General features: G+C 42.7%; 1 protein-coding gene and 1 long non-coding RNA gene across 2 annotated transcripts; one reads left to right on the top strand and one right to left on the bottom strand.

The window, feature by feature from the left end:
- Window positions 1-38,204: 38,204 nt before the first annotated feature.
- GNAI1 (G protein subunit alpha i1) lies at window positions 38,205-106,275 on the bottom strand. Its single transcript, XM_084616731.1, has 9 exons — window positions 105,904-106,275; window positions 81,440-81,482; window positions 81,216-81,357; window positions 67,022-67,179; window positions 58,051-58,179; window positions 42,220-42,349; window positions 40,699-40,852; window positions 38,598-38,804; window positions 38,205-38,476 (listed from the first exon to the last, which is right to left on the bottom strand). Exons 1-8 carry the CDS (start codon window positions 106,019-106,021, stop codon window positions 38,614-38,616), a joined length of 1,065 nt encoding a protein of 354 aa, XP_084472857.1. The 5' UTR covers window positions 106,022-106,275; the 3' UTR covers window positions 38,205-38,476; window positions 38,598-38,613.
- Window positions 106,276-106,496: 221 nt separating this feature from the next.
- Window positions 106,497-119,247, top strand: LOC311514279. Its single transcript, XR_014709864.1, has 3 exons — window positions 106,497-106,688; window positions 108,993-109,094; window positions 117,404-119,247. It is a non-coding gene; the product is annotated as an uncharacterized lncRNA (long non-coding RNA).
- The last annotated feature ends 24,932 nt before the right edge of the window (window positions 119,248-144,179 follow it).

Genomic DNA, 144,179 nt, shown 5'->3' with positions numbered 1-144,179 from the left:
TTATAGGAATTTCTTCCTATGTCAGTCTATGGGAATTGCTTCATCCTGCTGTTGCTGAATCAATCAGCAGATAGCACATTCCTGCCAGCTCCGTGCTGCCAGATGTTATCTTGTTCTTTGGTTCTCCCATTCTTGAGGCTGTTGGGTGAATTCCAGTCTGCCCTCTGGGGGTCCTCTGGTTATTTCCACTTGACGCTGTCTTCAGCCGATGGACACTGGATTCTTAGGCTGGCACCTCCCTGATCATTCAGTTATTATCCACAACAAGCATCCATCCACATACATCTTCTGTCTCTATTTTAATCACAATTGTTAACAAAGCGAGATGAATACAACAAAGGGCGGGGAGTCTCTGAGTGCTGTTTCTGTTGTTATAGAGTATTGCTTTGAGTCTCTCTCTGTGTGAGTAGTTGTTGTTACAAAGAATTGCTTTGGGAACAGACTCTGTCTTAGAATGTACTAACACAATTAGCAGCTTGCAAGTTTCACACATAGAGGGAGAGAAACAGTACCAAAAACCAAGAGACCTCTTAATTAGTAATACCCTGGAATTTAAACTATGGGGAATCAAACTCATTTGTGATTTTAATACAGAACTTCTTTAATATGATCCAACACTGTCAATGGCAGAAGAGGGTCTTCAGCACTTCTCAGCTGGTCAGAAAAATTAGAACTGGTCAGAAAAATTCCAGGGTTTTTTTGGTCAGAATTTGCCAATTTGTCAAAACCTGTCTGCTTTCCTGCCAGCTCGCCTGCCCAGCTCCTCATCAGCCTGTCTGGTGGACTAATGACGAGCCGAGAACCTGGAAGCCCTTGGAAGCTTCTGGTTTCCCCAGCAGCCCAGACATCTAGCTCCTCAGAGGCCTGGGCTTCCAGGGATCACAGCAGCTCACTATACAGACTGCCCCAGAGTCAGGGTCTCCAAGCTTCTGGGGTCCATTGCTGAGGGCAGCCTGCCAGGTAGACTGCTGTAGAGTTGGAGCTCTGTTCCCTTTCTGAATCCCCTGTTCCAGATCAGACTAAAACAATATATCAAAATCTTCTGCAAAATGAAGTTACCATTCTCTGCCCAGCTCTAGGAAATGCAGTGGTAAATACATCACTCATGGAATATCCCTTTAGCCATGTTAATTTGCCTTCCCTCAAATGCTTATCTTCTTCAGCCTCTTCTTTTGTTTTCAGAGTTTTTATGAAAAAAATGAAAATTAAAAGCACCCCAGCTTCAACACACATTGCCAATTTCAATTTTGGCCTAGAGACCAATTTAAGCTTTTATTATAAGTCCTTTAATATGCGGTTGTTTTTATCTTAACAGAATTGCTGATAGACCCTGAGGATCAAGTTGCAAACAGTGCTGTATAATGTTTACTACTTTGCAACTGGGTTTGACAAATGTACATAATGTTAAAATGTTGCCATGGAATATATTTCCAAGAAGTATTGTTAGAGCCTATTGGAAAACACGTGTTGTTCTAACAGGAGGGGAAAACATGATAAAATATGGATTAACACAAGATAAAATTCCTATAATAATACACCTGACAAGAGCAATAACCATGAATTTTCTGAGAAAAAGGATACATATTGAGCCACTTCCAAGAAAGAGTTTTAATCTGTTTCCCTGGAACAGCAACTTACGCCAGAGCTGACTGTTCAAAGATTGGGCTATTTTTCCACTGACTGTGTCTGGAGAAGAAGGCTGTTTCAGTGGAATGATAACCTGTGACTCAGTTAAATTCCTTGCTCCGCCCTAGACGTCTTGTGTAACATTGGGCAAGTCACAGTCTCTTTGTGGCTCAATTTTCCATCTTTAAAATGGGGATGAGTACATTCAAGATTGTGACTTGTTCAGAAATTATATTGATGGAGGCCATATAGGTAACTAGAACTGAGCAAAAAGTTTTCCACACAACAGTGCAAGGAGTGGAAGTCCATTGGCAGGGGTGTTCTCAGCTGTCTGGTATTCTCTAGAAATAACTGACATGTGCATATATGTTCACACAGAATTCTGAGTTAAAATAATGTTAAGGTCTGTGTGCCTTAACGTTCCCTGCTAAACAACACAGGGCAGAAAATAGGTGATTTCATATACTGAACTGTATTGATGCTATGTATACACTCAAAGTTTAAATACATAAAATTGAGCTCAGATTAGGACTACTGATATTAAACCTTGTGGCCAAGATATAGTCTTACTGGAACATGATTTTATAATGTGAAGTCCGACATAACCTTAACTATTATTACGGTGTCACTGGACACAAGCATAGTCTGAAGGGAAATGATAGAACATGTCCTCTGTAACCCATGAAGGTCTGGTTCTAGATTTGGCAGGTTCAGGATCCTGTGTGAAGCATAATAGCTGGCATCCATAACTTACATTGTACATTTGGTCATGGGAGGGTTGGACAGCTCAGCGAGTCACAGACAATTGCTTAGCCCCTCAGAAGAAGAATCAAGGTGGTTTTCAATAGTGGGGAGGAGGTTTTCATTATCTAGAAGGAGGTTGAAACATTTTCAGCAACCCAGATAATAAAGCTTGGGCTCCATCGGTCCAACATACAAGGTGCACAGAGTGTGGGAGAGGAGGTAGAGTCCATTGGCTGGGGTGTACTCAGCTGCATTCTGAGAGCATGTGTTGACAAAGCAAAGTCCTGTGCAGTTGCATACTTGGCATATACTGCCCCTATCACCTGGATCGATCGGTCTTCAGCTGTCATTAAGACTGTGCCGATCACAATACATCTGCCATTCTTCTCGCATGCTTGCCTTTCTTCTCCACGGTCGTCAGAAACATTTAACAATGTCATCTTCCCATCTTCTTGGAGGCCAACCGGGTGGTCTTTTCTGTTCTCATGGGTTCCACTCAGCAATGATTGTGGTCCACCTATTGTCCATGAGCCATGCTGTGTGGCCTGCCCATCGCATCTTGTGATGTCTTCTTTCTACGACAATATTTTTCACACTGCTGAGTTTTCTGATCATTTCATTTGGGATGCGATACAGAAGGGAAATTCCCAACATAGCTCATTCCATTGCCCTTTCAGCTACCAACAGCCGCTGTTCTTCTCTCTTCGTCAGTGCCCACGTTTCACTGCCATACAGCATGACTGGCAGCAAGGTTGAATTGAAGCTATTTGTACATGTGGTCTTGTCGATTTTTCCTTTGAGGACGTCCTTGATGGAATTAAATGCACACCATCCTGCCCGAATCCTTCACGAGAGTTCTCCATTCAGGTCTTGGTGCATATTAACTTCTTGGTCCAAATATATGTACTGTTCCACTTCTTCAATTTCTTCTCCTGTTACTGTTATTTTGTTTTGCAGCGGTTCATTTTCAGGCCAACCTGACTGCTTTTCTTGTTGAGTCTTCAGAGCATACTCTACAGTTGGTTGGTGCTTTCGGCAATTAGTACAATGTTGTCCGCGAATCTGAGATGGGATAATTGTTCTCCATTTTTGTTGACACCACTCCTCTAATTGTTCATCACCATTTTGAGGCAGGCAGTGAATAGTTTCGGTGAAATCGTATGTCCAATAGCCATCAGTATATTGGTTCCTTTTACACACATTCCAGACATTGTTTTATATTCATATAATAAAAATAATTTTACAAGTTAACAAGCCTTGCTAGAGCCTGACTGTGATGGCTGGCATTTGTATGGAAAGAGAGCTTGTTTAAATTTTTATCTTATAAACAAAAGTTAGCATTGGAAAAGGCCAAATATAGCATAGATAGGTGCTTTGCAAGGCACCATTAAAATATACCATTAAGCATCCAAGGGTATGTCTTCATTAGAAATGTTGTCCTGTGTGACTACTACTGTGAAAAGTTGAGTCAGCTGACACCACGGTGACCATGACTTTGTGGTCAGTGTGGACAAGTCATGCTCAGCATCACGACAATTAGTTCTGCTTACACCCTGTTCCCTAAAAAAAGAAAAGGAGGACTTGTGGCGCCTTAGAGACTAACAAATTTATTTGAGCATAAGCTTTCATGAGCTACAGCTCACTTCATTGGATGCATTCAGTGGAAAATACAGTGGGGAGATTTTATATACACAGAGAACATGAAACAATGGGTGTTACCATACACTCTGTAACGAGAGTGATCAGGTAAGGTGAGCTATTACCAGCAGGAGAGGTGCGGGGGGAGAGGGGGGACCATTTTGTAGTGATAATCAAGGTGGGCTATTTCCAGCAGTTGACAAGACCCTGTTCTCTGTTAGGTTAGGCCATGACTATCTGACACAATGCTGAACACAGCCAGCCCTTTTCTAAACTGACTGCAAAGTCATACTCAGCATTGTATCAGCTTATTTGACACTTCTCCCACTGAGTTCGAACAGGGTAACATTTCCTCACCTATCCAAAGACACAGTGTCAGATATAGCTGCCTTGTCTCTCATATTGCAAGGAAGTACGTATTTTAAAGTCTGGAAAACTTTTTAAGAGCGGGATAAATTGTGTCAAATGTTGTGATGTGTTCTAAAAAGTGGATTCATGTCCCACCAGGGACTAGAGTGAGGCTACCTGTCACGAAGTGTGATCCTCCAGTTACAGACCATGACAGCACCAGATGACCGAGACTACCGCTCTCTTTGCAGAAAAAAACTTCCATATCTGGCATGAATGCCTTAGGAACTGAACCTGACATGATGTGACTAAACCCATTACTCCACCTCCCAGGTTGTCAAGTCCAAGAGAGGTTCTGCCACAGCATCCCAGGCTCTATTCTTCCTGGGCCCTTCCCTGCTTAAGAAGGTAAAAGTGCCCTTCGGAGACACTGGGTACATCTACACCAGTGGTTCCCAAACTTGTTCCGCCGCTTGTTCAGCGGCGAGTCGCTGAACAAACCTGGCGAGTCGGGCCGGTTTGTTTACCTGCCGCGTCCGCAGGTTCAGCCAATCGTAACTCCCAGTGGCCACGGTTCGCTGCTCCAGGCCAATGGGAGCCGCTGGAAGCGGCGGCCAGTACATCCCTCAGCCCGCGCCGCTTCCAGCGGCTCCCATTGGCCTGGAGCAGTGAACCGCGGCCACTGGGAGCCGCGATCGGCTGAACCTGCGGACGCGGCAGGCAAACAAACCGGCTCAGCCCAGCAGGGGCTTTCCCTGCACAAGCAGCGGAACAAGTTTGGGAACCACTGATCTACACCATAAAATGATGAGTGACTGTAGCATGGGCAGGGATATATACCCACACTAGCTCTAATTGAGCTAGCATAGATAACCATAGTGAAGACATGGCAGCATGGATTTCAGCACCAGCTAGCAGCCCGAATACATACACAGGATCCCTCGCAGGCTTCTAATGGGGCACACAGCCCATGCTGAAGTGTGTGCTGCTGCACCTTCACTCCTATTATTAGCCATACTGGCTAGATTAATGCTAGCATGGGCATGCCTCCCATGCTACAATCACACCTTAATTTGTGATGTGGATGTATCCTGTGGTGTCAGAAGCCTACAGCTAAAGAGGATATAGCTTCCTGTGGGCCTCATTCTCAATCCAGCACTCAGAGGCTAATCTGGTTTAGAATGGAGTCCAGTCTGGATGACTGGTACTTAGTAGAGAAATGCCTTGACATGGACCTGAAGTCAAAACCAGACATATCTATGTGAAAGGACAGCTATTCTAGCTGGAAGCATCCTACTCTCCTATCAGAAACCTAAGATGCTCAGCTCTTCAGCAGATCACCTGACTTTCTCAGTAGCCCCTAATTCTTCATGGATAATCACAATATTGTGCCTGATTCTCTTTTCGCTTCCAGTTGTTTCACACCGCTGTGAGTTAATGGAGTTATTCCTGACTTACACTGCTTTAAGTAGGAGCACAATCAGCCCCTGTGGAGGAAACTGAAAGTGAATCAAGCATCCAGAGATGAAAGACTAGAGCGTATTATATCAAATTGCCACTTAATCAACTAAAAATCTTCCTTGACACAGCATTTAACCACTCTGCAAAGGAAATTTCTAGACTCAGGATGACAACTCAGGCAGATATTTTTGCATCAAATATTATCTTGTTTTGTATATCCCCTCTCATCTACCCCTCCTAAAAGAAAATCCAGAGAAATATTTTAAATACCTGCTTACTTACACTTATAAACAGGGGAATATTGAGTAGGATTACCAAGGTTATATATCACCTCTGGATTTGTCAATGGCGTAGCCGGTACTAGAGTACTGTGCCCTTGTTCTGGTGTCCACAATGCAAGAAGGATGTTGAAAAATTAGAGACGATGCAGAGAAGAGCCACAAAAATGATTAAATAATTGGAAAAAATATCCATTATAGTGATAGACTGAAGAAGTTCAATCTGTTTAAGGTTATCAAAGAGATGGTTAAGTCGTGGCTTCCTCAATCTATAAGAAGCTACATAGAGAACAGGAATTAGATAACAGAGGGCTGTTCAATCTAGCAGACAAAGACATAGCAACATTCAGTGTCTCGAATTTGGAGCTGGACAGTTTTAGTCTAGACATAAGCTACAAATGTTTAACAGTGAGGGCAGAGGCAGATTGAGATTATTGTGGCCCTGGGCACAAAGAACTGTGGGGGGAGGCAAAGAGGGGCCACGCCCTCCCAGTTTTTAACATGGGCAGAGTAGCCTTGAGCAGGCACAGAGCAGCAGTGATAGGTGTTGTGCTTCATGGTGGAGGAACTGATACGGTGATCAGATCCCACACCGCAAAGCACAGCCCCTGCTAGAGGTGCGTGCCGCTTCCAAGTAGAGGGCTCAGGGGGCCCTGAGCCCCCCTTGCAATGGGGCTCTGTCCCCGGTTCTTCCCCTTCCCTCCAGGCCCCCACTTGCTGGCCAGGCCAGAAGCCGGAGCTGGGCCATGATAAGAGCCGCTCAGGGAGACTGGGCTGCTGTGGGGAGCCCAGTTCCTCCACTCACTCTGGCTGGTGCACCCCAGGGGGCAGGGAAATGGGCTGGCGGCTGCCTGTGGGCACCCTGCCAAGGGCAGGTGGAGGGTATGGGGCTCCCCACAGCAACCTGGGCTTCTTGGGCGCCTCTTACCACTGCCTAGTTATGGCTTCTGGCTTCGCCGGGGGGCGGGGCCTTGGGGGTATAAGAGGAGGAGGAGTGGGGTCCAGGGGGGAAGAGGAAGAGCACCAGTCCCCCACACACTTCTATACAAGTTTTAGTGCCCCTGTGGGGGCCCCCAAATTGGCCAGGGCCCCTGGGCATGGGTTCTGTGGCCCCATGCATTAATCCACCACTGAGTGGGGGTAAATAATCTTTGGAACAATTTACCAAGGACTGTGGTGGATTTTCCCTCTGGCAATTTTAAAATCAAGATTGGATGTTTTTCTAAAAGATATAGTCTAGTTTAACAGAAAATGATTCAAGGAATTGCTATGGCCTGTGTTATGCTAGAGGTCAGACTAGATGATCACATTGTACAACTGTCTGCCCTCCGCAGAAAGATCTGGCAGCTGCTGATCTTACAGCTGACTTGAGATTGCTGTTGCCTTGGCACTTCACCTCAGCCTTCTGCCATGGTCAGGACACAAGGGTGGGGCTTAGGGACACAAAAGATCCTGTAGGACTGAGTGTAGGTGGCACATTGGAAATATGTGTGGATGTACATTTTGAATGTTGCTTTATTCTTTCCAGTCTTCTTTCCACAAGCAAAACTTGCCGAAGATGGATGCTATAGTATCTTCCAATGAAGTTTTGACTGAGCAGTGTTACAAAATTTAGAACTAAAAGGAGCATTTTGCAAACCAATCTGTGGAACATTCTTGGGGGCATAAAGTTTCATGTCAAGCAAAATTCAGAGGGCTCAAAAGTGGGTGGGATTTTTCAAGTTTTTCCCACCATCTCACTCAGTCCTAATATTATTATCCCCCTTGCGGAAACCAAGCCAGAGAGGTTAAAGCTACCATTTTAAAAAATGATCTCTGAGTTTGGGTGCCTAAAGAAACCTTGGCCCAGAGCCTCAAATGTATTTAGGCACCTAACTCCCAGTGGGCTTTATTTTCTGAAGTATCACAACTCCAACTGAAGTCAAGGGGAGGTCCAGGTGCTCAACATCTCTGAAAATCAGGCCCTTGAGATGTTTCAAGTTGTGCACCCAAAAACAGGCTATCAAAAGATAGAAAATCAGACACAAATCCCTTATTGCAAATTAAAGAATATCTAAACTGCAATAGCGTAAAGTTTAAATGATTCTAAGCAGTGTGATTTGCTACAGATGGCCAAATCGCTGACAGCAGTTCTTAACTTATACATTATGTTTTACATAGGAAAATTACCGTTAACAAACCCATACACATACTATACTAAAACTGTACTATGCTATAATATAACTATACAGTACGTATAATTTAACATTATTTGATAAACTCACTCTTTCCACTGGCTATGTTAGTGATACTGTCTCTTTCTGTGTTTGCTCCTTCTGCTGTGTCTGCTGCTGCTTTTTCATTCTGTTACGGTTGTAGCTTTGGGTCTGTTGTTCTCTTTTCTCCAGCAGCTCTTCCTGCTGGCTCCTAACTGTCTAACTGCCTGTCAGCACACTGCCTTTTATACTGTCAGACCTTCATTGAGCATGTTCACTATTAAACATTACCTCATCCCTGTTTACTGGGCATGCTTACTACTACCAAAAAAAGCAGCCCCAAACCAGCCCAGACTGGAACTGTCTGACCTATCCCTACCCTTCTAAGCATTATCTCAATTCTGCACATGCTCACGTACCTAGGACCAACATTCAATTTGGGCATCCCTGGACATGTCCAGACATGCTCAGACTTATTCAATACTAATAACCCAGAAACACTCTGTGGCCCTTCCTTATGTTACTCTACATTCTACTGGGCATGCTCAGTCCAGGAATCTCTCAGCTCTGATTATGTGACCCACGTTGTCCAATGGTAAGCGACCTGCAGTTTTCTGTTGTTGCAGTGACTTGTGCTTTTCAAAAGGGAAGTCAGAGCAGTGGCGGATTAGCCACTGGGTTGAGAGGGCCCGTGTTCAGGGGCCCCAACCAACTGGGGGCCCCCAGAAAAATGGGCACTCCCATGCCCCAACCCCGCTCCCCAACAGAAGTGCCAGGCAGCAGGGGAAGCCCCTGGGCCCAAGACTGGAGGAGCTCTAGCACCCTGACACAGCCTCAGGGCTGGGGGAGCTCTCACTCCCTGCTGCGGCCATGGGGCTGTGGCAGGGAGGGGGCACAGAGCTTCTCCAGACTTGGGGCCACAGTGGGGGAAGCAGAAAGGAGCAAATAGGGTGCAGGCCACAGTGGGGGTGGGGAGAGGTGTCAGAATGGGGCAAAAGCATGGGTGGAATGGGATGGGGCTATGGGGGAAGGGGCAGAATGGGGTTGGATTGTGGGTGGGGCCACAGGCGGAAGGGGTTGAGAGGGGGCCCCCCTTGCTCTGACCCAGGGCCTCACAAAACCTTAATCTGCCTCTGAGCCAAAATGGAGGTTATGAACACAAAACGGAATTAGAGGAATTTCTTCCGTTTCACAGAGATTTTTCCTCACTAAGTATGCAATGGCACTTCTAACAGAACCATTCACTGTTCTCTTAAGTCCATTCATGCTGATGAAGCAGCAAACTCATAGTCAGAATGGAATAAGCTTTCATGTGGAAACCAGTTGAAGGAAATGTCATTTTAGGGGATGAGCCCTCTGCAGCCTTCTCAGCATAGGCTGATCTCAAGGGATAGTGACCTCACATAAGCACTGACACTGTTATCTTCAGAGTCACTTCTCAGGTCTATTGCTATAGTTCATCTTCCCTCTTCATCAAACTTGCAAACAGTCATATGTCTAGAGCAGCACAGCCTAATCAGGAAGTGCCACTGACTCTTACTGGCTCTTCCGTGGAAGTTATAAATCATAAAAATGTAGAGTTAGAAGGGACCTCAAGAGGTCACTTAGTCCAGCTGCCTGAGCTGAGGTAGATCCAAGTATATTTAGACCTTCCCTGACTGGTGTTTGTTTAACCTGTTCTTAAAAACCTCCAATGATGGGAATTCCACAACCTCCCTTGGAAACCTATTCCAGTGCTTAACTATCCTTATAGTTAGAAATCTATTAACAGTGTTAAAATACAGAAGTAGTGTTAATTATTTGATAGTGGTGTCTCCCACTATAAATGCTATTGAATGTTTCATTTCAAATGCAAACATACTTTTACAAAATTAACCCATTTCTAATCAACTTTCTTTGAAAATCTGAGATTATGAAAGACTTTATAATTTTTGGTTCAAACAAGCAGAAAATTAATCTGCAGCCACATCATCTTTTCAACCTTGGCTTGTAGCTTAAAGGGAAACACACATGAGGGGTTGGGATCAGGTTTGAAGGTCAAGTATGAGCATTCCCAGGGACATATATTCAACTGATCTTTGTCTTCTAGACCATAGCTAAATATTTATTTTCTTCTTGTGAATTTGTATTTACTGATTTTCACTGAGGTCTACGGTTAACTACAATACAACCATTAAAAGAGAAGGTTATGGACAATCTCTCATTTGACCTGATCCAACCTTAGGCTAAACATGCCCAACTCCCATGAAAGTCATGGGAGTTGTGTGTCTTCCCTGGAATAGCCTCCCTCTCTTGTATATTAAAAACAACCCCTTTCTCTTCCTTTATAGCCATACCCTTATGCAGTAGCACTTTACTCCTGGTGTAGACCCACTGACCTTTGCTATCATAGGGGTTGACAGGGCTGTAAGGGAGAGTAAGGTCTCCTAAGTTCTGGCTGCAGTGGGGATAGCTGTCCAATTCCTTCCTGCATGCAAGTTGAAGGAGGTAGAGAGAAGTGGGACTACCACAGACTCTGTCCCTTGCCCCTGATAGCCAGAATAGCTGGCTAGCTGCACAACGAGACGTAAGTTTTTCCATGAAAAGGAAGAATTATCTTACTCCCTCCTTAGAGCGACAGTGAGCAGTAAAGGAATAGCACGTGATTCACAGTCTGATTTATTTTGGGGGCAGTGCAACCCCCTATTCCAGGCAGATTGTAAAGTTACAACCTCCAACCCAGCTGAATGGGACTATTCATGGAGTATGGTACTATTCAAGGTAAGTAATGGCAACAAAGTCTGGCCCTTAATTATTACTATTCAACCTTTATATTATGGCAGTGCCCAAATGCCCCAAATCAATATAGAGGCCACCAAGCCTTCCTGCGATCATCAGCACCTCGCTAACAGCAACTCCACACTTCCACCATTGTCCCATGGGTTGTATTTGCCCAGTTTTCGCTACATGCTCTTCAGGATAGGGACTTTGCCTTATAAAAGCTCAATTACGGCACTACTGTCTGTAAGCAATTAAATCAGAGTAAAACCACTCATGACAAAAAGACCAGAAGATATTGGGGAAAGAAATTCAGATTAATTATTTACGAGTAACATTACAGTTATATTGCATTTAGTCAGTTGTCAGTTCAGTCCATTTACAGTACTTAGTTCAAACTGTCCTCAATAATGATGTCTTTCCTCTTAGCTGATACAGAACATGCTTTGGTGGCATGCAAATTGTGTTTCCCCTCTACTCCCGGTGTGTTTTATTATTTAAACTCAGCGGGAACTCTGACACACAGTTTCTTTCCCCAGATTTTAGAGCATAAACATGATATTTTATATGGTCTTGCCTCTAGGGAAAGGTCTTTGTCCTGGAGTGTTTGTATTCAAACAAATAGTTAACAAAGAGCAAAACTAATTTATTTTGAGAACCAAGTCTAATTGCAAACAAGTTAATTCTACAAAATTGGGACTCAAAACACATTACCATCACTGAGCAGGACTAAGTGATCTAGCCAGTCTAGGAAATAGGACAGACTATTTGGAAGTATTTAATCAAATGTGTCTAAAGAGTAAATGAGACTTTGTTTGATAAAACCATAGTTTGCTGATTCCGTTTCTCTCGACTCTAAACGTGTGTGTGCATACACACACATACACCCTACATAGACACATATATGCTGTCCCAGTTGTTCTGTCAGGTTCTTTCCTGTGTGTCACTCAGCCTTATTAAAAAAAAAATCACTTGGGGCCAAATTTTGCCAGCCTTACTCATGTTGAGCTGTATCTTACTCCATGATTAGTTTCGTTAAAATCAATGAATGTTCATAAAGCATTTTGAGATCAAAGGCTCTATTTAAATACAACGCATTGGGTATGTTTTCACTTCACAATTAATCTGGGTGATTGGCACCTACCTCTGAGCACCTGGATTAGTCTAGCCTAGGTGTGAGAGTCCCCACAGCAAAGCCCTCCCTGCATTACTATGTTCTCTCTGTTTCTTCACTCACCTGTAGTGTAGATATGGCCTATGCTATGCTGGTATAAGAACATTCATACCAGGATAGCTGCATCCACACTAAGGGGTTGTACTTCTTTAACTATACTGGTGTATTTAAAGCTGTACAGCTCTTGCATGTAGACAAGCCCTTCCAAATGTGTTTGATCAATATTTTACCCTAATTTATGTCCCTCTCTCCATCTTCCTGTGGAATAATGGGTATGTCTTCACTGCAGAGATAACCCCACTTTACCCAGATTTTAGCCTAACCCCCCCCCCACCATCTGATCTGGATTTGGAGGTGCTTTAAGCCTGGGCTAGCTGGGAGCATGGGTTTAAGTCCAGGCTCCATTTTAATTTAGGTTGGAACACACCCACTTTGCAGTGAGGAGGCAGGTAAAATCACTTGAGTGCTGATAGTCCTCTAATGCCCTTCCCACAAGTCCCCCTGAAGGACAGACAAGTTCTCCCTCAGCTTACTGGGAAAGAATCCTAAAGTGTCTCAGCATGAAGAATCATGGGCTATGCCCCCAGATACGCACAGGTGAGCATTTTTGCCAGCGTGGCTGATTCTATCCTTGCCCCCAGGCAAAATAAGCTATACCAGCAAAGGCACAGTTTTGCCAGTATAACTGCATCTACACTAGGGACTTTTCGTAGCACATCAGCCATCAGTGCTGTCCCTTATTAGTGGTTTTCAAAAGTCTTTTAAAACTTTGGCCCAGATTCAATATATGAATTTAGAAAGGTCTATTCAAGTAAAACTTGTGCAACTCATTGCAATATATATTTCAATTTTCTAGAGGTAATCAAAAGCAGAAATAACCAGCACTTTAAGTAAAAATTCACAGAACATGGTTCAAAGGAAGTCCCATCTAAAGTGAATCCTCTCTTTTCTCTCTTAGGAATACTGACCGTGTTAAATGAAAATAGGTGTGTACGGAGAATATGCATCTGGATTCAAAAAGAAACACTGCCTACATTCTTCACATGGGTATGCAATATGTATATAGTTAACTATTTTAGGTATTTAAAAGTTATGTATTTTCTTCAACTCTATTAAAAACAATAAAGAGTGGGGCAGCGTGGTCCAATGGATTGGGAACTAGAGTGGGAGTCAGGGGACCTAGGTTGTATTCCTAGCTCTGCCAGTGATGCATTTTTACCTTAGGCACCTTTGTCACCTCTGTTTCCCCATCTGTGAAGCAAGGAGAATGATAATTACCTTGAAAAACCATTTTGATGTCTACAGATTATCATTGCTTAATTATGTATAGATTGCTGTTGGAAATATAAGTGTTTGATATGAGACTCGATTCATAAAAAATTAAAGAAGGAAAATACAATTAATGCACATGGGTCTATGGCAAATATAACCTATCGGACTAATTGGATATCTTTTTTTTTTTAAATGAGATTACACATTTTTTGATACAAGTAATCATGTTGAGTAATATACTTACACTTTCCTAAGGTGTTTGACTTGGTACCACATGACATTTTGATTAAAAAAATCTAGAAAGATATAAAATTAACATGCCACACATTATGTGGATTAAAAGTTGGCTAACTGATAGGTCTAAAAATGTAATTCTAAACAGGGAATGATTACTGAGCAGGTGTATTTCTAGTAGAATCCCAGAGGGATTGGTTCTTGGCTCTACAATTCAACATTTTTATCGGTGACTAGGAATAAAACACAGAATTATCACTGAAAAAGTTTGCAGATGACACAATAATTGGAGGAGTGATAAATAATTTGGAGGACAGGTCACTGGTACAGAGCAATCAGGATCTCTCGGTAAGATGGGCTCAAGAAAACAATGTGTGTTTTAATACAGCTAAATGTAAATGTACACATCTGGGACAAAGAATGTAGGCCATACTTACATAATGGGGGACTCTACCCGGCAAGCAGTGACTTAAAAAAAGATATGGGGGTTGTGGTGAATATTCAGCTGAACATGAGCTCCCAGTGTGATGCTGTGGCCAAAAGGGCTAATGCTATCCTTGGATGCATGAACTGGGGAATCTCAAGTAAGAGTAGGGAGGTTATTTTACCTCTGTATTTGGCATTGGTGCAACTACGGCTGGAATATTGGGTCCAGTTCTCCTGCCCACAATTCAAGAAGGTTGTTGATAAATTGGAGATGGTTCAGAGAAGAGCCACAAGGTTGCCGTTTTAGTCTGTATCCACAAAAACAACGAGGGGTCTGGTGGCACCTTCAAGACTAACAGATTTATTTGGGCACAAGCTTTTGTGGGTGAAAAACCCACTTCTTCAGATGCATGGAGTGAAAATTACAGAGGCAGGCATAAATATATATTGGCACAAGAAGAGAAGGGAGCTACCTTATAAGTGGAGAATCAATGTTGAAGGCCAGTTTAGTCAGGGTGGATGTAGTTCACTCACAATAATTTATGAGGAAGTGTCAATACCAAGAGGGAGAATTGCTTTTGTAGTGAGCCAACCACTCCCAGTCCCTATTCAAGCCCAAACTGATGGTGTTAAGTTTGCAAATGAATTGTAGCTCAGCAGTTTCTCTTTGAAGTCTGTTTTTGAAGTTTTTTTTGTTGAAAGATGGCTACTTTTAAATCTGTTATTGAGTGTCCAGGGAGATTGAAGTGTTCTCCTGCTGGCTTTTGTATGTTACCATTCCTGATGTCTGATTTGTGTCCATTTATCCTTTTACGTAGAGACTGTCCAGTTTGGCCAGTGAACATGGCAGAGGGCATTGCTGGCACATGATGGCATATATTACATCGTTAAGCTTATAAGCACACAGGATATTTATAGGGAAGAAGGCAGCACGCCGCATTTATTGAGAATACAACAGTTAGCATATGCTTTTCAATCTCTCTCTCACACACACACACACACAGTCCTGCCAGTTGATATTTATAGTTACTGGTCCAGAGTCTGGATCAATCTAGTGGCCAGCCAGATTGGTCGCAGAGGGGAGCAGGGCTCTGTCGGTCGCGATCCGATGCTCCTGGAGTGTGGCAAGATGAACCCAAAGTCCCAGGGCCAAGCACCCTGTTCTTAGAGTCTTTTTTCTCTGTTGAAGTCTATGGATTTTGCTGTGTCAGTTTGTGACCGGTTACTTCTTAATTGGTGTATCTTTTGATGTAAACATTCCAGTACACCTCCAAGAGGGTTATCCTGTCCTGGTTCCGATTTAACCAATTGTCCTGTCTTTAGGGGTGCCAGCCTTCACCTCAGGGTCGTCAATTTGCCCTTCCTTCATTATGGATGCGCATGGATGATTTTCTGATGTTGTTAAGTCTCTTTACTCCTTTTTCCTTGACCATCTGGCTATAACAATGGCCTTCACACCTTATCTTTTCCTGATGCATAAATTCCTCATTCACACAGTCTTTTTACAGAGATCTTTGAGAATACAAACAGTGTCAGTTTATTTTGAATCTCCTTAACATAGACACAATACAAGATCCTGTCTTTTACTTACTAAACCTTAAAACAAAGAAATTTATATTTAACTAGAGTGCCTAATTTGTAATACATATAGGAAATCATACTAGACGTTATAATTTATCCTAAAACAAAAGGGTGACCATAATCAGCTATAATGATTGTTCTGGTCTGTCCCTGCCTTAAAATCAGTCCAGACACGGGCAGCCTGTCAGATGCATTCCTACCAATGTCCCAGAGGGTCATTCCTTTCTGCTGTTCAAAAAGGGTGGCTGGTAAAATGAAATCAAGACTTACATTAATACCTCTATTATTATAGTACAATTATAAAATCCTGCTCCTACAACATTAGTAGATGTGCAAGTGAATGAGCCTCTGATTATGTGGCTGGATCCTATGATGGTGTTGCTAGAGTAGATATGGGGACAGAGAAGGCAACGGAGTTTGTTACAGGGATTGGTTCCTGAGTTAGTGTTTCTGTGGTGTGGTGTGTAGTTGCTGGTGAGTATTTGCTTCAGGTTAGGAGGCTGTCTGTAAGCGAGGACTGGCCTGCCTCCCAAGGCTTGTGAGAGTGGGGGATTGTTTTCCAGGATAGCTTGTAGATCATTGATGATGCGCTGGAGAGGTTTTAGCCGGGGACTGTATGTGATGGCCAGTGGTGTTCTGTTATTTTCCTTGTTGGTCCTGTCCTGTAGTAGGTGACTTCTGGGTACCCATCTTGCTCTGTCAATTTGTTTCCTCACTTCCCCAGCTAGGTATTATAGTTTTAAGAATGCTTAATAGAGATCTTGTAGGTGTTTGTCTCTGTCTGAGGGATTGGAGCAAAAGGATAAATGGACACAAATCAGACATCAGGAATGGTAACATACAAAAGCCAGTAGGAGAACACTTCAAACTCCCTGGACACTAAACAACAAATTTAAAAGTAGCCATACTTCAACACAAAAACCTTCAAAAACAAACTTCAAGGAGAAACTGCTGAGGTACAATTCATTTGCAAACTTAACACCATCAATTTGGGCTTGAATAGGGACTGGGAGTGGCTAGCTCACTACAAAAGCAATTTTCCCTCTCTTGGTATTGACACCTCCTCATCAATTATTGGGAGTGAACTACATCCACCATAACTAAATTGGCCTTCAACATTGGTTCTCCACTTGTAAGGTAACTCCATTCACTTCTTGTGCCAATATATATTTGTGCCTGCCTCTGTAATTTTCACTCCATGCATCTGAAGAAATGTTTTTTTTACCCATGAAAGCTTATACCCAAATAAGAATGATCAAAGGATTAGAAAGCATGCCTCATGGTGATATGTTCAAGGAGCTTTGTTCTAGTTAGGTTAAAGAAAAGATTAAGGGGTGACTTGATTACAGTCTGTAAGTACCTTTATGGGGAACAAATGTTTAATAATGGACTCTTTAGTCTAGCAGAGAAAGGTATAATACTATCCAATGGCTGGAAGTTGAAGCTAGACAAATTCAAACTGGAAATTCAGGCAAAAACTTTTAATGGAGAGAGTAATTAAGCATTGGAACAATTTACCAAGGGTTATAGTAGATTCACCAACAGTGACAATTTTTAAATCAAGAAGGGAAGTTTTTTTCTAAAAGATCTGCTCTCAGAATTATTTTGGGGAAGTTCTATGGCTTGTGTTATACAGGAGGTCAGACAAGATAATCACAATGGTCCCCTCTGCCCTTAGAGTCTATACTACTATTATTACCTATGCCAGGTAGATTAAAATTAGCAGGGGTATGCCAACCTGTCCTACAAGCACACCTTTACTTGAGTGTAGACATACCCTGACAGCTTCAGGCAACCATGGTGTTTGCCAACACACACATGCGCACATTACTGATTGTGGGTTTAGTGACCCTGCAGGTAATGGGAAGTGACATGGCTTTTTCCTCATCATGTGAATATGGTAAAGTCTCACAAAAAGTCACCGTCTTCTAACATTGGACAAGGAACACCATTAGGATAATCAACCAGTATTTTTTCTAAAGCTTCTCTCTCTCTCTGTTTCATTAGAATCTCTCCTCATTTGCGTCACCGGCACAAATCATCCTGGATTTTGTCCCTTTTGCCCCTCTAAATGAAGGCAAGTGAGTGAGCCAGAAAAGTGCAATAACTAGAAGAACTGTAAGAGCCACTAACACAGAATCTAGAAAATAATATTATCCTGTTAATGATTAAAAGCCGTGTACTTTTATTTAGGACTGTAATAAGCTGGGGAGATTTTCAGTGGGAGTTGGGTGCCTAACTAGCTGTGGTGCCTTTACAAATCTGTCCCGTGGAGATATTAAATATAGAGCAACAATAATTTATCACAAGATCTGTCTTGCAATAAATATGTTCTTTCATATGTAAATTATTGAACAAGATTTGTGAAATCTAGTTATTGCTGTTTATCAACCTTGCACACACTTTAAATGTTATACATTAAATTCATTTTAAAATAAATCCGGCGCTGAATATAAACTGAAATCACCTTCTAACTTTATTTCCACAAATTGAAAATTAATAGTGTATTTTCTTTAACTGCAAAATCATCCTGGATAATACTTTTTATTTAATCACAAAGCCCTTAAATGTTAGATGCGAGCATTCTCTTGTTTCAATTCGGTAGCAGCCACACATTTTAATTAGAATAGCTGTACTTTCATTTTAATCTATATAGAATATCCTGCAATACATTTTACTGGGTTGTTTCCTATTAAACTTTTATACAATGTAATACAATATTTATCGGTCCAAATTGCTGAGTAAATTTTGGCTTGTGTTTTTATGATTATGTTTTCCTGGGTAGAGGCACCATAAAATCCCAAAATACTTTTCACTTTTGTTCTGTTTTTAATCTATTGCTTTACAAAAGAATTGCCATCCTGGAACAGACTAGTGGTCACTCTGACTATGGCCAAAGGCACATGCTTCCCTGAAAGGCACTGAAACAAATGTGTTTCTGTGAACTCATCTGTTAATCATCTTAGGACCTGAACAGGGGTATCACTGGGCAGGAAGAAGGGCTCTGGATGCTATAGCCACCCCAAAATTTGCCTTAGACCCCTGTAGCAATGGCCGGTCTCTCGCCGCCCAGATCTGAAGGCAGAGTGGAGAGCAGCAACTGCTGGTTGGGTGCCCAGTTCTAAAGGCAGCTCCACAGCAAGCAGCAATGCAGGAGTACGCTCAGGGCAGGTGGGGGGTCCCCACATCAGCCCAGACTGACCCGCTCTAAGCTGGGTTCCTGGACCCTGCCGCCCCCCGTGGTCACTGCTCCCTGAGGGCTTTGCTGGCCCAGGTCCCCCTGCCCAAGTGGCTGTTACCAGCTGTGAACAGTTGAAGGGCGGCAGGGAGTTGAGGAGGAGCCACAGCCCTGGGGCCCCAGCCCCAGCAGGAGGAGATCAGGAGCACCGCTGCTGCCTGCACCGTGGCACCAGCCAGTGCAGCAGTCACCCCTCCAACCTGGCCAGGCACTTAAGGGGGAGGAAGAGGAGGTGACAGGGCCAGCACTTACCAGAGGAGAAGGAGAGGGCAGCCCCCCAGTTTTCTGTCGAGAACATCACAGCGCCCCCCTCCCAACAAGAGGTTAGTGAAGCCGCTGATCCTGAATGTGTTCAGCATAAAGCCTATTTGTATTTATGGAACCAGACAACATTCAGTTTCTACAAAAAATGAGGATTACTCAGCTGTAACCAGAGTTTTTCCAAGTGTTTGCTACACCTGAAAGGAATGTAAAGTTTCATCAGTCTTTTCTGAATACAAAAAGTGACAGTCAAAAGGTAAGTCCTCTGTCCTGCTGACCATCAGGGGCTATGCCAAAATTCTGCAGCCACGAGGCCCTCCTTATGGTCACAGCTGATGCCATCACTCTGGATGAAGCATCCACCATGTCCAGACTGCAATAAAGTCTTGGGTACCAGATGGCCTGCTGCAATGAAAGCTGTAAACTCCCTGGAAGCTTCTGGCATCTCTTTGTGAATTTGGACACTGCATCCCAATTCACAAAGTCATATTTGGATAATAACACCTGCTGATTTGCAGTGTGCATCTGCCATGATGAATTCAGATAAATTTTCCTCTTCATCAAGTCCAGGCCTGGACTCTTTGTCCTTAGGGGTGGACTTATATCTCCCCTGTCAAGACCTGTCATTTACTGCAGTCACCACAAGCGAGTTAGGAGCTGGATGGGAGTAAAAACACTCCAAGTCCTGCATGGGGACATACTATGGCTTTTCAGAACACTTATCTGTAGGCGGTAATGAATTTGGAGTATTGCAAAGAGATTCAAGCAGGCTCCAAAAGGGATTCATTTATCAGGGGAGCTGCTCTCCCTGGAGGTCAGGACAGGAGGCTATCCAGCAACTTATGAACATTCTCCTTCACAATTTCAGCCTGAATTCCCAAGGAGGAAGGTATATGCCTAAGATCCCAGTATAACCTAAAGTCCTCAGGCACTGGAGAGGAAGAGTCTGCTATAGCACAGTCATCTGGAGAGGAAGAATAAGGGTGAGGGGCCAATGGAGGCTGCTGGGAGGGAAGGCGGGGGGAACATGTTCTTGTAGGAGACAGTCTGTCTGGACTGGCTCAGGAAGAATAACCTCAGACCGCACCTGTAATAGAGGTGGCTCAGGAATAGAGACCACATTGGGAATCTGTGATTTTGCCCCAGACTGCATCAAAGAATGGGATTTCCAAGACTGAGGCACATCCCAAGGATTCAAGGAAGCCACTGCAAATAGGAGTAAGGCATTTGTGGCCAGAGGCCCCTATCCCTACTGCAGGAATGGTGCTAATCCCAGTACCAATGGTAACCTGAGGATCAATAATAGTACTTCAAAGGCCAGGGGAAAAAGGGGAAATCCCTGAACCAGATCTCCAGGAGCCCTAGAAGTCATCTAGTGGGAATGGAGGAGTCACCCCAAAGGAGCAAACAAATGGTCAGCCTCATCCAGAACCCAATATGAAGAAGTCATAAGTGCTGAGGCTGAATGGGAGGTCAACACCATCCGTACCAGAAGATGCATCGCACGTCTAATCGTCATCTAAGCAAATGACTGAGGCAAGACTGATGTCGGTGCCTGTCAAGGTTCCTCCCCCACTTTGAACTCTAGGGTACAGACGTGGGGACCTGCATGAAAACCTCCTAAGCTTACTTTTACCAGCTTAGGTTAAAACTTCCCCAAGGTACAAATTAATTTTATCTTTCGTCCTTGGAATAACCACTGCCACCACCAAACTCTAACTGGGTTTACTGGGAAACATAGTTTGGACACGTCTTTCCCCCCAAAATCCTCCCAACCCTTGCACCCCACTTCCCGGGAAAGGTTTGGTAAAAATCCTCACCAATTTGCATAGGTGAACACAGACCCAAACCCTTGGATCTGAGAACAATGAAAAAGCATTCAGTTTTCTTACAAGAAGACTTTTAATAGAAATAGAAGAAAATAGGAGTAAAGGAATCACCCCTGTAAAATCAGGATGGTAGGTACCTTACAGGGTAATTAGATTCAAAACATAGAGAACCCCTCTAGGCAAAACCTTAAGTTACAAAAAAAGACACACAGACAGAAATAGTCATTCTATTCAGCACAATTCTTTTCTCAGCCATTTAAAGAAATCATAATCTAACACATACCTAGCTAGATTACTTACTAAAAGTTCTAAGACTCCATTCCTGTTCTATCCCCGGCAAAGCAGCGTATAGACAGACACACAGACCCTTTGTTTCTCTCCCTCCTCCCAGCTTTTGAAAGTATCTTGTCTCCTCATTGGTCATTTTGGTCACGTGCCAGCAAGGTTACCTTTAGCTTCTTAACCCTTTACAGGTGAGAGGAGTTTTCCTCTGGCCAGGAGGGATTTTAAAGGGGTTTCCCTTCCCTTTATATTTATGACAGTGCCAAACCTGATGAATGTGTCTATAGTAAGGACATAGTGACAAAGATTGCAGTACTAAGGAGTTCACTGACACAGATGCTAAGGAGGTCGACTGTGACTCTGCCCCAGATGGTGAGGAATGTAGTGCCGACAAGCAAGACAGCTCGGTAACCCAGTCAGACAGCACCAGTGCCACAGCAGAAGAAGATGAGGTAGAAGCCACAGCAGCTGACAGCCCCTGAACTACCAGGGAATCTTCATCAGAATGGCAAAGCAGGTCTGACATCATCCTAGTGGTGTGGAGAGAATCCATGCCAATGCTATAGTCATTAGTACTGGACTCTACGGACAGCCCATGGCCAGTACTGGAGTTGACAATAGAGTCCAATTGATCTCAGCATAGTACCGTGGAGTGATTAGGTGGGCCTGCTCCATCGTGTATACTGAAGGACTCAGTGCCACTCAGCAGTCCTCTTAGAGGATGAAGAAAAGTCCCTCTGAGTCCTGGAACAGTCCCAGTGGGTCTTATAGGAGGCTCTTCCTTGGAGGACCTCTAAGGATGAAGATTCCACCACTTCCCTAGGTAACCCTTCCAGTGCTTCACCACCCTCCTAGTGAAATAGTTTTTCCTAATATCCAACCTAGACCTCCTGCACTGCAACTTAAGACCATTGCTCCCTGTTCAGTCATCTGCCACCACTGAGAACAGCCGAGCTCCATCCTCTTTGGAACCCCCCTTGAGATAGTTGAAGATTGCTATCAAATCCCCCCCTCACTCTTCTCTTCTGCAGACTAAATAAACCCAGTTCCCTCAGCCTCTCCTCATAAGTCATGTGCCCCAGCCCTCTAATCATTTCCTTTGCCCTCCGCTGGACTCTCCAATTTGTCCCCATCCTTTCTGTAGTGGGGGGCCTAAAACTGGATGCAGTACTCCAGATGTGGCCTCACCAGTGCCAAATAGAGGGGAATAATCACTTCCCTCAATCTGCTGGCAATGCTCCTACTAATGCAACCCAATATGCCATTAGCCTTCTTGGCAACAAGGGCACATTGTTGACTCATATCCAGCTTCTCGTCCACTGTAATCCCCAGGTCCTTTTCTGCAGAACTGCCACTTAGCCAGTCGGTCCCCAGCCTGTAGCAGTGCATGGGATTCTTCCGTCTTAAGTGCAGGACTCTGCATTTGTCCTATTGAACCTGATCAGGTTTCTTTTGGCCCAATCCTCCAATTTGTCTTGGTCACTCTGGACCCTATCCCTACCCTCCAGTGTTTCTACCTCTCCCCCCATGTTAGTGTCATCCACAAACTTGCTGAGGGTGCAATTCATCCCATCATCCAGATCATTAATGAAGATGTTGAACAAAACTGGCCCCGGACAGCCCCCTGGGACACTCCACTTGATACTGGCTGCCAACTTGACATCGAGCCATTGATCACTACCCGTTGAGTCCGACAATCTAGCTAGCTTTCTATCCACTTTATAATCCATTCATCCAATCTATACTTGTTTAACTTGTTGGCAAAAATACTGTGGGAGACCATATCAAAAGCTATGCTAAAGTCAAGATATGTCACATCCACTGCTTTCCCCTATCCCAGGGCCAGTTATCTCATCATAGAAGGCAACCAAGTTGGTCACGCATGACTTGCCCTTGGTGAATCCATGTTGACTGTTCCTGATCACATTCCTCTCCTCCAAGTTCCTCAAAATGGATTCCTTGAGAACCTGCTACATGATTTTTCCAGGGACTGAGGTGAGGCTGACTGGTCTGTAGCTCCCCAGATTCTCCTTCTGCCCTTTTTTTAAAGATGGGCACTATATTTGCCTTTTTCCAATCATCTGGGACCTCTCCTGATCACCACGAGTTTTCAAAGATAATGGCCAATGGCTCTGCAATCACATCAGCCAACTCCCTCAGCACCCTCAGATTCATTAGGTCTGGCCCTGTGGACTCGTGCATGTCCAGCTTTTCTAAATAGTCCTTAACCTGTTCTTTCACCACTGAGGGCTACTCACTTTCTCCCCATACTTTGCTGACTAGTGCAGCAGTCTGGGAGCTGACCTTGTCTGTGAAGACTGAGGCAAAAGAAGCATTGAGTACTTCGGCTTTTTCCACATCATCTGTCCCTAGGTTGCCTTTCCCAATCAGTAAGGGTCCCACACTTTTGCTGACCTTCTTGTTGCTAACATACCTCTAGAAACCCTTCTTCTTACCCTTTATATCCCTTGCTAGCTGCAACTCAGGTCTTCCTGATTACACCCCTGCATGCTTGAGCAATATTTTTATACTCCTCCCTAGTCATCTGTCCAAGTTTCCACTTCTTGTAAGCTTCCTTTTTGTGTTTAAGCTCACCGAAGATTTCTCTGTTAAGCCAAGCTGGTCGCCTGCCGTATTTGCTATTCTTTCTTCACATTGGGATGGTTTGTTCCTGCGCCCTCAATGAGGCTTCTTTAAAATACAGCCAGCTCTCCTGGACTCCTTTCCCCCTCATATTAGCCTCCCAGGGGATCCTGCCTATCACTTCCCTGAAGGAGTCAAAGTCTGCTTTTCTGAAGTCCAGGGTCCATATTCTGCTGCTCTCCTTTCTTCCTTTTGCCAGGATCCTGAACTTGACCCATAGGCGCCGATTCTGTGGGTGCTCCAGGGCTGGAGCACCCACAGGGAAAAATTAGTGGATGCTCTGCATCCACCGGCAGCCAAGCTCCTCTCCCTGCCCCACCTCACCTCCACCTCCTCTCCTGACTGCGCCGTGGCCCCGCTCCTCCGCCTACCTCCCAGCACTTGCTGCTGCCAAACAGCTCTTTGGCTTCATAGCAAGCTCCGTGAGGGAGGTGGGAGGAGCAGGAACGAGGCACGCTGAGGGGAGGCAGTAGGGCTGGAGTGGGGATTTGGGGAAGGAGTCGGAATAGGGGCAGGGCAGTGATTGGAGGGGCAGGGCCAGGGCCAGAAGGGGGTCGATCACCCACCGGCACGAGTAGAAGTCAGCACCTATGACTCAACCATCTCATGGTTACTGCTTCCCAGGTTGCCACCCACTTCTACTTCCCCTACCAATTCTTCCCTGTTTGTGAGCAGCAGGTCAAGAGGAGCATGGTCCCTAGTTGGTTCCTCCAGCACTTGCACTAGGAAGTTGTCCCCAACGCTCTCCAAAAACTTCCTGGATTGTCTGTGCACCGCTGTATTGCTCTCCCAGCAGATGTCAGGGTGATTGAAGTCCCCCATGAGAACCAGGGCCTGTGATCTGGAAATTTCTGTTAGTTGTCCAAAGAAAGCCTCGTCTACCTCATCCTCCTGGTCTGGTGGTCTATAGCAGAAGCCCACCAGGACATCGCCCTTGTTGCTCTGACCTCTAAACTTAACCCAAAGACTCTCAACAGCTTTTCTCCAGATCCATACTGGAGCTCTGAGCAGTCATACTGCTCCCTGACACACAGTGCAACTCCTCCACTTTTCTCCCCCGCGTGTCCTTCCTGAACAGTTTATACCCATACATGACAGCGCTCCAGGCATGTGAGTTACCCCACCAAGTCTGTTATTCCTGTTCCTTCAAGGAACATCATAGTTCCTTGACTGTGCCAGAGCTTCTAATTCTTCCTGCTTGTTTCCCAGGCTTCTTAAGTTCGTGTAAGTTAATTAGCCGATTGCCCTACTTTCTCAGGCCTCCCCTGTTGCACCTCCTCCTTGTGTTTCCTTCCTGTATCCCTCTTCCTGTTAGGGAAAGCACTGGATATCGAGCCAGGAGCCACACTGTGTTAGCTCCAAAAGACAGCGCAGGACTAGACAACCTGAAGAGGTCCCCAGTGCTGAAATAGGCTTCGTGACCTGCTCAAAGAGGTGCTGATTCAGACACAAAAATCTCTCACCACCTGTATCCTCCTCTTAAATGACTTTTTTTAATGTGCCCTTCTTCCAGGTACAACAAACACTGTGTGTGGGTCACTACTGGGTTTAGCCACCCCACACAACAGACAATATTTAAACCCTAATGAGGGCGTCACCCAGGCCAACTAACTATCCATCCTAACTACTGTAACTAAACTAAGGGTTCTACTAAGCTACACTAACCATGAACTATATACAACAAATTTCCAGAGAAACTGAGAAAAACAGCATGAGGTAAATCATCACACAAAGAAAGCTCCAACTCTAGCCACGGGCAGTGAGGAGAGTCGGGGTGGCACTGCCTTTAAATAGCCAGGGAAGGGCTAGAGCCACGGGATGCGAGTGCTGCCCCTATGGTACTACCAGGCAAAAGTCTCCAGTTTTGATGCACAGGATTTGCACACACAGGAGTGTAACACACATCTGCACCCACTCAAAGAACACGACATACAGGATTCCTAAAGTTATGGGATTGCAACTTGGTTTTTTGCAGTGTAAATTTTGCAGTGCAAAAGCCTGTCAAAACTTGAAGCAATATAAATCAAAGAAACCATCGAGTGATAAGATGTCCACAAGGTGCACTCCTTTTTGCAAGTCATTTTAATTAGCTAATTGCTTCCAGATGAAGACCTCTTCCAGAAAGCACTGTTTCTGAAAGTGATATTTTAGCATAGGTGAATCGAAGTAGCTGTATTGAAACAGCATTGCTACTTTAGTGGGAGTACTGCCCTTTCGAATTGCCAGCACTATACTTTTAAAGTCACAGGTGACGGAAAATGCTGGCTATATTCTATCTACATAGTAACTGCCTGCACTAGAAACACTGTATCAAAGAAATCAGTGTCATCACTACAACAGAAAGACTTTGGGTGTGTCTACACAGCAGCTGGGAGGTGTGATTCTCAGCTCAAGTAGAGATACACACACTAGATCTGCTTCCGCTAGTGTGTTAAAAATAGCAGTGTGCCTGCAGTGGCATGGGTGCAGCACAGGCTAGACATCCCAAAATTGTACTCGAGCGGCTGGCCTGAGCCACTGCCACCACACTGATATCTCTAACACTAGCTCATGCAGAGCTAGTACATATATGTCTGCACATGCTGGCAAGCACAACTCCCAGCTGCTCTGCAGACATACCCTTAATATTCAGCCTCTTAGAAGAGTTGTTGAGACATACAAGCAAATATAAGTGGCAACATGCATTTAAAAGTCCAAAACAATCTAGCAAGGTACAGTCTTCGTTCAAGATGAAGGGATGATGTGGATGAAGGCAAAGCGGCGGACGTGTTATTCCTTGACTTTAGCAAAGCTTTTGACATGGTCTCCCATAGTATTCTTGTCAGCAAGTTAAAGAAGTATGGGCTGGATGGATGCACTACAAAGGTGGGTAGAAAGTTGGCTAGATTGTCGGGCTCAACAGGTAGTGATCAATGGCTCCATGTCTAGTTGGCAGCTGATATCTAGCGGAGTGCCCCAAGGGTCGGTCCTGGGGCCAGTTTTGTTCAATATCTTCATAAATGATCTGGAGGATGGTGTGGATTGCACCCTCAGCAAGTTTGCAGATGACACTAAACTGGGAGGAGTGGTAGATACGCTGGAGGGTAGGGATAGAATACAGAGGGACCTAGACAAATTGGAGGATTGGGCCAAAAGAAATCTGATGAGGTTCAACAAGGACAAGTGCAGAGTCCTGCACTTAGGACGGAAGAATCCAATGCATCGCTACAGACTAGGGACCGAATGGCTAGGCAGCAGTTCTGCAGAGAAGGACCTAGGGGTGACAGTGGACGAGAAGCTGGATATGAGTCAACAGTGTGCCGTTGTTGCCAAGAAGGCCAATGACATTTTGGGGTGTATAAGTAGGGGCATTGCCAGCAGATCGAGGGACGTGATCGTTCCCCTCTATTCGACATTGGTGAGGCCTCATCTGGAGTACTGTGTCCAGTTTTGGGCCCCACACTACAAGAAGGATGTGGAGAAATTGGAGAGAGTCCAGCGAAGGGCAACAAAAATGATTAGGGGTCTGGAACACATGACTTATGAGGAGAGGCTGAGGGAACTGGGATTGTTTAGTCTACGGAAGAGGAGAATGAGGGGGGATTTGATAGCTCCTTTTAACTACCTGAAAGGTGGATCCAAAGACGATGGATCTAGACTATTCTCAGTGATAGCAGATGACAGGACAAGGAGTAATGGTCTCAAGTTGCAATGGGGGAGATTTAGGTTGGATATTAGGAAAAACTTTTTCACTAGGAGGGTGGTGAAACACTGGCATGCATTACCTAGGGAGGTGGTGGAATCCCCTTCCTTAGAAGTTTTTAAGGTCAGGCTTGACAAAGCCCTGGCTAGGATGATTTAGTTGGGGATTGGTCCTGCTCTAGGCAGGGGGTTGGACTAGATGACCTCCAGAGGTCCCTTCCAACTCTGATATTCTATGATTCTAAGATGGTTTCTCACAGTCTCCTTGCGAGCCTTTTACTGGCTGGTCTGGCCAGGACCCATCACAGAGATCAAATCACTTGGTTTCTTTGTCTCCTGAGGTGAAGGATGAAAACAGAGCCCCTCTCTGTTCCTTATATTCCCAAAAGGGTTGTTTTTTTCTTACAAGTCTCCTTTGTCTCTCTGAGGTGAAGGAGCCTTGTTAATTCACTGTTTCTCAAGTTAAGGATCAGGATAACCCCCACTGGTTTAGCTTAATGGCTTTGTTTACCGCTAATATGTAAAATGGGGAAAACCCACATTCCTTTGTCCAGGACAGACCTGTTTCTTACTTTTACCTGGACAAGTCTGTCTTGTCTTAAACATGTTCTAGTAACATCATGCAAAGGGAAGTCGTAACTTCACATACAAGGTCAATACATGCATTTTACAATATTAATAACCAGTGTGTTTTTAGCTTTCACATTATACCTCATAAGGCATATTTGATACAAATCTTATTACAGTAATATGTAGGGTGTGAATACAGAGGTGCCTAGGGTCACAACAACATTAAAGGTTTTGTTCAGAGGGGGGTGCAGATTGAAAAAAGAAGGCCCAGCCCATAGATTATGGATAAAAAAGGCACATTCAACTTTCACTTTCAATTTTGTCTCAACTTTATTTAATACCACCTGTTCCCACACTTCGTTCTAGTTGTGTCACTGTATTTGGACTAACGCATTTGTTCTCCATACTTCAGTGTATTGGTCTGAATTCATATTTTTCAACTTAGTGTGAAGCTTTACAGTCCTGTTACAATATCTAGGGGGAGGGAGAAAATGGGCTGATATAATACAACAAATGAATGTTTTAATGCAAGCTATTTTAATAAGGAAAAGATTAAATATTTAGATCATACTACTGGCATGCACTGTGCTTCACAGGGAAAAATGGATTCCTATTCCACACTGTTTACAATCTAAGGGTTGAATTTTATTTTTATCATACATCCTAAGTACGGGTCAGGACATGATTGCTCTGCCCCAAGAGTGGACCAAGCAACAAGACTCATCTACATGGGAAAACTGACCAGAATTGTTATTGCGGAATAAGCTATTCTGGAATAGTTCCCTGTATGGACACACTAAAGGCTTGTCTACACTGGCACTTTACAGTACTGCAACTTTCTCGCTCAGGGGTGTGAAAAAACACCCCCCTGAGTGCAGCAAGTTTCAGCGCTGTAAAGCGCCAGTGTAGACAGTGCCCCAGCGCCGGGAGCCGTGCTCCCAGCGCCAGTAGCTATGCCCCTCGTGGAGGTGGGTTTTTTAGAGCGCTGGGAGAGCTCTCTCCCAGTGCTCTGCTGAGGCTACACAAGCCATGTTAAAGCGCTGCCACGGCAGCGCTTTAACATTGCCAACGTAGACAAGCCCTGATTCTGGAAAAAGAATATCCACAGAGAGCTATTGCAGAATAACTTATCCCGCAATAGCTATTCCAGTCAATTTCCCTATGTAGAACAAGCCCTAAATCACAATCTGGTGTCTGGTCACTTTTTGCATTTGGGAAAATAACTTATACCAGTCCTATACCTTGTGCAGATTACTTTCCTCTCTGCATTGGTTCAAATGTGCTGACCGCCACATCTTTGTAGGGAAGGTAGGGCAGAAGCCCTTTACAGGCTGCTCTCCACCCTGAACCGTGACATGGGTATAGACCACACAGAGAATTAAATTAGTGACTTACACATTTTTACTCCTCTGTGTTGGCACATCATGTGGGCCACAACTGTGCCCTAAATTAGGTAGATAAACTTGTGTGTCTGGTACAAGAGTGCATACTAAATTTTGTACATTTAAAATTAAGTTTCTAGTAAAAAAGAAATATGGTGGGAGTATGGAAGGGGGAAACAGGTAAACATTTGTGATCCAAAGTCTGTGATTCAAATTTGTCTTCTCAAAAAACTTGATCCATTTCTACTCCTGGGACAAATTCTCTGTACCATCCATCGCAAAGGCAAGAGTACATTCCCAGCATGAACAATTATTAGAGGCCAATTCAAGACACTGCAGAAACAAATTCAGCAACTGAGTTGAATCTTAATCTACTGCAGGTTATCAGTGCACAGCTATGAACTTTTTTTTGTTTTCTGAATGATCTCAACATGACACCAAATTCTTGCAACATTTATACTGTGGGTACAAGTAAACAACCTGCAGAATGTGCTCCCATGATAACTTGAAAAGTGTCATGGCACTCAGTGGGTTTAAAGAAATAAACAAACCTGTACAGACATAGTTCAAGAACAATAATGCACAGAAGTGATTCTAAAATACTACTGTGTCAGAACAGGAAGAGAGAAGTATGTGGAACATTAGGAAAATGGTTCATGTCATTACACACATCAGGAATTCAGAATACACAGATTGTCAAGGAAGTTTTTCTGCTTAATTTGTTGACCTTTTCTATAGTTACAGATACAAATAATCCATATTAAATATCCATATTGAAAGATGGCAGGTCAATCTCTCTAATGAGCAAAGATATGTGGTTTGGTCTGTTCCAGCCTGACAGATTACTTAATTTACAGGAACATTCTTTGAGATACGATCTTAACCTGGGTCCCACTGTAGAAGTGTGCACACCATGCACATAAGACCAAAATATTTTAACCAGCAGGGTCTTTTGGGGCTATGCATGTGCTCTTCACATCCTTGTGCCCCGGTCCTCAGTGAAGTTATAAAGGGCAGAGTAGCCCCACTGCCCCTCAGTTTCTTTACTAACATATAATCCAAGTAAAGGGCTCCATATCAGTAGAGGAGGAGCACAGGTTGTGGGATTGGTGCGATTTCAAAAGAATCTTGAAGAATTCCAGTTACTATAAGGTAAGTAACCTCACTTTCTTCTTTGAGCATTTGTCCACATCGATCCCACTATAAGTGACTAGCAGTTACTACTTTAGGTGAGTGATAGGAGTCCTATCTAAATGACTTTAGGACAGCCCTTCCAAACTGGGTATCTGATCTAAAAGCTGCCACAATGGAGTAGAGATTTATAAATGTATGAACTGAACTGCAAGTAGCTGTCCTGCAGATCTCAGAAATAGGGACTCTCCTAAAGCAAGCTAATGATGTCATCTGACTGCTCTAACTCAAAAGAGAAGAGGTAGTTTACTAAGTAGAAAATTTTAATGCAGTCTAACTCATTTAGAGAGTGAGAGGAAACAGTCTGCCCATCAGACTTATCACCAAAACCCACAAAGACTGGATGATTTATGAAATGGTTTTGTTCTGGTATGATAAACAGATGTAACCATGAGGCATATAGTGTGTGGAATTTAGCCTCTACAGGAGAGTTGAGCTTTAGGGGGGAAAAAAAGATACCTGTAAGTGGATAAGTTGATTTATATGAAAATCCCAAACCATTTTTGGTAAATATTTCAGATGTGGCCTGAGAGTAATCCTGTCTTTATGGGGTGAGGGGGGAACAAAACAAAACATTGTTTAGAGTGGCTGCCATCAAACCCTAAAAACAGTGCTGGGTGGGACAAAATTGAATGATTTTTTCACAGGTGGGTAATATGCAGATATAGCAGCAACATGAAGTCTAGCACAGCTAAACAGATCCCTGAGTGTTTCAAAGACAAATATTCCAAAACACTCCAAGAGCTGAATAGTATCAGGGGGCAGCCATGTTAGTCTGTATCCACGAAAAGAACAAGAAGTCTTGTGGCACCTTAAAGACTAACAGATTTATTTGGGCATAAGCTTTCGTGGGTAAAACACCACTTTTTTCTTCAGATGCGTGGAGTGAAAATTACAGATGCAGGCATTATATAATGACACCACGCATCTGAAGAAGTGGTGGTTTACCCACAAAAGCTTATGCCCAAATAAATCTGTTAGCCTTTAAGGTGCCACCAGACTCCTTGTTGTTTTCAAGAGCTGAATGTGTCTCTGAATGAACAAAAGATATTCCACTTAGCATGGTATGCCCTTATAGTAGAGCCTTTTCTGCTCTGGGCCAAAACATCCTGAAAGCTTCTGTCCACAGAACTAAGACAATGAGCCTCCAAGCTGTCAGATGTAGTCATGCTGGGTCCAGGTGGAGACCCAATGGTCGATGGTAATCGCAGCCCATGCAGCCATAAAATAAGGAGACTACCAGAGAAAGGAAAGAAGGCGTAAAGATTCTCTACAACAAATCCAAGTTTCTTTGAACTCAGCATAAAACATGCCACCTCTGGTCTTATAAAAAGCATGCTGTCCTAGTAGTAGAGTCTCTTCCCTTTCAGAAGAGAGGCCTTTTTCTAGAAAAATTAGGATCCTTTTGTTGGTACTGAAATAAGAAAGACGGAGGCCTCTACCTGGAGAATAAGAGAGATCTGCTTTGCTTCCTCTTCTGCAATTGTAAAGACCAAGAGACTCAAAATCCTTCAGAAAGTGAAGCACTTTGTAAGTTCTTGACTTAAAAAAAAACCCTCAAAAGGAAGATCCACAATTGTGGCTTAAACTTCTTTTGGAATACCTGACAACTGCAGCCATGGTGTTCTCTGCATAGAATGGTCTGCAGTGACCATTGACCATGCTCTAGCACCAGAGGCAACCAGGGAGACCTGCAAATCTATCTTCGTCACTAACTGGCCTTCCATAGCCACTGCCTTTAGTTAGTCTCTGGTCTCTTGAGGAAGCTTACCCATTTACTGTAATACTTTGTCTCACTGCAGGAAGTTGTACTTCACCCACATGACTTGATAGTTGGCTATAGAATCTGAAAACTTGCAGAGGAGTAAACTCTTCTCCCCAGAATCTCCATCTTCTTGGGCTCTTCAGAGCACACTGAAGCATGGGATCTGTGATGAGATGGGCTCCTTCCAAGGCTACACTCAGGCTTCAACCTAGGCAAAGGAGATCTCATAGGCGAAGGGCTCCTGCTGCCATGTGAAGGTGATGCAGTTTAACAGAATCCTTCTAGAGAAGGAGCTAGTCCCTGAGGCGTAGGAACAGAAAGAGACTCATAGCATGAGAAAGAGGCATTGGTATTTGTCACGAGGCAAGTCTACCCAGTCACCCTTGGGGTGGGGCAAGGGCGATAGCCCCACAGTTAAGTCAATATGGCTGCGCTCAGCCTCAGGGCTCCATGGCCCAATGATGGGCACCAATAGGGCTCGCCTTGGTGGCAGGTAAAGAGCAGCCCTATGGCCAGTCAATGGGACTCCCCTTGGCTGCAAGGAAGCACGGCTTAATGGCCAGAGTCAATATAAGGGGGTTTGGTGGGCCGCCCCCCAAAGGGGTGGGGTGGCCAGTTAGGGGGACCCAGACCCTCCCATCTCCATCAGGTACCAGCCCAGGGCCCTGGTAGAGGCAAAGAGGTTCGTCACAAAGTTGGTGGGGAATCCGCCTGCAACCCGCTGACTGCTGCACGGACACTGGCTAATCCCTCCTTGGGCTACTTTCTACCTTGACTCCTGCAGTTGAAGTCTGGGTGTGGTCAGAGTCTCCAGGCCACTTGGGCAGCACGGCCCTCGGCAGCTGCAATCTCCCTGGGACATCTACCAGTACCTGGGTACCTGTCCAGGTCTCAGCACTCTTGTGGCCTGGACTTCCAGCTGCTCCTCGGCTGGAGCCGAAGAGGTGCATCCTTCCTCCTCAGCAGTCAGCCCAGACTGTGCTGAGTTGCTCCCTTTTATACTGCAGCAGTTGGAGCATACCCAGCAGGGGTGAGGGAGTGTGGCTTCCGCTGCCAAGTACTGGTTTAACCCGTTCGTCTCCCATGTAGGGCAAGTATACCCCCTCACAGTACTGTAGAGGTTGGATGCAGAGAAATTTTCATCTCTGGTACTCAGGGCTCTGGTATCAGTACACATACAGGAGAGACATCCATAAAAGTGGATTCTGGTTCCAGAGTGATGGTATATAAAAGGAGCTATGGTGGACATAGGAAGCAGTACTGATGGTGATGGAATTGTGACAGATGGTACCAATGCTGAGGTCTCAGAATTCTTATCAGGATGCGGTACCAATGCCAATGATGCCAAGGGAGTAATGTCAGTCACCGAAGATAGAAGACACTTTGAAGCGTTTTTTGAAGCAGGAGCAGACTGCTTTTGAGGGGGAACCTCAGAATCTACACTACAAAATGTACTTTCCATTAGAAACAGTTAATTGGCATGAGGAGCCCTTTGTGGGAGCTCAGAAAAAATTACAAATGGCACACTCAGAGATATGAGACTCGCCTAAACAAAACATTTTCTATGTGCATCATTGGCAAGCATAGGGATCCTGCAAGCAGGGCATATTTTAAAGCCCTGAAACCTATTTTCAGCCATCAGACCTACTCTCCAGTACAAAGGTGATACTCAAAAGAAAAATAAAAGAAAAAACTTATCAAAACTAATTCTAAATGTAAGAACTATGGGGAAGCTGGGGGACAACATGGGCTCTGACTCACTACCATGGGCAATGAAAAGGACCTGTGTGGTGGTTGAGGCTGCTCTCTCCTTTTTACCCTTGCTGTAGGGTGTGTGAAGGTAAGCAGGATGCATGCGTAGCCCCAATAGACACTTCTGGCTAAAAGATTCTTGGCTAACACACCTACAGTGATAGCTGTGTGGACAAACGCTCAAAGAAGATACTTCCAAGTCATATACAATAGGTTTTTACCTGGCTGTGGAGCCTAACAGATTCACACCTTGCAAGTTTCTCCATGATACTTTGTACTCTTATCAAAAGACTCTGAACATTTCAAAAGTACAAAGATCTTATTTTAGTATTCTTGTAGATTTTAAATTGGCTAGATTAATTCATTTCTAGGCGCTATAGCCATAACTGATAAATCATACACAGGCAAACTCTGAACATGCTCACATAAGAGGTAGTTAATGTTGGGATAGAGTACCCCAAAGTATCACTAGGTTTAAGCATGTCTCTGGTTCCATTAAAAATCTTAATAAATTGGTCATTTATGGTGAAATGTAAAACACACAAGATGGACGGAAGGTGTGCTGTTTCTTTAAAACTGTTGCAGGGAGCTGGACAAGAGGTGGACTGAGGAAGATTCTAGACTGTAGCGTTACAGTGAAGCAGAGAGAAAAAGGAAGACAGATCCAGTAACTTCAGGAAAAAGAAAAGGAGTACTTGTGGCACCTTAGAGACTAACCAATTTATTTGAGCATGAGCTTTCGTGAGCTACAGCTCACTTCATCGGATGCGTACCGTGGAAACTGCAGCAGACTTTAACTTCAGGGGTACCACTTTTCTGATCTAATCAAGTTCTTTGTTCCATGTTAGAGGGAAACTACAATTTCAGTTGTCAAAGGTGTTGGCGTCACAAGCTGATGTCATTTTGGTGGCTCACACACATTTTGGTATCGTTTTGACTCTATTCTGGAAAGCAGCAACTCTGAAAGTGTCCCTAGCCTCTGTTTGCCAGAAGCTAGGAATGGGCCACTTGATGATTACCTGTTCTGTTCATTCCCTCTGGGGTACCTGGCATTGGCCACTGTTGGAAGACAGGATACTGGGCTAGATGGACTTTTGATCTGACCCAGCATGGCCGTTTTTATGTTCTTATAAAGTGACAGATGTCACGATAGTTATCTGCATACACGCTTCCTGCAGGATGCTATTGCTACGAGGGCTAACACTGTCTTTGGATGCATGAGTAGGGAAATACCAAGAAGTGAGGTGACATTACCTGTGTATACAGCATTAACGAGATTATTATTGGAATACTATGCCCAGTTATGGTATCTACAATTCAGAATGGATGTTGGAAAACTGGAAGAGGACTCAGAAGAGCTGTAAGAGTGATTTCAAGATCTGGAAAACCTGTCTTACAGTGAGAACCCTTAGACATGCATTTAGCGTATGGAAGAGAAGGTTAAGAGATAATTTGATTATGGTCCATCAGTATCTACATACAGGGAGACAATTTGTTAGCAGATATGTCTTTGTCAGATATAAAGAACTAACACCCTCCAATAGGCTGGAAGATAAAGCTCAAGGGATGGTGGGATTCTCCATCATTTGAAGTCTTTCCGATTGGATGACTTTCTAAAAGATATGCTCTAGATCAACCAGAAGTTATGGACTTGATGCAGTAATTAGTGGGTGAAATACCATGGCTTGTGTTATACAGATCAGGCTAGATCGTCATAATAGCCCCTTTAGGCCTTAAAATGCATGAAAAAGAACAGCTTATTTTGTATACACCATTCCATAAATGTAAGACACAGACTTGTGAGATTCCCACCACAGAACCAGTATCAGTTCCGTGGGGGAGATGGGGGGGGGGGGGCGCGGAGAGGAGGAGAAGTCTTCATGGAAATTTGTCCAGCTGCCAACCCAGCAAGTCAAAAGAGGAAAGTCCATCTGTCTGGAGTGGAAAAACTCATGAGGAGATATATTTTCAATGCACTTGTTTAGTATAGGACAAAAAATTGTGTACATATTTCAGGAAAGAATTATACTTTTTTTTTAAAAAAAAAATCTCAATTTTATTAGGATGTTAGTAAATTATACAGGATAAAGTTCAGGTCATCAATGTGTGCTCATTTTTATTTTACTTACGTACACTCTGATGTGAATTTACTCACAATTTCATTTCTTTTCATTTGTATTCACTATCTTCACAAAGTGGATGCAGCAGGTCTTCCATCAGTAAATTTAATGAAAAACATTTCTCTTAGGCAAGGCACAAAGAATTTAGACAAATTTTCAGTAATTTTTGATTAATCCAATTTTTTTTTTACATTAAGTACAAAGACAACAAGTTAAATAGTCACAAAATATTTCAGTGATACAGAAAATCAGTTGTGAATGCAGCATGATAATGCACAATTCAAAGCAGTCCAAGATGTAAACCGTTTACCATAATTACTTACTAAAAGAGCTTGTTCTGTGTGAACATTTTCAACACCTTCATTAATAAATTAACATTACTGCTCCTTTGTTTTACTCTCATTTGAAAACATTTAGAAATTCCATAGCAAATAATGAAAAATTACAAGAATGAAAAGAGCTGAGATAAGAACTATTTCAAGGCCATTTCACAGCCTTAAAGAATACACAATAAAAAATGAGTTAATGCTTTAAATAACTCTAGTTAGACATTTAGAATGAACACTTCTAAGCATATGCATCTGTAAGAAAAAATGGAAAACTAGCAACAGTTTCAGAGGTGTTCTTGTCTTGGACAAAGTAATATGGTATATGGTAGTTACATACAATGTTCTAACAAGTGTAGAAAGTAATATTTCTAAATTTGTTGTGATTACAATTCTTAGGTGACCAAAATGCTCAGGACAACCATCTAAGAACTTATTTACAAAATAAAAGCTTATTTCAGTTTCAAATGTATAAAAATCAGTTTTGGCACTACCCATAAGGCAATGCATAATATACCCCTTACATAGTAAATGATACAATGAAAAGTAAAGTTAACTGAAAAGAAATTCTATGTAATATTATTTAAAGGGACACTGTCAGTTTAAAAATCACACAAGTGCACATCATTAAAAGTCAACATTAGCAAATAATTACCTCATATGGATATCGGAGATACTGAAGATTTTCTTTATATTTGAAACAGAAAATATCTGTACTATATTTGATACCACTGTGCATTGTTTTTGGTAGTGTCTGATATTTTCATGACTACCAATAATTTGTAGAACTAGTTTCCTTACCTACAATTAATAGCAACACCTTAGGAGCCTGATTCTAATTCCACGGAATGAAAAGAAAAAAAGGCTTCTTCCTCTCAAGTTTTGCCACTGGCTTTTACGAGAGCAAGGAAAGTTTTGCCACTCACAGGAGAAAGAAGATAAATAGACAAGATACATTTTAAAAAATGTAATCTCTGTTACTGATCCTAATAATTTCTTTTTACATTTCCATCAGCTTGGGCAATGAAAATTAACTAATCCGGTTTCAGTTTCTCAGTGTTGTAATGTTTGTGCTGAAAAGACTGCAAGAAAAGTTTATTTGTAATCAATTGTTTCCACTAGAATTTTAATAAATCAAAGAAACCTTTCATTAGCCTTGAAATTTTTAAGAGCTTTTTCAAAACCTAAGGTTAGGGACAAATTTGAATTCACAGTGTCCCTTTAAATCTGAGCAAGTGTAAGATTATTTTAGACTACCAAGAAACCTGTAACACTTGGTTTTGCAAACAAAACCTAATAAGTTAGCATGCATATTTAAGATGAAACAAAAATTAACTTTTACAAGATGTTTAAATAATCCAAAGGCGGGGAAAAAGAAAAAGAAAAAGAAAAAAAAAGAAGGTTTACCCACCTTAAGAGCATTCTCATAAAACGTGGAAACTTTGGAACGCAAATCAAGTTATTAAAATATTCTGTTCAATGGTCATACAAATAACATTCCTACAATTACAAGTATACATACAATTCAGATACTTTTCATTGTTACCTAATATTTAATTAATTAAATTTACAAGACAAACATAAATAAAGCTGTTAAAACAGGCAAGTACAGTACTGGTCTGTCATTCAGCACAAATTGTTTTATACTTCTTTCTTCTTAAAACCCCATCAGGTTAGAAGTTTGTGAAGTCATTCTTCAAATCTAAAAATAAAGATCAAAAGAATTAGATTCCTATGTACATGTACAAATGCTCTATATTGCTGAGGCATATACAAATTGATGAAAAGTCCTATTACTCATTCTGGTCAAGGAACACAATTACCATTGAATGCAAAGTCTTAGAAGAGGCCACAGTCTTTTAGATTATTTTTTATGATGACGTCAGTTACAGCATCAAAAACAAACTGCACATTCTTGGTATCTGTGGCACATGTGAAGTGAGTATAGATTTCCTTTGTGTCCTTTCTCTTGTTCAGATCTTCAAATTGACACTGGATGTATGCAGCTGCCTCTTCATAAGTGTTGGATCCTGAAGGAAGGGAAAAAGTTGTTCAATAAACACTAAATTTCAGGCTAAGTGTCTACACTTACCGGGGATTCAACGCACGGCGATCAACGCATCGGCAATCAATTTAGCAGGTCTAATGAAGAGCCACTAAATCGACTGTCGATTGCTCTCCCATCAACTCCTGTACTCCACCAGAACAAGACGTGTAAGGGGAGTCGACAGGAAAGTGTCTCCAGTCGACATGGCGTAGTGTGGACCCCATGGTAACTACATTATTCACATAGCTGAAGTTGCGTAACTTAGATCGATCTCCCCCCGTAGCGTAGATAAGGCCTAAGCAGCAATGAATATTATACACTTTGAAGGAAGTCATGAACTTTTTTAAAAACTGCTGGACAGTTTCTTTAAAAATGGAAGAATGGTGTGCAGTTTTAAGTAACTGCACAACTACTGTTTTAAGTTACAGTATAAAACTCTTGCTGGTGGTAAAACATACTGGATTATTAATGTTTTAAGTTATATATACAGACGGCCAAGGACTCAAATGAACTCCCACTTACATGGGAGTTTTACCCTTGACTTCAATGGGAAGTTGATCAGGTTATTAAAGAGCTCTAACTGCTCTGCAAATAGAAGTGATGTTTTGTTTCCATGGAACTGTTTGTTCATGTTTTCAGATTAAACACTAAGGAAATTAAATACTGAGGGAACAAAAACTTCCCTCATTCCATTTATTTTTGTTTCCACTCACTTTTCTTTTTCATGTAGCTTTCTTCCATCCCCACCTGCCCAAATTTGTATTTGGCCTATTCCCTCTTTTCTCCCAGTTTTAATTATATTTTTTCAAGTAAGTATTCTCTGCACAAGAGAATGATAGAATTTTATATAATTATGAAAATAAAATAAATCTACCAATAGGTAGTAGAAAACTAAATGCAGACCACTGCTGAATTACATCATCGTCTCTTCCTAAAGAATTCTTGCATATCATATTTTCCCTTCCAATGTGTTTAAAAAAAACCTAAATGCCCTAAATCTCTTTAGGAGAAAATCCTATGATTGTAAAGGTTTTAGAGCAAAATGGAGTACAAGAAGAGCCTAATCAGAATAAATTGGAAAGAATCTCATCACGAAGAATGTTTAAACACTTTAAATACTGAACGAACCAAATATTTGTGTGGGTTCTCCCCCAATGTTTCCAAATATTCCATGTATTTGAAAAGATGTTTGACATCAGCTTTCAATAAACCATGAAAGTAACAATACTTCTGATTACAGTTAAATATTTTAAATTGTTGTTTAAAGTTAGTAATGATCCTACTATGCTCTCAAACCACCACCTTAGAATACATCTCTGTTGGGAAGACTATCATCATTGGCATCGAGAGTTGCCATTTTGTAAGCTGTTACAAGTTTGGGACAGTTTTCTCACCTTATATGTACAGTTTTTCATATCTCTGAGCTGCAGTTAACTGTATTTTGGGATATTTTTAGACCTGGTTGTGGCTTTTCAGGCAGTCAATGCTCGCAGCCCAGAGATAGTGAATACTGGTCTATCAGGAACATTCCTGCTCTACAATGAGCAGTTATAAGGCTAAATTCTCTTAGCCTTACTCATATTCATAGTTCTATTGACTCTGCTGGGACTACTCATATAAGTAAGAAGAGCAGGATTTGGCACATACTTTAAAGTGACTAAAAGTGGCACAGTGAAGTTTCATGTTTATGTTACTCAACTTTCATATCAAATTGGCTCAGTTTACAACTAAAGAACCGTCTCCCCTAACTACTAGCGGAGGACACAACTTTGATTCCAGATTAAACTGTTTCTTACTGGTGGTTCATGCATCATAAAACCAGGAATAAGATTCCATAACTGGAAGTGACTTGACTTCTCACACAAGTAGCAGAATACCTGCATATTCAGGGTAGCAAATAGTGAGGGGACTCCTTTTGATTTTTTCTTCAAAGAGATCCTTCTTGTTTAGGAAAAGAATAATAGAAGTGTCTGTAAACCATTTATTGTTGCAGATGCTGTCAAACAATTTCATGCTTTCATGCATCCGATTCTGCAATTGAAAAGAAGATATTTCAGCCTACCCTCCATTATCCTTTTCAATAGCAATGAAATCAGGAAATGTATACCTGTTTGATACAGTGAAACTCTACCAATGGAGTAATAAAATCTCCTTTAAAAGTGTTTTTGTATACTGAATCCCCGAATCCTACCCCATGATGTATAAAACGGAGAACAAGATCATCAAAGCACGATTTCCTGTAATAATTTTGGCGGCGTTCAGGTGAGTAAATTCTTTATTTTTGTTTTATTTTTCATTTACTTATGACTGTAGTTTTGAATGTCTAACAATTGCACAGTTTAGTGTCTCTTTTCCGTACATAACTGCAAATGTTATAAAGAAAAAAGAGTCCAGGGAAGACAGCGACCTTTACGTGGAAATTGATTACTGCACAAATCCTCTAAAAGAAGTTAGAAAATCAAATATGGCAGCCCTGCCTGATAGTCAACTACTCCAGTGTTACCAGGAGACCAAATGAATAGTGTTTTTCCCCAAAAGCGATTTACTCAAACATTTTCCAGTCATGCGAATAGCCTCTGCCATGCTTCTAACTGTTTATGCCAGTAGACAACTACCCACCTGGGACACAATTTGCCTAAGCTTGATTTGAAGGCTACTTCCTTACTCCTCAAATTACAGTCTACAGGAAAGTCAGCACACAGAAAGTACTTCACTTATTAAGCCAGCTAGAGAGCAACACAGACTAGGATCACTCTTGTCAGCTCCATGAATAAAGAGTGGTGCTAGTTTGTGTCTGTTTCCGCTAGGGGAGTCTGATCCTGAAAGAAGAGAAAAGAAGAGTAGCCGGAAAGAAAAACCAAAGAAACGAAGAAATAGCTAGAGAAGACCAGCAAATGCAGGGAAAATGATCAGAGAAAGAGACATATAGAAAGGAAGACTGAAGGACTGGAAACTAGGTTAAAAAAAAAGAAAAAAAAAAAGAAAAAGAAAAACACACGCAGGGAAAAGAAAATTGTGGCTAAATAAGCCATATGGTTTTCCACTAAAAATTGTTTGAACCACCAAAATTTGTCATCGTAACCCCCTACTATGCAATTAAAAAAAAGCGTTCACCCCATTACCTAATTTAAAAATAGAACGTCTTTTGGAACATGGAAAAGAGCTACCTGTAAACAAAAGTATCTAGTAAGATTTCTTTCTAGATATTTTCTTATGCCAGTAATATTCAAAGAGATGGCATTTTCTTCACCATTTCTACTGTCCACTGGGACATTTGTAAGTGGAAATTATTTTCTTGTGAAAACAGAAGACACTTTTCATAAAGGGTTTAACTTCCTTCAAGATCATTTAGTTTCTACTTTCTCTTCTCCCCCTTCCTTCAAGATTAGTTTACTTGCCATTTCCTCATCTTCTGCTAGGACCAAATCATAATCACTGAGCGCGACACAAAAGATTATTGCTGTAACTCCCTCAAAGCAATGAATCCACTTCTTCCGTTCTGATCTCTGGCCTCCCACATCAAACATTCTGCAAAACAGAAAAATAAGGTAGTGTTGAAATTCCAGCCTTCTGAATACTATACAAAAATTTGGGAGCAGACTGTACTAGTCTGATCACACAATTTTATGGCAAAAGAGTATTCAAGTTTTAGAGTAACACCCTAGTGTTGAAAATTAATTTTAATAAAGCCTTAAAAATCTCTTCAATACAATAATTTGCATTACTTCCTAGCAAAAATTACTTTGAAACTAAAGCAAATAAAATGCCCTGCAGAAGTAAATGTGATCTGTACTACACAGTTTATCTGCAACTGTTTATGGCTGCAAGATATCAAAACCCACTGCAAAATATGTACCTGGATTTAGTTTTACTACACACGTACTTGAATAAAGAGCTTTTCAACTTCTTTGGCTTATTGAAAAAAAAAATGCTAGCACTAAAAATACAATGGACCATGAAAATATTTCTTTTCTTACACAAATGCTCTGAGCTAGGGTGCAAAATCCTGTACATTCAGAAGCACAGAATAATTATGTGTTTCACTGCTTTGGGGGAAGTTTTGTAAAAACACTTGGATTAGACTCTGAAAATTGAGTAAAAGTTACATTTCCAGTTTTTATTTTCACTGTTTCAACATTTCTAAATCAAATTTACACTGTCTATCACTCAAACTATAATTTTTCTAACTTTCAGCTTTTCAAATTCAGCCTAGAAGTTAAGTTGGGTTTTGACTGGTGTACAGACATACAGCTGGGGTTTGGTAAACACAACAGTTGCTAATGTTTAAAACAGAAAAACCCAGTTCGCTTTCCTATAGCTGATCAGGTTTATCTTTAAAGACCTCTAGTATATAAGCTGAAGTAAGCAGTTCAGTACCCAAGAGATGTTCTTCAAGATGTTTTAGTCAACATGGATCCCTCTGTTGGTGCGCATGCTCGTTATGGGTGTGAGATCTGAGTCTTTTGAATAGCACTGTCCTTTGAGGTCATGAATTGAGGCCTAGTGCCTCCTGATACCACTGTACAAGGCATAAAGGGCAAAGTGGTCACAACTCTCCCTCAGTTTTCTCACAATTCAAAGCTTGTGTTAGCTGAGGACTCCTAAAAGCAATTGAAGTTGCAGCTCAGGCTGGAGCTTGGGCTCTGAAGCCTAGTGAGTGGAGTGGACTTCAAAGCCCAAGCTGCAACTTCAAAGCGCTATCTACATAGCTATTTTTAGACCACTAGTGCAAGCCCCATTACCTAAGTCTATTGACCTAGTATGGAAGGCTCTCTACGCTGTGGGCTGTGTAAACATGCTCTAAAGCAGAGGTTCTCAACCTTTTTCTTTCCGAGGCCCACCAACATGCTATAAAAACTCCACGGCCCACCTGTCCCACAATATCTGGTTTTTTGCATATAAAAGCCAGGGCAGGAATTAGGGGGTAGCAAGCAGGGCAATTGCCTGGGGCTCCATGCCACAGGGGGCCCACAGCTACATTGCTCAGGCTTCAGCTTCAGCCCTGGGTGGCAGGGCTCAGGGACTTGGGCTTCAGCCCCATGCAGTGGGGCTTTGGCTTTTTGCCCTGGGCCCCAGCGAGTCTAATGCTGGCCCTTCTTAGAGGCCCCCCTGAAACTGGCTTGTGGGCCCCTACGGGGCCCCGGTCCCGTGGTTAAGAACCACTGCTCTAAAGGTCCTGAAAGTATTCAACACTGCAATTTAAATATTTATCATCACAATTTAATCCTTACTTTGAAAATTGTCTTTGCCATGTTTGATATACATGGAGTTATTTGCACCAAAAACAAAGCTTTACAATCAAGTTTGTTGATAAATTATAAAAGACCAATCAAAAACTCCATAGAAAGAAAATTGCTTTGATGTATTTCTGCAAAACTAAAAGGTAAGGTTTTAAACAGATAGGATAAGTAATAACCAAAAAGGACCATCTTAACTTCTGAGATACAGCTTATCAAAATGGGATAAAAAACTTGCTGCTACTACTTTAGATTTATTCAGTGCTCAGAAGCATGTTAGGTACTTTACAGACAACAAAGAAATGTTGCCTTACTTCAGAGAACTTTTTTTTAAATGTAGACATGACAAAACCAGGATGGATGGAAGGATAGATAAAGCTTACGATAAGCTAGAAGTCTACAATGTTATGTGGTTATTTAAATTACTTATGTATCCTGATATATTAAAATTTGTCTCTTCAAAACTTGTCCCTGTCCATTTGCATCTGAAAAGATTCTGCTCAGAAGCGAGTTATTTTTAGTACTGATTCAACAAATCTATAAAACCGCTACTGCTTCCTTTAAAACAAAACTAAACAAAAAAAACTAAAATCCTCATGACTTTCCACACTCCTGTTTAACTACTACTGTTTAACCCTTGTGATGCTCCACCCAAAAACTCTAAATTTTATAAAAACAACAAGGAGTCTGGTGGTACCCTAAAGACTAACAGATTTATTTGGGCATAAGCTTTCGTGGGTAAAACACCACTTTTTCAGATGTATCTTATGGAGTTCTGCTTCCTTTTTAAAAAAAGGCTAATCAGGCAACCAATTAGGCACAGCCTAGCTGCATGAGACATTTACATCCAAAGTAAAGGTCAAGAAGAGGAAAAACAAGTTAAAAAAAAATCTACAAAATGTATGAATAAGTAATCTAACAAGATGTCAGAAATTTGATAGCCAGATCTTCAGCCTCCTGAGGAACAAACAGAACTGATAATTAGGGGTCAATAACTCACAATTTGTACTACTGTCACTCCCAGAGGTTTCAAATTCCCTGGCTTTGCTAATCAGTTTGCAGATCACTCTACACCTGAGGCTAGATATTCAATAGTGTGGCTTTTTAAATGTTACTGCTGGAAATGTATTTTTCACAGAGTTCGGAAGACAGAGTGGGGAGGATTCATTTTCACCTGCCACAACAGCTACATTTTTTCATGGTTGAACAAAAACAATTCAGTATACTTATAACCTTCTAAAGTATAGAAATGAAATACATTTCCAATGTAGTAAAAGTCTTAAAACTTGGATTTGTCAAATCATACCATGCATTTCCATCAATATAAATACTGAAGGTTTTTTTAAAATGTGGGAACAGACACAATGGACTAGATATTTAGAACAGAAGTGCAGCTGCTGCACAAGAATTACAATTATCCAGGAAATATATTTATGTAACGAATGCTACTTTATAGTGAATTAATACCAAGTTTGTTGCTCTTCTCATTACAAGCCATTTCATTGTACATAAAGCAAGAAAAACACTTATCTCCAGTTCCAAAACAACTTATAAGCTTTAAAGCAAACTTAAAGAACAAATCTATGATTTCTTTTTTCAAAGTTCAAAAAAATGGAAACTAAATAGAACATATTATTTTAAGAGGAAAGTCAACTTAGAAACAAAACTCCCACACTTCTGCCAACATATTGTATCTACGATTGCTTCAATTAACACCTAAGATCACATAGCAGATTTATTTATTTCATTACACTTTATTGTGTGCTTTTTACAGTAGTCTAGTGTCAAGGTTCCTCCCCCACTCTGAACTCTAGGGTACAGATGTGGGGACCTGCATGAAAAACCTCCTAAGCTTATCTTTACCAGCTTAGGTCAAAACTTCCCCAAGGTACAAAATATTCCCCCCGTTGTCCTTAGACTGGCCGCTACCACCACCAAACTAATACTGGTTACTGGGGAAGAGCTGTTTGGATGCGTCCTTCCCCCCAAAATACTTCCCAAAACCTTGCACCCCACTTCCTGGACAAGGTTTGGTAAAAAGCCTCACCAATTTGCCTAGGTGACTACAGACCCAGACCCTTGGATCTTAAGAACAATGAACAATCCTCCCAACACTTGCACCCCCCCTTTCCTGGGAAATGTTGGATAAAAAGCCTCACCAATTTGCATAGGTGACCACAGACCCAAACCCTTGGATCTGAGAACAATGAAAAAGCATTCAGTGTTTTACAAGAAGACTTTTAATAAAAAATAGAAGTAAATAGAAATAAAGAAATCCCCCCTGTAAAATCAGGATGGTAGATATCTTACAGGGTAATTAGATTCAAAAACATAGAGAACCCCTCTAGGCAAAACCTTAAGTTACAAAAAAGATACACAGACAGAAATAGTTATTCTATTCAGCACAATTCTTTTCTCAGCCATTTAAAGAAATCATAATCTAACACATACCTAGCTAGATTACTTACTAAAAGTTCTAAGGCTCCATTCCTGGTCTATCCCTGGCAGAAACCAGCATACAGACAGACACAGACCCTTTGTTTCTCTCCCTCCTCCCAGCTTTTGAAAGTATCTTATCTTGTCTCCTCATTGGTCCTTTTGGTCAGGTGCCAGCGAGGTTACCTTTAGCTTCTTAACCCTTTACAGGTGAGAGGAGCTTTCCCCTGGCCAGGAGGGATTTCAAAGGGGTTTACCCTTCCCTTTATATTTATGACATCTAGTTAGTTTGTTTCCTCTGCAGAGTCAGTTAGCTAGTCATATTTCCCCCTTGTTTGTGTGAGCCTTTAATATAGCAAGAGAGGAGAAAAACGTTTTAAAAAAAGGGTGACTGTAAAACCACAAGAGTTTACAGGCTGGAATTAGGGGCAAGGTTAGTAATCTACTTGTAAAACACATTTTAAAAATAGTTTAGATTTTAAGTTAAAATTGATCTAAGAACTCTCCCACGGATTTTAAATGAAAAGTTACAATGCTTTGGTAAGCCATCCAATGAATAAGATTTGCATGTGACCTTAGCAAAGTCACAATCATCCAGACCAATTGAAAATTGATGTTCAAGGTCTATTTCTATGTTCAGATACACGTAGAATAACTTCACTGAATTCAATGGAGGTTGCAATCATTTATCCAAGGGCAAATGTGGTCCATAATTGTTAGTGATCCTCATTTTCAAAAGATTGGCTGGCCTAGCAGGGATTAAAAAAATGTTGGTTAAGGTATTAAGTTAAAGTGCAGCTGGACTCCATTCTTTTAAAAATATTTTTTACTAACTCATCAAGAGTGAATAAGAGCCCAATTTTGGTCTTTAAAACTGTAATTCTGGATGGCTAAAGGCCTCTGATTTGACCATTTCTTTCTCCCTGCATTTATACTGGAAGGAAGCCACATATTCCTACTAAGGTATATTTGTATGTCATCAGGGAATGAAGCAGATGGAGCGGCCAAAGTGCCTATTTATTTGTATTACCATAGGAGCCTTAGCGCAGCAAAAGCAGCAGCTATTTCTTCAAAGAGCAGCAGAAGCTTCACGAGACCTAGGATTGGGAAGAGAGAAAGAGTAGGCAGGGAGAAGGGAGGGGGAAGAAAAAAAAAAGTGCATGTGGCCCTTCCCTCAATCCACCTAAAGAATATAGGAGGGAAAAGGAAAGAAGGGAAAGAGAAACCACATCAAGCACCTCAAAGCCAGGTGAGAAAACTGAAGAAGCAACTGTGTCCCCTCATAAGAACAGATTCATTAAAACAAGAAGCAACCATTATAACCATCTAATCTGACCAAGCCAAGAATTTCATCCAGAAATTCCTCCACGTTAATACCCTGTGCTTGAGCTGAAGTATATTATTTTACAAAGACATCTAGTCCTGATTTAAGACTTCAGGTGATGGAAAAGCCACAACCCTTGATAAGCTGTTCCAATTGTTAAGTACCCAAAGTTAAAAATGTGTGGTTTATCTCCAGCCTGAATTAATCTATTTTAGGATTCTTAGGAAGCCTCTGGTCTTGTCTGCTAGAATAAATAGCCCTTTACAGGTACTAACAAGTGATCAAGTCACCTCTTAACCTTCCCTTTGAAAAATTAAATAGATTGAGCTTCCTAAATCTTTCACTGTAAGGTGAGTTTTCCAGACCTTGACTCATTTTTGCAGCTCTCTTCTGAACCCTTTCCAATTTTTCAACATCCTTTTTGAAGTGTGGACACCAGAACTGGACAGACATTCCAATAATGATTTCACCAGTGCTGTTTAGAGGTAATATTAGCTCTCTATTCCTGCTCAATGTTTCCCGGCTTATACATCCAGGTACCCACCAGGGCCCTTAAATCCTCTTCAGAATCACTGCTTTTGAGGATACAGTTTGCCAGTATGCAACAGTCTGGGCTGCAAATTCACCAAGCAATGGGAGAGGAAGCAAGGGAATAAAGCAGGGGTAGCAGACACCCCTACCCAAGAAATGGCAGTCCGGAAAGAAGTGCCAGAGAATTGCAAGGAAAAACGGCCCGAGTAAAATTCTCTGCTCCATTCATTGGTGACTGAAATTCTGCCAACAAGCCCAGCTGGTACTTCCTTCCCACTGGCACCTTTTATCTGCTGCTTCAGTGCAGGGTGCACAAAAGGCCCATTTCAGAGAAGGCAAGGGGGACACAGGTCACTTGTCTTGTCCTTCCTCCAAACAGACTAAGGCCATGTCTACACTAGAGAGCCTACAGCAGCACAAATGTACCCTTGCAGCTGTGCTGCTGTAAGATCTCCCATGTAACTGCTCTATGCCAACGGGAGAGAGCTCTCCTGTCAACATAAACAAACCACACCCAACGAGTGACAGTCTCCCACTGACAAAGCACTGTCCACATCAACACTTCTGTCGGTGCAACTTATGTCATTCAGAGGTATGCTTTTTTCACACCCCTGAGCAACATAAGTTATACCTACAAAAGTGCTAGTGTAGACATAGCCTAAAAAGACACCAAGAGGAAAATACCAAGACTTTTACTGAGAGAGATAAGGTGGGTAAGGTAATATCTTTTATTGGACCTACTTCTGTTGGTGAAAGAGAAGCTTTAAAGCTACACAGAGCTCTTCTTCAGGTCTGGGAAAGGTAATCAGAGTATCTCAGCTAAATACAAGGTGGAACAAATTGCTAAGCAAAAAGAGCTAACACATGTTGCAAAGGATCATTCAAGTTAAGTAGGCAATTAACACCTCTGCAGTCATAAGACAAAGGAGGGTTAGTAGGTTAGACTGTTGTAATGAGATCTAAAACCAGTGTCCCTACTGAATCCATGATTTTTACTGTTTAGCAAGTTATGAATTTAAGCTGTGAGGCTTTGCAAGAAGCCTAGTGGCAGATCTCCAGACAACAGTGGGCAGAACTGAAGATCAGGGCTGCATTTCTCAGCAATGGGTCTGCTGAAACCTTGTCTAATACATCCCATATCACTTCTACCCGCAAAGTTCAGTGCTAACTCAGAGCAGGGGGTTCCATCTTGTCATCCCTTGCCTGCCATATTCTTGTGTGAATAAGGGTGCTTCTTCCCTCAAAAAATTGGAGAGGTAGCAAGGTGGGAAAGAGTGGATGGTTCTCTCACTCCACTGTGCCACATAATCTTGTGAGAACTTGAGATCAGTCTTCTCAATCTTAGAACTTTTTTTTTTTTTGTTAAACACACACACGCCCACCAGCTGCCACCTCCTATACAAACAATTCTGAAGTGTGGTTCAGGTGGTCTTTTCTCCTTACTCTCACCTCAGAGTCTCTTTGACTGCTGCTCATTGAAGTAACAGCTGCAGCATCTCCTGCCACAAAAGCTGCTGCTGCAGCTGGCTCCTGTCTAATGGGAATGTATGAACTTACATATCCAAAAAACCTTTCATGTCAAAGATATATGCTGGCCATATGTTCACACTGATCTTCACTGTTATAAGTGATATCTGTGAACAGATTTATGATTAAAAAATTAAATTACTTGTGGAATTTCCTGTAAAGATTGCATCCTACTTAGTCACACTTCATTCTGGTGGACTCTTGAGTAGCATAAGGAATGCTCAGAATATTTTAAAATTTCTGCAACTCTGTTGGGAGTTACTCATACAAGTACCAAGAGAAGCAAGAATGTTACAGCCTTCCATTCACCAAACCCTCTAAAGTACAGTTCTATTTTAAAAGATAACTATAAGTAAATAAAGTTGCACTTACTCAACAAACCTGATCTGTGTGCACATGCATGCGCAATCATAACTGCTGAGTGACAAAAAATAAGATTTTACTACTATTTATTCCTGCTTTGTTTTGCAGAACAAGCCCAGGTCTTGGAGAGCTAACTAGAGTTTTTTCCAGCTCATGTGTCAACAACATGTGTAACCAAGATCCCTTTGCAGCGCCACCAGAGCCTCCCCATTGACTTCAAATTATGTGCTCAGTTACATTGGTGAAAGTCATTGATAGCCCCCAAATATATAAACAACTGACTGAATTATCATATTCCTTTCCTGCATGGGTGCAGAAGAGAAATTTGGGGAAGGGGGTCCAAAAGTGGCAATAATAAAGGAAGGTTACTTACCCTTAACTGGAGCTGTTTCAGATATGTGGTCGCTATGGGATTCACTGTGAGTGCCCACATGTGCCAGGGAGCAAAAAATTTTCAATAGTCTGCATTGGTCTGTGCCTGTACCCGTGCCCTTCGTCTCCTCATGCTCTCAACTGATGGCATAAGGGGCAGTGTCGACTGATTGCCTCTGTAGCGTCTACTCTACTTCAAATCAGAAGATAATGCAAACTAAGGGGAAGGAGGGAGGACATGAATACCCATAGGGACCATACATCTCAAAGAAGAAACAGTTACTAACCTTTCAGTAACTCTACTGTTCTTCGATATGTGTTGCTCATGTCCATTCCAATGTAGATGTACATGCGCCATGTGCAGTGTTGCTGGAAGTTTTCCCCCAGTGTTATCTGTCGGGTCAACTCTGGCGCCATCAGGGTGCGGTATATAGGCACTCAACAACATGCTGCCCCTTCAGTTTCTTCTTGCTGGCAATTCCGACAGAGGGATAGGTGGGCAGGTTTTGGAATGGACATGAGTAATACATCTCGAAGAACAACAGACACAGAAAGGTTAGTAACAGTTTTTTCTTCAAGTGCTTGCTCATGTTTATTCCCATATAGGTGATTCCCAATCAATCAATTAGGTGCTGGGATCGGAGTTTTGCTGAGACAGACTGGAGGACCACTTGACTGAAGGCTGCATCATCTCTGGATTGTTGAGTGATAGAAGAGTGCGTGATGAATGTGTGAATGTATGAGATCGCTGCCTTGCAAGCATCCAGGATTGGGACCTGTGCCACGAATACCACTGAAGCAGCTTGCGATCTTGTGGAGTATGCTGTCAAGCAAGGAGGTGGCACCTCTGCCAAGTCGTAGTGTGTGTGGATGCAGGATGTGATCCCCAGGATAGATTCAGCCGATGGCAACATGCCCCTTGCTCTAATGGGGCCCCCCCGTCTTGACAACAGCAGATTGAGGTCCCAAAACTTTAAGCAGTTCCTTGATGTGTTGATGGGGAAGCCTTTCAGAACGTTTATGATTGACATGATGACTCTGAAATGGTCTTCCAGAAGGGAGGTTCTGGCCTAGTTCAAGTTGAGAACTGCTCCTATGAATTCTATCTTCTGAACCAGCAAGAGAGTTGACCTTTTTGCATTTATCAGAAGACCCAGATCCTGGAAGGTGGACAGTATGAGTTCTGTGTGTGCTTTTACCAGGTCCCTGGACCAGCCTTTGCTCAGCCAGCCGTCCAGGTATGGGTAAACCTGCACACCTCCTCCGGAGGAAGGCCACCACGACTACCAGGCACTTCTTGAATACTCATGGGTTTTAGACAGTCCAACAAGTAACACCATGAACTGATAATCATAGTTATTTACCATGAATCGGAGGTAAGCCCTTTTTCAAGGAAACAGGAAAATGTGGAAATATGCGTCCTTCAAGTCGAGGGCAGCATACCAATCCCCTGGATCTAGAGAGTGGATGATAAAGGCCAGGGAGACCACGCGGAACTTCAGCTTCTTCATAAACTTGTTCAGGCTTCCGAGATCCCCATTGGCCTTCGGGATCAGGAAGTGATGTGAGTAAAACCCTTTGCCTCTTAATTTCATAGGAACCTCCTCCATGGCTCCTGTCCTGAGGAGCGATTGCACCTCCTGGGCCAGAAGTCTCTTGTGAGAAGGGTCCCTGAAGGTTGGGGAGGGAGGGTGGGACGGAGTGAAAAAAATTAATTGCAGGGTGTATCCCACTTCCACTGGGCAAACGGTTCACAAACATAGGGGCAAGATCCAGACTTTGGTCTGGTACGCCGTCCTCTGGTGTACCGTCAAAAGATCTGCTTAGAACCCATCAATTGTTTCCCAGGCGCAGATGTAGAGGCTGCTGAGGTGTGCGGCGTATGCCTCCTCCGGAAGCCCTTGCTCCTCCACTGGCTGATGTCCTGCCTCTGCTGGTGTTGCAGCGGGTAAAACTGGACCACAGGTTGGGACTTGTACTGTTTGCGAATTGGGGCTGAGGTGTGAAGGCCCAACAACTCTAGAGTGGCCCTTGAATTTTTTAGACAGTGAAGCCAAGTGTCTGTTTGTTTGGAAAAGAGGGAATTCCCCTCGAATGGAAGGTCCTGAATTGTTTGTTGTACCTCGTGGGGCAGTGCAGAGAACTGAAGCCAAGAGCTCCACCTCATGACCATCTGTGTGGCCATGGTTCTAGCTGCAGCATCCTAGGCCTCCTGAAGGGATGCTTTGGCCACAGTCTTACTCTCCTCTACTAGGGCCACAAATTCAGATAAGAGTTCCTTAAATGTTATCGCTGACCAGGAATTAAAATCATAGCAGCCTAGGCCCTGGTGGTTTGATATCCTAAGCTGGAGGCCCCCTGTCAAGAAGGCTCCTCACCACCTCATTTGCCTCTGGTGTCGATGGCAGGGCCAGGGCTGTATCCCCTCTGTGGCTCACCCTAGGCTGGTACTCCATGAGCACCAGACTTGAAGACCCCTCTCTGGGGCCAGAGTCACTGGTACCGATTGTTCTGTAGATGTTTGGAGAGTGGCCCAGCACAGGTCTCAGTCACTCCATGGCCCCTTGTCGAGTATAACTTCCTGCCCAATAAATCCAGTTTCCTGGCCTCTCGCTTTCAGCGATGGGCCTTGCTGCCCTGGTCTCTCCCATTCGTTCGCAGCAGCAACGACTAGAGATCCTGGAGGGGGATGAGTGTATAGATACTCACCCCTTGGAGGATTACAAAGTACTTTCTTTCCACATACTTTGCTGTGAGCTGGAAGGCTGCGGGGGGTTGCCACAGAGCCCTCATAGATTGCAAGATGGCTTCATTTGAGGGCAGGGCCACTCTTGCCGGTCACAACAGTGCTAATATGTCCACCAGGGCAGGAGCTGACTCTGCGATCTCTACCTGTATGTCCAGGTTCTGGGCCACATGATGCAAAAGCTCTTGGTGAGCCTTATAATCATCTTGAATGGGTGCTATGGTCATCCCTGCCACTGCCTTATCCAGGGAAGACGACAATGAGGCTTGGACTGACACCAGGTCTTGCATGTCCTCTGTTGTTGGTGAGTCCCCCACAGGGTATACTGTGCTTCAGCCACCTCGGCACCCAGAACCGAACCCCTTTCTGAAGGGAATAGCAGGGGAGCTCTCACTTTTGGGGGCACTGAGTGAGAACCTTGGAATAGTTGAACCGTCCAAGGGGTCCACATCAGCCACAGGAGTGGCATTTGCCATTGGGTCGGTGGTCATGCTGATGGGATGAGCCCTTGTGCCATGGTTGTGGAATGCCCATAGTCGACTCAATGTGTGCTCCCTCAGGAGGCATACAATTCAGCCTCTGACTTGGAGCTAGAGGACCCACTCCTGGGTGACTATGGCAGCACGGTGCCCATCAGTGCCAGGTAGCGGTGCTGCAATGTGAGCAGTCGAGCCCTGCGAGGAGGGACGTGATGGCAGGGTGTCGCGCCATCATTGCTGGCTTGCCCAGTACTAGCACTTGTCTCTGAGGCACTGGGTCCTGCGGTGCTAGGACTGTTCCTGGTAGTCCCTGACTAGGGGGAGATGGCAGTGCTGGGAGGGCAAGAAGGCTCCTCACCACCTCACTTGAAGACCCCTCTCTGGGGCCAGAGTCACTGGTACCGATTGTTCTGTAGAGAGTGCCCCAGCACCGGTCTCAGTCGCTCCATGGCCTTAAGGCTTTGTTGAGAACGCCCCCAGTCCGACTTATTCAGCTTCTTTTTAGGTACCAGTGATGGGGAGCAGTACTGCACAGCTGGTGCTGCCTTCTTACTAGCCAGAGAGGTATGTCAGTACCAGGTAGTAGAAGGTGACAGGGAACCCATACCATGCTGAGTCCTCTTAAAGAGGTCAGGGCACTCCCAACCGAGGAAGTACTCGCTGTCAAATTGGGCTGCCCTAACCCTCCCTCTTAAGTCACGAAGAACCTCCTCCCTGGCTTCCACTCAGAGAAAGGCTTGCATCTCCTGAGCCAGAAGTTGCTCATGAGAAGGAAAGCATGGGGGAGAGGGGTGGAAATAAACAGAAGCATATAACCCCTTTCCACAGAGTTCATCACAAAGTGGTCTGTGGTGATAAGAGACCATGCCATGTTAATGAAGGGCAAGTGACCCGAAAACTAAAGAGGGACATGATCTAATGACATGGGAATTGGTATAATGCCCAAGGAATCCCATCGAAAGATCTGTTTGGCTGGCCCCGACCTGGGCAGCCCCCGTAGGGATAATGAGGCAGATGGGGGCAGCTGCCTACATCTAAAATCCGTTTCATTTCTTTTGCAGTGACGGAGTGATGTTTCTGGAGTGACGGAACTAAGAAACAGGTGGAGTGCTGGGGCCTGAAGTGTTTCCTCAAAGACCCAGGGACTTGAGGGTGGCTGTGGAGTCTTTCAGACCATGGAGCTTTGCATTTGTTTGCTCTGAGAAGTGCCAAGTGCCTTCAAACAGAAGGTCCTGAATGGACTGCTGGACCTCCACTGGCACTCCTGAAGAGTGGAGCCAAGAACATTTGCGCATGACCACCGCAGAAGCCACAGATCTAGTCGCCAAGTCTTTTGCGTCCAGGGCAACCTGCAGGGAAGTCCTTGCTACAGACTTACACTCTTCTACCAGAGCAGAGAACTCCTGCCTGGACTCCTGGGGAATTGAGTCCTTGAATTTTAACATTGAGTCCCAGACGTTAAAGTCACACCTCCCCAGCAACACCTGCTGGTTGGAACTGCGGAGCTGCAGACCCTATAGAATAAACACCTTTGTCCTGAAAAGGTCTAGTCTCTGAGTCTTTCAGTTTGGGGGTTGTTGCTTGTTGCCCTTGTCTCTCTCTCTCGTTGGCCGCCGAGACCACCAGAGGCCTGAGAGAGGAATGGGAGTACAAATAATCATACCCTGGAGCGGGAACAAAATACTTCTTTTCAGCTCTGAGGTGGGAGGCAGGGAGGATGGGGTTTGCCACGGGGCTTTAAAACCGTCTCTGATGGCCTCACTGAAAGAAAGAGCCTCCTTCGATGGGGCTGCTGCGCTCAAAATATCAGCCAGGTTGTGGGAGGACCTCTAGCTATCTGCACTTTCAGTGCAAGATCCAAGGCCACTCTTTTCAACAGCTCCTGGTGAGCTTTGAAGTCATCGTGGGGAGGTGACACGCTCACCCGACACTACCTCATCCAGGGAGGATGATGAGGACGCCTGCACTGGCAGGTGGTCCTCCTCTTCTCCTTCTGCACCGATCCAATCCTGAGGGTCTAGGTTCTGAGGATCGGTACTAAACTTGGTATCAGAGTCCAGATTGGGTGTTTCTCGATGGGATGGAAATGCTTTCTCTCTCAGACCACCGAGCATGAGCGCCTGGAATCAGGGGAAAATCCCCTGGGTTCGAAAATGGCCATTGCATCTGCATAGGCCAGTGCCCACTGTGCCAAGGACTTCGGGGTAGCCCTACATCTGGATCCACAACCTGATAAGCTGACTGGGGTGGTACTGGGAACAGTTTCTTGGCTGGGAATACAATTCCACTCTGAGTCAAATGACTAGCCTTCCTTCAGGGCCCACAGAGGGGCAGTACTATTTGGTGCCTGGGAACGGTGCTGAGGCGAGGAGACCTGCGCTGATACCAGCAGGGACGGTTTCCCTCTTGATGGTACCAAACGGGAGCTTGGGGCAACTTGCTGCCTTCTGCTCACTGGCACCAACGTCGCCAATTCTTGTACTGCCAGCGACAGTGGTACCGAAAGTACCAACAAGTCCCTGGCTGCAACAAATGCCTCCGGGGTTGACAGCAACACGACTCTGCTGGTGCCACAATGTCCCTCTGGTGCAGAAGGTTGATCCGGGACTGGACTCAACAGAGAGGACTGGCCAGACTCAAGTCACACTCCACTGTGCTCCCCGTGGTTGGCTCTCTTCAGAGTCGGGGAACACCCCCTCTCAGCCACCTGCTTATGTTTTTTCTTCAGCATCGGCGATGGGAAATGGTGTCGAGAGACTCCCACAGTGGGAGAAGCACTCCACACCAACACCGAAATACTCAGTGCTGAGTCGACTAGCTCGTCTCCAATGAGGGTCAGCACACCGCCTCCACCAAGATCTTTTGGCCACAGCATCACACTGGGAGCTCATGTTCAGCTGATTATCCATCACCAGCAACAAATCTTTTTCAGAGAGTCTCTGCTTTCCAGGTAAGAGTCCTCCATCCTGTAATTGAGGCCTTTATTCTGTGTTTACATTCAACCACATTAAAATGCATATTGTTTGCTTGTGCCCAGTTTACCAAATGATTCCAATTGCTCTGAGTGACGTGTCTTCTTCATTATTTAACACTCCTCCTATTTTTGTGTCATCTGCAAGCTTCATCAGTTATGAGTTTATGTTTTCTTCCAGGTCATTGATAAAAATGGTAAATAGTGTAGGAACAAGAACCGATTCCTGTAGGACCCCATTAGAGAGACCCACTCGAGGCAATTCCCCATTTACAACTACAGTTTGAGACCTATCAGTTAGCCCATTTTAAATCCATTTAATATGTGCCATGTTAATTTGACATTGCTCTAGTTTTTAAATCAAAATATAGCGCGGTACCAAATTAAACACTTCACAAAGCCTAAGCATATTACATCAACACTATTCCTTTCATCAACCAAACTTATAATCGCATCGAAAAATAAAGATCTATTTTCCATAAACCCATGTTGATTTACATACTACACAGACAGTACATGTAACTCTTCCCCGGTATCCCTTTCATGCATTTGCTTGCTGAGAGAAGTAGAAGAGATTCCAAAATGTTTAGTTGCAAAACACCTAATGCACAGAGAGATAACATCTCTTAATAAGACTTGATGCAGAAACGTCTGCTCCTTAGAAGTTTCCTGAACTCTCTTTACAAAGTCTCATTTTTTCTTCATGAAGAAAAAAAACAGATTTGCAAAATTAGTCAGTAAACAAAGCATCATGTTGCAAACTGGGATAGAAATCAGCATTTAGATGTACTATAAAAGATATTTTGGTGGTTTCACTTCACAAATAGTGAATGTTCATAGTCCGTCAGCTCTTCAACTGATTTTCAAGTAGAAGAAAAGCTGATTTTTCAATCACTAGTTCTTCAACATTACACAAAAAGGATTATTTGAAAGAAGTTTATATATGCACATTATTCATGTAAACATGTAAGTTTACATGGGAATTAAATAGGCTTTTCTGGTGCTACATTTTCAATGCTAAATATGCCTCCAAGTAGTTTATGTTATTTCATTGTATTTGGTCTCTCACTATGAAAGTCATTCCCCCAAGCCCTTCCCTCCGCGTGGACACCCCATCTTCTCTGAAAATAGTTCCAAATGCCAAGAAATAAGTTGTGATAAAAGTAAGTCACAGTTGTTAACGAATATTTAAAACTTTGAATAAAACATATCACAGGGTTATGTGTACAGCTTGAATACTCACTTAAAATGAAGATCTTTGAAAGTAAAATGAGTTTCCACTATTCCTGTAGTTTTCACTCTAGTCCTGAGAACATCCTGTTGAGTCGGGATGTAACTGGTTTGTGCTATCCTGTCCAGATCATTCAAGTAACTAAAGATAAAATAAACCGCTTTTAATTATTTTAAAAAAGATAAGAGATTTGCACAGATAACTTTTATAACAGATAAAATATCTAACATATCTAAAAATCCTCACAACTATTCAGCACACTCAGTTTAGCTTTCATCATAGACATACGCACGGACAGTATTCTTTGGAGTAAAACAGAGAACCTGCACACTACATTTAAGTCTTACAGGTTATTTACTTCTTTCCTGGATATCTGGCTGGTGAATCTTGCCCATATGCTCAGGGTTTAGCTGATCGCCATATTTGGGGTTTGGAAGGAATTTTCTTCCAGGGCAGATTGGAAGAGGCCCTGGAGGTTTTTCGCCTTCCTCTGTAGCATGGGGCACGGGTCACTTGCTGGAGGATTCTCTGCTCCTTGAAGTCTTTAAACCATGGTTTGCGGACTTCAATAGCTCAGACATAGGTGAGAGGTTTATCGCAGGAGTAGGTGGGTGAGATTCTGTGGCCTGCGTTGTGCAGGAGGTCAGACTAGATGATCATGATGGTCCCTTCTGACCTTAATATCTATGAATCTATGAATTTACAAGTTTAAAAATAGAATTTTAAAAAAGTTTGGCAAGCCTTTGCTAGTTAAAAAAATGCATACTGGAAAATATTATTCTAGAAAGAAGAAAATTTAAGCAATTCATTCCATCTTAAATAATTCTTCCTTCTAAGTCTCAGAACGCATATGTGGTTTTCTTCCAATTGGTGCAAGCAATTATAAAGTAGGAAAACATGTAAATAGATAATACATTTCATTATCTTTACACCTGTCTACAGAATTAAAATATTTTAATATGCTGTCCCTTAATGGGAAATAATAAATGTGTGAAGAATGTTCCAGCCAAAATACTGAATCAACAGATGTTCATGTGACTTAATGCTCTGTGATTCTGTTTATTGACTAGGTGGCTAGTTTGGCGCACTGTACCACAGTAACTTTCTTTCTAGTCAGATAGTCTTGAAAATAAAGCCTTGTGTTTTACTTTGTGAAATTCTTGAGATGCATGCCATCAATTCAGTGCTTTTAATATAGTACATATGGGATTTTTATTCACATTCACTTTGAAAAGGAACAGAAAAAAGGAACGGCTGCCTATATGATCAGAAATTATCAACTTCAGGGATATAATTAGGGGTGTTAAGTAAACTGTGCTGTCATTATGAAATTGCAGGAAAGAGAAGAGGAAGTTACTTACCTGTAACTGGAGGTTCTTCGAGATGTGTGCTCCCTATATGTATTCCACTGAGGGTTATGTACATGCGCCAGAGCTTTTCAAAGTAATATTGCTTGGTGGTCCACACAGGCACCTTTGTATTGCCTTGTGGTTTCGCTCGATTGTGTTCCACTGAGGGTGATTGACAAGAGGGTGCAAGGAAGATGGTGGAACCATAGAACAGAGGACCACTGCACCGAATGAGGCATCTGGCACCAAATGCACATACTAGAGCATAGTGAGAGGAAAAGGTGTGTACTGAACTCCACGTGGCTGCTACATATACCTGCAAGGGATCTATCGTACATCATGGCTGTGGTTGATGCCTGTGCTCTCGTGGAATGGGCTTGTATGCCATCTGGTGGGGAGTTCCCTGACAATTGATAGCAACAGTTAATGCACCCTGAGACCCACAGAGATTTTCTGGGTGGAAATGGCATGTCGTCCTTTAATTCTCTCAGCTATGTAGACAAATGGGAATGGCTTCATCCTTTGTAGGTAAAAGGCCAGGGCCCTACACACATGGAGGGAATGAAGTCACTGTTGCTCATTAGAGGCATGTGGTTTTGGAAAGGGGGTAGGCGGAGTTTGGGTTGGTTGAGATGGAATTGGGAAACCACTTTTGGCAGAAACTTGGGATGCAGTCACAGTGAGACCTTGTCCTTATCTAATGTGGTGAAAGCAGGGTTTGCCAGCACGGCTCCCAGTTCACCAACCCTCCTCGCTGAGGTAATGCCAACAAGGAACATGACCTTTGTGGAGAGGAGAGAGAAAGAGAGCGAGGGCAGGAGGCCAGCGGTTCAAAGGAGAGTTCATTAAAGAGGTAAAGACTAGGTTGAGATCCAATCAGGGAGTGATAGGCTGAATTAGCAGATATTTACATAAAAGGCCCTTCCAGAATCGCACGGTCTAGGGGTGGGTAAAAATCAAATACCCTTCTACTGGAGGGTGGAAAGCACTAATGGTGACTGCATGCACTCTGACAGAGCTGAGATCGAGTCCTGAGGTTTTCAGGTAGAGGAAATAGTCAAAGCATAGGGATGTCCACAGCTTTGGGGGTAAGATCTTGCTGTTGGGCCCTGGAGGTGAAGCATGTCCATTTGGCCTAGCAGGATTGCCTTGTGGAGTCCTTCTGGCTATTGGAGAAGAGGTCTTGCACTGCCAATGAGCATTCTTGTGCTAATGGAGGTGTCCATTCAAAATCTATGCTGTCAAGTGTAGCTTCCGTGGATCTGGATGCCTGAGTCTGCCATTGTGTTGCCAGCAGTTCAGGAAATGTCTGGAGTTGGAGTGGAGGTTGTTTCGACATGTGGAGAAAAAGAAGGAACCAGAACTGACGACACCAGAATGGAGAGATCAGAATGGCTGTCCTGCTGGAGTTTATGGAGGACGCGGGGGAGGGAGGGGTCATAGTTTGTCCGGTCTGATCAGTCGACGACCGTAGCGTTGCTCAGTGAGCGAGCACAGGGTCCTTTCCTAGAGGAATACTGGGTGCACTTGGTGTTGGTGTGTTATGCAAAAAGATCTCTGATTTGTGTGCCCCAGCGACCAAGGTTGTCTGTGATTATCGTTTTGTGCAACTCCCATTTGTGGTCGGTTGCAAAGGTCTTGCTGAGAGAATCTATGATCGCATTCTGGGTACCAGGCAGGTAGGCTGCTGACAAAAGGATATGATGTGCAATGCACCATTCCCAGAGGAATTGCCTTCATACACAGCGCTGGGGACCTTGTGCCACTTTGTTTATGTAGTATACTGTTGTGGTGTTGTCTGACATGACGAGGATGTGGCAATAACAGATAACTGGTAAGAACACGTGACATGCTTTGTGTACTGCTCAAAGTTTGAGTATGTTTATGTACATTCTGGACTCTCGCATGGATCCAGGTGCCTTGTGATCTCCAATGTAAGTGCCCCAGCCCAGCGGTTCTCAACCAGGGATACACGTACCTCTGGGGGTATGCAGAGGTCTTACAGGGGGTACATCAACTCCTCTAGGTATTTGCCTATTTTTACAACAGGCTACATAGAAAGCACTAGCGAAGTCAGTACAAACTAAAATTTCATACAATGACTTGTTTATACTGCTCTATATACAAAACACTGAAATGTAAGTACAATATTTATATTCCAGTAGATTTATTTTATAATTATATGGTAAAAATGAGAAAGTAAGCAATTTTTCAGTAACAGTGTGCTGCCACACTTGTATTTTTATGTCTGACTTTGCAAGCAAGTAGTTTTTAAGTGAGGTGAAACCTGGGGTACATAAGACAAATCAGACTCCTGAAAAGGATACAGTAGTCTGGAAAGGTTGAGACACTCTACCCCAGCCTGTGAGCAACGCGCCCATTATGAATATCACAGTTGGCAAGGATGGGAGGAAGGCATCCCGGAGCAGACTTGTAGCGAGTCTGTCCACCACCGAAGAGAAGAGATGACATTGGGTGGAACATTAAATAGGGTGTGCATAGATTGGTGCATAGGAGAATAGATTCTTTGCAGCCATAGCTGTAGACAGTGAAGATGCAGGCGGGTGAAGGGTGTGATGTATGTGCACACCGCCATGTGCCCTAGAATGGAAAGGCAGGTCTTGGCAGAGACCAGGCCGTTGAAGGTTATCAGGACTATTTGGTTCAGTAGGCTCTGGAATCTGTCCTGTGGTATATAAGCTCGTGCAGAGATCACATCAATGTGAGATCCTACGAATTGCAGGGACTAAGGGTGGCACAAAGTTGATTTTTCGACGTTGATGCTCTCTCTTAGGGAGGAGAGAAGTAGAAGAAGCTGGGACATCAATGCTTGAGCTTCCTCTTTGGACCACACTGCCAAAAGACAGTTATCCAGGTTGGGGAAGACAAGGATTCCCTGACATCATAGGTGAGAAGCTACAACAGAGAAAACCTTTGTAAAAACTTGTGGGGCAGCAGCAAATCTGCATGGGACCCTGTATTGGAAGTGTCGATGCCCCACTTTGAACCTTAGGAACCTTCTGTAGGTCATATGTATGTTGAGAGCCACATGCCTTTTTCCAGTGAGGGAATGATGGCCACAAGTGTGATCATATGGAATTTCGACTTGCAAATCGAATGGTCTCCATCCCGCTATCTTCTTAGTTACCAGGAAATAGTTGGAATAGAACCCTGTGCCACAAAAGGCTGCCGAGACTGGCTCTCCTGCTCCTCTCTGCAGGAGGAAGTCCATCTGTAGGGTAAGAATACTGTCATGAAAGGGATCTCTGGGGCGGGAGGGGGATGTGGAGGAGGCCTCATCATAAACTCTGTGCTGTAGTCATGTCGAATGATGTCCAAGACCCACTTGCCCATTGTTATATAACTCTCAAGCTGGTAGAAAGAGTTTGAGATGACCCTCGAAAGGGGTGGAGGGTAAGAGCACTGGTGTGCAGAGTGACTGATGGCTCTCCAGGCGCACTAAAAGACCACTTTTGTGATGACAGTGTGTTGTGCAGAGGTCTGCATTACTGGAACAGGCAGACATGCTTGGAGTACCTTAGGGCAGTTCTGATGAGGTTCGTATGTCCACTGGTGGCAGAAGTGTGGAGTTCTATATTGTTGCGCTGATGGTGGGCGATAAAATTTTCTCTTTGGTTCCAGTGTATATATGCCCAAGGATCATAAGGTGACACTAGAGCAGTGGTGGGCCACCTGCGGCCCGTGGACTGCATACGGCCCATCAGTATAATCTGACTGCGGGCCGCGAGACATTTTGCTGACATTGATTGTCCGCGGGCACGGCCCCCCACAGCTCACAGTGGCTGCAGTTCACCATTCCGAGACAATGGGAGCTGCAAGAAGCGGTGGCCCGTCCCACCAGGCCACACGTTGCCCACCACTGCCCTAGAGTCTTTTAGTCAGTGTAAGGAATCATCAGTTTTCTGATAAAAGAGGTGTGATTCATTGAAGGAAAGGTCCTCAATAGTGTTTAGCACCTCTCTAGGGAAACCTAAGGATTGTAACCAGGATTCCTTCCTCATGACAATTCCAGTCACCAATACATGCAAGGATGTGTCCGCTGAACCAACTGCAGCCTGAAGTATGGACTTGGTGACAAACTTGTCTTCCTGTACAATTGCTTGGAATCAAGTACAAGCCTGATGAGGTAACTTATCTGCAAATTCCTCCATCCAGTCATAGTTTATAAAGCCATTCTTGGCCATCAGTGCCAAGTAGTTAGAGATCTGGAACTGCAGTATAGTTGAGGAGAAGACCGTTCGACCCATGAGGTCAGGTCTCTTACCCTCCCTGTCTGCCGTGATGGAGTGTGGGTATTGTTGTTTGGTCTACTCCAATACAGCCTGTATTACCAAGAAGTTACGTGGAGGGTGTGAAAATAAAAGTTCTGGTTGGGGGTGGGGGAGAAGAGGTGTAGTACCTTTTTGCAGCTCCCTTTGGGGTTGGTGCACAAGTGTCCAGGATGTGCCACACAGTGTGTGCTGGTTGAAGAACAGCATCGATTGGTAAGACCACCCTTACCAGTACCAATGTGTGCAGAATGTCTAGTAACCAGTGCTGACAGTCCCATACCTCTTCCAGTTGAATCTCAAAGACAATGGCTATCTCCATAGGAGTTCTTGAAACTGACGATAGTCATCTGGTGGAGAGGAAGGTGTTGATGACACAGCTGCGCCTGGAGATGACAAAAGGAATCTCTTCCGATCCGCCAGTACCGTTGGAGCCGGCCTGATCGGTGCCTCATCTAACCTCATTTCTGAACCTCTGCCGGACAAGGTGGGACGGTGAAACAGGGGAGTTCTCCTGAGCCAAATGAGACTATTCTGGAGGCATATAATGGGGCCATGAGCTCCAATATGGCCAACCCGGTTGATCCTGCTGCTGTTATACTTGTGCCCAAGGAGACAGATACCAGCTTCTTGGGTAAGGCAAAGGGGTAAACTGCCATGGAGCTGTTGGAACCCTCTGGTAGTTGTGTTTCCTGAATGGAAGCAGCAGACCATGCTGAACATCCAGATTGTCAGATTCAGGAGTCGTAGTCTTGCATGAATGCCAGTGTCAATAGAACAGGATGTGTTAGAGGGGTACGGCTAGCAGGTGGTAGATGTAACGCATAAGATGGAGCCCTCTGCAGAGGTGAGTGCATCAAAACACGTGGTGACCTCGCTCCCTCCAGGGTGAACAGTTCTTGAGGGCTGAGAGTGCTTCCGAGTTTCCCCAGAGTCAATAGTATCTGGTCCATTGATGGGACCAGAACCAGTAAAAGCATCTGGGACGCCACTGACAAAAGCAGGAGGGGTATGCAAATCTGGCGCTGGGACCGGCAGATCCGGCAAGTGGTGCAGCCTTTTATCAGTCAGGTGAAACCACAAGGCAATACAAGGGCACATACGCGGACCACTGAGCAAAACCACTCTGAAAAGCTTTGGCTTAGGGCACATGTGGAATATAATAGGGACCATCACTCGAAAAGGAATGACTACTTCCCCAATAAAGCTAGTTACCTAAAATACTGAAGGCATAGAGACTTTGAGGGATCTTATTAAAAGTAGGAAAATGACCCACAAAAGTGACTTTCCAGTTCTTTTTGTCATGGATGTGCTTTCTTCAGACTTATTTGCTACCTTAAGTTCATCCTGTTTGTCCCTATTCTCGATGACTTGAAGACTCTAGAAAGTTCAAGCTGCCCTCCAGGTTCAGAGCAGATAAAAGCAGGCTGGAGATATGTACAGCAGTGTTTTTCAACAACTGATCCGTAGACCAATGCCGGTCCCCAAGATCTCCCTGACACAGTTTAGGAAGGCAGCAAGCCAGTCCCTGGTATCAAAAAGTTTGAGAAATACTGATCTATAGTATCTCAATGCACTAACGGCATCATGTTTTAGTTCATTATATATGGATTTGAATCGGTCATTTTGTTATATTTTTTAAATTTAAACCAATCATTTAGCCTGTTGTCAAGGTTCCTTCCCCACTCTGAACTCTAGGGTACAGATGTGGGGACCTGCATAAAAGACCTCCTAAGCTTATTTTTACCAGCTTAGATTAAAAACTTCCCCAAGGTATAAACTTTGCCTTGTCCTTGAAACGTATATTGCCACCACCAAGCGTGTTAAACAAAGAACAGGGAAAGAGCCCACTTGGAGACGTCTTCCCGCAAAATAAACCCCCAAGCCCTACACCCCCTTTCCTGGGGAAGGCTTGATAAAAATCCTCACCAATTTGTACAGGTGAACACAGACCCAAATCCTTGGATCTTAAGGACAATGAAAAATCAATCAGGTTCTGAAAAGAAGAATTTTTAATTAAAGAAAAGATAAAAGAATCACCTCTGTAAAATCAGGATGGTAAATACCTTACAGGGTAATCAGAGTCAAAACATAGAGAATCCCTCTAGGCAAAACCCTAAGTTACAAAGAGACACAAAAACAGGAATATACATTCCATTCAGCACAGCGTATTTTACCAGCCATTAAACAAAAGGAAATCTAACACATTTCTAGCTAGATTACTTACTAACTTAACAGAAGTTTCTAAGGCTGCATTCCTGATCTGTTCTCGGCAAAAGCATCACAGACAGACAGACAGACCGACCCTTTGTTCCCCCCTCCCGACTCCAGCTTTGAAAGTATCTTGTCTCCTCATTGGTCATTTTGGTCAGGTGCCAGCGAGGTTATCTTAGCTTCTTAACCCTTTACAGGTGAAAGGGTTCTGCCTCTGGTCAGGAGGGATTTTATAGCACTGTATACAGAAAGGTGGTTACCCTTCCCTTTATTTTTATGACACTTGTGTACTGCTCAGTGTTGGTAATTCATGCTTTAGATATGCTAAAGCCACTCTGCGCCGATCCCTTTCCTTTGTACTGAAAAAAAACTAGTAGCAGCATATTTGAAGATCAATCAGGAACAGAAGATTTATTAAACTTAGAATACGTTCAGATGATTCAGAATCATGATTTACACATCACAAGCCTATAATTACATGATCTTATTACTATTATCCTCCTTCTACCCTATTTTCCATCTGTTTATCCTCTGTTGCTGCATCTAGTCTTAATTAGTTTTAAACTCATTAGGGCTTATCTATGCATCTGTACAGTGCCTAGCACAACAAAGACAAATCGTGATTGGTATTTTTGGGTGCTACCACAATATTAATGTAATGGAACAGAAGCAAAGTTCAATCGACAATGCTGATTCAGAGCCAACAGTCATGGAAGGTTTCAATGTACAGAACAAGTAGCTTTGAGACCACAACTCCTCCCTCGAGACCACAACTCCTCCCTCAACCCCACACCCCCAATATATGGGCAGAAATATAACAACTGGCCATATAAAGCAATTGAGAGTACCTGTTAGTTTTTATTTCTCCCATTAACTGCTCTGGGCACTGCTCACAGATTTGACCTGTTAATTCCAGCACAACATTTGGGTTCCCCACCCAATTCCTTTTCTTCGAGTTCAGACTTCTACTTCAGGACTGCTGCAGCTGTCTGATCCCAGAAAAGGGCAACTCTATCTAGGTACTTCTAAGACTCCCATCAGCATAGTATCAGACTGCCTCAAAGAATTTCATCTTACAATCTTTACCATTTTACAGGAGAGGGACAGGCTTGGTTACAGTTCTACACTTACTATGCTGCAGAGTCATTAAGCTGGTATTCTCTGGATCTATTGAAACAGGCTTGAACTCCACTATCTTTCCACAATCTCTTGATAACTCCTGCTAGTTCCGTGGTCATAAATCCTTCCTCTGCTGCTCCAGCTAGTACAAAGAGTTGTCGGGCATCATCCTGTAAGAAACAGGGAAACAGAAAATTTGAAAGGGAAAAAAACTAGAGCAGAAATCCATACCATTCCTTTAAGTCAACAGAAGGACGTAAAAGCAACAGCCCAGTCCACAGCAAATGTATGAATTAGTGGAGTAAGGAAATGAGTATGTCTACACAGCCCATCACAGTGACCTCCTGACCCAGGCTGGCAGACTATGTCTCACGGAACTCATGCTACGGTAACCCTCGTGCCTAATAGGGAGATCTCTTTAAAGAGGTCTATGGGGGTGGGGTAGGAATAAGTTGTGTCTGGGTCCTTTTTATTTATTTATTTTTTTTGTAAAGTTGAATTTTCATTTATTAGGCAGACAATACAAAGAGATTCACTTAGATTTCTGACTCTGTTGTGGAGGTGTTGAAGACACAAAGCACAATATTCTGCTCCTCAGTAAGGAAAGCTCATTTGATTCTCTCACGGACACATGTAGCACACGTGGAACTGCCATAGGCTCTACTAACATGCTTCTTTGTTTTTGACAACCTCATAAGGACTTTAGGGTGCATAGCACGAACACCACAAAGTCTTCCTGGACACATACCACATGCAGACTTTGGTGCCTTGCCAACTTTCTTAGTGTAAAGGTAAACAATCCTGTTACCTAGTGTCCAGGACATCCTGGTCTTGTTAGAGGCTGTGTTGTAGGACAACCTAAGACGGTATGTCAGATGCTGAACCATTTTTTATATCTGGTCTGGGCAGATGCAATCAGATCTCCACACTCAGAAGTTTCTGGAATAGGGTGTGGCAGTTTTTGGAATGCTAAATAGGTTCCCTGTTGCTGAACTCAGACTTCATAAGGGCAAGTAGTCAGGGCAGCTATTTTGCAAAAGGCCATGCGCACTGTATGGTTTGGGAGAAGCTGAGCTCCTGGAGCAGAAAGCAGACTGTTTTCCCTAACTCTAAAGCATTTTGCAGCAGTTTTTTTTTTTTTTTTTTTAAATCTATATACTGAACTAAGTGGTTGATTAATTGTGTAGCTAACTAGTTAACTGAGTTGATTTCAGCAGAGCAGGAGGAAGAGTCTTCATGGATTCCAACTAAAGATTTCTACAAGCAAGTGGTGGGAAGATGTTGCTTTTAACTCAGCAGACTATATACATTTCGTGATCAAAGACTAATAGAGACTCAAATAAACTAAACCTAAGCATTTGGGAGCTCAGTTTCTTTTAACTGGGTTTCTGTGGGGACTGACCTGTTTAGATTTAATTTGTTTTCTTTATTTACGCTTATGAATAAACTGTGAAGATAATGTATGTAGATTATAAAGTAGCCATGTTATGCTATAAATATAAATTTTAACTATGTTTCTTTATCATAAGATTTTATAAAATTGGTACTTAATTCATTCCTTTTGTTCTTTTTGAGACTTGAATGTGTGGAGGTTGACCCCGTGCAATCCTTGCTGAAAATCTTTAGAGACTGAATTCTGGGTCTCTTGCTGCTTTTCTATGGGAGCTTGGTTTTTTTAAGGCACTGGTAAAGGGCAATGAAGTGAACTCTAGCCCACCCACAGGTTACACTACCACACTAAAAATAGCAGTGTAGACAGCACTTTGAAGTTGCAACTTAGGCTGGAGCTTGGGCTCTAAACCCCACCCCCGTGCCTAGGCTTCAAAGCCCAAGCTGCAACAGCTACACATCTATTTTTAGCGCAGTAGCACAAGTCTGAGTCTGTCCATCCGACTGTAGAAAATAAAAGCCTATTGTTAATTTAAGTTTTTATATATTGACACACTGGTAGTAAACCAAATATTTGCGTGAAGACACTAAATTTTATTGATAAAGAAATTTTATTTCTCCTTCCATTTCTAGATATGGTGATAATGAAGAGCAGTTCTTGTTTTGAGGGGGTTAACCATTACATTATCATATTAGAACACCGTGGAATTCATAAGTCATATCATAGTATCACCAGTTAAAAATTTCTTATCTTACACTTATACGGCTCTGACCTTCAATGCACAAAAGTTTAATCACAAGAAAAAAACAAAACCCCTCCTTACATCTTAATTTTCAGATCTGTTTGAAATGACAGTACAGGAATGGCATGTCCCAACATCACAAGAATTGTATGTCCTTGTCTTTTTGCTCTGATTCTCTCACAGGCAAGGCTTGCTTGTTTGCCAGAAACTCAAATATGGGTCCCAGTTCTCCAGGAAACAGGTTGCAGTTCAAATTTTGCCTTCATTTACAAGAGCGAAACTTTCACCGAAGGACAATTAGACTGACAGGTGTAACTGAGGGCAGAATTTGACCACAGCTGTTCTACATTTACCAGTAAATACCAAGATGAAAAAACCCTACCCCAAGGAGCAGACAATTTCAACAGTGGATTACATAAACAACTGAAATAGTAACAGACACCAAGAAAAGGGAGAAGCAAGAAAGGACATTTGTTAAATACACAGATATTCTCTTCTTTATGAATCTATACATCTGAGTAGTTGAAATATTTGTTTTGTTTTGAAGTATACGCACATTTTTTTAAGAGTGGCAGAGGTGATTTCTCTGGAATGATCTGAATAAAACAGTGGAGCCTTGACAACAGAACTGAGAAAGGTACTATAAGCAAAGGGGAGCATGGCAAGAGACAAAGAGACTGCTTCTGCAACAGAAGATGGAAAGTAGGTCTCAATTAGACTGGTATCTTTGATGGAATAGAAAGGGATAGGAGACCTTGGATTCAAAAGGTGACCAGGTTAGAAACAAGAAAAGGAGTACTTGTGGCACCTTAGAGACTAACCAATTTATTTGAGCATGAGCTTTCGTGAGCTCATGCTCAAATAAACTGGTTAGTCTCTAAGGTGCCACAAGTACTCCTTTTCTTTTTGCGAATACAGACTAACACGGCTGTTACTCTGAAACCAGGTTAGAAACGTAGGCAGGGGCTGCATGATGCAGGGAACAATTTATGGAGCACGGAACTATTTATGAAGGTAGCAATCACATGCATCTCTTCATCCCACCTCCAATTCCATCAACAAATCTACTTTTTGTTTTATGACTTACCATGGCTTATCCTTCAGTGCCACGTTTCCCTTTAGAGAACAGTAGACACACCAAGTGTGGCTTTATTATGGGACATTAGGATCAACTCTTTTTTTTATGAAGTTAGGTAATGTGGGGTGTCTTCCCTCCCATCCTTAAACAGTCTGGAATAGAGGGGCTTCCCTTCAGGAAAAAAAAGTGGTTACTAACTTTTCCGTAAATACTGTTCTTTGTGATGTGTTGCTCATGTCCATTCCACATTAGGTGTGCGTGCACCATCACAGGAAATTTTTCCCTCAGTGGTACCAGAGGGCGCTAGAGCCAGCCTGACAGATACCGTGCACTCATGTGCTGGTATAAAGAGTCTGGCTGGCCCCTAACCCTCTCAGTTCCTTCTTGCTGACTAACTCTGACAGAGGGGTAGGAGGGTGGGTCGTGGAATGGACATGAACCACACATTTTGGAGAACAATAGTTACAGAAACGTTAATAACTATTTTTTCTTCTTCAAGAACTTGGTCATGTCCATTCCACTTTAGGTGACTTACAAGCGGTACCCAAGGAGGTGGGTTTGGAGTTCATAGACATGCAGATTGCAACAGTATTCTTCCGAACTTGGCATCATCTCTGGCCTGCTGGGTGATGGTGCAGTGGGGTGAGAGGGTATGTACTGACAACCAGATTGCAGCTCTGCAGATGTCTTGCATCAGGACCTGAGCCAGAAATGCCATTGATAAAGCCTGAGCTCTCGTTGAATGAGCAGTCAAGATGGCAGGAGGTGCAACACCTGCCTGCTTGTAACACATACGAATGCAGGAGGTGATCTAGGATGAAATTATCTGGGCTGAAACCGGGAGGCCTTTCATCTTGTCTGCAACTGCGACAAAGAGCTCCGTAAATTTACGGATTGGCTTGGTCTTCTAAATATAGACGGCCAGGGCGCATCTAACATCCAGCGAGTGGAGACACTGCTCCTCTGAATTCCTGCATGGCTTGAGAAAGAAAACTGTCAGGAAAATAGCCTGGTTACTATGAAACTGCGAGACCACCTTTGGAAGGAACACTAGGTGGGGGTTCAGTTGTACCTTGTCCTTAAAGAACATCAGATATGGGGGTTCTGATATAAGAGCCATAATTGCTGAGACCCTCCTGGCCGAGGTAATTGCTACCAGGAAGGTGACCTTCCAGGAAAGATATGACAGACAGCATGATGCCAGCGGCTCAAAGGGAGGGCCCATGAGTCTTGACAAGAACAGGTTTAAGTCCCATAGTGGAATCATTTTGAAAATTTGAGGGTAAAGTCTCTCTAATCCCTTGAGGAAGTGGATGGATAATTCATGAGACAAGACCGACTTACTGTCCACCACAGGGTGGAAGGCTGATTGCCACAAATTGCAGATTAATTGATGAAAAGGCCAGACCCTTTGTTTCAGGTGAAGCAGGTATTCCAGCACAGACTGGAGGGGTGACGGAGTCGGAGAGAGACATCATAGGGAAGACCACACCAAGAAACTCTTTCATGTGGCTAGGTAACTTGCTCTAGTACACGGTTTCCTACTACCTAGCAAGACCTGGCAGACTTGTTCAACCATGGAGCTTCCCTGATGGTCAGGTGGAGGACCCTGAGGTTCAGGTAGAGTAAACAGACATGATTTTGTGAGATCAGGTCTGGGCGGGGCAGAAGCAGTAATACTATTGACAGGTTCAGCAGTGTGCTGAACCAGCATTGTCGCGGCCATGCAGGGGCTACAAGGATAACCCTTGTCTTTTCTCACTTGACTTTCAGAAGGACATTGTGTATCACAGGAACAGGAGGTAATGCATAGAATAGGAGCTCTGTCTGTGGAAGTAGGAAGGCGCCAGCAAGAGCCTGGGCTGTGACTGCATAGCAAGTAGAACTGCTGACATTTCCTTTTCAACCTGGTTGCAAACAGGTCTATCTGGGGAGATCCCCATCTCCAGAAGATGGATCTGATCACCTCCGGGTGAAGGGACCACTTACAGTGAGAAGAAGAGAAAGACCTGCTGAGGTGATCTACCACAGCGTTCCAGGCTCCCAGAAGATGGGAAACTTCAAGGTGGATGCAGTGTTTCACACAGAAGACCCACATGCAGATGGCCTCCTGGCACAGGGTAGAGGAACACACTCGTCCTGGTCTATTGATGTAAAACATGGCTGCTGTGTTGTCCATAAGCACTTGTACAACTTTGCCCATGATCTGGGGAAGGAACACTTGGCAAGTTAAGCAGACTGCTCTGAGCTCTCTGACATTTATATGCAGGGAAAGCTCTTCCTGGGACCACAGGCTGAGTTCTGAGGTGCTCGAGACGAGCCCCCCAACCTAGATAAGATGCATCCAAAATTAGGGATACTAAAGACTGGTAGTGACAAAGGGAACATGCTCATGACCACTAATCGGGGAATCCTTCTACCAGTCGAGGGAGGCAAGGACTGGGGCAGGAACTGTAATCACCGAGTCCAAAGGGTGTGGTTCAGTGAATACACAGAGGCCAGCCAGACTTGTAAGTGCACACAGCCATGTGGCTCAAAAGTCTGAGGCTGTCATGGTGGGGTGGGCATTGACCTTGGATATCAGAGCTGACATTATCTGGAATCAAGCCCCTGGGAGGAAGGCTCTGGCCCAGGTCAAGTCAAGCACTGCCCTGATACACGCTATTTGCTGGACAGGAACGAGAGTCAACTTTTGCTCATTTATCAACTGACCCAGAGCATGGAAGGTGGCTTGGACCAGGTGCAGTTTTTCACTTGAGCCTCTGATTGACCACTGATTGAATCACCCAGTTGTTCTAGGTACAGACAGACTTGAACGCCTCGCCTTCTGAGGAAAGCGGCTACCACCGCCAAGCATTTTGTGAAGTTCTGTTTGGGGCCTCGCAGTACCTGTGTGACTCTGGTAGTGAAGCTGAGATGGAGGGGGGCAGTTGCCTGTGTTTGTAACCCCTGCTCCATTTTTTAAACAGGTCCTGGTAAGGCAGCAGAGCTGAGAAGCGGGCCTGCGCCTGAGGCTTGAAATGCTTCCTTGAAGGTTCCAAAGAGTAGAGATCCAGAGATCTGAGGGTAGTCCTGGAGTCATTCAGACCATGGAGCTTTGAGTTGATCTATTCTGTACCTTCAAAGGGAATATCCTGGACTGACTAGTGGCCTCAGGTGGTAGCCCTGAGGATTGGAGCCAGGAGCACCTTCTCATGAGAACAGCCGAAGCCATTGTTCTGGCCACTGCATCAGCTGTGTCTAGGGCTGCTTGGAGGAAGGCTCTGACTATGGTCTTCCATTCCTCCGTCAGCGTGGAAAACTCTTGCCTGCAGTCATGTGGCATCAAGTCTTCAAAATTTGCCATAGAGTCCCAAATACTGTAATTGTACTTCCCAAGCAAAGGTTTGTTGGTTGGAAATGCAAAGCTGTAACCCACCCATCAAATAAATCTTCTTATGAAACAGCACTAGCTTCTTTAAGTCCTTTTGCTTGGGATTTGCACCTAACTGTTCTTGTCTGTCCCTCTCATTGGGCACATAGTACCTTTTTTCTGCCCAAATTGAGGTGGGGGAGAGAGAGAGAGGATAGGGGTCTGCCACAGGGACCTGACTGGACCCATAACAGCCTCATTGAGGGGTAGAGCCACCTTTGATGGGACTGCCGTGGCCAAAATATCAATGAGGCTATGTGAGGACTCTAAGAACCTCCATCTCTAGCCCCAGGTTAGAAGCCTTTTTAGAAGCTCCTGGTGAGGTCCAAAGTTATCCTGTGGCATCAAGCCACTTGGTCCTGAGACAGCTTTGTCTGGGGAGGAAGAAGAGGCCTGTACAGGTGTGTGTGTGGGGTCTTCCTCCTCTTCTTCAACCCCAACCACATCATCCAGGCCTAAGTCCTGCGTGTTGGTCCTGGGCTTGGTACTGGATTCCAACTTGGGTGCTGGATGGTGCAGTGGAGGAGCCCTCCTCTCAGACACCAGCAAGTAGGAATGGCTGGGCAGAGGCCCTGATACCAGGAGAAAACTGCAGGGATTCTAGAATGGCCACTAGACTTGCTTCAGAGTAACAGCCGTGTTAGTCTGTATTCGCAAAAAGAAAAGGAGTACTTGTGGCACCTTAGAGACTAACCAATTTATTTGAGCATAAGCTTACGTGAGCTACAGCTCACTTCATCGGATGCATACTGTGGAAAGTGTAGAAGATCTTTTTATACACACAAAGCATGAAAAAATACTTCCCCCCACCCCACTCTCCTGCTGGTAATAGCTTATCTAAAGTGATCACTCTTCTCACAATGACAGGTTTCAGAGTAACAGCCGTGTTAGTCTGTATTCGCAAAAAGAAAAGGAGTACTTGTGGCACCTTAGAGACTAACCAATTTATCTGAGCATGAGCTTTCGTGAGCTACAGCTCACTTCACGAAAGCTCATGCTCAAATAAATTGGTTAGTCTCTAAGGTGCCACAAGTACTCCTTTTCTCCTCACAATGTGTATGATAATCAAGTTGGGCCATTTCCAGCACAAATCCAGGTTCTCTCACCCCCCCCCCCCCACAAACCTGTAAAAAAAACTTCTACACTTTCCACAGTATGCATCCGATGAAGTGAGCTGTAGCTCACGAAAGCTTATGCTCAAATAAATTGGTTAGTCTCTAAGGTGCCACAAGTACTCCTTTTCTTTTCACTAGACTTGCATTATCCATTGTCCTTTGGGCCAGGTGCTGAGGACTGGGGAAGGAGGGAGCGCACCGAGATTTGGTGGAACGTAGGACTAGTATTGGTGGCAGCTCCTTGGTTGAGTGCAAGGCTTCACCCCAACTCTGAGGAAGAGTCCTCTGGAGACCATCTGGGAGCGGTACCCTTCTTTTCTGTTGACCGGTGCCAAGGGTCTGGGGATCGGTGCTGGCGCGGAGAAGTCTTCGCCAATGACAGAAGGGCCAGTTTTCCTCTGGTCGGTACTGAAGAACCCAGCACTGGGTACGAGTTCAGAGCAACATGCTCCCTTCTTCTCGACACACTCGCCAGAGCCAACAATTGTCCCATTGGGCTCAACAGAACCGGGAGTGTCATCAGGTCCCTGGCCGCTGCAAAGACCTCCAGGGTGGAAGACATTGAAATCCCGCTGGTGCCACAATGTCCCTCCGGTGTTGGTGAATGGTCCCGTACCAGGCTCAACAGCACCTGCAAGCAGGGCAGAGTCAACGCTATGGTAAAACAGGGGTGAAGAAGAGACATGACACAGGTCGCGCTCCGCTGCACACTCCTTGTTTGTCTTTTCTTTGTACCAGGGAGTGTCCCCTCTTGGACCATTGTTTCTTCTGCCTCTTTCTTGGTACCAGAGAGGGGGAATGGTGCCAAGAAACATGCAGTGCCAGAGGAGCGCTTTGCACTGAAGCCGAGGTGCTCGGTGCTGAGTCAGACTGGCTTGCCTCCAACGCCAGTCTAAGCGTGGCTTCCATTAGGATAGTTTAGCCTCCCTATTCTTTTTTGTACAAGGCTTGAAGTTGCAGCAGATTTGACAACACTCGTCAGTGAGCTTCTCCCAGACACTTCAGACAGCTAGAGTGTGGGTCGCTCATTGGCATAGGCTTGTCACAGGACGTGCAAGGTTTGAAGCCCAGAGACCAGGGCATGCCAGGCCCCAGAGACAAAAGAAGCCTCTTTAAACTAAGAGAGGGGAGTCTATCTATACAATAATACTATTTACACTACTATTAGAAATTAAAATGAAGATAACTAGAGAATAACATGAAAAAAACCCAACCCTGAATGATCACCTTGCCAAAGCAAGAGAAGCTGTTCCAGTGACTGTCACGGGAGGTAAGAGGGAACTGAGAGGGTGCGGGGCCAACTGAGCCCCTTATATCAGTGCATGAGTGCATGGCACCAAAGGATTCTAGAGCCGGCCTGGCGGGCACCACCAAGGGAAAAAATCTCCAGTGACAGTGCACGCAGCACTCACGTACCTAACGTGGAATGGACCTGAGCAAGCACTTGAAGAAGAACGTGCCATTTCTATCTCAGATTTCCTGAATAAGATGGCATGCAAGAAGTATTTCAGCCATCCTTATTGAACTGGTTACAACGAATCTCGTATCTTGGAGCCAGTCTAAAACCTTTTAACTTAAATGAAAAAGCCATTTGCCAGGTTACAGCCCCTCTCTTAAAAAGTGTTCTATCCAGTCTAGTATCACTTTGTCCTCCACGGATGATCAATAAAATCGAATAGATATTTAAATATATGCCAGTCTCCAAACTGGAGAATTTTAAGGCAAGATCACCTGATCGTCAGCTGCTCACACATTGAGTCAAATTAACACAGTTCTACTATAATCACTTCAAAGGGCTTATTCCAGTTAATGACTAGCCCTTGGTCTAGTCCCAGAAGTGACTGCATAGGACACATGCCCAAGTTCCATTTAAAATAAGTTTCTTTAAAATACCTTTCAGACCCATAGGGAAGAATGTCTGTGAATATTAGGATTCTACTCCACTTCTAAATTTTCTGAATTTTCCTTCATACACTTAAGAAGAAAGGTCTGAAAACAGTCAATAAAGCAGAAAGAAAAAGCCTCAAAACACACTTCCCCCGATTTCTTATTTTCCATACCATGACTACACTGACCAATTTAGCTGGACCAAAGTCAAGTCATTTTCAGGAAATTATATATATATATATACAAAAATAAAAACACACACAGTCCTTCTCTGCTTTCTGAAGGGTTTAAACAAAGTGAACGTTGATACTACAGAGCTATATATGCTGAAGGTTTTGTCCTCCATCAAGCACGCCAATTAGTGAGAAGTCAAGTCCACAGAACTACTTAAATGACCTATTTTCTCAGAGAGTCAAAATACCAAAATGTAAATTTACACTGCAGCAAGAATTCAGAGCAATAGTATCAACTTAATTTCCATATATATAATTATATAGTGAAATTGTATATATTCACCCAGAACTCTGTACGTTTTTGTAATTTTTTACAAAACAAACAGCATTGGGTTTGTCCTGTTCCTACAGACAGGAAACAAGTGACCTGACTGTAAATTTATGCATTACACAAAGAAAAAAATGTCACAAAACTTAATCATCTCCTCCTGATGAGTCACAAATTTATCTCTTCATCGCCTTCTTGTTACCGATATTAATATAGTAATTACTTTTGAATGTCATCACAATAGAGAGTCTCCACAACTCAAAAGCTGGCACTTCAATATTTACACCTGGGGGAATTCTCCGCCACTGCAAAATTCATGTCTGGAGCATAATTTTTTTTCCCCCTGCAGGAAATACATTCTTCCCAAGAATTGCTGCAGTTACACCTTTCACCCACCAGAGGACGCTGTGGTGCCAGAACAGCCAGCAACATGAACACAGCCAGCTGTTCTGGTGCCACAGAGGCCTCTGTTGGGCAAAAGGCAGAACTGCAGAATTACTGGGACAGAATGGTTTTCGTTTGGGAAAAAAAAATTCTGTGCAGTGGCGCAGAATTCCCCCAGGAGTAGAAGTTAATCACAGCACCCTGCCCACGGAGCCAGGTTAACTCAGAGTGGGGCACATGGTGTTGCTGGGGGGTGGGGGTCACAGACTGGGGTTCAGAATGGCTAGTGGGAGGTATGGGGGATAGAGTGAGGTGTGGGCTCAGGAGCTAGTGGGGTGACAGCATTGAGCCAGGGACTGAATGGGAGTGGGGGGTTGCAAGGCCACATGGGGATGGGGGGTGCCTGGACAGAGGCAGATGTGTGACTGAATGGGAGAGGCTTCAGGTCAGCCAGGGTCTCCATGGGGGAGGCTCACCAACTGCCTAACAATCCCGCCCCCGAGACCCAGTTCCATACTTCTCCCACCCACACCCAACAACTCTCCAGGTTCACGCCAGGCTCTTTCCCTCTCCCTCAGCTCCTCCGTTACCCCTGACTCCTCCAAGCCTTTGCCCTGCTTCAGATGGGTGCAGGAAATACAGTTCTGTAGTGTAATTTAAATGAATTACTCAAAGTTCTGTATTAATATGCCTAGTAAGGAATCTATTTATCAAAAAAATTACCAGAAATTTTTTTTTGGGGAGGGAGGGTGTCTAATATTGTTAGATACATACTTTCTGACAGGTATTTTGAAATAAAATACCAAAATAATTGAAACTGGCACGATTATATTTTGTTATTTTGACATATAAAATATGCAGAATATTAAAATATTGTGCCCAGAATTTTTAATTTTTTTGGTGCAGAATTCCCTCAGGAGTAAACACTGGTCTCTCTCTAATATTACAGAATTATTCTTTTTACTATATTACCACCTAGAAGCTCCAATCAAGCACACAATATGAGACAATCCCTGTCCTAGAGAGATTACAAAAAGGTAAGCCACAACCAGTTGGAGAACAAACTAAGCAACAGGTGAGGTAAATGAGGGTAACAGTGAGAGAAACAAGGCCATATAGATTAGTTGTGTGCATAATTAGCAGTTCTGAGCACATTATAATATATACACATTTTCTCGTTTCATATATAACAAGAAAATTAGTGATCTAGTAACCCCTATTAGCCAAATCATTATAATTTCTGTCTTACCCATCACCATAAACTCAATGTCAAAAGCAAAGCAGCATTATCTAGTAATCTGAACATAGGCCTGGAATCTGAAGATCTGGGTTCTACTCCCAGCTTTGCCACTGACTTGGTGGCCTTAGACAGCTGAAAATCTCTGTTCACACTCTTCCCTGAAAAATGATAATGGCTACTTCATGGGGGCATTGTGGCTATAGTCATTAATGTTAGTAAAAAGTGTTTTTGAGAAGTTCATATAAAAGAGGTATGCAAGTGCAAAGCGTCAACATATAAAATGGAGCTCCTTTCCTGATAAAACCATTTTTCTTCCCCTTGTTCTTTGTTCCCACCCACCCCCTTTCTGTCATACAACCTTGTAATCTTGACGTGTGAGGAAAAAGTAAATATGGCACAAGACCCTAAAGTACAAAATAATAAATGTCTGAATACTTGACAAATTTCTTTCAGTACATGATCTACAGAATCTCTCCCCTTCCTCTATGTGCTTCTGAGAAGACTAGCCCGTACCGGGACTATTTCCTGCTTCAGCTCTTGCAACCAATGAATACTCCACACACTGACCTTGACCTCCATTGAGTGCAATAACTTTTTATGCATTCCAGGGTAGGGACTGCCACTTTAGGTGCTAAATCCAACATCTGGGTGTTACTGAGATCCTCAAAACCCCTTCTCTAGTGTCTACAGAATTAGACAGGTGAAATCCCTGGGTGCTCGAGTATCCTCTGTTAAAAGTCTCTAGACGCCCACATTTCTTCAAGTATGTATGTACACAGATGCCTCAGATGCATGGGTACCTCTTTTATGCCTTAGTCTTCAAACTAGGCATTTCCCCACCAAACGCACCTGCAGGGCCTGATTGGGCAGGTGTGCTATGCCTAAACACACGCAAAAGGGCTGGGGAGGCCCGCCTTATAAGCTGTAGCCCAGTGGTCAGAGCACTCACCTAAGATGTGGGAGATGTGGGTACAATTCTGATGTGTAGAAGCAATCTGAACACAAACTTCCCATCTCTCAGGTGAGTGCCCAAAGCACTGTGGTATGGGATATCCTGGTGCAGAGTCTCAATTTTTCCTGTCGAAACTGTTCCTGTCAAGGTTCCTTCCCCACTCTGAACTCTAGGGTACAGATGTGGGGGCCTGCATGAAAAATCCCCTAAGCTTATTTTTACCAGCTTAGGTTAAAACTTCCCCAAGGTACAAACTATTTTACCTTTTGCCCTTGGACTTTATTGCTGCCACCACCAAGCGTTTAACAAATATAACGGGGAAAGAGCCCACTTGGAAACGTCTTTCCCCCAATAATCCCCCCAAGCCCTACACCCCCTTTCCTGGGGAAGGCTTGATAAAAATCCTCACCAATTTGCATAGGTGAACACAGACCCAAACCCTTGGATCTTAAGAACAATGAAAAATCAATCAGGTTCTTAAAAGAAGAATTTTAATTAAAGAAAAGTAAAAGAATCACTTCTGTAAAATCAGGGTGGTAAATACCTTACAGGGTAATCAGATATAAAACATAGAGAATCCCTCTAGGCTAAACCTTAAGTTACAAAAATACACAAAAAACAGTAATATACATTCCATTCGGCACAACTTATTTTATCAGCCATTTAAACAAAACAGAATCTAACGCATATCTAACTAGATTGCTTATTAACCCTTTACAGGAGTTCTGACCTGCATTCCTGCTCTGGTCCCGGCAAAAGCAGCACACAGACCGAGAGAACCCTTTGTTTCTCCCCCCTCCAGCTTTGAAAGTATCTTGTCTCCTCATTGGTCATATTGGTCAGGTGCCAGCAAGGTTATCTTTAGCTTCTTAACCCTTTACAGGTGAAAGGGTTTTTCCTCTGGCCAGGAGGGATTTAAAGGTGGTTAGCCTTCCCTTTTTATTTATGACAGTTCCAATGTCTATAAATGAATAAATAATTATGCATGCGGACAGAGGAGCAGAATGACTGCAGAGTAGCAGTTAGAGCATTCACTTGGGAGGTAGGAAATAAGTTCAAATCCCTTCTCCACATGAAGCAGAAGGCAGCCATATACCATGTAAAGTGCAAATGCCATTTATGGTGCTCTATAAATCAAGCCTCCTGCAAAGGAAAATTGTCAGTCATTTATTTGAAATGTTAAAAGTGAACTATTAATATTTTTGTTTGTCTGCACCCATTAGGTAAGACAAGGTAGGTTTGTATAAATGTTGCCAAAGTTCTTTAGATTCTGTATTATTCTGAAAAGTATTTTTCTCACTCTAAGGAGTTTTGTTTTTTTATTCTCTTCTTTGTTGGAGTGTGGATGGGGGAAAAAGTTCTATTACCTTTACCATGCAACAACAATGGACAGGAAAAAAATTTTATTATCTTTACCATGCAACAACAATGGACAGGAAATTATGCTTGAACGACATATGGCATGTTAGCTGCACATCTACATTTGTATGTACTTCAATACTCACAGCCCTGGTTGGGTCACAAAAGTCTATCTTCAATCTCCCCATTGCTCTAATGATAGCAATAATGGATTGAATGGTATTACTGTAGACAACAGCTTTGTACTGTTTACATTCTTCTTCTGAATAACCAGCTTCATGGATAATCCTATGGAGGAAAATAATATTAAGTCTTCTATTCAAACGCAAGCAAGTAAATAATTTCAGTTATATCTTTTAACCATACTTACTTCATTTGTTTTACAATTGTGCTTTTCCCTGATTCACCAGCTCCTGAAAAATAGAAGTGTAAAGATTATTAAAATACATCCTTCTTGAGTTCCCTTCGTTTCCAAAGCTAACAGTTAAAAAGTCAGTTTTCACATTTCAAGAATTCCTTAACTGATATATTACTGAAGGATTTTAAAACACAATTGTTACAAGTTACCTTTTAACATCAGGCAGAATTCTTGCTTTTGACACTTACAATAGGAGGAGATTTAACTCTGAAATGCCTTTATATTCATAGCTATACTTCTTCAATCCACACAATCTTCTCATTTAAAAAAACTGCAGGAATGTCTAATGCAAACAAATGGTCAAATACATACCTGCAGAATCAACTAACTAAACCAGGGATGGGCAAACTATTGCCCGGGGGGCCACCTCCGGCCCTCCAGACATTTTAATCCAGCCCTCGAGGTCCCATCAGGGAGCAGGGTCCGGGGCTTGCCCCGCTCTAGCCAGGGAGCGGGGTCGGGGGCTTGTCCCATTCCGTGTGGCTCCCAGAAGCAGCAGCATGTCCCTTATCCGGCTCCCACGAATATGGGAAGCCAGGGAGCTCCACATGATGCTCCCGCCCCAAGCACTGCCCCCGCAGCTCCCATTGGCTGGGAACCACGGCCAATGAGAGCGGCAATGGTGGCATCTGTGGATGGGGCAGTGCACTGAGCTGCCTGGCTCTGCCTCTGCGTAGAAGCCAGAGGGGGAACATACCGCTGCTTCTAGGAGCTGCTTGAGGTAAGCGCCCCCCTGAGCCTGCACCCTTGACCTCCTCCTATGCCCCAACCCCCTGCCCCACCCCTGATCCCCCTACCACCCTCCGAACCTCTTGGTCCCAGCCCCACCCCAGAGCCTGCAACCCCAGCCGGAGCCCTCACTCCTCACCCCCTGCACCCTAACCCATTGCCCCAGCCTGGAGACCCCTCCCACACCCTGAACTCCTCATTTCTGGCCCCAGCCGGAGCCCTCACCCCCTCCTACACCCCAACCCCCAATTTCGTGAGCATTCATGGCCCGCCATACAATTTCCATACCCAGATGTGGCTCTCAGACCAAAAAGTTTGCCCACCCCTAAACTAAACCAACAAGTTGACAACCTTTTCCCTCACATGTTTTCACAATACCTCCCCTGAAAGACAGTGTAATCGAACAGTCATTCCTGCGACATCTAAAGGCTTGTCTTCAGGGCCCCGCAACGCAGGCTATGGGTGTGTGAGTTGCAAAGCACACTAAAGTGTTTACTGGAGCTGCCCCACATCAACACTGCTAGCATGAACTAAAAGGCACAATGGGACCACATTAACACAAACTAGGTACACCTTTTATTACACTATGTCAATCATTTCATTAGTCAGCTTTTGGCACTTAACACATCTTTCAGTTTGACTTGGGCTAAAAGTTGTATAAGATTCAGTCTAAGAACAATTTATACTTTTTTTAAAGGCTATGAAAATCGTGTGTGTAAGTAAGTTGTAATTCATATGAAATATACAGCAATGAATGATTCCCTCTCCTCCATATGTAAGTAGTTTTGGGGTTTTTATTAATCACTTCATCATAGTAAAAAATGGACATAAATTCTGTGCCTGGGATGGTACATTTTACCACAATCTGAAGAGTGTGTGTACACATACACATTCGCGCGCGCACACACTCACTCTCTCAGAGGTTCTTCTCAAGACTCATACGGGATGACCTTCATAACTCATTGTAGCTTCACTACTCATGAATAATACAGCCATCCCAAACTCCCATTGATAGAACCCTGATATGGTACCACATAATCACATTCCGTACAGCCACAGATAGACATGATAGGTACTAGAGGAGGGTTCCCCAACACCACCGATGAGCTCTAGGAACAAATATTTCCCCATCTCAACTGCTAGGAAGGGAGAAAGGATTGACTAATGAGTCCTCCAACTTTAGTATCAACCTCTAGAAAGTATGTCTAAAAGTTGGTGCCTCCTGCCTACCGTACATTGGAAAGGAGAAGTACCTTTCTCCCCCTTCCCATGATTCCATCCTACCATCAGGGCTTGTCTACACCAGCATAGCTGCACTTGTGCAATCCTCCCCTGTACTCATGTAAAAAGTGACAACTTTCCCCAGTATCAAATTGTGGCAAGTTGTACTAATGCAAGTAACACTAGAGGTCTGCATGCGTACAGCTACATCACTAAAAATAAATTAAAAAAAAAAACAACAAAACAAAAAATACACCCACTATGGCAGAACCAAGTGTGCCATGGAAACAGAGCTATGGAGGACTTGAAACCTTGCGTGAGGGAATTTTCAATCTACAAAATCATTCAGGCCACCAGCTCTATCTACTGAGATCAGGGTCTCCCTGTACCAAGAATGGATGAGGGGGAGAAGTTTTAGATACTGAATAGCAGCTTTGTCTTGTGGGGCTACTATATTTTAAAGGCAGCCTTGTTAATCCACCTCTCTCCCCCCAAATTAAACAATCCCCAAACCACAATTTTTTTCCAGGAATTCCAGATTGAGAATAAGATATTTGCCCTTTTTGCATCTGATTGTTAGCTTTTTTAAGGTGGTGAGCAAGAGCTTATTGTTGGCATGTGCTATATTCCAAGGTGGAAGGAACAATTTCTACCTAACATTCCATATCATCTGAATCATATTGATCTGAGACTGGGATGGGTTCTCCATCCTTACAAGGAGAAAGGGAGGTGGGCACTTAGCAATCCCCACAGGACTGCAGAGCTTCAGTGAACAATACTCTGATATCCATTTGGGATAGAAGGGGGTCACAAGGCACCATGCCCCAGCTTCTCTCTTTCTGCTTGCTCTCACTTTGGAAGGCACAGTTCAAGAACTCCATATACTGACTATATAGTTTCTGTAACTATCTACAGAGGGCACATACCTGCAAGAACAGGAGAAGCCCTGCCACTAGTGGCTGCTGGTTTGGTTTCTCCACTACTGTACTTTTTGCTACAAGAATAAGAAGAGGGGTCCAATGGAGCTTGAGCTAGTCTTTTATCAGTGGAGGAGGAAACCTTTCCTTTATTCTCCCTGTCCAGGATCTTTTCCCCCAATCGCCTTTCTGCCCCTCATCAAAACTAAGAGCTCTGTGTTGACAGCTTGGAGTGCATCTGCAGGCAGTAGAACTACAGCTTATAAGTTACTGCCCAAGTCCCTGGCAGTTTCCCCCAGACCACTTTCCTAGGACTGAGGTATGTGAAGGAGCCAATTTCTAAGGTTGCTAATGCTTGACCAGTTACTGTCTTTGATTCCTGCTCTCTGATGAGAAGGGTGAATCTTTCTGCAGGAGCCTCTACTGTTAGAGCTGCTCCTGCCTCCGGGGAAGCAGGAAGCGTGGCCCTCCTTGGCCTTGAGAGAGAGATTATACCAGAGGTATTTCCAGAAGCTTATAGCTGGCTTCTCCAGACCTCCCTGGGTTCTTTGCTAAAACCACTGTCCTTTCTCAGCATGGGAGCTCAGACTTTTTCCAAGTAAAGGCAGAACCCTTACTTTTCCTCCCAAACACAGGCCCATCTTTTTTCCTGGAGAAGTCTAAGGCCTGGTCTACATTAGGAAATTAGGTCAGTATAATGACATTGGAAAGGGATATGAAAAATCCACACCCCTGAGCAACACCGTTAAATCAACCTAACCCCAGGGGTAGACAGCACTAGGTCGAAGGGAAACTTCTCACACTGACTTAGCTACTGCCTCTCAGGGAGGGGAGTACCTACGCCAATGAGGGAAACTCTCCCATTGGTGTAGGCAGAGTGTTCACTGAAACGCTGCTGCTGTGCCGCTGCAGCATTTTAAGTGTAGTCAAGCCCTTAGACAGGGGCAGCACTAAGGCTAAGCATACACTGGACGTCTACCCTCTGTTCCTCAACTCTTCCTTACCCTGGGTGGCATAGCTGGTGTTGTGAAAGGGACTGCCTGAGTAAACGGTAGGCAGCTGGCTGAAGGGGTGTCTGAGCACACCTTGCCGCCTTAAAGGGACCAAGTCCTAAGGTATCGGGGTATTCTTAATAGGCCTTCCTAATTTCCTCCCCTCTTCATGAGGAGGGACGCTTCCCTGCTTAAACTAAATCTGAGCCATCTCTGCACTTCAGTCAGGTAAGGCATGCTAGGCTTAGCTGGTGCCTGGCACTGGACCTGGTTATAGTCAGTTACACTGGCCACCTATTAAGGGCAAGTTCAGAGTACATGAACTGTGGGCCACAGCCTGTCATAGAATCATAGAATATCAGGGTTGGAAGGGACCTCACAAGGTCATCTAGTCCAACCCCCTACTCAAAGCAGGACTAATCCCCAACTAAATCATCCCAGTCAGGGCTTTGTCAAGCCTGACTTTAAAAATATCTAAGGAAGGAGATTCCACCACCTCCCTAGGTAACGCGTTCCAGTGTTTCACCACCCTCCTAGTGAAAAAGTTTTTCCTAATATCGAACCTAAACCTCCCCCACTGCAACTTGAGACCATTACTCCTCGTTCTGTCATCTGCTACCACTGAGAACAGTCGAGATCCATCCTCTTTGGAACCCCCTTTCAGGTAGTTGAAAGCAGCTATCAAATCCCCCCTCATTCTTCTCTTCCGCAGACTAAACAATCCCAGTTCCCTTAGCCTCTCCTCAGAAGGCATGTGTTCCAGTCCCCTAATCATTTTTGTTGCCCTCCGCTGGACGTTTTCCAATTTTTCCACATCCTTCTTGTAAGTGTGTCAGTGTGTCAAGTGTGCTGTCAGTGTGTCAAGTGTGCTGCTAGGGCACATGGACACCGAAGTGGGTCACAGGAGCTGCTTAAGTCTTCAAAGGCCTATTTCTTACTTCCAGTAGGAACCTGGTAGGGACAATGTTCTCCACCTGCTCAACACACACAAACAACACTACCAGTCAAGTAAGCGATACTAGCAGTAGATTGACTGTACCTAATCAGGTGAGGAATCTGTACGAAGCCAAGCAGAAACAACTAAGATGTTTGTACACCAAATGCAAGGAGCCGGGGTAACAAAATGGAGGTACTAGAATAACTGGTGCAAGGGGAAACAGATATTATAGGTTTCAGAGTAGCAGCCATGTTAGTCTGTATTTGCAAAAAGAAAAGGAGTACTAGTGGCACCTTTATGCTCAAATAAATTGGTTAGTCTCTAAGGTGCCACTAGTACTCCTTTTCTTTTTAGTTATTATAGGGATAACAGAAACATGGTGGAACAGTAGTCATGACTGGAGTACAGGTATTGAAGGGTATGTGCTCTTCAGAAAAGACAGAAATAAAGGTAAAGATGATGGAGTAGCATTGCACATTAATGATGAGGTAGACTGTAAAGAAGTTAGAGATGATGCAATGGATAAAAACAGTCTGTTTGGGTCAAAATCCCAAACTACACAAGATTAGAGGGCTCTATTTTTATATCTTTCTATCTTCAGTTGCACTAATTTCTTCAAATTCAGTCGTTCACAAGTTAAAATAACTACATACATAACTGACATAGCTAACTAGGACTGGTAAAGCCTGATGAATAGTATTTCAGAATGATCAAATAAAATCACTCAAGAAGCAGATATAATTATCACCATAGTATCAAAGTATAGTATAATGGAGAAGTTGGTCATGATTTCATAGCTCATATTGGATTTAAACTTCCATTTTCAGACCCATTTTCAATATCCCTCTAACTTGACTGGAGAAATTAGTTTATATGCTTAAATTAGGTTTGAAGTAGAATTCTTCTACACATTTAGAAGTCTACAATTAAAAACTGAAATGGTAAGAGAGCAAAAGTTAAGACAGTTTCATGACTGTAGACACATACCACATTACTTAGAAATTGAGAATGCTAGAAAAAACACATTTGTTTGCAGCGTGGTTGTAGCCATGTTAGTCCCAGGATAGGAGAGAGAGATGTGGATGGAACCACTGTGGAATGGGCCACCTGAATATCCTGAGAAACTCTGCTTCCCCACACACACCTATGCACATGCCTAGCTATCACCTACCACCCCACATTAGAGCCCATATGGGGTTTCATGAAACAATTACCACCCATACTTCATGGAGACCACATCCTGAAAGAAATTTTTCCTGAATGCCCTCTTCTGGCCTTCAAACAACGCCCCAACCTTGTCATCATCAGAAACAAGTTCCCCACAGAATAGAACAGTCCAACTCAAAATGGCACCAGACCCTGGCAAAACAGACACAAAACATGCAGACAGATCTCCACTGGTATGATGATCAACACCCCCCACAACACACCCGTCAAGATCCCTGGGTCTTATACATGTCAAAACATGCATCAAATACCCCAAAAACAAATATGTGGGGTGAAACCAGACAATCACTACACTCTTGAATAAACTATCACAGACAAAAACACCCTATCACAGAAGCTCTCCCACTGACATAGTGCTGTCCATACTGGTGCTTATGTCGGTGTATCTTATGTAGTTCAGGCGAGTCGTTTACAGGACACATCTACACTAGCACCTATGTCGGCAAAATTTTTGTTGCTCAAGGATGTGAAAAAAATACATCCCAAGCAGCATACGTTTTGCTGGCATAAGCACTTGTGTGCACATTGCTATATCAGTGGGAGATGCTCTCCCAGCAACATAACGCAGCTACACGAGTGATTTTATAGCGGCTTGCCGTTCTAAGCTTGTAAGTGTAGCCATGGCCACAGCCTAACCCACTAACCCTCATTTGTCCTACGACAGCAGAGGTGTTAATTGCCCACCTTATAGCGAATAGTTTCTTGCAGTATGTGTTAACTCATGATGTTTAACAGTCTGTTCCACCTTGTATTTACTAGCTGTGACAGTGACTACCTTTCCCAGACCTGAAGAAGAGCTCTGTGTAGCTCAAAAGCTTGTCTTTCACCAATAGAAGTTGGTCCAATAAAAGATATTACCTCACCCACCATGTGTCTCAGGAACAAAAATTAACATTTCAGTCATTACGAAATAGATCTTCATCAGTTACTTACCAATTAAAGTTTCGAGTGCTAAGAACTTAACTGCATTCCAATCTGCCATGAGTTGGAGGGTGACAGATTTGAGTGGGTCATAAGGGAGCACAGAAGGGAAGCCCCAAACTATATTACGCTGGCACCTTAGGGATATGATTGGGATATACAAAGGTCTAAGCACAAAGATTTCCTTTTGCAAACATTAAAAGAGGAATGATTGTGAATTGAGGATGCGGTAAAGAAGAAGCCAAGGAGACAGCTTGGCTGGAAGCTGGAGCTGCGAAACAGAGCTGGTTCTGGGCTTCCAATTCAATCTGGCTCAGGAATAGGGCCAGGGAGTTAATAAAACAATCGTATTTGCACCAGGAAAACGGGCTGCAAGTAGGGCAGAAAAAATTTTAACTGACACAAACTTTCAGACAGCGCTCAGCTTTTTGGGTGAAACAGTAATAGTCTATCACTGTATTAAATCTGAAACAAACAGACAGGAAATTCCAAAACAAAACTAAGTTACAGTTAAGGTTGCAAAGCACCGTTGTGAAGTATCAATGAACACATCTGTGTTAAAAGCCAAACACATTAAAAATTATGGAAATAGGCTAAATGCACATACAGACACATTCTCAATCACCAGCATCTAAATCACCTTAATTCTTCCCTTGCAAGTGTTGTTTGTTTGTTTTTTTTAAACAGGGGCAGGGTTAAGGTTATGTAGATGTTGATGACTAAGCCCTGGTCTACACAAGGAAATTTGGTCAGCATAACTACATCGCTTGGGGTGTAAAAAATCCACACTCCTGAATGCCACAATTAAACCCACCTAACTCTCGGTGTAGATAGCATCAGGGCAAAGGGAGAATTCTACTGTCAACCTAGTGACCACCTCTTGGAGAGGTGGATTACCTATGCTGACAGGAGAAGCCCTCTCATCAGCATAGGTAGAATCTTCGCTGCAGCATCTTAAGCGTAGACAAGGCCTGAGGGTTTTTTTGTTTTGTTTTATTTTAACACCAGAGTGGATAAAAATCAAGGATTTTTTTTTAAAAAAAGTTTATTTAAATTGGATTTTTTTTATAAAATGCTTTTTGAGGAAAAAACCTATCTAAAGTTTTAATTAGATACATTATAGCTCAAAGATATCTCATCATGGAATAGGGATTATAAATTCTAATTCTATAGTATGAGACAATATATTAATGTAATGTTTCAGAAAAGTTTTGTAAATGAGTTCCAATAGTTCATGGATTAGGGACCCAATCTTATGGGGTTCCAGGGGGTTCTGTATAGATTATTTAGATTAATCTTTCTATCTACCCAATGGAACTCAGTGCTCAGTCTAGACAATACCATCAGAGATGCTTAGTTTTGCAGTTCTCAAACTGTGGATTTGTGTCTCCAGAGATAGCTTGCTTGTTAACAGCAAAAATGTTTTTAAATAAATAATATATATAGGTGAGAAATAACAGACCACAACCCTATTTCCCTCTGCAAATTTGTGTACACAGTCAGTCCCTTACCTCTCTCTAAAAGTGAAAAGTTTCAAAAAGTTCAATGAATAGAAGATTGTTGGGGCCGGAATAGATCTGGACACGGAGAAGTCTGGAGATAAATGTGAGAAGGGAGGGACAAGAACTAGAAACAAAAGTGAAATTGCTTGAGCAGCGTATCCAAAAGTCTTGAGGTCTTTCTGAGTGTAGCCTTCATTGATTTGAGATCTACCATACCATTCTCTCACTACAAGGGAAAACCTATAATGGCAGCAGGCCATAAAAGAGACACAGTTTGGGAATATTTTAATGAAGTTCCTCTACCTATTGGTAAGACAGGCATGCATGCAAAATGCAAACAGTGCAACAAAGAAATGCAAGGCCTGGTTGCCCAAATGAAACAACATCATGAGAAGTGTTCCTTCTCAGGAGGAAGCTGCATTGAAGATGATGAAAGGAACATGTCTGAACATGCAGGATCTTCAGGTTGGTAAAGTTTTTTAATTCATACTTCTTTCTCAAGGACTGCCTGTCTTCTTTCTGGGTTATTCCTGAATTCTCACGTTTGAGCAAAAAATATAGTTGTTACTCTATGGTACTATCATTTTAGATGCAGTTTTGATAAAAAATAAATAGCTGAAATAAGCAGATTTTCCTTTTACAATTTCATCTTTAAAGTAGTATTGAGTGTCAGTGAATGCAATGAGTAATACTAAATGAGCAGTAAAGTAATAGTAATTAAATAACTACATAAATAAATAAAATAAGGACTTATTTTGTTTAGGAGAATCCATCCTCAACATACAGCATTCTGAAGACTATACACCTTCAAGATCACCATCATTTTCTATCGTTTCAGAGTTATCTGCCAATGATAGTGTTTCAGTCACATCATGTATGTCATATAGCCACAGAATATCACCTGTAGCAAAAAGAAAAAAAAAACTCCATCATCCAGAAACAACCACAGAGAAGTTTGTGCTAAGAACCAGCATATTACAAAAAGGTAATTGATGAAAAATCTGCCTGGTTTGTTTATGCAACAAACTCTCCTTTCCGTATGATTGACTGAACCATGTTAATGAAGTGTGGGTTCTCATTAAGACCAGGATACAGTCCACCCAACAGAGCAGATGTTGCAGGCAAATTGCTGGATAAAGTGTATGAAATAGAAATTGAGCAGTGTGCAAAAGGTCTAGAGGGTGAAATTGTTAACCTGAGTCTTGATGGGTGGAGCAATGTCCACAATGATCCTGTTGTATGTGCTTGTGTGACAACAGAAGAAGAGAATGTCTTCTTTACAGAAACAATTGATACACCAGGAAATGCACACATAGCAGAATATTTACAAGAAGCAGCACTAAAAGCTATAACAACCCGAAAAAAAATTCAAATGTCTGGTACACAGCTTGGTCACAGACAATGCTGCAAATGTATCCAAGAGGAGAAGAAGAAAGTGAAGTAAGTCCCAAGCTAATAACATACGGTTGCACTCATTTGATGCACTTCCTAGCCAAAGATTTCAGGCTAATGTTGAAATTGCAAAATTCTTCCATAACAATCACTTTGCAGCAGCTGCTCTGAAAAAAGTGGGAGGAACCAAGATAACTGTCCCACAAGACGTGCGGTGGAACTCAGTAATGGACTCTTTTGAGCACTATGTCAAGAACTGACCTAATCTGATGACAGTTTGTGAACAAAATGGTGAAAAAATATTTAGATGGCACTGTCACAGCCAAAATTCTCACACTAGGCTTACAAGAAATGTTGAACACATGCTGAGTACCCTGAAGCCTATTTCTGTAGCTTTGAACAAAACGCAGGGAAATAGCCCTTTTATTGCTGATGCTGTTGAAATTTGGAAGGAACTGAGTGACATCTTAAAAAGAGAAATATGCAATGATGAAGTTAAATTACAATAATTAAAAAAATGAATGGGACAAGCACTATCTCCAGCTCATTTTCTTGCAAATATTCTCAATACTCAGTACCAGGGTCAAACCTTAACCGCTGAAGAGGAGGAGTTGGCTATGACATGGACATCCAGCAATCATCCCTCCAAAATGCCAACTATAATAAACTTCAGAGCTAAGGGTGAACCATTCAAGAAATATATGTTTGCTGATGACGTTTTAAAGAAAGTCACACCAGTGAACTGGTGGAAGTCACTTAAACACTTGAATTCAGAGACTGTTGAAGGGATAATCTCACTTTTAACAGCAGTAGCTTCTTCTGCCGCTGTAGAAAGAATATTTTCTTCCTTTGGAAGAAGTCATTCCACATTGAGAAATCGTTTGGCACCTGAAAAAGGAGGAAAGCTTGTTTTTCTTTTCCAGATTATGAACAAACAGGAAAATGAAGGTGAAGATGACTGAGTTAGCTGCAGAAGCTGTAGCTCACGAAAGCTCATGCTCAAATAAATTGGTTAGTCTCTAAGGTGCCACAAGTACTCCTTTTCTTTTTGCCAATATTTTAAGTTTCTCATGTTGATCTGGCTGACATAGTTATTTAATTTTTTTTTGTTTTTAATATTTTATTTAACTATTTTAGTTAAAAATAATTTTAACAAAAACAAACCTGATTTTAAAAAACTTGAATGTTTAACTAAATTCAAAAATTCATATGCTTGTTGTGTTAAAACATTATGCATTTGCTGTTGAAGAAAAAAAAACAGAATACGTAACGTTGTTGTTTTAGTTAAATAAAACAATTTAAATGTCTGTCTGGTGATGTTCTCCTCCTAATACAGCATGGCAAGAAAATCCTACAAATATTAATGATTAACCTGTTGAACTGGAGATAGTTCACCTACCAAGGACTTCATAAATATCTGAGCTTCAATTATCTTTGGTAAATGAAATAACCAAACAATCATTCATTTTCTGATATAGCTGTAAAACTAATCTGAAAAGTTTTCAAAATAAATCATTTAAAAAAATATATCGGGAGTACCTTCTAAAAATGAAACCTACATCTATCTCTGAGTTGTGAAGAATATGTATTAAGGTTATAACAACCAACAAAAATGCACTTTTATGTAGAAATCCATGATTAAATCGAGTCTTCCCAACTAGTGATTTAAATCAATTTGATTTAAATCAAATCTACCCTGTTTAACACACTGATGTTTTTAATGTTATGTCTTCTCTTGAACTGCTCTTATCTTTTTTTGTTTTGGAATTTACAAGTTACTTGAAATGTAAACATTTGAGAGAAGCTTGAAGGACTTAAGAAGAAAGTTGTCTACATAGTACCTACAGACTACAGAAAATAAAATATTACAGTAACTCACCCAGGAAGTAATGAAGCATGAAATAAAGATCAGAACATCACTGTTAGAAGCCATAAAAATAACATGACAGACTTTGAAGTGATAATGACAGTGATTTGTTGGACAGAAGATTTGAGATAATTCAAGATCTAGAAATCAGCCAGTGTTTAGATATTAGGTAGAAACAGAAACCACGTGTATGGCAAACTTTCAATGCTCTCACTGTGGGTAAGCACTCCGGAAAACTAAGATGAAAGAGGAATTGCTGCTGCTTCATTTCTTCTTCGATAGGTCTTTATTGCTCTAGACAAATCCTGAGAGTCAGTCTCTCAACAATAACTCATTTAGCTGATTACATAGAATATGTACTACTTAAGGTTACTTCTTTTTTATTTACACCCCTATCACCTAGGGTAATTATGCAACAACTCATTTAAGTATATAGAATATAATGATTTACCACACATAGGCCACTGTTTGTTTAAAGTAATCAAATTACTTGAATACCTACATTATTATTATTATACCTAGATTCATCAGGCCTGAAGCAAGGAACAAAAAGTAAGAGAAGGTAATTTAGGATTTTTCATTTACACCATTATTTCTACAAGAGTATGTTATAAGTAGTCCAATGTTTCACAAGAAAATTAGAATTTAAAAATAACCCTAAAAATGGTACAGTCTTCACCCTCCATAATTTCCACTTTTATCAAATTTTAAAAGACAAACCTTTAAAACCGTATTTATCTCTGGATTCCTGACCCAAAATTTAAGTTACATTTAACAGGATATCTTCAGATAATCCCCAATTCTTTCCATATTAAACACATTCACACATCACTAAGGCAAATAAAGTGCTTACCCATCAGTTTCCAAAGAACATTCCAAATATAAAATGATGCATTTTGTCTTCCTACATCTACTGACATCCTAAAACCAGAATGTAGCAAATTACCCAAGAGCCAAATCCTGGACCCAAAACACAGCCCAAACAAACAGATCATGCACTGAGGATAAGTATTTTCCCAGGTTTGAAGGTTTTTCCAATATGTGCACCATATCTTAACAGTCACAGTCATATCTTAACAGGCCATCTTCCCTCCGATTTGCAAGTGCAAAGACCACCTCATTTCCCCTTTGGCACCTCCACCAAATAAAATCTCTGAACACAGTAACTGTTTATATAGGAAATATTAGTATTAACATTGTAATAGCATTCACCAGACCCATTATGTTGGGTGCTGTGCAAATACATATTAAAAACAAACACTCCAGCCCTGAAGAACATATCGTTCTATGGTCTGATCTTGCTCAGTTTCACATTACCAACTTTGCTCATATAAGCAGTCCTGCTGAAGCAGACTACGACAAACACACAAGTGACTTTAAGAAATTAAAGGAAATGGAAGGGAAGACAAGGATAGGAATGCACAACTATAGCCAGCCATATGACAAACCCAAATCCAAGACAGAAGTAATCTTTTTGTTTTAAACCAGCAATATTCATGATAACAGTATTTCCTATTGACCACCATTCCAGCTACTGTCTGTCAGAAAGCATAATGTTCTGTGTAACTGCAAGTCTACCTCTGTTCCAGAATCTCACTGTTCAACAGCTGACCTCCGCTGAATATGAGTGCCTAGACTTCTGCTGTGATAAATCCAGAACAAATTTACTCCATAGCTCTTCACTTCCCTGGGGAAGAGACTATGAAGGAAGACTCAGTAAGCAGGAGGTCTCAGGATCAACACCAGTGGTCCATGAAACCAGTACTATTTTACAGAAGGGGCCACCCGCTAACAAGTCTGTGACTGAGCAAAAACACCAAATGTCAAGTGCATTGCATAAAGGGGCATAGAAACAAAACCTCTTTCAGATTAACTTTCTGCTGGACTGGAGTCATCATCTCCTATAGGACTTCCCTTCCATTCCTGTGACTCAAGGTATGTCTACACAGCAATTAAACACCTGTGATTGGCCTGGGTCAGATGACTCTGGCTCCTGGGGTTTAAGCTGTGGGACTACAAATTGCTGTGCAGATGTTTCGGCTTGAACTAGAGCCCAAGCTCTCGGACCCCACGAGATTGGGTCAGCTGACCCAGGCAAGCCACAGCCATGTCATAGATCTTTTATTCCAGGTAAATGTATGGTCAGAGTCGTAAGAATGGCAGGGTGGACAGGACAATCTCATACTAACAGCTCCACTGTGGCCTCATCTGCACTGGTATCCAGATCTCCTGCAGGTAGCCAGAGAGCCACCATATCCACCGTTTTTGTTCCCAGATCTCCTGTCTCAACAGAAAAGGAGGATCCAGCATCCCAACCTAGACACACTCCAGTTTGCAGTGTTGAGGATAACATGCTGACTAATGTTGACAATTTCCATTCTCAGAGGCAGAAACCTCTCACACCATCCTCTTACAATCCAGGAAGGATTCCACCCTAAAATGTTGTCCACTCCCCTCCCCCCACCCCTCAAAAAGGAAACCGTTTACTATCTGTGCCACTGGTAAAGAACCTGCTCCATCTCGAGCTGGGGTCTCTGCAGTCCTAGAGTACTTTCTACAACTTTAGTCTGAAGGCATAACCTTCCAAAAGGTCTACATAGCAGCAATATCTGCTCATGACAATTATGTTAAGGACAAACCCATCTTGTCTCATCCTACAATCTTCAAGATCCTTAATGGCCTAGTGAAAATGTTTACCTCCATTAGGAAGCCCCTGGTTTCACGGGACCTAAATACTGTCCTATCAAAGCTGATGGGCCTCTCATTATAAGCCTCTGGCACAAACCTTTCTAACATCAAAATGGCATCCTCATACCAATTACATTTTCTAGGAGTGTGAGTGAGCTAGTACTTTGTAGCCCATTCCACTTTATACTGTGGTTCGTATGAGACTGCATCCATGCTTCACACCTCAAATGGATTCAGATTTCCACCTCTCTCAATATATTTCCCTCCCCATGTTCTTACCCAGATTCCATTCCCACTCAGGAAGCTCAACTCCATTTCTAGATGTAAAGAGGTTCCCTGTTTTACCTGGGAAAAAAAATCTTTAAAAAAATCGAATAGATTGTTTATAGCATATGGGGAGAGATGTCTGGGATAATCCATTATGAAACAGACTCTCACTGGATTAAATGTATAGAACATTATATTTTAGTATTGAAACCAGTAATCCATGGTTTAAACCTCGATGAGAACTCCCACATTATCAGTGGCATCTCTTAGGCAGGTTCATCTGGTGGAGATAAGCAAAGCAGAAACTTGGAGTTCAGTTCACCCTTTCACCAGATGCTTGCTATTCCTTGGATTTAGTACGGCACTACAATGACCAGTTTAGGAGAGTGGTGCTATAGTCCATATTTAGCTAAGAACTCCTTGCCCACCATCATCCTGGTGAGGTACTGCTTATGGGAGGCCCTCAAAGAAGAAAAGTCACTTATTAGTAACAGTTGCTCAGAGAAGGGCTGTGTGTATTCACCATATTGTCCCACCTTCACCTCTACTTCAAAGTTCTACATATCACCACAATTTGGCAATCAGGGAGAAGGAACTCTAAGATGATTGCAGGTGCACTCCCTTAGACAGAAAGCAATAACATCACCCTGACAAAAGATCCCTCAAGAACTCTTCAACTGATATGGCTTTTCAAGGCTGGTATCTGAGGAGCCATATCCTACAAGTGGAACTACACTGAGGCCCTGGAAGAAGAAAGCTGTGCTTGCCCTAGTGCTCTGCTTTACATTGAGCAGTGCATCAGCACTGGAAGTGTTGCATTGGCATAGTACCAGCAGTGCAAAAATCCCTAATGTAGCCAAAGCTTTAATCTTTAACCTTTCTGAATGAGGAGCCTAGGTAAGGGCCTAAAGTTCTAACCAATGTTCCAAAGCAAACCTTTAAGGAACTCGGATATAGGGCCCCATTTTCAAAACTCAGGTTCTAAGTTATATATGCAAAATGTATTTGCGCATGCAAATGCATGTTTCACATATATATTACCTAAAAGAATGTTTGTGATAAATTATACACATATCACAAAAAACACTGATTGTAATTATTTTCCCAACTTATTTTTAAACAGGTTAAATATAAAATATTTAATATCAACGTTTTGATAACTAGTCCCAAACTATTTCTGCTTGACAGAGCTTTGAAATACAGCAAAGATTCAAATTACCCAAGCAGAGGTTCATGTCCTCCAACAGGTTCAAATAATTTGCTCTATCAGTCTCCCCAGCTTGAGCAGATGAATGGTTCTCCTTTAAAACCAGGGCCAATCCTCCCCCCCACACCCTCCACTATGTCTTCATTAGGTCTTCAAAACATTAAAATTTACGTTTGTAGTGTGCAAAAATCAGCAGGCACCCATAAGTGTGAAAATGTTGGTTTAAATCCATAAAGGTAGATGCCTAAATAGAAGTGACTTGCTGGTTTTCTGAGGATATTATTAAGGCTAAAATCTAGTCTGATACACCAACAAAAACAAAAAAGCCACTGAACAGCACAGAAAGACAAAATTCAACTATTGTAGAATCCAGGGCAGAGGCAAAACACCAACCGCTACTAGCAAGGTCTGAGGTGTTAAATCATGTTAGTTGGGAATCCCACGCAATGACATTAAGAGCTTTAGCAGCAAATAACGGTTTTGCTATGAGTTTACTGGATTTGTCAGGGATCAGTAACTGAACTACAATATAGCTGAGAAATCCATTTCCAAGACAAATATATAACGTCAGGGAATAAAGAGGACATTGGTCCAAGCTTTGGGACTTTATATTCAGTCCATCACTAGTTGCAAGAAAGCAATGATGGATTCATCAGTGACTCTTTCAACATCAAACATCTCATTAACCATTAAAGCTGCATATGCCTAATCCTACTGACTTGTTTATATCCAGCTTCTCACTACTGTGGGGCGTTTCTAGTCCTAGCAGATCCTAAGTTCGGACCTCAAACTGGCAAAGAGTCCCGAGTCCTCCTTGATTGAACTAGCCTCGTTATTCATAGCCTGATTCTTGCTTGAATAGTTATACCTGCCTCTGGAAATTTCCACTACATGCATCTGAAGAAATGGGTATTCACCCACGAAAGCTTATGCTCCAATACATCTTTTAGTCTATAAGGTGCCACAGGACTCTGCTGCTTTTACAGATCCAGACTAACATGGCTACCCCCCCGATACTTGACCTCAAAACTGTACATCATTCAGTTACTATCTTGTTATCGGTCACAGAAATTTATATATAATTTTAATAGCTGCTATCTAAAAAGTGGCAGAGCTATCTAGACTGTAAAGTAAGAAAGACTCTCTTTAGTGCATGTTTATGCAGAAATTCACAATAAGACTCTATGTTAACATAAACAATAATATAGAGATTGAAAACCAGAATGAAGCATTCATCATCAGCAGTTCACAAACTATTTGCTGCTAAAGTCTTGTCATAACTGACATTTGGGGAAATTTAAGATAGTCATTTGCATGATCAGCAAGATTTAGAAGACCAGTTTCTCAAGACCAGTTTCTCAACTTTCTAGTGCTAGATGTTTCTGGGTTCCAATTTTTCTAATGTGGATGCAGACTGAGATGTAGAAATGTAGGGAATGTGGAATGTGGATCATTCAAATGCTTTCAAAATGGCTCGCTTCCTCAACACAAGCCCTGCTTTTTGACCAGAGATCAGAAATGTTTCATTCCATGTGTTAATACCCATTTTACTTCCTGTTCTATAAGACACCACAACATTTCTACATAAAACTCCTCCATCCTACGACTCAGACCACTTCTGGTGAAAGTATTGCAACATACAGGGATAGGAAGACTTTTACCACAAACAGGTTTATATAACAAACTAAGGCCTCGTCAACACAAGAAAAGTTAAGACCAGTTATTTATCGTGTGTACAGCTCCACCAGTAGTAACAAAAGTGGTTTATGGGTCCCATTTTGCCTAATGCAGGAATCCTAGAAAGTTATTTCAATTTCAAAACTGGATGCTCAGATACGAACCGTCTCAGAACTGTTACATTTATGAGATGCATCTCATTTGAAATAAGAGTTTGTAAAGCTCATTCTCATTAAAGGAACAAGTAATAGTTTATTAACAAGGAAGAAAAAGTAGTGAACAGTTCAGAAAGCTCCTGCAAGCTCTTATGTAAGTACTTAACTTTACTCATGTGAGCAGTCCCAATGACTCCAATGGAGTCACGCATCTGAAAAAAAAGTTAAGCATGTGCTAAGTGTATATAGGGCAAGGGCCTAAGAATATTCAATTTTAAGTCTACATTTAGCCATTAGATTTCCAATAGCTACATCACACACAACCCCATGGAGGTTTAAAACAAAAAATAGACAAACTTTTCTTAATCATTGTTTCACCAATAATAAGCACATTTCAACAGTTCCATCATGTAATATCTTCATTACAACGTACTGTGTGCTTCTGTAAAGGCAGCCCATTTAGACCTGATTGCAGAGATTTTTTTCCACTGTTTTTCTGTTGCCTAGTTACTGTAAGCTCCTACTAAATATTTTATTGGGTGCCTTTGCTAGATAGATTGATGTCAAGTACAATACATTTTATGTAATGTCAAGTACATTACATAAAAATTATATAAAACAGGATTATTACACACTACCATTTTACTTCAAAAATCCATCTCTTATTCCAGTGAACTGCAATATTTGCTAGTAAAATTCTTTGAAAATATCAACTTTATAAAAAGTAGGTAGCTCGCATTTTCCCCATTACCACCTTATTTTAATATCCCTTTTTTAAGGAAAAAGATTGTACTTGTATAACAATGTCAGCACAGACAAACTAGAAATTTCAGTTATTCGGAAGCTGCAATGTCCTGTCAGTTACCCCTGAATCTAGGGGAGAAAAGCAATCTGTTTTCCCACCACAGTTAACACTGTGGTTCTGAGAAGCATCTTCTGATCATTCTTAAGCCTGATAAGCCAATCAACTGATTAGATGGGAGAACTGTAAGGAACAGTATTAAGTTCTAAGAGGATGAGTACTTTAAACCATACAGCTAAACTAAAATAAATGCAATAGACATGTGAAAATGTGCTTTTCCTATCAGAAGCAGTATCAGTATCGGCTATTTAACAGACCTGACTTTATAAAAGTATGGTAAAAATAGCACTGCTATGTTGAGTCAATGATTCTCAATTATACTGGGTCTATGTCCCACAGAAATGGCCAAAATTGACCTCACAACTGACTATACCCATAATCCTTTGTGATTACAGAGATGTGGAAGCGGGATCACAGGATGGTTTTTAAGACCATTGTGTGTGTTGGGAGAGACAGCATGCTGGCTGAGATGCTTCTCTCCACCACTTACCCGGCACTCAACCTCAGGGAAGCAGTACCTCCAGAGATTTTGCAGATAAATCAACCACCTCCGGCATCCCACTTTCCATGCCCAGAGCTACATAGCAATGGGTTTGGGGCAGGAGACAGCAAGCTTAGGAAGGAGAAAACATGTAAATAAGCTGCTTCTTCCTTTTCCTCCCCAGGCTGTTACTAAGTCCTAGGAACAAAATGATTTTAACTTCACACAGGTTTCAGAGCCGTGTTAGTCTGTATTCGTAAAAAGAAAAGGAGTACTTGTGGCACCTTAGAGACTAACCAATTTATCTGAGCATAAGCTTTCGTGAGCTACAGCTCACTTCATCTGATGCACTTCACACACCATCCCAACCCCAATCAATGGGTGAGATGCATAAGACATCTCTTTGCAACTCAGAGACAAAGAACTGAGCCCAAATCTTCTTGTGTCAAGAGCACAGATTCCTGAGGCACAAGACTGGCTCAGCATGAAAAAAAATATTTTCTCTGTCCCACTAGTCAATTTGCTTGTCCATGCCCTAATTATATTTCAGCTCAACCATGTCACCCTTATTTTGAGTCATTTCACTGATTTCCCATTTGCCTGTGTAATAAATTCAAAATTCTTGTCCTCACTGTCAAGACCTTACATTATTCAACACTTGCTTACATTTCTGACAATCTCATCTACTGTTCCCCACCACCACAAGTGCTTATTCCTGGTCACAGTTCAACATAGGGTCAACTGCTATCTTCGATCATGTTGTAACAAGGTTAGTCTAAACAAAGCCTGACAATAAATACTGAAAAGTCCAGGGACAAAGCTTTCTTGATGACAACTTCAGGTCTCCAAGCTATCAATTAAGTTCTCTACTCCCTTCTGATGGGAACACATTACACCACTGTGTGCTAAACACTAAGATCGTATATAGTGTTGCCCCAGCTGTGTTGGTCCCAAGAGATTAGAGAGACAAAGTGGGTGAGGTAACATTAACATCAAACCAAGACCTGAAGAACAGTTCTGTGTAAGCTTGAAGTCTGTCTCTCACCAACAGAAGTTGGTTCAATAAAAGATTCTCACACACCTTGTCTCTCCAACAGTAAGATAAAGAAACTTAAATTAAGGTTAAAAGAAAGTTAGAAGTGTACTACAGTTAACATCCAACCCAGTTAAACAACAAATTCATACGCTGCAGTCACATATTTAAAAAAAAAAATCCGATAAAGTTCTGAATATTAGAAAGTTTGGGAAAAAAAAACACCTTAGGTTATGTCTACACTAGAGACCTAAGTTGCGCCATTGTAAGGTATCCCATGCAACCGCTCTGTGTTGATTCACTCGGCTTTTTTGTTGGAAAAAGTTTTTTGATCAAAATGAATGTCTGTTTTTTCAACCAAAAAGTAGATAACAAAAAAACTTTGTTAGAAGTTTTCAATTGTCAGAAACTGAATGTTTTTCACCTCTTGTATGAAAAACAAAAAATTTCATAGTAATTTTTTTTTAATTTTCAAGTTTCCTCAAGAAAACTATGGGCATTTGCCAGCTTTATTTACTAAAATTCAGTAATAAATTTTACAAAATGTACATCAGAGATTGTATACCCTAAAGATCTCTAATTGTTGAAAGATCACCCCTAAGACGGTGGGACAACAACACTATATAGGATACAAAATTATCCAAGTAAAACAATACTTTAAGACGAATATATTTTGACTCGAAAAGATAAAAAAATCAAGAATAAATTACCACAACCTACAGTCTCTAAGGCACACCCTTAAGGGGGTGTGCCCCGAACGTTCCTCCGCACAGCAAAGCCCGGAGCACCACCACAAACCCAACTCCGTTCCCAGACCCTCCCCCAACCACAACACGGTCCTGCACCCAGTCCCAGCTCTGCTCCCAGACACAGTCCTAGCCTCAGCTCCGGCCCTGGCCAAGCAGCAGCTTTTCTCCCAGCCCCCTGGCGTGGACAGATTCCATTACAGATAAGGGGTGGGGCACAACATAAAAGTTTGGGGACCACTTTCTAAGACCTAGCTTAGTTGCACTGGCTTGACTAAAAGGTGTGATGTTAAACTGATTTAGCTAAACCAGTGCAACTTTGTGTTTAGACAACATTTAAACTCAGTTGTTATTTAACATTGGGAAGATAAATCAGGTTCAAACCCAATGAGAGACAGTCCACACAAAAAGTTACCTTAAATCAGTTTAACATCACACTTTTAGTTTAACCGGTGCAATTTCTGCTCTTATATAATGAAAAAAAGATGGAAATACTACTATTTTCAATATGTATAACACCTAGCATTTGAATATGTGTTAGCACAAGACCCAACAAGAAACACTCAAGTCACGGTACTAAAACAAAAATAGTTTTTGTAGACTCTAGTCATTTTGTCTCAACAACTAATCATTTGGGGTAGACAGATAGGTCTATATAGTAGCAAAGTACCGCACATTGGAAAACATAGTCCCAACTATACATATAAAATGATGGCATCTAAATTAGCTGTTATCACTCAAGAAAGAAATCTTGGAGTCATTGTGGATTGTTCTCTGTAAACATCCACTCAGTGTGCAGCGGCAGTCAAAAAAGTGAACTGAATGTTGGGAATCATTAAGAAGGGGATAGATAAGAAAACAAAATATTATATTGCTTCTATATAAATCCATGGTACACCCACATCTTGAATACTGTATGCAGATGTGGTCATCCCATCTCCAAAAACGTATACTGGAATGGCAGAAGGTTCAGAAAAGGAAAACAAAAATGATTAGAGGTATGGAATGGCTTCCTTATGAGGAGAGATTAATAAGACTGGGACTTTTCAGCTTGGAAAAGAGATGACTAAGGGGGCGGGGAATCTGATAGAGGTCTATAAAATCATGACTGGTATAGAGAAAGTAAATAAGGAAGCACTATTTACTCCTTCTCATTACATAAGAACTAGGGGTCACTGAATGAAATTAATAGGCAGCAGGTTTAAAACAAACAAAAGGAAGTATTTCGTCACCCAACGCACAGTCAACCTGTGGAACTCCTTGCCAGAGGATGCTGTGAAGGCCAAGACTATAACATGGTTCAAAAAAGAACTAGATAAGTTCATGGATGAGCCATCAATAGCTATTAGGCAGGATCGGCAGGGATGGTGTCCCTAACCTCTGTTTGCCAGAACCTGGGAATGCATGACAGGAGATAGATCACTCGATCATTACCTGATCTGTTCATTCCCTTTGGGGCACCTAACATTAGCCACTGTCAGAAGACAGGATACTGGGCTAGATGGACCTTTGGTCTAACCCAGTATGGCCATTCTTATGTAGCAAGAAAAAACACCAGGAGAAACAAACCAACTTTGGTGCAGTATGAGCCACACAAATAGGTCAAGAGGTATTCTCTGAATTATGGGCCTGTTCATGCTGTCCTTAATTATGTAAAATCTTAGTCCAATTATTTTCAATGGGTTCTTCCTGCACAGCTACTTTAGGATCCAGCCCCAATAAAAATTCTCTCTCTGATTTTCACAGCCCATTTTAACTGAAGCAAGCTTTCAACTCCTGGGTTATGCTATTCTCAAAATGTATTGGTATGAGCAGATAAGCTATATACACTGGGACTGCATGAAAACTGTACAGAAGTCTATGTATTTTCCTATATTACAAACCCTGAATTTGTGAAACTTTTAATTAAGGAGAAACAGTTGCGGAGAGGACTTTATTAATTGTGAAATACAAAAGTGAAAATACAATTATCTAAAAATCATGCTTTTAAAAGGGTATGTTCAAAGTGTGCGTCTATGGATGTCATGCAAATATTTGTGCATACTAGAACTGCACAAATTAAAACTTCACAGAAAATAGTAAAATGCTTAAAAAAATTATTTCGGTTGGAGTTTGTAGGCACTACCATAATAATAAAATGATCAGTTTCTATCACCTTCAGGAACAGAAACACTAGAATGTCTACACTTTTAACACTGACATACTTTTAACCTTTCATGCTACAATCAATCAATGGCTGAGGAAGCATTGCACTAACCAGACAGGCCTGATATTCTGAAAAAAAAATCAGTTGTTTCCTTCATAAGAAAAATGTCAAGTGCATGAATGCAGTGTAGGACTACATTTGTTTTTCTCCATACAAAGCTTGTTTCACCTCTACACCTATCCAGGAGAGAACTTAAGTTTCCTGTGCAACAGATATCCAATGTGCCATTTTAGACGTTAGAATAGAAAAGAAGAAGAATTGTTTCCTGTGCAAAAATATATATCAGAGTATTATTCTGGCAGTTAACATTTCCTGGGAAAAATCAGAAAACTTTTCCTTTTGAAATTACCATCAACTACTAGTGCAGCTTCTAAAAGGCAGAAAAACCATGCAGTTCACTGAGTTTGCATATGTGGGTTAATATATCCCTGTTCAGTTTGTACTTTTAAAATATATAATACAAGATACCTCACAATAATAGTGTGGTGCAAATCTCACTTCCCTCATTAATTTTAAAAGTATCTTCTGCTGGTAACTAAGGATTATGTAACATTTACTTAAGTGAAGGATTTTAAATGTTCACTTCCGATTTTTTAAAACCTCTTAAACTTCCTGATTTATACATCCCCACATTCCCCAAACACTGTTAAAAATTTGTCAAAAAAAAAACCCAACCCCAAATCATCATGGAAAGGACTAACAAACTACTGCCACAACTGTATGAATGCAGAAGACAAATATATAGTGATTCATTTAATTACGCATTGCAAAAAAACCCAATCACAAAAGGTGATTTTAAGATAGATATTTAAAGTATAGTCAAAATAAGTGTTCCTCCTGGAAGCAGAACATAGGGAGAGTAAAAGTAGTACCCTTTTGTGTGTTCCTTTAACGTGTGCTGTTTCAAAAGGCGAGTGTGAAACGTGTGGGCATGTCTACAGGGGGCAAGCGTTAAAGTAAAAATCGTCCAACCCCAGGGTGCTGGCTACATTACAACACTGATCATTCCAATTTCCGTAAATTCTTCCACGAGCCAGTAGAGGCCAAGCGCGCCGCTCTTCGGGAGAGGCTGCCTTCCCCATCCCCACTCCCCGAGAACTTATGAGGCATGGCGGCCACAAGAACATCCACGGTCCCGTTCGTGAGGGATCACCACACGGGGCAGTGACATCTCCAAGGTGCCACACGCCACGTCTCGCCCTCGGCAGCGGGCGCTCAGGAGTGTTACCCGGAACCGTGCCAGGCCCCGAGGAGGGAGTCACCGGCTGCTACCAGCGCACAGGCGAAGCAGGATCCCTGCCCCGAGGAGCCCAGGGTGGGCAGGCACAGAGCAGCGGCCCGGGGGCACCGGGCCCACGGGCCGGGAAGTGCAGCAGCCCCGTCCCTTACCTAGGAGGAGCAGCTTGACCTCCCTGGCCGCCTTCTCGCCATCCTCCCGCAGGTTCCTGTCGATCATCTTGCTCCGCTCCACCGCCGCCTTGTCCTCCGCGCTCAGCGTGCAGCCCATCTTGGGGGGCGGTAGGTGCTTAACGATCCCCGCCCAGAAGCCCCCCTGTGGAGGCGCTCAGGTGACAGAGTTCACCCCCACACGCGCGCACCGGGATGTGGGGGGGACGACGCTGACCAGACAAGGCTCAGAGCCGTTTCTGTCCGGGCGTGAGTTGAGCCAACGGTCCCGAGAGCAGGGACCCGCTTCCCTCTCCCCGAGCTCCCTCAGCCCAGTGATGCTGCTCAGCTCCCGAGGCGCCGCCTGTCTCTCGCGCTCCCCACCAGCGCGCGCGCGCGCGCGCCAAACACCTCGCGTGAGGGAGCGCGAGCCGCTCGCTCGCGTTCAGTCTTGCTCGCTCTAGGGGAAGGCAGTGCGCGTGCGCACGGCTGCTCGGGATAAAGAAAGCTTGTGGCGAAACAGGGGTGAGGGGGATGGAAAAGAAGGGGGGGTAAGAAACCCAGATGAAAAATGGGGGGGGGGGTGGAAAAGGGCAAACCACCTCTCCCAGTCCACGCTGCGTCTGCGTGACGTCACCGGGCCGACCGTTTTTAATAAAAATTCTGTTAACGGGGAAACCAGAGACCAGAGTTGAGGGAGTTTCGAATTTCAACGGTTGTAGTACCAGACTGTACCAGTCTTACTGAAGGGAGGAGTCACCCATTCAAGACTGTACCAACAGGAGCGGGTGAGTCCGCCCGTTGGCTGGGGAAAGTAAGCCCGGCCCACCCGTTCAGTGCGGCTAGGCCGGTCAGGGGAGTGCATCAGCCAACCGCGACCGAGCGCCTTGCGGGGGGCGCGCAGGAGTTCTACAGTAATCCCCAGGGGCTCAAAAGTCATGAAACTCGTTTAAAAGGGAGCGAGGAGGCGCCAGGAACCGCCCTGTCGCCCCCTTGCTGAGAGAAGGAGAGGAGGGCGGGCCCCGTAGCTGCCGCTTCTCTTCTGTGACAAAGAGGGACAGGGAGCTCTGGCTGCAGCAGCTCTGATTGGTTAGTCTGCCCCAGAAACGGGGGCGTTAGCCAATCAGAGGGCTCAAATTCGCTAGGGGGTGGAACTTCTCACATGATGTGGCTGGCTCCCGTGGTTGCAGCGCCATGGCAGGAGTTGGCCCGGGGGGTGACTGGGCGCAGGACTGACCTACCCGGCATACGGCTGCCGCGCAGCCCGTCTGGGTTTCACCCAGACAATTCGTTTTGGGGGCTCTGGCTGCCATTTAAGGTTGCCTGGTGCCCAGTTTTGGAACGGAAAGTCCGGTCAAAAAGGGGACTTGGCCGTCTCTGGTCACATGTGCTGAAGGGCATCAGAAGTCCAGTTACCACAGGGCATGGGGAGGTGCTGGGTCATTAACCCTTTCCAGCCCCTGCTCAGCCAGGGCTACCTCCTACCAGCAGGCAGGCTCCTTGTCAAGCTGCAGCAGCTCCAGTCCCAGCCCTGGAGCAGAGGGTCCCGGGGGAGTCCAAGGGGTGAAGGGATATCTAGATGATTCAGAGACCGGAGGGGGAAGAGGCATGAGCAACAGGGACAGGCCTCGGCGGAAAGACGCGGAGCAGAGGTGGGGCCTTGGGAATCCAGTTACTAGCCATTAGAAAGATGGCAACCCTAAGCAGTAACTGTGGTTCACGGTACCTGGACTGCACTCCTCCTGCTTCCTTGCCACCACGGCACCCTCTCCCAGTTGCAGCCATTCTGGGGCCCCTGCTATTTAGGCCCTGGGGTGCAGGGGAGGGCAGATGGGGTGCAAGGGCGTGGGCCCAGTTGAGCTTGCCCAAAAGAACCTGGGCTCCTGTATGCGGGGTGCACATGCACCAGAAACAGAACTGATTTGGACAACACAGCTCAAAGAACCACTGTTACTGAAGAAGATGTCACGTTCTCTCTTGGGAACAGTGAACACTATTGTATAGTTAAAGATGAGAAACTTGCAGTTCCTTCCGATATTCACAGACTAAAAAAATCCCCTCTGTGAAAATGTCCACAACTGACTTCAATTGAAGGGTATTTGTTTTTTTTTGTTTTTTTTAAGTTTAGCTGGTATCAAATTATGGTTGAAAAAATTTCATTTTTTAGTGAAGAAATTATTCCCCATTAAAATACCTTAAACTCTCAAACTGAACGTAACATTTCAAATTTGGCATGATTTAAGTCATCACTCAGCAAAGAAAATGAAGCCAAATTTGAAGAAAAATGGTTCGGTTAACCAGCAGCAGGAAACAGCTTCCTGGGCCAGAAGTCATAAATCTCAAGTGTATAATTAGCAGCATAAAGGGAAGATGCAGCTCTCCTCATCCTCCTTCATCACAAGAATCTGCTTCCTGCCCTGCTCCTCCCACCCCAATCAGTTGCCACCTCTTCCAGCCACATGTGCTTTCCATGCTCAGTTTTGGTTCACTTCTGGCACCTTCCCCCAACCACCATCTCCCCAAAGCTATTTTTCATTTAAAAAATGAACAACTTTTTACTAGCTCTGCTATTTATTAGTGTTATTACGTATCAAAATAAACAATGGTCTACTGTGGCTTCTGCACTGCCATCTGGGAGACCTAGTGTCAGTCTCATTTCTCAAACCAGAGAGTTTTGGGAGCAGCTGCATAATTTACTCATTTCCAAGAATGAAGCGGGTGAATAATGCTACAACAGTGATCCTTAAAGTAGATTAAAATAGATGGAGGAATGGTGGCCATGAAATAAAATCAGGGGGATTTGGGTCACTAGGTTGGCTATTTGAGGGATTGCAAAAATGATGTGTATGAAATTCCAGATGAGCTTTTGTAAAATAACCCAGTTCCTTTGTACATATCTACTAATTTAAGAAAAGTAATTCTGAATTCAATCACTTTTAACTTACTCCTTTTGAGCTGAGAATCGCAGCATGTTTGTAGTGTTCTTCATCGCAGTGGTTCAAATTTTGACAGTAGGACAGGTCATTCCCCTTGGGACAGGGATTTGTTATAAAATTTAGAGTATACAGAAATGAAGAATTTCATCTCCACAGCATCATCCCCCCCCTTTTCCCACATGTGCAAAAGCCTGGGTTTTGCAAGTGAGATGGAGCAAAGGACTGGAGGAAGCAGATAGAGGACAGCTACTCTCTTTGGTATGTGGAGCTATTTTACCACTTTCTCCTCTCCCTGAGGGAGGGACTGGGGCAGCAGACAATAGGGAATAAGATGGAATCATGGAAGCCAGTGGGCCTGAGGTACATAGGATGTAGTACAGGAATTCTGTGGCTTTCAGAGGTTTAACCCCCTTCCTTGGGGCCCAGGGAGGATGGAGCTGAGTGAACTCCAATATGGCCCCTCCTATCAAGCTACTGAATAAAGCTGAAACTACTATAGCTGGGTTAGATGATGGAATTGCAGGACACAACCAGGCAGACCTGAGGGATTTGGGACAGGCCTGATCAAGTGCATCTCAGGACTCTGGAGCCATGCTACCCACTTACACCGAACAGAAAGTGGGGTTCAGTGATGGGAAAGTGAGAAGTGATGTGGTAAAGGGACATTTGCCTCTTGGATGTTGACACCAGCAGGCAGGGAACAGAATTAATGGACTACTGCCATGGGAAAGTGTTTTATTATTGATATAGTGTAGTTGTGTTTTCCTTAGTTGATGCTGTTTCCTTTTCCCCAACTAAGCTTTTAAATGTTTATTACATCGATTCACTGCCTGTGAGTGGAGGATTATTGCCTATTAAGAACCCCCAAGGAAAGTATGTAGTGACCCCAGAAATTCTGGTTGAGGGTTTGAGCTGGTGGGGTTTGTTAGTTGTAAGAGACATCCCTAGCTATTTGAATCCAGACATTGTTGCTGTCGATGACACATAGGAGAAGGGTCACATTATGATCCATGTATCTTATATATAGGGCTAAACTGTGCAACCCTTGTTGGTGACCACTCAGCCAAATAGTCTCATTGAATTTCATGGGAAAACCCACGGAAGTGTTTCCAACATGCATAATGGTTGCAGTATCTAACCTTTAGGTGAGCGGGGAAATGGTCCCGCTATTGTGGGGAACTTTCCTGGCTTATACAGTACGGCGGTGAAGTGGGCTAGCAAAAGGATCTGAGTCCTCACTCCCACTTCCTTTACCCAGAGCCCTGCCTGACCTCAAGGGCTCCCCTTCCACTCTCCTGTGTGGCAGAGTCCTCGTAATCCAAACAAGACTGGACCCGGATTCCCGGAGAGCTTGACCCCCAACCTTGCTGTGGTCACTTAGGGCAGGGGCTAGGGAGTTCCCACTCCGGGGTGCTCTCTCCACACTGGACACTTCCCTGACCCACTGATCATTACATACAGTTCAAAGCAAATACAATTTATTAAACAGCAATCGATTTAAAAAAATAAGGAAAAAATGGAAAAGGTTAAAGGAAAACACATAATCCCGCTCTGTGGCACAGGGACATCACAAACAGCATCTCTGGAATGCAAAGAAAGTTCAGTCTGTTCCTCACAAGTTTCAGGCCCCTTCTCAGGGCCTGGCTGTGCTGCAGGGATGCTGCAGGTCAGACACTTGCTCTGGCGATAACCACACACCCTCAGGCTCTAGGTGGCAGGACCCTTCTTCCCAGCGTTGACCCCGCCCTGTCAGGGTTATGATCCCCCTTCAAGTCTGGCCTGCAGGGCCTCATGGCTGAGGGCATCTCCCTGCGCTGGGCCCACTGCCCCGGGTCCCCCTTACTCTCCCCAGCTGCTCACTGCACTCAGCTCTGGACTGCTCCAGCTCCATCTCTAGTTCTACTCTGCCTCAGCATGGCTGCTGCTGCTCCCTGGGCTGCTTCTCTGGCCCCTCTGGCTCTGGTTGCTGCAGCTCTGCTCCCAGGACAGGTCTGGTCTGTGGGCTGCTTCTGTGACTCTGCTCCCAGTTTGGACCTGCTTCCTGGGCTTCTTTTCTGGCCCCTCTGGATCTGGCACGGCTCTTCTCCCCAGCTCAGCTTGGGCCCTTGCTTTCTCCTTAGCTCGGCCCCACTCTGTCTGACCCAGGCAATTCCAGCTCACAGGGAGGACGGGAACCCCCCAGCCTCCTGACTCTCTGATCAGCCTGATTGACAGGGAGGCCAGGCTAACCTGGAGCATTGGCCTCTCCCCATTGTTCCTGGGGTTTGTCAGCCTCAGAGTCCTGATTTCCCGCTGACCCTTCCCCTTTCTTTTGGTACTGGGAGCTAACCAACCAAAACACCCCCACCGAGTTTTAGTAAGGGGACAATAGTCCCCTTATGTAACGATGCTGGTTTTCATGGGACCCAACTGAGAATACCAGTTCAGGACAAATTGCTTATAGCTGGGCAGTTACAGCCCAAGGCTGAGGTTCCTTTGCACCCCGACGCAAACCAAACCAGCGAAACAGAGAAGACTTTGGTTTTACCCCACTGGCTAACCATAAGTCACACAAGCAATTCCCTTAGACACTCCAGTTTCCCAGTATCACCACCAGTGCCACTCATTATGGGGATGAATGGTTATGAAAACGAATACGCCAGTAAAAGAAAAAAGGTTCTCTCGATCCGAAAGGACCAAGTCCCAGACTCAGGTCAATATACAAGTTAGATTTTACCCACTAATCACACAGTTGCCAATTCTTTAGAATCTAAAAATCTAAGGGTTTAATCATAGAAGGAAAAAGATATAGATGAGAGCTAGAATTGGTTAAATGGAATTAATTACATACAGTAATGGCAAAGTTCTTGGTTTAGGCTTGTAGCAGTGGTTAGAATAAACTGCAGGTTCAAATCAAGTCTCTGGAGTACATCCACAGCTGGGAAGGGTCATTCAGTCCTTTGTTCAGAGCTTCAGTTTGTAGCAAAGTCCCTCCAGAGGCAAGAAGTAGGATTGAAGACAAGGTGGAGGAGATGCATCAGCCTTTTATAGTCTCTTGCCATGTGGTCTCTGCTTTCTTTGTTCCAAAGACATGCTATCCTGCACATGGCATAGAAAAACCTTAGAGTTCTGTCCATAGGCAGGTCCCTGCATACCTTGCTGAGTCACAAGGTGTATCTACCTTCGCTCAGTGGGTCAGTTGTGTAGCTGATGGTCCTTAATGGGCCATCAAGCAGGCTAGATAGTGCTGATGCCAAATTGTCTGGGGTGTCACCCAGAAGCACAGCACAGGTTTGAAATACAGACAGTATAGAGCTGATACTTATCACTTTAAATACAAAAATGATACATGCATACCGATAGAATAATCATAACCAGCAAACCATAACTTTGTCCTAGACACCTTATTTGACCCCCTTTATACAAGATTTGGTGCCACTAAAGGACCTTGGTTCCACCAATGATCTATACAGTCACAGGTTATGTTAGTAACATCACACTTTACACTTAGCAAGTATGCAATTAGTTTGATTGGATGAGACTTTTGGTCCCAGTTCTCCATTGCCTGGCATTTTTGTAGCTGTAACACTCCATTATTATTTATCATTTGAACCACAGTGCCTAGGGATCCGAATCGTAGGCTAGAACCACATACTGCTATGCCCTGTACAAACACCTAACACAAAGATAATCCCTGCCTGGAGAACTGAGGCCCCAGTTCAGTTTCCATTGACTCCAATGGATGCATAATTGGGCCTCATTCTAGACCCCAAACTACCACATATAAATGATGGATTTTGTTTTTCTTTAATTGGCATTTTCCATATTGACTTTAACTCACTTTTAGGTAGACTTGTGGCATTTGTTATATATAACAGATGTACCAGGCCTGACAGAATGAGTTGTCCTCAGTTCTCAATAGCTTATATGGGTGGGAAGTACAAGGTACGTAGGGGCCTAAGTCCCATTTTTAGGCACGACTGCAATCCATAAAATTGCTGCTCGGCTGCCGCCTAACCCCATAGGTGCTTAAAGTCACTCAGCACCTATCTTTGCAGTAAAAATTCCTTGGCGCCTGTGTTTCTACCTCTGAGCGTGTGCACTGCTATCTCCCACTAGGTGCCCAGACCCCTGTCTCCCACCTAGGCCCTAGAGTAATTCATGAACCAGGGGAAAGACCAGTGTTCATCTGCTTAACTTGTGTGTGGGATCCTCTCCAATAGGCATGCACTGAGGCTACTTAACTCTACCCAAGACAGGGGAGAAGAGAGGAAGGGAGTCATTCCTTCTAACCTTTAGCCCAGTAGTTAGGTTAATCACCTGGGAAGTGGGAGACCCCTGATGCAAATCCCTCTGCCTGATGCGAAGGGATTTGAACAAGAGTTTGCTACGTCTAAGGTAAGTTCCCTAACCCCGGGGCTACAGAGTAATTCTAACTCTCTCTGACCCAATTAATATTTAGTCATTCAATTATTTAATTAAACTGGAAAAAACTTCAATAGGAGAGACTGAGGGAGACCCACATTAGTATATTTCATAGGGTAGTCAGTAGCAGCAGCAGCATGTGAAGTTAGACAGCCTCTGATTGGGCCCCAGACAAAATTTAGGCAGCCAAATGCTTATCTTTCCCTGGTTCATGAATCACATGCAGAGATAGATGCCTCCCTGCAACCCAGACTTAGGCACCAAACTCCATGAGAAGGATGTGGCTTATCATCCTCCTCTCACCAGCATCCCCTACTGACTAGTTTAGGTGGCTCCCTGCCTAGTGTGCTGGCTTAGTGCATGGCATTCTAAGGTGCCTATCTCTCCCCTTTCATTGTATAGGAGCATGGGTTCCTAACTCAGGCTTTGTGGATAGCCGTGCTCTTCCTGTGATTGTATAGGTACCTAAAAGTTAGGTATTGTGACACTTGTCCAACACCTAGCTCCCATTTGTGGATCTGGGCCCAAGAAGCCACTATTTAACTGTGAGCACACCACCTAGTAATATATTTGTAGTTGGACTCCCACCAAGAGATGGTAAATTAAAATGGTCTTGAAGGTCTTTGTAAATAATTTACTCTCCTATTTAAGTAGACACAATAAGTCATTGCATGCCTTAGAAAATTATACTACTGTTGGAAATTAAAATTCATGCCAACATTTGTAACATAACCAGTGCAGGAATGTAGCTAATAAAAACATAAAATAGTCAGGAGTTGCTTCAGATGATAATAAACCAGTTGAGAGTCCTGTCCCAGTACATTAATTTCATTGGTGAAAAAAAGCATCCAGATGTTAAATGTAACACCTCTGTAGGGATGGCTTTTCCACTACAGACTTCATCAAATCGATATAATCAACTTGCCCGTCTACATTTAATGCAAACCAGAATTTTTGTTGCAGCCAAAAGCACTAAACAACATGTGGTTTGTAAATTTTATAGTATCATAGCTGGATAATGTTAGTAGACTGAGCAGGTAACTGGACAGTATAATAATTTGAATATACTGATAAGAATGCAATGGATGCAAGTAATTACTATCAGTGCCGTGGAGATTTCAGTGAAAATAAAATGTAATGTGTTGCAGAAGAGTAACAGTGTTAGATAGAAGAGCTGGGTGAATGCCTTATAATGTAGGGCTTGATTCTGCCCTCAGATACATAGTGCAGCTTCTGTTTACTTCCGTGGAATTAATTCTAATTACACTAATGGAGAGGAGAATCAGTTTTGTGTGAGCATACTATGCAATCCAGTAATCCTTACAGATAATTTCTGGCAAAATATTTGCAGTTAAAGTATTTTTAAATGCCAGAAATAAGAGATAGAGGGGCAATTTGATGCTTAACTTATTTTAAATTAACCTTTCAGAAAAAACGTCCGGTTCCCCACAAGTCACACTGGTCATCTCTCAGTTATTGAGACTCCAGGGAGCAATGGTCTGAGATGTCATAGATATGAGGACTCTAGAAGAGTTATGGTATCAGGCCATAGCTGCTCCAGTAAATGGATTTCTTGTAGTATAATGCATATGTTTTGAAAAGGCTTTTTATTATGATATAATATGAAAAATCATACCAAAGAAGGCCCCATTCCCCAACATTCCCATACAACCTGAACTGAAAATGAAATAATCATGATTTGGTGTGCTGAATGCCCCAAGTAAGCAAGAGGGATAAGATATTTCTTAGCCCCTACAAAATAAATAATTATTAAATTAATAAGTATGCTTCTCAAAAACTTGTAATTATCTAAAAATACTAAGCTGAGCTTCTGCAGGGCTATAATGGCAGTCTTGATGTCACATAATTATGCGTTCAGGTTTGTCACAGCAGAACAGGAATGAGATGCCACAGCTAGGAGAATTAGACATTTTTTTAAAAAAGTTTATAGTTAAGTGTTAAGTCAAATCATGATTATTTCACTTTTAGTCACATTTGAATTTCTCCTTTGGGCATGGTCCTTCACAGTAAACATCACATTCATAAATGTCACTAGATTTGAATACCTAGTAGACACACATCTGATGTGAATTTGACAACTCATGAACAATTTTTCTTGTTAGCAAAAACGTTGCCAAAGTTGAGTAAAACATTCTTTTCTGTGTCTGAAATTTTCAGTGCAACTTTTTGGTGGTGCACTTTCAGATATTGAATTACAATGACATTTTTTCAGGTTTCCTGATTGGCAGAGTCTGCTCAATATGTTCAGGATGGTCCACAGAAACCATTTTGCCTTGTTTCTCCAGGCATATGTAGAGTGAAGGGGATATTCCCCACAAAAGACATTAGAAGGGAGAGAAATCCTGAAATCCAAAAAGACACAATGGTTGAGCCTCTCACACCCTGCTCTGGCCTATTTACACATGGTAAAAGGGCCAGAGCTGTATAAAGGGCCCTAAATGTGCCAGTTCTAGCTGGGGGAGGATTCCTGCGACATAGGCACTGCAGAAGACAGCAAAAAGACTTCCCTTTGAGACCCCCTTTTAAGCCCTGGCATAGGAGGGGTGAGTTGGGAGCATGTTGCAGAAATTCCAGGCATTCCCAGGCATATTACAGATCATAAGACAACCAAGGGAGGCTGCCATAACTCAGTTACACTTGGGGTCACTTCAGTCCCCAACACAGCCCAGGATCAAGAGGATACAAAGGTATCTTAAGGGTAGCTTGGAACCTCTCCCTGCTCTCTGCAAGTTCTGTGCTACAGCTGTAAGAGGTGCAGCACAGAATCCCATCTCAGATGGAAAACAGTGGTGACTTGTTAACCTCACCAAAGATAATACAAGGATGGGAGAATGTCCAAGGGAGGATGCACTAAACTGTGCATATTCTGTTTATTAATCTTAAAATTATAGAAATGTAGGGCTGGAAGGGACCTTGAGAGGTCATCTAAGCCAGTGGTTCTCAAAGCTCGTCTGCCGCTTGTTCAGGGAAAGCCCCTGGTGGGCCAGACCGGTTTGTTTACCTGCCACGTCCGCAGGTTCGGCCAATTGCGGCTCCCACTGACTGAGGTTCGCTGCTCCAAGTCAATGGGGGCTGCGGGAAGCGGCGCAGGCCAAGGGGCGCGGTCCAGCCCGCCAGGGGCTTTCCCTGAACAAACAGTGGACTGGCTTTGAGAACCACTGATCTAAACTAATCCCCCCATGCTGAGGCAGGACAAAGTATACTTAGGCCATCCCTATTAAGTGGTTATTTAATCTGTCCATAAAAATCTCTAGTGGTGGGGATTGCACAACCTCCCTTTGTAACCATTTCTAGTCCCTAAGTATCCTTATAGTTAGAAAGTTCGTCCTAATACCTAAGTCTCCTGTGCTGCAGATTAAGTCTATTACTTCTTGTACTGCCTTCAGTGCACATGGAGAACAGTTGATCACAATCTTCTTTATAACAGCCCTTAACATATTAGAAGCCTGTTACTAGGTCCCCCCTCAGTCTTCTTTTCTCAAGACTAAAAATGCCCAGTTTGTATAAACTTTACTCAGAGGTCAGGTTTTCTATTGACATTTAAAAACACTGAAATTTGCATATTATGTTTATTAATATTAAATATAGATTGTGCCATTTGAACCTGTTGGTGACACTGGGCACTACACTAGGTAACTCGGGAGAGTGGAAGACCATGAGTGTCAATGAAGCCCTCTTGCTCTAGGTCCAGATAAACTAAGGCCCCTTTGCTCCTTGAACTTTCTGTGACCCTGCATAACTCTAAGGAAGCTAGCACACAAACAGACAGGTTTGCACAGGGCTCGCCAGCCAAGGCCAGCTTCGGCCTGGGAAACAGATAGATAAAGCAGAAATGTTTAGCAAAAACCAGTAACAAATAGGACCAAATAAGGTAAGGCTCGGGCAATGCTACTCAGGAAAAACACAACTGGCTGCTTTAACTGATTGGCTACGGTATTGTACGGGGCAACAGGTAATTGGTTGCATAAGCTTGTGTAGTGAAGTAGGCAAAGGTATAAAATGTATACTGGAATTTGCTGCGCAGCTGCAGGATTTGAGACAGCTTAGTCTCCCTGTGCCCTATTTGAAGCTTCAAATAAATCTCTCTGCTTCTCCACCCTGTTGTGGTCATTGGCGCGACGCACACTGGGCAACGAACCCAGCTGTTGCTTGCCTCGGGCACTCTGTGCTGGCAACAGTTCTTGGCATCCCTGGGTGGGCTCAAGGCTGCTATTTAGCCTTGCTCAGACCCCTCCTGGCGGCCGACGGATTGTGGCGACAACCGACGCCTAGCACGCACCTGTGAGTTTATCGGGAGGCCTCGGAGGAGACGCGATTTGCTCGACCACAAAGTGCACAACGGTGCAACGCGCCCCTATAGTGGAGAAGCAACTGCAGGCGATGGTGAGGAACCGGTCCCTTGGAAAAGGTAGGAACAGTCCAGTGGTCTGGACTTTCTCTGTTAAGACCTGGGGACGCCCAGAGTCGTCCGGGAATATGGGACAGGGACAGAGTACTACAGGCAGGGCACAGTGCACGCTTCTAGAATGCATTCTAGCAAACTGGAAAGTGTTTGGATCAGATCCAATGACTAAAAGCAAATTGAAAAGGTTTTGTACAGTAGACTGGCCTCAATATCGACTAGAGGACCAGGAACGGTGGCCACCAGGAGGGTCAATCAATTATAATACGATCCTCCAATTAGTTTTGTTTTGTCAGTGAACGGGTAAATGGAATGAACATCTGTATGCACAAGCGTTTATGGCTTTAAGAGATAGAACAGACATTCTACAGAGCTGTAATTTGACTCCAACAGGACCGGTAGTAGCTAATGTTAGCCCCCAGAACCTTCCCAATGTTGTAATGGCAGATTCAGTGTCCCCTTCGGCCCCCACACCCCCACCTTATAAGGGTAGGACACCTCGGGTTACAGAGATTGCCCCCTCGGTGGGACTCTATCCTTTGATTACCGAGACTGTTGTGGCTCGCCCAGGGGCAGACAGACACCAGGCCACCACCATGCAAGTTTACACCCGTGTGCCATTCAATCCAATAGACCTAGCAGCTTTTAAAACACAGGCTGGGGAATTCTCCTCGAACCCAAGCCAGTTTATTTCAGTCTTTGAGGGGTGCCTCAGTAGTCACAAGCCGGACTGGGACAACTGTAATATCCTCCTGAGAACCCTGTTGTCTGAGGTGGAGCGGAATCAGGTTACAGCTAAGGCAAGGGGAGCGTCAGCTTTCAAGCGAAAGAAAGGAAGCTATCTGTCAAGTCTCTACCCCAAGCACTTGTAAACGGCTCAGGGCTTTTCTGGGTATGGTGGGCTTCTGCAGGATCTGGATCCCAGAGTTTGGACTATGGTCTAAACCGTTATATGACTGTGTCAAGGGAACAGATCACAACCCCTTTCACTGGTCCCCAGAAGCCGACAGGGCATTTAAAATCCTAAAAAGGAAGCTGATGGAAGCTCCAGCCCTGGGTCTGCCGGATCTCTCAAAGCCATTTCAATTGTATATACATGAACGAAAAGGGGTGGCCCTGGGAGTGCTAACCCAGTTGTTGGGGACCTGGAAACGTCCCGTGGCTTATTTTTCTAAGTAACTGGATCAGGTTGCAAAGGGTTGGTCAGCATGTTTACGGGCGCTCGCAGCTACTGCCCTAGTACTTGAGGAAGCCGAGAAGCTAACATTGGGAGGGGTTATGCAAATCTATACTCCCCATATGGTCCGAGCCCTGCTAGACACCAAGGGTGGGCTCTGGCTCACCCAGGCTCGGATTGCTCGGTATCAGGCTAAGCTGTTAGAGAACCCCGAGGTCACCCTGCAGTCTTGCCCCACCCTTAACCCAGCCACCCTCTTGCCAGAAACAGAGGAACAGGAACACGACTGTTTAGAGATCATAGATCATAGAATCATAGAATCATAGAATATCAGGGTTGGAAGGGACCCCAGAAGGTCATCTAGTCCAACCCCCTGCTCAAAGCAGGACCAATTCCCAGTTAAATCATCCCAGCCAGGGCTTTGTCAAGCCTGACCTTAAAAACCTCTAAGGAAGGAGATTCTACCACCTCCCTAGGTAACGCATTCCAGTGTTTCACCACCCTCTTAGTGAAAAAGTTTTTCCTAATATCCAATCTAAACCTCCCCCACTGCAACTTGAGACCATTACTCCTCGTTCTGTCATCTGCTACCATTGAGAACAGTCTAGAGCCATCCTCTTTGGAACCCCCTTTCAGGTAGTTGAAAGCAGCTATCAAATCCCCCCTCATTCTTCTCTTCTGCAGACTAAACAATCCCAGCTCCCTCAGCCTCTCCTCATAACTCATGTGTTCCAGTCCCCTAATCATTTTTGTTGCCCTTCGCTGGACTCTCTCCAATTTATCCACATCCTTCTTGAAGTGTGGGGCCCAAAACTGGACACAGTACTCCAGATGAGGCCTCACCATGCCCAATGCTCCAGCCGCCAGGACTTAAAGGATCAGCTGCTCCCAAATGCAGATTATGAGTGTTACACTGATGGTAGCAGCATTGTCATGGAGGGGCAAAGGAGGGCGGGTTATGCTGTCGTGACCCTCCATGATACCGTAGAGGCCAAGAGGTTGCCCACCGGGACCTCTGCCCAGCTGGCTGAGCTAGTAGCCCTGACCCGTGCACTCGAATTGTCAAAGGGAAAGCGGGTCAACATTTTCACTTATTCAAAGTATGGTTTTGGGGTGCTGCATGCTCATGCTGGCCTGTGGAAGCAAAGGGGAATGCTAACAGCCCAAGGCTCCCCAGTCAAGTATGGGCCCCAAATTTTCCGGCTCCTAGAAGCTGTACAACTCCCCTCAGAACTAGCTGTGGTGCACTGTAGAGCCCATCAAAGGGAAAATCAAGACGTGGCCAGGGGCAATGCCAGGGCAAACAGAGAAGCCAAGCATGCCGCCACCTCGACTCCACCGGCAGCTGAGGATGCCCACATGCATACCCTTATCCCATCAATGGGGGAGCTTCCAACCCCTCAGTACTCTGGGGAAGAGAGGAAACTAGCTGACAAACTCAGTCTTCAGGACAAAGAGGGATGGCTTCATTCCCCGGAAGGGAAGATCCTCTGACCGAAGGACCTGATCCGGCCAGTACTGCAGCAGCTACACCAAACCACTCACGCCGGCAGAGAGGCCCTTATCCAGCTAATGGGAAAATACTTCTTAACTTCTGGACTCCAACCGCTGGCTACCCAGATACAAGCTGACTGTTTAGTCTGCCAAAAGAATAACCCTTGGCCAGTACATCCAGTAACACCAGCTACCCTGGAACCCACTCCAGGCCCCGGACTGGTGTGGCAAATAGATTTCACTGAGTTTCCCCGAACTCAAGGGTTCAGATATCTCCTCGTCTTGGTGGACCAATTCAGCGGATGGCCTGAAGCCTTCCCGTGCCGTAATTGCACTGCCAAAACAGTGGCCCTCAAGCTCGTTAGGGAAATTATTCACCGCTTCGGACTCCCCCAGTGGATGGAATCTGACAATGAGACGCACATCACATCAAAGATCGTTCAAAACATCTCAGATGCCTTACAGATCCCTTGGAAACTCCATATGCCATGGAGACCGCAGGCCAGTGGTGTAGTGGAACGCACCAATCAAACCCTTAAGCGACACCTCTCAAAAGTGTGCCAAGAAGCCTCCCTGCGATGGCCCAATGCTCTACCCCTTGTCCTGTTCCGCGTCCGCGCTCTCCCGAAGGGTAGATTAGGGCTTAGTCCCTTTGAAATTTATGTTTGGAAGGTCATGGCCTATGAATGGGACACCGGTTCTGGCAGGGGAGTGGGAAATAGGATGTGGTTTTTTATCTCAGTTTATGTGCTCTCTGTCTCCTGTTCTCTCTTCTCTCCACAGGTATACCAAAGACTTCCAGCCTCTTCCATTGGATTCCCCTGTCCACTCCTTGCAGTCAGGTGACTCCGTGCTGGTTCGTACCTGGAAGGACGAGCCCCTCCAAGAGAAGTGGAAGGGACCCCACACCGTCCTGCTGGTTTCCCACACGGCGGCAAAGGTCGAGGGACACAAAAACTGGATCCATCACTCTCGCCTGAAGGTGGTGCCTGCTCCTCCACCAGCAGAACAGTGGACCGTCCAGCCCGTCACCATGTCACCCTCCGACAATCTTGGACTCAAATTATTGTTTAAAAAGACATAAGCACGGGGGGGAGGGCTACAAGGGCATATATATCATGAGGTCCCTCATAGTGGGTGTCATTTGCCTGGTATTCCCCATCTCTCTCTCTAAAGAAGGGATGGATGGGAACCGTTAATTTGAATGTAAATACCTATAAGGCCCTCAAAACCGCCTTTTCCCGGGAATTTAATCTTTCCAACTGCTGGATATGTTCCCAGATCCCCTATCATGCAGCCAGCTTCCCTTGGAGGGCAACCCCACAACTGGTCAGACCTCTGTGATGGGTGGATAAAAGCAAACGCCACTCCCTTCGGGTCATGGCCCACCTCCCATCGGGCCGGCGCTGGCACCAGCAGTCCCTGTATGCCCCCGAACCCATTAGTGAGAAAGATAGATTCGGTATGATCCTTCTCCCAGCATATGGTGTGGGTAGATTGGCCAAGCTCTATCACCAGCTCTCTGTATTCCTCACCAAGTTCACCAATGATACCTTGGCCATAGAGAGGAGCCTCGGCACGGAACTTTATCAACTCCGGTTGTTGTCCCTGCAAAACCGCCAAGCCCTAGATTACCTTTTGGCTGCACAGGGCTGGGTGTGTGCCCTGATTGGGAATGAATGCTGTACGTATGTCCCAGAAAATTCACAGGATATTAACAAGCACATCCTGTCAGCCGAACAGGCCCTTAACCAGTGGAAAGCCCAGGAAAGAGAGCCCACTATCTTTGACTCACTCTAGGGATGGCTGCCCGACCTGGGGGGAGGCATTGTTCGTCTTCTGGTCACAGGTGCCGTGTTGTGTATTATCATTCTCCTCTGTCTTGCCTGTTGTAAAGCACTCATATACAAGATATGTGCCTCCCGCTCCACAGAAACCCCATTATATCCTCTTGTTGAGGATTCTAACTCCTCAGCACTTAATCACTTATTGTCCAGGGAATATGAGAAAACTCAGTTGCAAGCTTGTTGAGTAGTCTCAAAGGAGGGAGTTGTTGGTGACAGTGAGCACTACACTAGGTAACTCGGGAGGGTGGAAGACCACGAATGTCAATGAAGCCCTCTTGCTCTAGGCCAGATAAACTAAGGCCCCTTTGCTCCTTGAACTTTCTGTGACCCTGCATAACTCTAAGGAAGCTAGCACGCAAACAGACAGGTTTGCACACGGCTCACCAGCCAAGACCAGCTTCGGCCTGGGAAACAGATAGATAAGGCAGAAATGTTTAGCAAAAACCAGTAATAAATAGGACCAAATAAGGCAAGACTCGGGCAATGCTACTGAGGAAAAACACAACTGGCTGCTTTAACTGATTGGCTACGGTATTGTACGGGGCAACAGGTAATTGGTTGCATAAGCTTGTGTAGTGAAGTAGGCAAAGGTATAAAATGTATACTGGAATTTTCTGCACGGCTGCAGGATTTGAGACAGCGTAGTCTCCCTGCGCCCTCTTTGACGCTTCAAATAAATCACTCTGCGTCTCCACTCCATTGTGGTCATTGGCGCGACGCATACCGGGCAACGAACCCAGCTGTTGCTTGCCTCGGGCACTCTGTGCTGGCAACAAACCTTTTCATTCAATTATGTTAGTAATTAATCAGTAAGGGCCAGATTGTACAAGCTTTACTCATGTTGGATAACACTTATTCATGCAAGCAGTTTAATTTAACTGGTGTAAGTAAATGTTCATCAACCTAAGGGTTGCACAGTTGGACCTTAAGGTAAGGTATGTTTGAGAGTAAAAACCTGAATTCAGCCTTGGTTAGCAGTCTTGGTCTGGTAAAAGGGTGAAGTGTTGAAAAGATGAGGAAGAAAAAAAGTTCAGAAGAGGAAAAGAAAATGAAAAAGAATGATCAAGGGTCTATATAAACAAAAAGAGTATGAATCATATTCTTGCTGGGTATCTGGCTGGTGAATCTTGCCCATATGCTCAGGGTTCAGCTGATTGCCATATTTGGGGTCCGGAAGGAATTTTCCTCCAGGGCAGATTGGAAGAGGCCCTGGAGGTTTTTCGCCTTCCCCTGTGGCATGGGGCACAGGTCACTTGCTGGAGGATTCTCTGCTCCTTGAAGTCTTTAAACCACAATTTGAGAACTTAATAGCTCAGACATAGGTGAGAGGTTTTTTGCAGGAGTGGGTGGGTGAGATTCTGTGGCCTGCATTGTGCAGGAGGTTGGACTAGATGATCATAATGGTCCCTTCTGACCTTAGTATCTATGAATCTATATTTGATACAGATCTCGTCTTTATTTCTACATAGTCTTCAGAATATATGGAAGGCAAAGACTGCTCTGAATCAGAATTACAGAATCATAGGACTGGAAGGAACTTTAAGAGGTCATCTAGTCCAGTTCCCTGCACTCATGGCAGGACTAAGTATTATCTAGATCAGTGGTTCCCAAACTTGTTCAGCCGCTTGTGCAGGGAAAGCCCCTGGAGGGCCAGGCCAGGCCAGTTTGTTTACCTGCTGCATCCGCAGGTTCGGCCGATCGCGGCTCCCAGTGGCCGCGGTTCGCTGCTCCAGGCCAATGGGAGCTGCTGGAAGCGGAACAAGTTTGGGAACCATTGATCTAGATGATCCCTGACAGGTGTTTGTCTAACCTGCTCTTAAAAATCTCTAATGATGTAGATTCTACAACCTCTCTAGGTCATTTATTCCAGTGCTTAATCACCCTGACAGGAAGTTTTTCCTAATGTCCAACCTAAACTGCCCTTGCCACAATTTAAGCCCATTCCTTCTTGTCCTATCCTCACAGGTTAAGGAGAACATTTTTTCTCCCTCCTCCTTGTAACAACCTTTTATGTACTGGAAAACTGTTGTCATGTCCCCTCTCAGTCGTCTCTTCCCCAGATTAAACAAACCCAATTTTTTCAGTCTTCCCTTATGCATAATGTTTTCTAGACCTTTAATCATTTTTGTTGCTCTTCTTTGAGCTTTCTCCCATTTGTCCAGATCTTTCCTGAAATGTGGCGCCCTGAACTGGACATAATACTCCAGTTGAGGCCTAATCAGTATGGAGTAGAGCAGAAGAATTATCTTGTGTTTTGCTTACAACACTCTTGATAATATATCCCACAATGATATTTGCTTTTCTTGCAACAGAGTTACACTGTTGTAGGTTTCCAGCCCTCCAGGATTGTCCTGGAGTCTCCAGGAATTAAAGATTAATCTTTAATTAAAGATTGTGTCCTGTGATGAAATCTCCAGGTATACATCCAAGCAAAGGCAACCCTACACTGTTGACTCATATTTAGCTTGTGATCCACTATGACCCTCAGATCTCTTTCTGCAGTACTCCTTAGTCAGTCATTTCCAATTGTGTAGGTGTGCAACTGATTATTCCTTCCTAATTGAACTACTTTGCATTTGTCCTTTTTCAATTTCATCCTATTTACTTCAGACCATTTCTCCAGTTTGTCCAGATCATTTTGAATTTTAATCCTATCCTCCAAAGCACTTGCAACCACTCCCAGCTTGGTATCGTTCACAAACTTTATACGTGTATTTTCTAAGCCATTATCTAAATCATTGATGAAGATATTGAACAGAACCAGAACCAGAGTTGATCCCTGTGGGACCCCACTTGATATGCCCTTCCAGCTTGACTTTGAACCACTGATATGTACTCTCTGGGAATGGTTTTCCAACCAGTTATGCACCCACCTTATAGTAGCTCCCTCTAGGTAGTATTTCCCTAGTTTGTTTTTGAGACAGTCATGCAAGACTGTATCCAAAGCCTTACTAAGATCAAGATATACCACATCTATTGCTTCCCCCATTCACAAGGCTTGTAACCCTGTCAAAGAAGTTATCAAAAGTTATCAAAAGTTAAATTGTCATAAAATTATTACAAGTGATGTCCCCTATTAGTTAACAAACATTGACACTACGCACATATAATCATAAAAAATCATTCAAATATCATATCTAAAATATCTGAAAATATAAAATTAAAAATTACATACTAGTATTAATACACAAGAATACCAGAAAGATTCTTGGAGTTAAATTTTCTGCTCTTGAATCTTTGCAAATTTAAGAACTTCAGGCTTTTTAAACAAAGGTTTCTGTTCCTTTAAAAATCTTAATTATTGCTGGGTGAATGGTAAAGTATATGTTATACCCTGATCTCTCAATAGTTTTCTTGCAAGATTGAATGCAGTTTTCTGCTACAATAAATGGAGAGAAAAATCTTGGAAAATGACAGATTTTCCTGTTTGAGTCAGTAAAGATCTCTCTACCATAGCAACCTGTAAAATTCTGTCTTTAAAGTTATGAAGGCAGATAACTACAGTTAAGGGTGAAAGCTGTCTCTTACAGCCATGTTTTGTACTCCTGGAGACTTTAGGTAAAATCCTGGCCCACTTAACTTGTACAGGTTTCAGTGGGGCCAGGACTTCACTCTTTTTCCAGGTGTTGCATAATGGTGTCTATTGTTTGAGTTCATTCAGACAATGTTATCACTTTGTTGCACTGCTGTTAGTTGATTTTAAAATTTGTCTTTCCTTCCAGGTGATCAGTCTAAAGAGCATTGCAGAGTCATTTGGATTTCTGAAGACTTACAGTCCATTATTATGGTCACCTCTAAGGTAGTTTTTTTGTTAGTTGCCAAAAAGCTATATTTTTCAGTGTGAATGGATCCACCATCTCAAACGTCTTCCTGATCCATTCCAATTTCTTCTAAGCCTGCAAGTTGTGATATCAATGCAACTTTAACGCCTTTGTGGCCAAGATGGAGTCTGCTCTGCAGGCAGCTCTGGCCAAGAGATGGCGTGCTCAGGAATGCAGCAGGAAAATTTTTTTCCACCCCAGGGGCACCTGTTTCAAACCCTTCCAGAGTGAACACCCACACCCACAGGAAAAGTACAATGGATATAACAAAGGGAGATATTTATTTATAGAGGAATGAGAGGAGAAAAAAAGGGGAAATGTAGAGGGAGCAGTAGAACAGGGTTGCATTCAACCAAGGCCCCACAGGCCCAGTGGTAACACAGTCTGAAAGGGCAGGCACTGAGCAATGTGTCTGCACACAGAGTTCAGGAATCCTGAGCAGAGTTCCAGTTTAAGGGTGAGTCTTGGGTGCTCCTGGTCGTCTTCAGCGCCAGTGAACTTTTCCCAACAAATCCCTCTGGTGCCCTCTTCTGCTGCTCTCTGCAAAGCCACACAGAGAGACAACCGCCCCACTTAACTAGCTACAGCCTCCCTCCTTATTCTCAATGCAAAGTCACAAGCCCCGGTACTCACAGGCCCATCCAGCTTTGGGCAGCAGTGATACTGGTTCCAGCTTCGGCCTGTCCTTCTCGGGCAATTTCTCCCTGGCACGGTGCTCCTCCTGGCTCCTGTCCTGGGGTGTTCCCGATCGGCTGCCCTGTCCTTCCCAGGCTTCAGGAAGGTTTTTTCTCCTTTACTTTGTTCAGGGTCTCCCAGCTGCAGCCCTTCTCTCCCTGGGCTCCAGAGCTATACCCCTAAGTTTCCCTCCTTTTTCTCACTGCTCCCCCTCCCCAATAGGAAAAAGATTTACAGGGGCCATGCTCTCTAAACCCCAAGGGATTACATCAAGTTGAGCAGGTTAATCTTTGAGTAGTTTCCACAGATGTTTAGAAAGTTATTTCTGTGGTTTGATCAGCTGGGGAGCCAAAAATTAGAGTTTTGGAAGAAGACCTTAAAAGAATTCAACCAGGAGCTCTTAGGGACACAGCTTAGCTGTTGTACTGTATCATGTCATACAATTTAAGGCCAGAATGGAACACCAGATCATCGTATCTAGGCCTCCACATCACAGGCCACTAAACTCCACGCTGCTACCCCCCACATCGAGGGCAATAACCTGGATTAATCTAAAGTTTTAGTGCCCTCAAGAGTCTAAACTATTGTGTGCCACAGGCAGAGAATAGGAGGGACTGATATGTACCAATGCCCACGACCCTAGCAAGCAGCCCATGCTGTAGAGGAAGGCAAAAACCCCTAAGGTCCCTGCTAATCTGTCCTAGGGGGAAATTCCTTCCAGATCCTGAAAATGGCAATCTATTTGACCTTGAGCCTGTGAGCCAAGCCACCACCAGCCAAGCATCTGAGAAGGAATTCTCTGTACTGCTCCCGAGCACCAGCTACCACCATCCAGTGTCTTATCTCCAGCCAGCTCCATCTCTGCTTCAGAGGAAGGATAAAAAACAGCCCAGAATACATTGGGGAGAAAAAAATCCCTCCTGATCCTTCCAGGAGATCAGTTGAAATAGCCATTACAGAATAATTTTTGTTATTTTTAAGTCGGAAGGGATAATCTGAATGCTATTGATATTGACACATAAATACTAACACTCTGAAATAGCAAGATAATAAAGGTACATCATCAACTCGAATCTTTTTTAACTAACTTAAAAACATACAATTTTCAGACAAAGTCCCCTTTTAAATAAATAGTGTGTGACCTTTCCTTGCCTTTAGTTAATGCAAATAATTTTTGGAATCATCTCTCCAGTTATAGGTGTAAAAGGAAATGCATATGAAGCTTTGAGTCTTTAAAGAGACATTAAAATTAACATACTATCATGGCAAGTCTGCAATAAACCACAATGAAGAGCGTGCTGCCAAATAAATCTAAAAACTGAATCTGTATAATAACAGTATAGAAAAATGGAGGCTTGAGCGATTTAAATGGCAGAGAGATAGGAAAACAAATTAATTAAGCCAATAAGGGACCATTTCATTAATCTGATAATTTTTTGTGCTGTCGATTAATCGCAATTAACTGACGTAATTAACTCAAAAAAATTAATTGCGATTACAAAAATTAATCGTGATTAATTGCAGTTTTAATCGCACTGTTAAACAATAGAATACCAGTTAAAAGTTGTTAAATATTTTTGGATATTTTTCTATATTTTCAAATATATTGATTTCAATTACAACATAGAATACAAGGTGTACAGTGCTCACTTTACATTATTATTTTTATTACAAATATTTGCACTATAAATAAATACAAAGAAATAGTATTTTTCAGTTCACCTCATGCAAGTACTGTATTGCAATCTGTTTATTGTGAAAGTGCAACTTACAAATGTAGATTTTTTTGTTACATAAGTGCACTCAAAAACAAACCAATGCAAAACTTTAGAGTCTAAAAGTCCACTCAGTCCTACTTCTTGTTCAACCAATGTAAACAAGTTTGTTTACATTTACGGGAGATAATGCTGCCCACTTCTTATTTACAGTGTCAGCAGAAAGTGAGAACAGGCGTTCGCATAGGACTTTTATAGCTGGCATTGCAAGGTATTTACATGCCAGATAGGCTACCATTCTTATGCCCCTTCATGCTTCAGCCACAATTCCAGAAGACATGCTTCCATGCTGATGACACTCATTAAAAAAATAATGTGTTAATTAAATTTGTGACTGAACTCCTTGGGGGAGAATTGTATGTCTCCGGCTCTGTTTCACCTGGATTCTGCCATATATTTCATGTTATAGTAGTCTTGGATGATGACTCAGCACATGTTGTTCATTTTAAGAACACTTACTCTGCAGATTTGACAAAAGGCAAAGAAGGTACTTGTGACGTTCCCCTCTGGTGTTATCTGGACCAGTGATCTGCTAGGTCTCTCCAATCGTTGACTCTGGGAGCCAGCCTTACCCTGCTCTGCTGTGAGAACCCCCACTCGTGGGCTGTTCCCGCACAGCCTCTAGTATGTAAACTGTTCCCAACTATGTGAGGGAGCACTTTTGGCCAGCCACTGCTTGGATAGTGCAACCGAATGACACTAGCCAATATTTCTGGTCCCGGACACAACCCTAAGAACCTCCATCTTGCAGTGTCCAGCTATACCTACTGGACGCTGCAAACTTATATGAGTTCATCAATTTTACAAATAAATTGATATGTACCAGGCTTGTTATCCCAAGGGGAGTGTCTGACATGCTTCAAACCAAATGCGCTGCTTCAGATAGAATAAACAAACAAATTGATTAACTACAGAATATAGATTTAAAGTGATTATAAGTCAAAGCACAACAAGTCAGATTTGGTCAAATGAATAAAAGCAAAATGCATTCTAAGGTGATCTTAACACTTTCAGTGCCCCTACAAACTTAGATGCTTCTCACCACAGGCTGGCAGATTGCTCTTCAGCTAGGCTCTCCCCTTTGATCAGCACTTCAGTCGCTTGGTGGTGGTGTCTGTAGATGGAGGTGGAAGAAAGAGAGAGCATGGCAAACTTCTCTCCCTTTTATCATGTCCTTTCTTCCCTCTTGGCTTTGCCCTCCACCCCCACCCCTTCAGAGTCAGGTGAGCATTACCTTATTGTTGTCCCAAACTGATCAAGGGAAGGGGGGGTGACCCTGATGAGGTGTGAACTGCCCCTCTGCTCCTGCAGAGTTTTGCCTGGGCCTCTGCTCCTCGAGAGTTTTTGCCTGAACTTGTTTTAATCCATGAGGACATATTTTCAGCCTCATAACTATATACATGAAATTACAACCTATAACAGTACTATAACAACAATGCTCAGTGCATCATGAGCCTTCCGAAGACACCCAACATGAGAAACTTTGCATTGGATACCACACAATCATATTATAAGGATGAACATGGGAATGCAGGGTGTTCCCCCGAGGTACAGAGTGTCACAGTACTAAATTGAGATAGCTGCAGCACTTGATCCAAGGTTTAACTATCTGAAGTGCCTTCCAAAATCTGAGAGGGATGAGGTGTGGAGCATGCTTTCCGAAGTCTTAAAAGAGCAACACTCTGATGCAAAAACTACAAAACTCGAATCACCAAAAAAGAAAATCAACCATTTGCTGTGGCAGCTGACTCAGATGATAAAAATGAACATGCGTCAGTCCACATGGCTTTGGATTGTTATTGAGCAGAACCTATCATCAGCATGGACGCATGTCCTCTGGAATGGTGGATGAAGCATGAAGGCACATAGGAATCTTTAGCACATTTGGCATGTAAATATCTTGCAACACCGGCTACAAGAGTGCCATGCGAACTCCTGTTCTCACTTTCAGGAGACATTGTAAACAGGAAGCAGGCAGCATTATCTCCTGCAAATGTAAACAAGCTTGTTTGTCTGAGTCATTGGCTGAACAAGAAATAGGACTGAGTGGACTTGTAGGCTCTAAAGTTTTACATTATTTTATTTTTGAATGCAGTTATTTTTTGTACATAATTCTACATTTGTAAGTACAACTTTCATCATAAAGAGATTGCACTACAGTACTTGTATTAGGTGAACTGAAAAATACTATTTCTTTTGTTTTTTACAGCGCAAATATTTGTAATCAAAACTAAATATAAAGTGAGCACTGTACACTTTGTATTCTGTGTTGTAATTGAAATCATTATATTTGAAAATGTAGAAAACATCCAAAATATTTAAATAAATGGTATTCTATTATTCTTTAATGGGGCGATTAATCAAAATTAATTTTTTAATCGCTTAACAGCTCTAATAAATTTATAATCCAACCAATAAGGGATTTTATTTAATGGATTAGATTGTGAATTGCATATCCAGTAAAAGACTATGGATTTCATGTATACCTGCAAGCTAGAAAATAATACAATTTCCGAAATATATATTATTTATTTTTACAAAGATTTTAAATGTGGTTGAAGATGACCAAAATTCTCACAGTAGCACTCATCTTCTAGGTGCCGTTATTCATTGCTTCACAACAGTTTGCTACTGTTTGGTGTTTGGTGCACAATGCAGAATGATTTGTGCCCTGATCTAATATGCATATATTGTTTTGAAACCTGATCCTGCACCACTGAATTAAATTGGCATTGTGTCATTGGCTTCAGTCCAACTAGGATCAAACCCACAGTTCTGTGTGTCTCTTGTAAATAAATACCGGCGAGTGAGTAAGCATACAGCAGACCTGAGGAAGGCTTTTGCCATAGTTATAATGCTTACTCACATTCTCATATTGCTAATATATTCTCTCATCATAGGCTTGATTCTGCAAGGTGCTCAACACTGTGGCCCTAATCCAGTAAAGCACTTAGGGCTAGATTTACAAAGGAGACTTACACATTAACTAATAGTTGCCCTGCCACCCAGTGGGATTCACTGCCTCAAGTTAGGTGCCCAGATTCTCCACATCATGCACAGGGAGAGTGAGGCACCTAAGAAAGGAATTTGCAGAAGCCAGGAAGCTGAGCAGGGAGTTGCCTGAACTAGTCAGTAGGAAATGCCAAGGAGAGGGATGGGGCCTAAGTACTGCCCCTCAATGGTAATTAGGTGCCTTACTCCAGTGCCAGAGGAAGGTTCTACCCTCCACTTGGGATTCTCAACAGTCAACCCTCTCCTGGAGGTCGGCATCTAAGCCAGGTCAGCCCTTTCTCATTAAAAAAGAGAGACTCCCCTGCTCTATTATACACAATAGCCCATTAGTTAGGGCCTCACCTGGGATACAGGAGACCTGTTTTCAAATCCCGGCTCTGCCTGATTTGAAGTAGAAATGTGATCTCCCGCTCACTAGGAGAGTGCCCTGACCACTAGGCAATGGGTGTATTCTTATGGGGTCTCTCAGTCTTTCCTGTTGAAATTTGTATAAATAAATACTCATTGGGCCAGAGAGAGAGAGAGACTATAGACCCGTGGGTAGGACACCCACCAGGGATGTGGGAGAGTGAGGTTTAAGTCCCTGCTCCAATGAATATTATACACAGTAGAATATCTTCAACAGGAGAAGTTGAGATAGTCCCACCCCACCATGCACAACAGGCAGATGGCCAGGGCAGCTGGGATGTCAGAGACCTGGGTTCAAGCCTCTGCTCCAAATCTGGCAGAGCACAGATCTGAAAACAGTTCTCATCTATCCCAGGTGAGTGTCCTAACCACTGAGCATAACAAGACATGAAGAGCCAGCTAAATTCTTGCTCTCACCTGCATTTTGTGAGGGTCAGATGTACTCCGAGCATGCCTACTGGATCAGGCCCTACGGGTGAGGGAATGCAAAGGTAGAGAATCCCACCAGCCTCTGAGGGCCAAGCAGCTTGGCATCAGCAGCAGAACTTAAGTGGTTTTGCGCATGCCTGCCAGAGGCATCTACATGTTGGATTCAAGCAACTAAAGAGGCAGTTAGGAACATACGTCCTTTTGCAAATCTCACCCTTAAACTCATGCTTCTTTGTAAGCATTTGAATCATCCCACTGAAGTCAATGGAAATTTTGCATTGATTTAATGGGGCCAGGATTTGACTGAATGAGAGCTGTTAAGCGTGTGGTGGGTTGGGTGCTATTCTGGACTGGGGTCAGGGTGCTCAGCACCTTTCATGATCAAGCCTCATGTCACTAACAAATTGTTGAGTAAGCTGACACTTGTATATATTGCACAGTTGTTATTGTTACTGCTCAGCTGATACGTCTTAAGTCATGATGATGATCCTGTATCCACAGTCTGACACCAAAGTACTTGGGAAGAAGGATATTCTTTTGGTTTAGGTGCTGAAATCTAAGGATATGGATTCAATTCTCATGCTCAGTGTAACTTTTGACTAACCGATTAGTCTCTATGTTCCTCAATTCACCTCTGTAAAATGGGGGAATAATATTTCCCTACCTCAGAGGGATGAGGATATATAGGAGGAATTTTCTCAGATACTCGCTGATAAGAGCTATCGTAGTAGATAAATACTGTTTTATTTATTTATTTATTATTTTTTAATTTATTAAGGAAAACAAAAAATATTAGACTCATTAAAGGAAATATGGGTTACTTTTAATACATTAATTTTCAACTTACAAACAGGAATGAGTAAACTAGCCCTTCAGTCAGTTTAACTTGAGTGTTCCTTGTTTGAGCAGGCAGTCCTTTCCCTTCTATATTGAAATAAAACTGCCCCAGGTTGATAGGGTAATGCTATCTGTACTATTTTAATGCTTATATGTTAAATATACATAGTGTGTGTACTAGGTTGTATTTTGAGTATAGAGACTTATTTTTCTTATACAGTACATTGTTCTCCATAACTGCCACAGAAAGTCAAAATGGTTTGCAAAGTTCATAATTTTTAGTTTCCACAATAAATTGAATACCATTAGGGTGTTTAGCTAAATAATAAATTTATATTTAATGGGGTCAGGGAATTATAAATTACCTTTCTAAGGATAATCTTTTCTTTCATAGCTAGAAAGTTCCACCTTAGCGTACTCAATTGATTTGTTTAGGCCTCATAGAAAAATTAACCCATAGCTAGGGAGTTTTTCTTGCTCTTTTACTAATGCAATGTAGTTGTAAAACGACTACCAAGACTGTCAGTACTCCTGGACAGGAGACCTTCTTTGTTATTACTAATACACAGTTGGGTCTGCTCTTTCAACCTTAACTGTCAGAAACCCTGTTGAAGTCAATTAAACCCACTGCATATGAGTGTAATATGAGTAAGGGTTGCAGGATTAAGTTAAGTCCTTTAAGATATTAAAACTCCAACTAATGAAAATTTAGTGTATTCCTAAAAATGTAACTACTTAGAAAAAAGCTTTCACTAATAATCTATAGATGTTGTGGTTAGCAACAGAATTAATGCTTATTAGAGAAAATAGTCTCAAAAACTTAGAGGGTAGGAATCTAATTAATGCCGGTCAACATGGTTTTATGGAAAATAGATCATGTCAAACAAACCTGATTTTATTCTTTGAGATTATAAGATTGGTTGATGAAAGTAACTACATAGATGTAATATATTTAGGCTATGTCTGCACTACAAAGTTAAGTCGACTTAAGTTATATCAAAGTACAGCCACTGCTGTAATTAAACCACTGTTGCATGTCCACACTATGCTTCATGTGTCAGCAGAGCGCATCCACTGTAGCAGCTTTGCATCAACACAGAGAGCCATGCACTGTGGGGTAGCTATTCCACTGTGCAACTGGCTGCAGAGTGTTTTGGGAAGGATTTGCAATGTCTCAAGGGGGCAGGTTCAGTACCACATGATGCAGGTTTCTCAATTCCATCATTCCATGGGCATCCTACTAGCTTTCCAGTCACTTTTCAACTGCCCTGGTAACCTGCGAGCCAGCCATCTGTGTCAGAAAGCAGGATCCTGCACTGCTCTTCAGTATGGTGTTGTGCATTATGAACACAAAACTATCAGAGGAGCTCAGTGGGGGAGGGTATTCACCACCACACTGACCCCAGCCGCTTTCTTGTAGAAGCAGCATGTCTCTGGCTCCATACCAGAGGCAACTATTTGCATCCCTTGCCTTCTCCTATGCCTGCCACAGCTCTTGGAGTTTTACACAGCACTGCTGCATGTCCCTATCCCTTCCATGACCCAAGCAAGTTCCTGTACAGCCTCTCCTTCCCAGAGACTGAGGAGATCCATCATCTCTCATGTACTCCAGGCAGTAGCGCATTTATTGTGTGGAGCCGGCATGCTTACCTGGGCAGTTGCTATGTGACCACTCCAGACTGGGTAAACAGGAAGAGCAAATTCAAAATTTTCCTGAGGTTTAACAGTGAACAGCTGTTCATCTATGTACCTGGCTGTAGGGAAGCGGAGTTCAAAACGGTGACCAGAGCGGTCATGGTGGGCATTGTGGGATAGCTCCTGAAGGCCACTTAGTGCAATGTAAACAATATAGTGTTTACACTGACACTGCATTGGTCTAACTACATCACCCTAAGCTCTACTCCTCTTGTCGAAGTGGTTTTATTTTGTTGGTGTAGAAGGTGAGTTAAAGCGGTGTGAGGAGCATTGCAGTGTGTACATCTGCAGAGTTAAGTCAAAATAAGGTATAAACTGTGTAGTGTCAACATGGCCTTAGACTTCTGAATAACAAATTAGAACTATACAATATCAACAAATCTCATGTTAAATGGATTAAGAACTGGAAAACGGACAGATCTCCAAAAAATATTCCTCAAAGGGGAATCATCATGGAATAAGGGTGTTCCTTGTGGGATTCTACAGGGATTGGTACTATGCCTGATGTTGTTCAATATTTTCGTCTGATCTAGAAGTAAACATAAAATCACTACTGATCAAATTTGTGGCTGTCACAAAGATTGGTGGAATGGTAAGGGCAGTCATTCAGGGCAACCTGGAACACTTGATAAACTGGGCCTGTTCCAACCAAATGCATTTTAATAAAACCAAATGCATAGTTATGCATGTATGAACAAGGAACGTAGGCCATACATGCAGACTGTGTCCTGGACAGCCGAGACTCTAAAAGGATTTAGGAACCCTAGTTGATAAGCAACTCTGAGCTCTCAGTGTGCTGCTGTGGCAAAAACAGCTAGTAGGATCCTTAGAGGCAGGGGAGTAATGAGTAGCAGGGGAGGTGATTTTACCTCTGAAAAATACATTGGTGAGAATGATACTGGAATTCTATGTACAGTTCTGGTGCCCACATTTTAAAAACAATGTTGAAAAATTGGAGATGGTGCAGAAAAGAGCCACAAAAATTATTTGTGGGCTGGAGAAAATACCTTACAATGAGAGACTTGAAGAGCCAATCTTATTTGGTTTTATCAAAAAGGAGACTGAAGGGTGACTTGATCACAATATATTATTATTACCTTCAAAGGGAGAAAAGACTGGGTACTAGAGGGATCTTTAATCTAGCAGAGAAAGGCATAACAAGAAACAATGGCTGGAAGCTGAAGCCAGACAAATTAAATAAAATATATTAAATTAATAACACATTAAATAAAAAAGGCACCCACTTAGAAGTGAGGGCAATTAACCATTGGAACAAACTACCAAGGGAAGTGACGGATTCTTCATCTCTTGAACTCTTCAAATCAAGACTGGCTACCTTTCTGGGAGATATGTTATAGCTGAAACACAAGTTATGCTTTAATCAAACACAAGTGATTGGGCTCAATATAAGGGTAAATGAGTGAAATTTAATAGCCTGTGTTATACAGGGGAGTCAGACTAGAAAGTCTAATGTAGCTCAATCTATGAATTGTATACTGATTACTTAAGAATTCCCAGTTATCACTCTGAAGTTTGACAGGTTCTTGTCTCAAGATCAGGCCCAGTATTATTAAAATTACTGTTTAGTTGGGAAGCACGATGTGCACAGTTGCAACACTCACACTTTAGGAACCCTTCTATATTTGTAATAATTTATTAATACATTTAGCAAAGTCACAAACACTTTAACCCAGCAAGGTAGATCTAGATCATACAGAATGTGCATCTGAAGTCACACCTTCCCTTGCAGAACAACCTGAAATGTTAGCATTTTCCTCCTCATCATCATCATCTTCCTCATCATCACCAGTGGCCATCATCCTGGCACCTCCTAAGGGCTACATCTCACTTTCCTCCTGCCCACAGGCTGGGATACAACTTTTATATGTTATGCTGATGCCATCATGTCTAATGCGTATTCAGTAGGAGTTTCTCCCCTCTTCCTTAGTTGTATTTCCTCACCGTACTAATGTTGGGTTGCCCTTCTCCTATAGGTTAGTATATTAATGATCTCAATTTATTATCATATACATCAATTTGTTGCCAGGGAACTCTTGTGGTCAGACACCTAGAGATGTTCCCATCCTAAAATATCCAAAAGCTGGGGTTAGCTCATTTTCCTGTGGTTGGCTGGTGTTGTTATGGACAAACTTCACCCTTAAACACTCTATTCCCAATTCTCCAAAACTTAGGGGTGACCATTAGGGCATTTCTATGAACTTTGGTTCAGATGCCTCAAGCCTTATGCTAACTGCTGAAGCCAGTGTGTTACAGGATACAGGCCTGTAGGCTCCTTGCATTACGGCTGAATAAAATAAATGCTAAAGCTAGCTCTATTGGCTACACTGTCCCTTCTGGCCTTAAATTCTATGAATCTATGAAAAAATAAGTAATGAATACTCATTTATAAATTTCTTCTGTTTAGTTTAGACATGATACTGGGAGATATCCCATCATTTAATTTCTCTTTGTAAAATAGCTGGCTTTCAATAAAGCATGATGATCTAGTGGTTATCTGACTTTTGTTCATCAGTTAACAATGAGCTTGGGAAATTATCATTTGTTGGAGTCATATTTATAAATCAATGTGTTTTCACTTTTCCACATTTACCATTTTCTCCACTGATGATCAAATCAATAACTGGCATGTACATATATTTTTCTGCATATCTTACAGTATATAAAAACATTATTAACTGATTACAAACTACTTATGACAGAAATCACTTCACCCACAACTAAAATGCATCCACCTTTCAGATGAAATGTGAGAATTCTTTGACATTACATGTAATCATGTCTGGACAGACAGTGAACAATAGTTTTACCCAACTGAAACTAGATGGAACATTTTACATAATCACAATATAATATCCAACTGAAATTTAGCCATGACACTTATGCTAGCACCCTTATTCTTGTGCAAAGTACTTTGGGAGTTTTAATGATCACAAATGGTCAGAGCTTCAATATTACATCTCATCTGAAAGGTGTGTATTCTCATTCAGTTCATATAATGGCAAAGAAAGAATTTGACTTCTACCCAAATCTTTTCTGGGACCTTTAAACAATTGGAAAAAAAGAGAACATAACAGCAACATAAGCTGTTGTAAAAGAATGGCAACAATAGTGACCACACGCTGTTTTAGTCAACACTAATTCATGCTCATCAGTAGGGCAAACTATGCTGCCTTCATTCTACTGAAGAACTAGATAGCTGTTTCATAAAACAGTGACCAGGTAGTAGTATCACTTAAATAACACTGAGTTCAAATAATTGTGAGAATGATATGTCTGCAAATTATTCTATTAATTTACATAATGTGGCTATAATTTTTAGGTGCAATTTAATTTTTTTCAGCATTTTGGCATGAGACAAAACAGTTATACTGATATAAAATATATCTTCCTATCAATTTCCTCTGAATACAGAATTTCCAACAGTTTTTACCTTAGTTATAGATTGGTTCTGAGGGAGAAACACTTTCAAAGTGGTGAGCTGTTATTCCTGTCTAAATGAGCTATGGCATGGAGCACACGCCTGTTCCTTTAGAAATTCACCCTGTTTACAGTGTCATCCACGCTAGCACTTTTAAACCACGGGAAGTAGCTTAATATTATTTAAAATAGGTATCTATATTTGCAATTTTTAAACTGTGCTACAGCTGTTTTCAGAGACATAATCCCTCTAGGGTAATTTAACTATAAAGCTCGGCAAATACTGGGGGGAGGGGAAATTTCCAGACACTTTCATTTGAAATTTAAAATAACTTACTTTTGATTGCATTAACATCTCTTTTGTGTTCACTTTCTGAGACTAGCCCAGCAAACTGGCAGGAATGTTCATTGTAAACTTGAAGAGAGTATTGCAAAATATTGAAAGAAAGAGAATTTGAAATTCGTATTGGGAAGCATTCACACGGTAATATGACTAATTGCGCTGCTCATCCAATCAGAAACCATGACGATATTGTATGTCTAGTGAATCTAATCATGGCAAATATTTGCAATAAGCTGCTTATGAATGAACTAAGGACCAAGAATTATTATTAGTAATTATTTAGTGAATAATTTTAAAGAACAAATACCGTTGAGAACAACATAGTCTGTTCACAGACATTTTATGAACACAAAGAAGTGAAATTCATCACATAAGTTATATAAGAATTATTATTCTTATTTCAAACATGGTTTGGTGAATAAAGTTGTTGCTGTGAACCAGTCTTAAAAAGAGTTAAAGCTTGTTAGCAAAACTAGGTAGAGTTTTTGGTAGCATGGAGAGGGCTTTTTGTATAATAGTTGTAATTTCTGCTACAAGTAGACATGATAAAGGGTTTTGTAACTTGTATAATAAAGATTTTATTTATTTAAAATGAAAGATGATCAATGCACCTTGAAACATTGGTTTTCCTTTTAACCCATTCTTATTTGACTCTAAGCTTAACCGCAGCTAGTCTTTGTAGTTAAAATTTCAAAGTCTGATTCATATCATTGCTGAAAATCCACCAGTAAACTGGCAAAGACAATTATAGGTATATGAGTATATACTAAAAGTGTCTTGTCAAGACACTCTCAGACACTTGTGGAATATGTAACTGACACTGATGAACATTTTGCTTGTTTTCACTACAGAAAATTTGAATGGCAGTAACAGATACAAAGCAGTAGTAAGAATAAAAAATTGCAGCAATTATTTTCATGTGCATCTCATTAGATGTCTGATACCCTGGGCATCCCATCAGATACTCAAAGGGAATGGTGTACAGAAATGATGCATGTATTTGTGGAACGAATTAGGGAAAGAGTTGATGGAAGTTCCCGATTAAACAGGAGTTGTGGAGTGAATATGTGATCTGTTCCAGCAAAAATCATACTAAAAGGGCAGATATCCTGACCCTCATGGGTACTGGAGCCTATGCAGTAAGTATCACACTAGCATTTCTGCCCATTCCTGGTGTCGTAGGACCCCACAACCTTGGAACAATGTGATTGTACGTATGGCAGCACTAACTGAACCAGGCCAGACTAGACTGCACCAAAATAAAAAATGATTCTATTTTGAATACTGAAGTTGTTCATTTTAACTTCCACCTACATAACTCTTAATAAATGTATATATTTTGTTTATTCAGAAGAATTTTGTGGGCTGAAGCAGGCGGTGGGTATTTTACTATTCATACATCTCTGCTTCTTAGGAAGGAGTGCCTATTCAGGGCTAGACAAAAGCCCGATTGAACAGCTAGGAGAAATTTTGTATTATACAGTCATGTAAATGAGCAGCTAGGACATTCTCTGGACAATTACATAAAAATGGCAAGTGACCTGCTGTACAATAGTTGCTTTCAACGCGATCCAAGGCCAAGACAGGCTTTTGACAGTTGCATAATACAGATGGATCATAATCGGCCAACACAGAAATATTCCTCATTCATGCAATAAATGGAATCACATTTAGCAGAAGTTGAAAAAAAATAGTAATGTCAGATAAGAAAATTGAGCATCATCCATTGAAGGTGAAAGCTTTTCTGATGTTATTAATGACAATAAAGCTTAGAATTCAGTATTAGGTCATGAAAGCCAGATAAAAATCAGAAGTCTAGAAAAAACTGCAGTATCATGAAATTTGGGAGCTACTCAGCCTGTGAATGGAAATGGTTTTGCAAAGACCTCTGAAATGCTGCAGCACATTGTAAATGTTTTATTAAATTAATAACTGGAGTTAACATGTGTTGTCAATATATGTAAAATACACAAAAGTATATTTAGATAATTTGGCAACACTTAAAATATAGTTTCTAAATTAATTTAATTCTTGTACAATGAAAGGTAATAGATAAACAACAGTGGCCAGTGAAGTTTTCTATCCAAAGAAAAGGTATAAAACTTAAAGAGCAGCAGCACATTCTTCCTTGCACTGCTTGCTGTTATATTTTCACTATGATCTGGAAGAACGCCTGCTAGTATTAAAGGATAATTCAATCTCCCTGTACATTCTCTCCTTGACTTCCAAGATGACAACAAGGGTGCCAGTCAATGGAACACAGGAAGTACAATACCATTTCAAACCGATGGCCCATTTTTATGGTGTCCTTTGGCTGAGAATAGCCAGCATGAACTATTCCACAGGAAGGTGCATAATATATTGTAAGGGACAATCATGCAACAGCATTCTCAGGAGGAAAGCTTTTTTCTAGTCCCAGGCAGGAAGTGATTGGCTCATGGCCTGATGCATGAAAGTTGATGCCTCTGAAATATTTTTTTATTCTAGTTAGTGTGACTGAAGATGCTATTATTATTATTCATATGTCTAATCTCTTCAGACCCTTCTGATTTTTTTGCCTCAATAATACTTTATAGTAGGGGGTTCCACAGTTGTGGGGTTTTTTAAGTATTTCCTTTTGATCAGTTTTAAATATGTTTACTTTTTAGTTTTCTTTGTTCATTATGTACAAATTATGTATTTTTGTTGAGTGCAAAATTCTGGTGATGTTTTTCTTGTTAGGTCTGTGTCTCCGCTAGACTTGGACTGAGACCCCTATCTCGTGTCATGTACACCATCAAACTCCAGCAGATGGCAACACTTTTTGGCTGCTAACTACCTTTGTGCTGGATTTAAGTTGTCAATCTTGTGTTGAACGATTTTATATTTTAAAGCTTTGCAAAAGATTCAGTTTCACTCTAGAGTACAGTAAAAACTAGCCTTGATTCAAAGTTACCCACATCTGAGACCAAGCAGCACTTAATTAGAAATGTTTTTTTTTGTGTGTCTGCAAACTCCATCAAAGACATATACCAACTTTCTTCCCACAAACTGGATATTGGCTAACTTCCTGAAGCTGTTTTTTATCAATGGATTTCAAAAATGTTTGCTAGGAACAGTCACCTGGGACAAATCAATATGGCCATTAGTCCAGCTTCTGGTTCTAGTGAACCAGAAAAACCTGTGTGAACTGGAACCTACCATATAGAAACCAGATTTGATTAAATTCAATCCATTTAGAACTTGACAGCCTCCAAAACCGTGCAAACCTTTTCAGAGACAAAAAATAACATACCCATTACTATTGATCAGGTCTCTAGTCTGTATCCTATTACTAATCATTTGATCCATTGAGGCACCCATAGAAATATGTTTTAGAAATGTGGGCAATAGATGTGGTCTACACTAATGTGTACACGTGCATGAGTTCATCCATCTTGAGGCATGATTAAACTGAACTGGATAAAGTGAGAACCATTCTATATGTCTCATAATGCAGTTCAAATACACTAGGTGTGAACTCAACTTTTACCCCCTGCCTGGGGTTTCCTTTACTGTTTATTTAAATAATAGTAAACTTAAGCCTCAATCTCATCTTCTTGCTTTTAGGATGGTTGTTTTCCTAAGGTTTCTCTCTCTGTTCCTTCCTTTAGTTCATTCTCTCTTCTGAAAGACCCTTAAATTTGATCTGGCAGCTAAGGAGAGTCAGCAAAGTAGCTCTACACCATTATGAAGGGTCCTAGAGCCTGACTTCAGGGTGAATTAGCAGATTAGCTCTACTTCTCAACACGGAGTTCAGAATGACAAGTTCTTCATAATAAGAAATGGGTGCTCCTATGAAAATGGTATTGATGCACTTCATTGTCAGAAATGCATTCAGAAAAGTCAAGGAAAAATAAAAACCTGTGCACTCTAAAAAACCTCAGGAAGACTAATCAGTATTTATTTATTTTTCTATTTAATTTATTCATTATTATTATTCAAGATAGTTCCAAGACACAAGTCTCATTCTGATCCTCTCCCCACCCCCACACTTATAAAATTCAGTGTGTCTGGATCTGAGCTTTTCTTGTGCAGAGGCAAGCTTGGACAAAGCATAGAGGAAGGCAAGATTTCTTCCCAAAGACTTTATATTCCAAAGCAGACAATACAAAACAGATATTAAGAGCCCATTGAAGTTAAAGTGAGTCTTTCTACTGACTGCAATGGGATTTGGATCATGCCCATAGTGCCCAAAGTGACCAGATGAAGGGTTTGTATCTTAAAGCATAGAAAAAAATAAATTTTAAATGAATATTTAGCACTTATTTTATGAGTGGATTAACCTAGGTAGGATTTGTGGAGGAAGTGGAGTGTTTAATTGTCATTGCATCATTGGCTGTGTTTTGTAAGAAGTGGTCTCAGTGTCCTAGCCAGATTCCAATTAGGGTAATTAAATTTGCCTATTTAAAATCTCCTCTGTAGTTCCAGTTGAAAAAAGTTATATTCCACTTATTTTTTGCTTAGGAATTTCTTTTTTTTTCTGTGCACAAAGCAACCACCTTTAAACATCTTTAAACCACCCTTCTTTGGCTTAGTCTACCACCACTGCTATCCTACAAATCTGTCTGCTTCCACTCTCATGATTCTTCATGTAATTGTTTGTATTGTAACAAGACAGATTAGATGTAACTACTCAGGACACACACCACATCTCACTGTATTTGTAAAGTATCATGCACACTTAATGCACTCTATAAATATTAATAAATAATAACAATAAAGTGGATTGTGTGCAATATGCTAGCACAGAATGACTGCCGCGTTCCACCTCAGATATAGCTGCATTGCAGTGATGTATAAATGCATACATTATGCACCTATGAAGTGCTGTGGGAATCTTTAGGGAGAGAGGCACTACAAATACATAAATGTAAGTTGTTATTGTTGCACAAAATCTTTCTCAACATGAACTCAAAAACAATTACTCCCTAGATGAAATCCATATCACATATATCTCAGATATATTCTTTTTCATAGTCCCAGGATAAGCTGTGAATTATTCAAGGAAGAGGTGTGTACTAACTCCTCTCAGTTTTGGAGAGAAAAATCTCCCAGTGAGATTTTTCCTATTAACAATAACAGATTGGGTGTAAAAGGGCCAACTTGTCAAAAAGGATATTGTCAAGACTTGTGGGAGGAAGAGTCCTTGATATGCAGAGGAGTTTGCTTTTGTAAGTTCTCTCTGCACTGTGGGGAGGATAATTCACTAAGGAATCTTAAAACTTGTACTGTAGATGTAAAGTACATGAGGAAAGCAACTTAAATAAGACAGGCTATGTTGTTGATTTTGTATGCAAAAGAGATATCAAAACAAGTCAAATAAAAAGACAGTTGGAGAATGCCTGATGAATTTGAGCCTAACGGAAAATATAATGTTCATAGTGATGCAATCCCAAAGTGTCATCAATGCCATAAAACACCTGCTGTTTGCATCCTTTAAAGAATCCTAATGAAGACGTGCAGTCCAAAAGCATGATTGCCAACCAGCTCCAAGAGCTGCTGTGATTGAGGAAAGAAATGGATTGCTATGGAGACAATAGATAG

The sequence above is a fragment of the Lepidochelys olivacea genome, assembly GCF_965140295.1.
Source record: "Lepidochelys olivacea isolate rLepOli2 genome assembly, chromosome: 1".
Taxonomy (NCBI): domain Eukaryota; kingdom Metazoa; phylum Chordata; order Testudines; family Cheloniidae; genus Lepidochelys; species Lepidochelys olivacea.
The sequence above is the reverse complement of the archived record's forward strand: the minus strand, read 5'-3'. Positions and strand labels throughout refer to the sequence as shown.

Bases quoted from the DNA above. Each gene is read 5' to 3' on its own strand.
- GNAI1 (XM_084616731.1), bottom strand. From the start codon at position 106,021: ATGGGCTGCACGCTGAGCGCGGAGGACAAGGCGGCGGTGGAGCGGAGC. The intron at 58,180-67,021 runs GTAAGTGTAGAA...TTTTATCTTTAG, and splicing joins CTTAATGACTCTGCAGCATA to TTACTTGAATGATCTGGACA. The intron at 42,350-58,050 runs GTGAGTATTCAA...TCTGTTTTGCAG, and splicing joins TTCAAAGATCTTCATTTTAA to AATGTTTGATGTGGGAGGCC.